This window comes from Oryctolagus cuniculus, chromosome 18, assembly GCF_964237555.1.
Source record: "Oryctolagus cuniculus chromosome 18, mOryCun1.1, whole genome shotgun sequence".
Lineage (NCBI taxonomy): Eukaryota > Metazoa > Chordata > Mammalia > Lagomorpha > Leporidae > Oryctolagus > Oryctolagus cuniculus.
The window spans coordinates 13,497,040-13,599,247 of NC_091449.1; the positions used below are offsets into that span (position 1 = coordinate 13,497,040).

The window sequence follows — 102,208 nt, forward strand, 5'->3', positions numbered from 1 at the left end:
CCCTGCTAATCCCCTGGGAAAATGGCAGAGGACGCCCAGGTTCTCAGGCCCCTGCACCACACGGGAGACCCAGAAGAAGCTCCTGGCTGCTGGCTTCATCCTGGCCCAGCCCTGGTCATTGCAGTCATCGGGGAGTGAACCAGTGGATGGAAGACCTCTCTCTCTGTCTCTCTTTCGGTCTCTGTCTCTCTCTTTCTCCCTCTCCCTCTCTCTCTGCAAATCTACCTTTCAAATAAATAAAGCAAATCTTTAAATTAAAAATAAAAAACGTACTGGCCGATGTCCAGGTGGGCTTCTAGCTCCGCCTCAAGGCTTGTGGCTGGCTCAGAGCTGATGCTGTGGGGTGTGTGGATCCAGGTTCTCGTCTCCAGCGTAAGAGAGAATTCAAGGGTGAGACACAGGTGAAGGACAGCAGAGAAGAAAGACTTCATTACATGCAAAGGGAAAGCACACGCTCAGTAAGGAGCGCAGGCAGGCTCAAGAAGGGCGGCACTCAGCAAGGTCTGGGGCCGTCCCTTTACATGATCTGGGGGCACAGCAGGTGGTGCAGGGGTGGGGGTTTCCTGCATATTGAAGGAGGGTGGAGTTTTGCGTGGAGCTTGAGTACCACCCATTTCCATGCCCTTTTTGGAAATCTCCGCAGTGTCATGGCATCAGGGGCATGATGGGAGCAGGAGTGTTGGCCGGGGTAACTTTAGGTCAGTGCAAGGACACAGCTGGCAGCCATATTGGACATTTTAGCCACCACCGGTTCTAGCTGATGAAACCTCAGAAGCTGGGGTTTTCCACAGCATGGGGGGTGGGGTTTGAGAGGTGGCCGTGCGGCTCCACCACGGGCAGGGCTGCAGCACGGGCAGGGCCGTGGGGAGCTGCTGGCAAACCTCAGCTCCTCCTGCCACCTCCCTGCCTACCTCACTGCCTCCTGGTGCATTAGCAGGAAACTGGCTTGGAAGTAGAGGAGCTGGGATGTGAACCAGACACTCCAGTATGGGATGCGGGCACCCCCAGCGGCAGCTTAACACACTGTCCCACAACACCCGCCCCTTCAATCACTTTTTTTTTTTTTTAATGTACAACGTGCTTTCTAATTTCAAGAGAATTTTTCACAATGTTCTTTAATTTTTCAAAATCCTTTTCAGCATGTCAAGTATTTCAAAAACATTAAGCATATCAAATTTTAAAATCAAATGTAAAACACACAAAGCTGTATACAAATAGTTGGCCATTTACGAATTACGTTAGCAACTAGAGCCTCACTTAACGCTGGGGCTATTTCCGGGAAATGGGTCGTCAGGTGACGCTGTCGTATGCAGACGTCACAGAGTACATGTACACAAAGCATGGTGGTCAGGGCTCTGCTGAGTGACAGAATCTTATAATTGCACAGAAAAACCTTGTCATTGAAACGTCATGACGGGACACATGATGGTAGCTGATCTAATCCAGGGGCCACTACAATGAAAGAATTTTATTCTTCACAAAGCACATCGTACTTCACTAGGCAGGCTTTATTTATTTTTTTAAAAAAAAGGGATTTATGGCCGGCGCCGCGGCTCACTAGGCTAATCCTCCGCCTTGCGGCGCCGGCACACCGGGTTCTAGTCCCGGTCGGGGCGCCGGATTCTGTCCCAGTTGCCCCTCTTCCAGGCTAGCTCTCTGCTGTGGCCAGGGAGTGCAGTGGAGGATGGCCCAAGTCCTTGGGCCCTGCACCCCATGGGAGACCAGGAAAAGCACCTGGCTCCTGCCATCGGCGCAGTGCGCCGGCCGCGGCGGCCATTGGAGGGTGAACCAATGGCAAAGGAAGACCTTTCTCTCTGTCTCTCTCTCACTGTCCACTCTGCCTGTCAAAAAAAAAAGGGGGGGATTTATTTATTCATTCACTTGTAAGGCAGAGTTACAAAAACAGAGTGATGGATAGAGACAGAGATCTTCCATCCACCGATTCACTCCCCAAATGGCCACAACAGTTGGGGCTGAGCAGGCTGAAGCCAGGAGCCAGGAATTCCAATACTAGTCTCCCATAGGGTTGCAGGGGCCCAAGTACCTGGGCCACCATCTGCTGCTTTCCCAAGCACATTAGTAGGGAGCTGCATTGGAAGTAGAGCAGCTGGGACTCGAACTGGTGCCCATATGGGATGCTGGCATGGCGGGCAGTGGCTTAACCCACTGTGCCACAGCACTGGCCCCAAGAAGCACTCCTGCATGCATTCAAGACTGCAAGAGGAAAATGGTGGACAATTTCCAAGCCTTCAGCATTTTTGAGTCATCGCAACTGACAAATTACCATCTGTAATTAGCCTGGTAATTATAAAAAGCCCTTGTGCTTTGCAAACATTCTCTAGGATAATTATCATAACCTAAGGGTTAATGCTTAACACCGCTGTGTATCTTGCAAGCCGCTTCAGAGTTTGTTAAGAGAGCCACTTGCGAAACCAGTCCCTGCACCCCACGGGCACGCGGAGGCAAATGTATTTGAGTATTCAAGGCCACCTCTGAAGTGGTTAACAGGTTCAGCAACTCTATCATTTGGAATTATTTTATAATTCCTGACAAATGTCTTGAGCAGCCCGCAAGCCTTCAAGGTGACTCCCTTCTGTTTCCAGTCCCCCGGGTCATCCGATGTTCTCCAGAGTCGCCCTTCTGGCTTCCAGGGAGAGAGGCAAACCCCAGCTGCCTTGCACAGCCGGCTCCAAAAGTTTCCAAAGGTCACCCCCGCTTCCTGTGAACATGAGGTCTCCACCCGTCCCCCTGTCGAGTTGTTTCTGCCTGTCCTGAGTCCTCATCCTCTCTGACTTTCGGGCTCAGTGGCTCTGTAGGTAGACTGTAGACTATAGACTGTAGACTCTCGCCTTGGAATCCGCACTCCACCTGGCCTCACCTACACGTGTCTGCGTGCGTGTCTCTCGCTGTCTTTCCCTAAGTGGGTCTGTTTCCAGCTCTGGCTCCGGCTCTCCCCGTGTCTGTGTCTTCTGTCCCTGGTTCTCAGGGTCCTGGTTCCCCCTCCCCCTCCCCACCCGCCTCTTCCCTTCCCTCTACCCTCCCCCTTTACCTCTGTTGGACACTTTTCCTCTTTGTCTCTCTGTTTCCCTGGAGATTCTCTCTCCCACCCAAGTAATAACCAGGACAGACCCTGCTTAGCTTCCCAAATCAGATGAGATCGGGTGCATTCCTGGAACAGCCGTAGGTGAGATTCTCCCTCTCCCTCCCCCTCCCCCTCTCAGTCTCTGTCTCCGTCTCCCTCTCTCCCTCTCTCCCGCTCTCCCTCTCTCCCTCTCTCCCGCTCTCCCTCTCTCCCGCTCTCCCGCTCTCTCTCTCTCTCCCCTCTCTTCCCCTCCCCCTTCTCTCCCCTCCCTCTCTCCCCTCCCTCTCTCTCCCCTCCCTCCCTCTTCCCTCCCCCCTTCCCCTTCCCCCTCCCCCTCCCCCTCCCTCTCTCTCTCCTTCACTCTCCCCCTCTCTCTCTGTCACTGTCTCTGCCTTCCTTTCTCTTGCCTTTTGTCCTCCTTCAAACGTCTCTTGTTTCCTTCTTGGTTACATGTTTGCCGGGCTACTCTCCCTTTGGCTGCCTGCCGGTGGGAAGGAGTAGGGCAGAGGCGATTATACAATTGTTGCAGAGCAGGAAGGCCGAGCCTGTGGGGTGAGGGGTGAGGAGGAGGAGGCCAGGGAGGAAGACTCTCTTCCTCCTCACCTTTCTCAGCCCTCTCCTCTTACCCAGGTCCAGCAAAGTGGCCTTTTAGACCCACGGGGCTCTGTTCTCCTGGGATGGGGTGGGGAGGTCGGCCTGGGGCGCCCTCTCCTGGATGAATGCGGTAGGAACAGAGGGAGTGGAGAGCCTGATGGGAGATGGGGGCCGCAGACAGGCAGGGTTTCCCAGAGAGACAGGCAGGTGCCAGGTCTCTCCCCCGTCCCCCAGAAATTAAGGTCAGCGGGGATCCTGGGGCGCCTCCAGCTGGGCTGAGGCCTGGGGAAACCTGGTTTCTGATTGCAAACTAAGAAGAGGAGGGAGGCCGGCCTCCCCAGCTCACTGCTCCCAGGTTTCAACGTGGCAGGGTGGGGGCTTCTTTGCTTCCTGCTCCCTTCCTCGGGTCCGTGGTCACTGTGGTGCCCCCGAAAGTCCCTCAGGTCGCTCTCCAAGCTGCCGGGGAGGAACACGCAGCACTTCAGCCCTGGGGGTCCCACTGCGTGCCTCCCTCTCCCTGGTGCTCGTAGGGGGGTCCCAGCCCCAGACCTTCCCCACACACTGCAGCTCAAGCCCCTGTGCCGCCTTGGGAGAGAGTTCCTACCCGTGCAAGCCGCTCAGCCTCACCTGAGCCTCAGTCTGTTCCTGGTAAAATGGGCTCGCCCGCACCGGCGGGACATCTGATGAGTGCGGAAGGGCAGCACTCAGCACAGCCCTGGCACCCAAGGGATGCTCAGGAATGGCCGCTCCCCTCCGGCTCCTCCCTGTCTTCCTTGTTGGTCCAGCTCCTCATGGACAGTCCAGGCTGTCATCTGCCCACTTCCCACCATCAGCCGTGGTCTGCCTTCAGTCCACTGCTCAGCCACATTGCTCTAACGATCACCCTGTTTACTGTAATTCCTCCATGAGAATAGATTTCAAGGGGGGGCGGGACTGGGTTATAGAAGAGGTTGTTGAACAATATGCACAGCCCTGTGCTGATGACTTTGCATAGGTTCAGTCCACACAACAACCTTGCAAGGCAGGTTGCTATTATTAGTTCTCCCATTTTACAGAAATGGAAACTGAGGCTCAAAGCTGTGAGCTGTCTCATTCGAGATCACACACACCAAGAAGGTAGCAGAGGCAGGACCTGAGCCCAGCTCACCCCCTCCCAAGCATTCAACAACCTCACACACGCTCTCAGAGGATGGGCTCGGAGGCCATGCACGTGAGGGAAGGCTCAGAGGGGCGACTAGAATTATGCAACCCCACGGTCATCCAGGCCTCATGGGATCCGATTTCCAGAGCTCTTAATCCAAGGGTGTTCGGGTTTCTGAAAGGGCTCAACCACAGGATCCTAGTACCCACAGCTCATGGTCAAGGGCAGTTCCTCCTTCCTGCTTCCATGGCGATCTGAGAGGACTTGGTCACCTTCCTGTCTGCACCTGGCTCCCGGGTGGTGCTCAGCACGTGGGAGCTGTGGACACAGCAGCGGGCAGCCCCAGGCCTTTGTCTCCTCTGTGTCTGAGACCCCGGCTGCCCCTGCTAAGCCTTCACAAGCGTGAGAATGTCAACCCTTGCGTTCCTCCCAGTGCAGACACCGTGCACCGCACCCCTACATCCATTTACCACCTCTTTCTTTAGTGACAGAGCCTCTAAGTCTGAGCCCAGCTCAAGAGCATCCAAAAATAGACCTGCACGTCCCAGCTTCCCTCGTAGCAGGTGCAGCATCAGGACTTGGCAGAGAGCGAGAGACTGGAGAGGAAGTGATGCAAACAGCAGCCAGGCTGTGTCTTTCTGTCTCTTAGGGCTTTCCACTGAACACCCCCAGCCCAGCACACACAGGTTGCGCTCGCCTCCAGCCACGCTCTGGTCTCAGCCTTCTCCCTCCAGGCTGGTTCGTCCCACCTCCCTTTCATGAGTCTACCATCCGGGCACTCTGCATCTGCTCGCATCCAGTGAGATCAGCGCCTGGGATGCTAACCTGGCAGCCTGCCAGCACCACCCACTTCTCTGCCCTTTGTCCTCTCCAAGCACATTCTGCATCCTGCTTCCCTCCCTCCCATTGGCACGCAGCAGACTATGATGCACATCGTAAAAGGAAGGTGTTGGGGAGAGAGGACCCCCCTCTTCAATTCAAAACAGAATGAGGTATCTAGCTGTCATCTATCTATGGAATATTATTCAGGTATAAAAAAGAATGAAATTCTATCATCTGCATCAAGACGGCTGTGACTGGAGCACATTATGTTGACTGCAAAAAGCCATACAAAGACAGATACTTTATGTTCTCCGTTGGATGAGGGAGCTAAAATTTAAATAATAATAATAAAAGACGTGCCTGTGTGTATCAGTATTGCTGCAAATATGGTTTTGTCACACTTTGTTTTCTGTCTTTGTCAAACAAATTGTTAAGAATGATATTCTGGGGCCAGCGCTGTGGCATAGCAGGTAAAGCCACCGTCTGCAGTGCCAGCATCCCATATGGGCACTGGTTCGAGTCCTGGCTGCTCCACTTCTGATCCAGCTCTCTGTATGGCCTGGGAAAGCAGTAGAAGATGGCCCAAGTCCTTGAGCCCCTGCACCCTTGTGGGAAGTCCCGGAGGAAGCTCCTGGCTCCTGGCTTCAGATGGGCGTAGCACCAGCTATTGCAGCCAGTTGGGGAGTGAACCAGTGGATGGAAGACCTCTCTCTCTCTGCCTCTCCTTCTCTCTCTGTGTAACTCTGACTTTCAAATAAATAAAATAAATCTTTAAAAAAAGAGAATGATATGCTGCTGTAGTTTTAGTGATCTGCGGTTATTTTAAATTTTACTGTGTATGCGTGAAGTTGACATCTTTTTGTTTGGCTGTTTTTAATGGTCCTTGCCTATGTGCCTGCTGACCAAGGGCCTTTTTACTTTCTGCTTATTAAACTCTTTATTCAGTGGAGGACTAAGCCTTTGACTGTAAATTTAAAGTATTATCTCAAAAGTGAAAAAAATCAAATAATCTTTCCATCAGGGGGAAAAAAATACTAGCCAAAAAAAAAACAAGACCAACATGAGCACTCTGCTGTGTCCTGTTTCTCTGAGGCCTCCTCTGCAGAGTGCCTAGCACCTGCTGCTCCGTACCCCGCCCTGCCCGGAGACCTCCCCCGCCCCCGGCCCCTGTAAGCACAGAGACGGAACGCTGCTGCTGGCCGGAGCCCATGCAACCAGAGTTTGCCCCGAATATGTAAAATGCTGCCTCCATGTCCCTCGGGCTGTTGCTTCTCAACACAGAGCCTTCTCTGAGTGGCCAACAACCTGCTGCTGGTCAACCTTGGTTGTCCCGCCTGCCTTGGCCGCCAACTGCCTGTCAGAAGGAAACTCGGGCACCTACTTCACAATCAGGATGAGCTCTGGGGGCGCCGTGCTCGGAAAAATAAGCCAGACACAAAAGAAAAATGTCGTCTGCTTCCTCTGACGGGAAGCAGCTATGGAAACACTCAAATTTGTGGAGACAGCAGAATGGTGGCTGCCAGGGGCCGTAGTGGTGGCAGCAGACGACAGTTGCATTTGGTGGGTGCAGGGTTCTGGTTTTATGGGATGGCAAAGTGCTGGAGCTGGGCAGCCATGAATGCTTGCACGGCAGCGTGGCTGTACTCGATGTTGTTGAACTGCAAGATCCAACACACTGGTGGTGGGAAACTGTATGCTACATGTAGCTTCCCACAGTGAAGAAGGAAATCCTACATACACACAGCAGGGCATCCTGCAGCAGTCGGCTTATAGGGGATTCTAGAACAGGCACTAACTGACCTGCAGTGGAAAAACACTTCAGAACTTCTTTTAAAGGTTTATTTATTTGAGCCGGCGCCACGGCTAACTAGGCTAATCCTCCGCCTTGCGGCGCTGGCACACGGGGTTCTAGTCCCGGTCAGGGTGCCGGATTCTGTCCCGGTTGCCCCTCTTCCAGGCCAGCTCTCTGCTGTGGCCTGGGAGTGCAGTGGAGGATGGCCCAAGTGCTTGGGCCCTGCACCCCATGGGAGACCAGGAGAAGTACCTGGCTCCTGCCATTGGATCAGCGTGGTGCACTGGCCACAGCACACCGGCCGCAGCGGCCATTGGAGGGTGAACCAATGGCAAGAGGAAGATCTTTCTCTCTGTCTCTCTCTCTCACTGTCCACTCTGCCTGTCAAAAAATTTTAAAAAAAATGTTTATTTATTTGAAAGTCAGGGTTATGGAGAGAGAGAGAGAGAGAGAGAGAGAGAGAGAATATGATTGAATCGTCCATCTGCGGGTTCACTCCCCAGATGGCTACAATGGCCAGTGCTGAGCCAGGCTGAAGCCAGGAACCAAGAACTTCATCCAGGTCTTCCATGTGAGTGGTAGAGGCCCAAGGACTTGGGCTATGTTCTGCTGCTTTTCCCAGGCCATTAACAGGGGGCTGGATCATAAGTGGAGCAGCCAGGACTATAAATAAATTTTTTTATTATTTATTTTAAGGGCAGAGAGAGAGAGAGAGGTCTTTCATTTGCTTGGCTGGGGGTGGGCCAGGCCAAAGCCAGGAGCCAGGAGTTCCATTAGGGTTTCCCACGAGGGTGGTGGGGACCCAAGTACTTGGACCATCATCTGTTGCCTCAGGAGCATTCGCAGGAGCTGAACAGGAGGCTGGGGTGGACTCCAGCCCCAGCACTCCAAGACAAGCAACAGGAAACAGTGGCCTTTTACCTTCCGTGCAATTGTCCTAGACGGCAAAGGTCATCTCACGCCGGGGTAATTTTCTGTGCTTTATGTAGAGTTTATTATATATTTGATTATTCAGGCAAAACAATTGAAAGAGTTAGGGCTCTTCACAATCACGTCACCATTATGTTTATTTTAAAATGTTTAATGTCACTCTGATCGCATAGGTAGCCAAGTATTGTTTGTCTGATGTGCTTGGTCTTCCTTAGGATCCAGCTTCTTCGATTGTTGGCTTTGCCAAATTGGATACTAAAAATAAAAAATAAAACTTTCAGGATCACCTTTTACATATACTTAAAACAAACTTTGAGATTTCTTGGAAAATCTCTGGGGAAAAAGTAACAAATATTTGTTCTTCCATGCCATAGAGCTAACAGTAATTCAGTTTGTCTAATGACTTGCACGGGGAGAGCTGCCAAACCAGGCGAGAAGCCCCGCCTCCCTTCTCGTCAATTCTTACGGGTGAAATGCTATTAGCAGAACACGCAGAAATGGTGTGCTCTGTGGGAAGTTCCTGGGGATCTGCCAATGCTCTTTCTAAAAATAGATTTATTGTATTTATTTATTTGAAAGGTGGGACAACAGAGAGGGGGACACACACACACACACACACACACACACACAATCTTCTATCTGCTGGTTCATTCTGCAAATGGCTGCAACAGCCAGGATTGGTCCAGGACAAAGCCAAGAGCTTGGAACTCCAGCCAGCTCTCCTTTGTGAATGGCAGGAACACAAGTAGCTGGGCCACCTTCTATTGCCTTTCCTGGAGCATTAGAAGGGAGCTGGAGTGGAAGTTGGGGTGCTGGGACTTGAACTGGTACTCTGTTCAGTATGAGATGTTGATGTCGCAAGCGGTGGCTTAACCTGCTGCACCACAACACTGGCCCCTGCCAACGCTCTTGCTGCCCATAATATTTTTTTTTTTTGACAGGCAGAGTGGACAGTGAGAGAGAGGGAGACAGAGAGAAAGGTCTTCCTTTGCCGTTGGTTCACCCTCCAATGGCCGCTGCGGCTGGCGCGCTGCGGCCGGGGCACCGCGCTGATCCAATGGCAGGAGCCAGGTGCTTCTCCTGGTCTCCCATGGGGTGCAGGGCCCAAGGACTTGGGCCATCCTCCACTGCACTCCCGGGCCACAGCAGAGAGCTGGCCTGGAAGAGGGGCAACCGGGAAAAAATCCGGCGCCCCGACCCGGACTAGAACCTGGTGTGCCGGCGCCGCAAGGCGGAGGATTAGCCTAGTGAGCCGTGGCACCGGCCATAATATGTTTTTATCCTCAAGAAAAACACTGACTGACATTTTAATGACATATTCCGTTGAGTTTTCCTATAGGTATCAGAGGCTTGGGTGTAGGCAACAATCATATAGAGTTACTGGTTGTAATGTCAGCTGCTCTACGAAATGTTCAGTATTGAAATACCACATGGTACCCTATAAAGAAGTACAATCGTATGTCTCAATGAAAAATAAACTAAAATTTTATATGATACAAAATCACACAAATTTTGAAAAGACTGTCTAAAGGAGTCTTAGCTGATTTGCCCAGTGAAGAAAAAGTGGAGATGAACCCAGATTGTCTGAATCTTGAACTCAATAACTCAGGAAGATATTTAACCACATCTCAAACCTCAGTCAGAAAAAGACTGACCTGGGGGTTGAGCTGAGGGTGAAGGACTGGGGGCCTGGAAATGTGAAGAACGGGGAATGGCCTCCCAGTTCCAGAGAGAACTCCACTCACCTTTATTCAGGTGCGGGATTACAGGTTACATAACCACCCCCCAGCCATCACAATCTCTTTCCTGATGGTGTCCACACCCGGAAAACTCAGATCCCAGGGTGTTCAGATTTCGGTCTGAGCTGATCTCCCAGCGCTATTTAGGCAGGACCCAGCGCCCAGGGCACAGCCTGCAGCATGGAGCTGGGAGGGGCGTTCACCATCTTCCTGGCTCTCTGCTTCTCCTGCCTGCTCATCCTCATTGCCTGGAAACGAGTCCAGAAGCCGGGGAGGCTGCCCCCAGGCCCCACTCCGATTCCTTTCCTGGGGAACCTGCTCCAAGTCCGCACCGACGCCACCTTCCAGTCGTTCCTGAAGGTGAGTTGGCAGACTCTTCCCACATCTATAGCCAGCGATGCAGAATTGCACTTCTAAAACTTCTAAGATCTTGCAAACCTTAGAATTCCAAAATTCCACATCTCAAAAGCACAAACTCCTAATGTGTAGGAATAAGACCTTCCCAACCTTAGGACTTTGGGATCACAGTGCCTTATTTGCTTGAACACAAGGACTCTGCACTCAGGTTGTCTTGGAACTTTGAGATTCAGTATCATGAAGGCTAAAGAGTCTATAAACTTGGCATTTGAGAAAGAGAACCTCAAACATTGGAGTTCCCTTAACCCAGGGCCACCACCATGTCACAGACGAGGGAACCACGCTGCTGGGTGTGAGTGGGGTTCTTCCCAGACTCACAGGAATCAAGATTTTTTTTTTTGACAGGCAGAGTGGACAGTGAGAGAGACAGAGAGAAAGGTCTTCCTTTTGCCTTTGGTTCACCCTCCAGTGGCCGCCGCGGCCAGCGCACTGCAGCCAGTGCACCACGCTGATCCGAAGGCAGGAGCCAGGTGCTTCTCCTGGTCTCCCATGGGGTGCAGGGCCCAAGCACTTGGGCCATCCTCCACTGCACTCCCTGGCCACAGCAGAGAGCTGGCCTGGAAGAGGGGTAACCAGGACAGAATCCGACGCCCCAACCGGGACTAGAACCCCGTGTGCCAGTGCCGCAAGGCGGAGGATTAGCCTAGTGAGCTGCGGCACCGGCCCAGGAATCAAGATTTCTAAAGCCTTTTCCCAACAGTCCTTCCAAATCTAGTCTCAGCTCTACGTGTTATTCGCACCTTCGTGTCCCCTGGAGATCCCCACCCCCTAGAATCCTCGACGGGGCTGTCTGTGGTCCTCTGACCCACTGCCCCCTCCATGTCTTCCTTCCCTCGCAGCTCAGGGAGAAATATGGCCCCGTGTTCACCGTGTACATGGGCCCCCGGCCGGTAGTTATTCTGTGTGGACATGAAGCAGTGAAGGAGGCTCTCGTGGACCGAGCCGACGAGTTCAGTGGCCGTGGAGAACTGGCTTCGGTGGAGCGGAATTTTCAAGGTCATGGTAAGTAACACTGCTGCCACCATCGCCGCATGGTTATCACGCAGTCCCTGTGCTCGGACTGTACTGTACGTGAACACACAGCACTGGCCTCCTGAGAAAGCTAATATCATCAGGCTAATTTTGCAAGTGAGGAAGCTGAGGGTGAGGAAGGTTGTTAGGTACAGTTTCATCCCCGGGGGTAAAATCAACTCATTTTGAACATAAGCCAGCTGACCTCAAAGTACCTGCTATGTTATTTTGGATTTTACTTCTAGCAAATTAGTGTGTCCCCACTGAGGCCTTCATAGCCAACTGTATTTGTTACCTTCCTGCACACATCCACATGTCTAACCCATAAGTATCTGCCTCTTATATTTAGCTAAATCTGTTTCTTGAGCTACCCACGTATCTGTGTGGAACTGATCCCATCCCTGAATTGGAAGCAGGCACAGCCCATTCATCTCATCCTGCCGTCCTCCCCTTCACACACACAGTCCACAATCTGCCCTCCTTCCTTCTGTTGATCCGCAAGTCTACAAAAAAATCCATTCATTTTTCTTTCCATACAAGCATCTCCCTTCCATAATATCTACGCCTAAGAATTCACTTTCCTTTCGTCCGTCATTCCTTCATCCATGTATCAGCCTCTCCTCATCCATACATCTATTAATACTCCAGTGTATCCATTCTTCTAACCATTATCCACCCATCTCAGATCACTAATCTACTAGCCTCTCACCCATTCATTCAGGATCTCATCCATCATCCCATCAGTCATTCCAGTCATAAATTCTTCCATTCATCAATCAACCAAAATAATTTCATTAAATTTCTAAACACTAACTGATCAATCTACATGTCTGGTGACTTCTCAATGTATCCTACATTGAGGTAACTCCTTATGAAGGTTTACTTATGTACACATGTGAAGCTCTGTGTACACATATGTGCACATCTCAGGAATCCAGGTGGTGTATGGAAGAGGTAGCGCCTCATGCCAGGGTGCCCTACATGGCATTTACCCATGCATCCCTCCACCTCCCTGAGCATTCCTGGAGCTATTTTTGCAGTGCCATCTCTCTTGTAAAACACTCTCTTGGGTTTCCCCTGACCATTTCTAAGCCAATAGTGCACATACCCGCCACCCCCACCCCCAGTCTGGATGCTCTATCTTAATCTCCCTATTGAACCTGGAAGGTTGGAAGGAGTTTTCTGGAGAATGGAGTTAAGGAATTCTTTTTTAAAAAAAAAAGTTTATTTCTTTGAAGGTAAAGTTATGGAGAGAGAGAGGGAGAGACACAGAGAGATCTTCCATCTGCTGGTTCATTACTAAATGGCCACAGTGGTCAGGGTTTGGTCAGGCCAAAGCCAAGGGCCAGTAGCTTCATCTGGGTCTCTCACATGAGTAGCAGGGGCCCAAGCAGTTGGGCCATCCTCCACTGCTTTCCCAGGCCAAGGAGGGAGCTGGATCAGAAGTGGAGCAGCTGGGACTCGAGTTGGCACCATATGGGATGCTGGTGTGGCAGGAGGCAGCTTAACCTGCTGTGCCACAGTGCTGGTCCCTAAGAGCCTTTGTAAGCTGCTCCCGTCTTTGTCCAGCACAGAGCTGACACAGGGAGCGGGCTGGTGGGGCGGCGGGCGGGAGTCTGACACTGAGATCCCCACAGGTGTAGCTCTGGCCAATGGGGAGCGGTGGCGGATTCTTCGCCGCTTCTCGCTGACCATCCTGCGCGACTTCGGCATGGGGAAGCGCAGCATCGAGGAGCGGATCCAGGAGGAAGCTGGCTACTTGCTGGAGGAATTCCGGAAGACCAAAGGTACGGGGGCCGTCAGGGGGCGCGCTCCTGGTCATGGAAAGGTGGGCCTTGCTGGGAGAGAGTTCCAGAACGTGAGAGCATGGGAAATCTCGAGGTTTCTTGGCGATTTCCAGCCAGCTTTCCTGTTAGCAGGTAACACAAAGACCCTGAGGGACCACTTGCCCAGAAACTTCAATCAGTGGACCTCAGGGGGCTTGGAGCTCTGATATTGTTTGGAGATCTGTGTCTTCTTATGGAGACAGGACCCAATCTCATGATGTATAGATATTTCTGTTATATTAAGCACACTAAACTTACCCCCTCACCATGTAAAGTGTACAGCTTAGCAGGATTAAGAATATTCACATTGAGCCTGGCGCTGCGGCTCACTAGGCTAATCCTCCACCTTGTGGCGCCGGCACACCGAGTTCTAGTCCCGGTCGGGGCGCCGGATTCTGTCCTGGTTGCCCCTCTTCCAGGCCAGCTCTCTGCTGTGGCCAGGGAGTGCAGTGGAGGATGGCCCAAGTCCTTGGGCCCTGCACCCCGTGGGAGACCAGGAGAAGCACCTGGCTCCTGCCATCAGATCAGCGCGGTGCGCCGGCCGCAGTGCGCCGGCCGTGGTGGCCATTGGAGGGTGAACCAATGGCAAAGGAAGACCTTTCTCTCTGTCTCTCTCTCTCACTGTCCACTCTGCCTGTCAAAAAATAAAAAAAAGAATATTCACATTGTTGTGAAACAAATGTTTAGGATTTTTTCATCTTGCCAATTGGTTCCCACCCAAAAAGAAGTTCTGGAACCACTGGGGTCTACAGAGAAATGACATGGAGGCTGAGGAATACAGAGGCAAGCAGATGAGAGATGGAGACACCTTCTTCTGAATTTGAGATCTCTCTCCTGGACTCCGGGGATGAGTAACAGGGCCTGGAGATAGGCCTTGCACTTCCACGCTCTCTCAGAAGTTACTTGTGCAGTGGTTGTATGTTCGTGAATATGCACATTTTTTTTTACAGGCAGAGTTAGACAGTGAGAGAGAGAGAGACAGAGAGAAAGCTCTTCCTTCCATTGGTTCACCCCCCAAATGGCCACTACAGCCAGCGTGCTGTGCCAATCCAAAGCCAGGAGCCAGGTGCTTCTCCTGGTCTCCCATGCGGTTCCAGGCCACAGCAGAGAGCTGGACTGGAAGAGGAGCAACCGGGACAGAACTGGAGCCCCGACTGGGACTAGAACCTGGGATGCCAGCACCGCAGGCCCAAATATGCACATTGTTCTGAAGGGATTGTCCCGGATCCGTGGAGGGTGCTGCTGAGGTCTAAGGACTGATTTTTTTCAATAGCCTAGGTGGAATCACTGGTAAAGCTGGACAGAATTCAGACATTCTTTTTCTTTTTACAATTTTTTTTTTGAGAGAGAGATCGTTCACCTGCTGCTTTACTCCCTAAATGTCCATGGTAGCCAGGGCTATGAGAGGCTGAAGTCAGGTCCCAGAATTCAATGTGGGTCTCCCCTCTTGGTGGCAAGGACGCAGATACCCAAGCCATCGCATGCTGCCTGCAGGGTGCACGTTAGCAAGGAAGCTGGATGGGAAGAGGCAGAGCTGGGTCTTGAAACAGGCACTTTGATTTGGGAGGTGGATGTCCCAAGCACTCCCTTAACCTCTCTGCCAAACACCTGCCCCTTCTTCATTTTAAAAGCATGGCCCAGCCAGCGCCACGGCTCACTAGGCTAATCCCCTGCCTGCGGTGCCTGTACTCCGGGTTTTAGTCCCAGTTGGGGCGCCGGTTCTGTCCTGGTTGCCCCTCTTCCAGTCCAGCTCTGCTATGGCCCGGGAAGGCAGTGGAGGATGGTCCAAGGGCTTGGGCCCTGCACCCGCATGGGAGACCAGGAGGAAGCACCTGGCTCCTGGCTTTGGATCAGCACAGTGCGCCGGCTGTAGCAGCCATTTAGGGGGTGAACCAATGGAAGGAAGACCTTTCTCTCTGTCTCTCTCACTGTCTAACTCTGCCTGTCAAAAAAACAAACAAACAGAAAACGTATGTCCCTGCCATTGCTTTTTCCCAAATCTATGACTCTTGGCCACAAACATATTTAAGTAATAATAACAGAAATGGTGAGTAAGGGCCCCAGCATTTTTTAAAAATAATTATTTATTTATCTGAAAGTCAGAGCCACACACACAGAGAAGGAGAGGCAGAGACAGAGGTCTTCCTTCCTCTGGTTCACTCCTCAGATGGCTGCCACGGCCAGAGCTGCACCAATCCAAAGCCAGGAACCAGGAGCTTCTTCCGGCTCTCCCACGTGGGTGCAGGGGCCATCTTCTACTGCTTTCCCAGGCCACAGCAGAGAGCTGGTTCAGAGGTGGAGCAAAAATCCTGGACTCAAACCGGCGCCCATATGGGATGCCGGCACTGCAGGCAGCAGCCCTACCTGCTACACCATAGTGCTGAGTTTCCCCCACCCAGCATGTCTTGAGTGTTTTGCTATACGATCAGGCACTATGTTAAACGCCATATGTAGACGATTATTTTGAATCCTCAGGAACCAATGAAGTGGTTTCTAAAGTCATTTCACAAGTAGAGAAATCTAGACTCAAACACAGAAATAAAGTAACTCATACAAGCTCTGGAGCGGTTGAGCCAGACTCAGATGCACGACGGAGTGAATGCATGGGCCGGGCTCCTCACCAGCGCCTCCAACACAATCCCCACGTGCAGGTGCGCCCATCGACCCCACCTTCTTCCTGAGCCGCACCGTCTCCAATGTCATCAGCTCCGTGGTGTTTGGAAGCCGCTTTGACTACGAGGACAAGCAGTTCCTGAGCCTGCTGAGGATGATCAACGAGAGCTTCATTGAGATGAGCACCCCTTGGGCACAGGTGCCCCACAGGCACTTCTCTGCCTACCCTGCCCCCATGGCCGGCAGCTTAGAGCTCGCCTGTAGCTCCCCCCTCCCACCATCAGCTTAGAGCTCGCCTGCAGCCCCCTCAGGAAGGGGAGGCTAGCAGCATGCCCGGGTTTCCAGGAGGCAGAGGGCTTCACCCACTTCTCAGCTGTGCCCCCAGCCCCTCTGCACCCTTTGTCTCTCCCCACAGCTCTACGACATGTACTCTGGAGTCATGCAGTATTTGCCAGGAAGACACAACCGCATCTACTACTTGATAGAGGAGCTCAAGGACTTCATTGCTGCCAGGGTCAAGGTCAATGAAGCCTCCCTTGACCCTCAAAATCCCCGGGACTTCATTGACTGCTTCCTCATTAAGATGCACCAGGTACCCAGCTCCTTCCCTCGCACCTCCTCACTCCCTGTGCCTGCAGTTCAAACCCAGCTGCAGATGTTGAGGCCCAAAGAGCATGCATTGTTTCGCGTGACTCACTTCTATCTATAGCTGAGATGCAAGAGCTGTGAAAGTACACACTCTCACATTTTGACAATGCATTTGGATAGAGAAATTATAGGAACATGGAAGCTTAAAATTGTATAGCTTTCTAATCACAGGTCAATGACCTATGATTGTATATGTATAGAAGGAGTCTTTCAGAGTCTGAGAAGTTGAGAAACTTAGAAGCATGGAGTCTGCAATCTTTTTTTAAAAAAAGATTTATGTATTCATTTGAGAGGTAGAGTTACAGACATAGAGAGGCAGAGACAGAGAGAGAGGTCTTCCATCTGCTGGTTCACTCCCCAAATGGCTGCAATGGCTGGAGCTGGGCCAATCTGGGGCCAAGATTCTTCTGGGTCTCCCACATGGGTGCAGGGGCCCCAGCACTTGGGCCATCTTCCACTGCCCTCCCAGGTCATTAGCAGGGAGCTGGGTCAGAAATGGAGCAGCTGGGACTTGAACCAGCACCCATGTGGGACGTCGGCACTGCAGGCAGAGGCTTAGCCTTCTACACGATAGTGCTGGCCCCCAAAGTCTGTTATCTTTACCATTAGAAGTTTAAAGTCTTAGAGCTACAGAAATGTAGAAGCTTCCTATTTCTGTGTCATTGGTTCTTAGAATATTAGAAACCTGTGATTTTGTGTGGTAGAACCTTAGTACTTGGTAGTTTTTAAAACATGCTCTAAAATTCCGGAACTTTCGGTGCTGACATGGCACTCTTTTCCTGTTGTTCTCCCCGGTGTTCATTCCACTCCAGCCTCCCTGCCTGTGCCTTGCTGTTCCTCTAACGCTACCGCGTGGCCCCTACCTCAGGACATTTGCTCTTGCCGCTTCCCCTCTCAGACTTGGTTTATCCATCTATTGTGCCTGCGTCAAGCCCCATGCTACACACAGGGAGAAAATAAAGATAGCAGAGGATGATTCTGTTTACTACCCCACTCCTTTTCAGGATAAGAATAATCCCCACACAGAATTCAACCTCAAGAACTTGGTCCTCACTACCCTCAACCTCTTCTTTGCTGGCACGGAAACAGTGAGCTCCACCCTGCGCTACGGATTCTTGCTGATAATGAAGCACCCTGAAGTGCAAAGTGAGTGCCCAGCGCCCCCGCCCCGCCCAGGGCTTCTCCGGCGCCTCCCTCTCCTACCAGGGAAGAAGACACAACCTTGAGAATTGAGACTCCCAATGCCTCGGGATGCAGAATCTTGAAATTCCTGGCTTGGGAGGCCATCAAGTTTAATCTTGTACTTTGAAAAAATTGTTTGTAGGAAAGAAAGGGGGGGTGGACTCCTCCATTATTTCTCCAGGAGCTGCAACAGGCAGGATTAGGTCAGGCTGAAGCCAGGAGCCTACCCATCCCAGTCTCCCATATGGGTGGCAGGGGCCCACATAGTTGAGCCATCACCTGCTACGTCTCAGGCACATTAGCAGGCAGGCAGGCAAGAAGCGGATTAACTGAGACTCAAGCCAGCTCTCTGATACACCGTTAATCTTGCGCCTGCACTTGTTTCCTATGGCCGCCATCACAGATGATCAGAAACGCAGAAGTTTAAAAACCACACACACATGTATGACTTTCATTTGTGGTTCAGAAGTTCACATAGAAGTTCACCTCTGGGCTGAAACCAAGGTGGAGTCTGCATGCCTGCTTCTTCCAGACCTGCGTCCCTTGCATTTCTGGGCTCCCGATCCTTTCTTCCACCTTCAGGTGTGACCGGGAGCAGCTTCTCCAGGTCTCTCTGCTTCCACCGGCACTACTCCGTTTCTACCTCTGACCCTTGTACCTCACCCTTGCTTCGGCTCCTGTGTTTGTGTTCAGGGCTGGTCACTCTGGAGAGTCATCTAAACCACGCGGCACCTGCAAAGCCCCCGTTAGCCTTTAGCTGCCCTTGCATTCATCAGCATCCACCAGTTTCAGGGATCGGAAGGTAGACAACTTTGATGGCCGTTGTTCAGCTGACCACGCTGCCAAAATAAAGTGGAAGGGTCCTTCAACAAGTTTACAGAAAAATGGAACTGAACGATATTTATTTTAGAGCAGAAAAATTTTGAAATACATGCCAGGCTTTCTCACGATATGCATTGTCCACAAACTTTCCCAGGTGCCTTCATCCACTCCATCTCCAGTAAATTATAATCTGGTACAGCTGAATAAGTCAGGAGCTCAATTTTTGTTTAAGGGAAATCTGCAGTGTGGCTGCTCACGGTGGTGCAGGAGTTCAAAACCTGCCGCAGTCTTTCAGTCATGGGCGACATGAACCTGCTTCCACTCAAACTTTTCTAGTCTCACCTGCAATGCCTGAGTTGCCTCTCATGGACCCCAATGATCAAACGTGCACCAGACACCTGCTGTGTGCCAGGTATCGTCCTAGCCACTTGCAGGTTGGAGTTTGTGTGATTTTTACCTCTCTGTGACCTGTCAGGCCATCACGTCCACCGTGTAGATGAAGAAACAGTCTCAAAAGGCAAAGCCATTTGTCCTGAGGTCACTCGCCCACGTAGTGCAGCGAAGGGTAGCTCCACCAGTGAGGTTCTGCATCCTACCGTGTGACTGTCATTGGCCTCAATCCTGCCTCAGTTACCTACTGTGACTGCTTCTCATTTTGTAAAGATTATCTGTGTGTGAAAGCCCAGCTGGGACCAGGACACCTCCCCACTCATCATCAGCCTCCCATGGCTCCTTGATGCTTCAAGTAAAGGCCAAATGTCCCAGATGGCGTTCAAGGTTCTAGACTGGTGATGAGCTTATTGGACACCAGGGGAGTGTCCATTGCTAAGTGTGAAAAGGCGATCAAATCCCAAATGACCTCTACCCTCAGGACCCCGCTGGAGACAGGGCTTCTGTGGTGGAAACCCCTCGTACCCTCTCCTAACTCCTGCTCTGTTGTCTTCTGACCTTTCTCAGCCAAGATCTATGAAGAGATTAATCAAGTGATCGGACCACACCGGATCCCAAGTGTGGACGACCGTGTCAAGATGCCCTTCACCGACGCCGTGATCCACGAGATCCAAAGGCTGACGGACATCGTGCCCATGGGCGTCCCTCACAACGTCATCCGGGACACTCACTTCCGAGGCTACCTTCTGCCCAAGGTGCGGCTGCCCCTCCCGTTGCCCCCATCCTCCTCTCTCCTCCTGGTGCCCCTTCCCATGTCCAATATTGACTTCTCCAACTGCCCGTGTCTCCATCCCAGGGCACGGACGTGTTTCCCCTGCTGGGCTCAGTCCTCAAAGACCCCAAATACTTCTGCCACCCAGACGACTTCTACCCCCAACACTTCCTGGACGAGCAGGGCCGCTTCAAGAAAAACGAAGCATTCGTGCCGTTTTCCTCTGGTAGGTTTCCCTGGTCCACACTCTCCCCCAGGTTAAGTGTCAGAATCGTTTCTTAAAATTCAAGTCAGAACTGGAAGTTGAGGGCCAGGTCATAGAATCATAAAATCCTAGAACCCCACAATCAGGGTATTTTAGAATCATCTACTACACTAACTAGAAAGGAAAATACGTTAAAACAGTAACAGCATTAAACAAGGGCTCTCAAATAGGTCCTTAGTAGAGTGAGCTGTTCACTCCTGCCATCACACTAGGGAAGCCACAGACAACATGAGCCTGAGCTGGAAAATCGCTTATGAACACTGGAAATTTAATTTAATTTTCACGTATCAGAAAATATGATTCCTATGAAGACTAATCCCTTCACACCACTGGGAGAACACCTGGCAGGTAGCAAGCACTACGGAAGTGTGCCTTCCTTTTTCCGTGCCCTCATCAGCGTCTGGCACCTACCAGGCATTTGAGGAAAGGGAATGCACAGGGCTCTGAAAGCCACGGGTTCTTCCGAACCAGCCCATCTAGGAATTGATGGAATCCGAGCCATCGGAGAAGTAGCTGCCAGCATTGAGCCTGAGGGTGAGACGGTAGCCGCGTGCTGCAAATACAGGAGGCTGTGAGCCTTCAGAATACCACGGAAGGTGGGCACGGTCACGGTCCCTGAGACGCCAGGCGGCCACGGCCCCGTAGGTGGTCGGATCAGAACACCTGCCACGCCCCCGTCACCTGTGCAGCTGTCACTCACCCCTCCCCCTCCCCGTGTCTGCAGGAAAACGCATCTGCCTGGGCGAGGCCATGGCCCGCATGGAGCTCTTTCTCTACTTCACCTCCATCCTCCAGAACTTCTCTCTGCACCCGCTGGTGCCGCCCGTCAACATTGACATCACTCCCAAGATCTCGGGGTTTGGCAACATCCCTCCGACCTATGAGCTCTGCCTCATCGCGCGCTGAGCAGTCTCCCCGGGGCAGAGAGAGAAGTGGGGGAGAACGGAGCTCTGCCCGGTGTCGCGCCAGCCACGGTCCTCACTCTCCACATTCTGACAACAAACCCAAGAGGAGGCACTGTTACTACCGCGTGGGAAGCTGACCTGAAGACCCGGAGCTGGGTGTCTTCTCCAGCCAGTAGAAGAGCAATACTTTCTCCAAGATTTTGGCCGAAGCCTGTAGGTTTAATGTTTGCTGGCTTCTGCTTTGCTTCCTGCCAGTACCCAGACTCTGGTTGTAGATTCTGTCTTCACGTCGTCCCTTTGTCTTTGCGCTGATATTAATGCACAATGTGGCCCACAATCCTCTCTCCTTTATTCTTGCTTCTCACCTCTCCCACCAAAGCAGCCAACAAAGAACTCAAGCATGCGGAATGCAGTGACCCTGTTGTGTTTCGTGTGGGACACCACGGCAGGGGACAGCAGACACCTTGGCAGGGGCTTTTGGGCTTCCTGGCTCCTACTGACCTTTCCGTGGCCTCTAGTGACTTCCCAGTGGCTGGGTCAGCCCACGCCATGCTGCCCCTCAGCCTCTTTTGCCCATTAGCTCTCCCTACCACCACCTCATCTCCTGGACTTGTTTTCCTGGTTGCTCTCATCATGACTCTTAGGGACAAACTCTTCCCACTCCGTTCTGAAGAACAGCTCAGTTACAGCCTCCCTTACTCCAGTTCCAAACTCCACCGCCTTGCTCAGCTGATGAAAACCTCCCCCCAGAGTTCATTTGGGCTGTCTTGTGCTGCCTCTCCCAAGCACGTGAGCAGGGAGCTGGACTGGAAGCAGAGCAGCCGGGACTTGAATGGGTGCCCACACAGCATGCCAGCACTGCAGGCAGCAGCTTAACTCGTTACACCACAACGCTGGCCCCTGGAAAATTCTTTAAACACTGGAAATAGGGCTACCATGATGACTCAGCAATCCCACCACTGGGCATGTACCCAAAAGACATTGTATCAGACACACCTGCTCCACCATGCTAGCTGCGACACCATTCACAGTAGCCAAGATACAGAATCAACCAAGGTGTCTATCATTGGATGGATGGATAAAGAAAATGTGGTTTATACACATAAGGGGATACTGTTCATCCATACAAAATAAGGAGGTCCTCTTATTTGCCATCCGTGAGATGGATGGAACTGGAGGACGTCAAGTTGAACGAAATGAGCCAGACAGCAAGACAACAACTGCACATTCTCAGTCCTCCCTCACCCGTAGGAGCTAAAAAAAAAAAAAAAAAAAAAAAAAAAAAAAAAAACAGAAGAAGACAAAGAAACAAAACAAAAACCCCTTGATCCGAACACGGAATGTTGATCACTAGAGGCTGGGAAGAGTGGGAGCAGTGGAGGGAGTTGAGAGAGTAAAGGAAGTTGGGTGTAGTTCATTAATTGTGACAAATCTGTTCTGCCGATATGAGATAGTAACAATGGGGGAGGCTGTGTGTGTGTGTGTGCTACATGGGCAGCCTTTGCACTATTTCACACTTTGGTTTTGTAAATTTAAAAGTATTCTGAGGGGCCGGCACTGTGGCATAGTGGGCTGAGCCTCTACCCGCGGCCCCGGCACCCCATCTGGGCACTGGTTTGTGTCCTGGCTGCTCCTCTTCCGATCCAGCTCTCTGCTGTGGCCTGGGAAATCAGTGGAAGATGGCCCAAGTGCTTGGACCCCTGCATCCATGTGGGAGACCCAGAGGAAGCTCCTGGCTCCTGGTTTTGGATGGGCTCAGCTGTGGCCGTTGCGGCCATTTGGGGAGTGAACCAGCAGATGGAAGACCTCTCTCTGTATCTCTCCCTCTCTCTGCCTGGAGGTCTGCCTCTTAAATAAATAAACAAATATTTAAAAAAAAAGTATTCTGAAGTTAAAAGTTAAAAAAAGAGAGAGAGAAGAAAATACAACTTAGCGGCCGGCGCCGCGGCTCACTAGGCTAATCCTCCACCTTGCGGCGCCAGCACACCGGGTTCTAGTCCCGGTCGGGGAGCCGGATTCTGTCCCGGTTGCCCCTCTTCCAGGCCAGCTCTCTGCTGTGGCCCGGGAGTGCAGTGGAGGATGGCCCAAGTGCTTGGGCCCTGCACCCCGTGGGAGACCAGGATAAGTACCTGGCTCCTGCCATCGGATCAGCACGGTGTGCCGGCCGCAGTGCACCGGCCACGGCAGCCATTGGAGGGTGACCCAACGGCAAAGGAAGACCTTTGTCTCTGTCTCTCTCTCTCTCACTGTCCACTCTGCCTGTCAAAAAAAAAATTAAAAAAAAAGAAAATACAACTTAGCAAAACGGGGAGGAAAAGCAGTAGCAGACCACTGCTGGGCAGCCTCCGTGGGCTGGCATCCCGCATGCGGGCTCCAGGGACCGGGCGGTGATGGGTCGTGTGGTCTCTCACTCCTAGCCCATGTATTCCCCCACCGGCCAGGAGGCAGCTGTCTTTTCCTGCTGGCTCTAGCACTCCTTGGAACGGGAAGCAGCCATGCATTTGGACAGGTTTCTCCCCGGCTTCCCCGGGTCACACCTGGCTGCCCTGGTACCTTCTCCATGACTTCACGCCTGTAGCTAAGCTCCTAAGATGGAAACACTTCAAAGGCCCGCCCAGAGGTGTGAGCTGAGGAGCAAAAATAACACATTTTCAAACAGCCACAGTAGAAGCCTTTCTGTGCAAGGGACAGAGACGGGAAGGCACACACCAGCACTGGCGTGCACTGCTTACTCCCGTTTCTCCCGGCTGGCTTGCCACTGTCCGTTGTGGACCAGCTGGGTCTATCCTGAGTTCTGGTCTCCATGGGAGAGAGGAGTTCAAAGCAGAGACAAAGATAGGGCACAAGAACGGGAGCAGTATTTACTTAAGAGACAGGACCCCGTGGCAAGTGGAAGCAGGCAGCCTCCTGAGGAGACCTGCACCCCAGTCTGGTGCCCCCTTTATGGGGTGGCACCTCCACAGGATATGCAAAGGCGAGGTGACCTTTGGGAACGGTTTATGGCCTCTCCACTTGGAGCTCAGCATCCATGTGTTCGTCATGGTGTCTTCATGACGGGGGAGGCTCAGGTGCATCCTGGGAAAGTGGGAGTGCTGAATCGGCATAGAAGATGCAATTGCACTAAGCATTAAAAATGAGTTAATGTAGCTCAAGCACACATTTCTTCAAAATAGAGAATGATCAAATGCTTTGCAAGTCATTTTACAAGACCAACATAATACAGATATCGAAACCTAGTGAGTGCAAGAAAAAAATCACAGAACTACAGTCTTCACTAAGATATGTGGAAAAGTTTTACTACAATGCATAGCAAATCACATCCAATTAAAATTTAAAAAAATTAGAAAGAAAATACAGGGACTAGGTTTTTCCTCTCATCCTCTTTTTTTTTTAAGATTTATTTATTTATTTATTTGAAAGTCAGAGTTACAGAGAGAGAGAGAGAGAGAGAGAGAGAGAGAGGGGTCTTCCATCTGGTGGTTCACTCCCCAACTGGCCACAATGGCCAGAGCTGTGCCAATCCAAAGCCAGGTGCAGGGGCCCAAGGACTTGGGCCGTCTTCTACTGCTTTCCCAGGCCATAGCAGAGAGCTGGATCAGAAGAGGAGCAGCTGGGACTCGAACCGGCACCCATATGGGATGCTTCAGGCCGGGGCATTAACCCGCTGTGCCACAGTGCCAGCCACCTCTCATCCTCCTTTGTGTATCTGCTCTGTCGGGTTTGTACTCTGCTTGAGTCCTGATGGAGTGAGCTCATCAATTTACTTCTGTGCAGGTTGCTCCCAAACATTTCTTGTAGGTCCAGTGTGGTAGTGATTGATTCTTTTAATATTTGCCTGCCATGAAAATTATTTCTTAAGGATTTATTTATTTATTTGAAAGGCAGAAAGAGAGAGATCTGCTATGCACTGGTTCACTCAGGTGTCCAAGCACTTGGGCCATCATCTGTTGCTTTCCCAGGCACATTAGCAGGGAACTGGGTTGGAAGTGGAGCAGCCGGGACCCAAACTGGCCCTCATATGGGATTCTGGCTTTGAAGGCATCGGTGTGCTACACTACAGCCCAGCCCTTCCTCTGTTCTTTAAGAACACTTCAAGCATTCTAAAATCATTTGTAAATATTTCAGGTAGAAAACAACAAATATAGTTTTACCTAGTTTAGCTTGAACTAGAGGTAAAATATGGAAATTTTAAAGTTTGAACTCCTTGAGTATCTTTGAATAAAACTAAATCTTAAAAGTGTAGAATCATGGAGATTTAAAATCTTACAGCAACCTAAACATATAGGTCCAACATTTAAAAATCAAAGGATAATGGACTGATGATTTTAGTGTTAGATAAGTTGAAATAGTTAAAGAGTTCAATCTAAGTGATTTAGAAATCTCAAAGCTTGGGGCCGGCTCTATGGGCGCTGGTTCTAGTCTCGGCTGCTCCTCTTCCGATACAGTTCTCTGCTGTGTTCTGGGAAAGCAGTAGAAGATGGCCCAAGTCCTTGGGCCCCTGCATCTATGTGGGGGGCCCGGAGGAGGCTCCTGGCCTCCTGGCTTCAGATCAGCACAGCTCCAGTCATTGCAGCCAACTGGGGAGTGAATCAGCGGATGGAAGACCTCTCTCTCTGTCTCTACCTCTCTCTGTAACTCTTTCAAATAAATAAAATAAATCTTAAAAAAAAAGAAATTTCAAAGCTTAATACAACAGAGAATATGAGGACATCAGAATTTTAGAAATTTAATGTTTTTATATGGCAGAAACTCAGCACCTCAAAGTTTAGGACTATATATACCCCTATGTCCTCAAATTTTCAAATTTCTAAGACCTTCTTCTACCGTCCGGCTTATGAACCAGGCACACCCCTGCCTCAGGGCCTTTGCCCTGCCTGTTGCCCTGCCTGTCTGCTGTATTCTTTTTTTTTTTTTTTTTTTTTTTTTTTTTTTGACAGGCAGAGTGGATAGTGAGAGAGAGACAGAGAAAAAGGTCTTCCTTTGCCGTTGGTTCACCCTCCAACGGCCGGCGCGGCTGGCGCGCTGCAGCAGGCGCACCGCGCTGATCCGAAGGCAGGAGCCAGGTGCTTCTCCTGGTCTCCCATGGCACCGCGCTGATCCGAAGGCAGGAGCCAGGTGCTTCTCCTGGTCTCCCCATGGGGTGCAGGGCCCAAGCACTTGGGTCATCCTCCACTGCACTCCCGGGCCACAGCAGAGAGCTGGCCTGGAAGAGGGGCAACCGGGACAGAATCTGGCGCCCTGACCGGGACTAGAACCCAGTGTGCCAGCACTGCAAGGCGGAGGATTAGCATGTTGAGCCGCGGCGCCAGCCTGCTGTATTCTTAACCAGACGCCAGCTTGATTGACCCAGCAGCAGCTCCTCCCCAAAATTCTTCCTTGACCAAGAGGAGGAAATAAGACAAACCAAACATGTTTACCATCCCCCCTCGCTTTCAGGATAAAAGTAATCTGCCCAGAATTCGACCTCAAGAACTTCAAGTTCTCCACTCTGAAGCTCCTCTGCTGGCCTGAGCCCCACCCACTGCTGCTGTGTCCTGAGGTGGAAGATGGATGAGCCCAAATACTCCCCGATGCCTCCACTCCTCTCGGGATGGAAGACGAACTCTAGAAATCTTAGAATCCCACTGCTTTGACTCCCACCCTTTAGAATCTTCCGATCTAGGGACAGCCTTGGAGTCCCAACACTGGAAGCCCATTTGATTTAACTGTCTACTTAGTGTCCGAGATGACTAAAATCCAGTTCCAATATGTGTCACCAAGGCCTGTTGGGTAGACCCAGAGAAGAAGAGCTCATCAGTATTCTTGAGATAATTCCCCAATTTTGTCCCCTCTCCTGTCAAACACAAGTTATGCCATTAACTTTCTCCTGGTAGATACAGGGGAAGAGAGGAGCTCATGCCCACTCAGCTCCTCCAGGCTCACCTCCATTGCCTGGCCTTTGCTAATATAAATAACCACATATTTGTTGTCAATGGCGCCTTGCCAAGAATTGTTCAATTACTTGCACCATGGATCACACGTAATGCTGTGGTCTTCTCTACCACCAGCCAAGATCTCTGAGAAGATTAAGGAACTGGACGGAACCCAAGGACGGATGACCGGGTCAAATGCCCCACACAAATGTTATCATTCATGAAATAGAGAGAGTGAGGAACGGTCCAGCTTTTAAAATTGGTCAATGATTTGGACATCCTTCACCCAAGAACACAAACAGGTGGCAGATAGCACAAGAAAACATGTTTCATATTATTATTTCTTAGAGAAACACAAGTTTAACCCTTAAGAAAACAACTCTGAACATTGTCAAAAGGCCAAGATAAAAACAATTAAAAATTGCAACCATAGGCAAAGACAGTAAAGGATTAGAAGTCTCATATATTGCTGACGGGATTGTAAAATGTCTCAATACCTTTGCTTTATGAAAGAACAGCAGTTTTCTTTTTTTATTTTTATTTATTTTATTTTATTGCCAGGCAGAGTTAGACAGTGAGAGAGACAGAGAGAGAGTTATAGACAGTGAGAGAGACAGAGAGAAAGGTCTTCCTTCCATTGGTTCACTTCCCCAGTGGCCACTACGGCCAGCGCTGCGCTGATCCAAAGCCAGGAGCAGGGTATTCCTCCTGGTCTCCCATGCGGGTGCAGGGCCCAAGCACCTGGGCCATCCTCCACTGCCCCCCTGGGCCACAGCAGAGAGCTGGACTGGAAGAGGAACAACCAGGACTAGTACCCGGCACCCCAACTGGGATTAGAACCCAGGGTGCCAGCACTACAGGTGGAGGATTAGCCAAGTGAGCCATGGCGCTGGCCAGAGCAGCAGTTTTCTAAAAACATATGTGACAGGGGGCCGGAGCTGTGGTGGAGTGGCTAAAGCTGCCACCTATGGTACCAGCATCCCATGTGGGCACTGGTTTGAGTCCTGGCTGCTGCACTTCCAATCCAGGTCTCTGCTATGGTCTGGGAAAGCAGTAGAAGATGGCCCAGGTCCTTGGGACCCTGCTCCCATGTGGGAGACCAGGAAGAAGCTCCTGGATCCTGGCTTCGGATCTACACAGCTCCAGCCACTGCGGCCAGCTGGGGAGTGAACCAGCAGATGAAGACCTCTGTCTCTCTCTCTCTGCCTCTGTCTCTCTGCGACTCTGCCTTTCAAATAAATAAATATTAAAAAAGAAAAAAAGAGAGGGAGACAGTGAAATCAGATAAAAATGCTCATTCAAGACCAGAGAGAAAAAAAGTAAGGGTATAAGAGAAAAAAAAATCAGTAGAAAACAGTTACTAATATCACAGGTATTAACACAACTGCATCAACAATACTTTAATGTTAATGCTATAAACATATCAAGTAAAAGTCAAAGTGAATTAAAAAATCTATTTAGTGTTGACCATAAGATACACCCTTCAAGTATAAAAATGCAGATCATCAGTAAAGGCGTGGAGAAAGATAGACCATGTTAACACAAATTAAAACACAGTTGGAGAACCTGTATGATTTTCAAATAGAGATTTCACAGCAAGTATGAATATCAGAGATGCACAGGGGAGTTATTTAATGACGTAGGAGTGAATGATTCAAGACAATATGACAACCCTTAATGTGCATGCACCTGCCAGGAGAAAATCCTAATGTGCAAGGGGAAAAGTGACAAAACTGCAGTGAGAAATCTTAAAAATACACGATTACGCGTGGGTGTTCCAACTACTGCCTTTCAGTTTCTAACAGACTCAGCAGGCCGGCGCCGTAGCTCAATAGGCTAATCCTCCACCTTGCGGCGCCGGCACACCGGGTTCTAGTCCCGGTCGGGGTGCCGGATTCTGTCCCGGTTGCCCCTCTTCCAGGCCAGCTCTCTGCTGTGGCCAGGGAGTGCAGTGGAGGATGGCCCAGGTGCTTGGGCCCTGCACCCCATGGGAGACCAGGAAAAGCACCTGGATCCTGGCTCCTGCCATCGGATCAGCACGGTGCGCCGGCTGCAGCGGCGGCCATTGGAGGGTGAACCAACGGCAAAAGGAAGACCTTTCTCTCTCTGTCTCTCTCTCTCACTGTCCACTCTGCCTGTCAAAAAAAAAAAAAAAAAAACAGACTCAGCAGATGGAAAATCAGTGAGGCTGTCGTTGAACTACGTAGCACCGCAAGTCACCTGGTCTGTTGATATTCATTGGATATTTCATCAAACCACGGCAGATAAAACATTTTTCTCCAATTCATGTGGAATATGTCTCAAGGTGGGCAATATTCTGGACTTTAGAATAGCCCCAACAAATTTAAAATAATTCAAATAATATAAAGCATACTTTCATAGAAAAGCAGAACTATGCTAGAAAGCAGTATCAGAAAGATACACAGGAAACCCTCAGATATTTAAAGATTAAATCATAAAATATGAATAAGATATGATCAAAGAAAAGCATCTTAAGTTTTCAAAATAGGTGATCTGCAAAAAGTTCAGAGAAAAGTGTATTTTGACAAAGTGTATGGATTTCAAAATTTGTGCACCCAAATAACCTTTTAATTCCCTTATTCCTAACAGTTGAAGCACCACTGTACCTTGAACTGAGTGAAAATCTAGCTGTTCTAACTTGTGGAATGAGGCGACAGTAGTCACAGAGAGAACTCTGACACTGAGAGCAAATATAGAAAAAAGCCTCAGGGGCCGCAAGGTGGCACAGCGGGTGAAGCCACTGCCTGCAGTGCCCGCATCCATATGGGCGCCAGTTCGAGTCCTGGCTGCTCCACTACCGATCCAGCTCTCTGCTATGGTCTGGGAAAGCAGTACAACATGGCCCACGTCCTTGGGCCCCTGTACCCATGTGGGAGACCCAGAGGAGGCTCCTGGCTTCAGATCTGCTCAGCTCTGGCTTTTTCCGCCATCTGGGGAGTGAACCAGCAGATGGAAGACCTCTCTCTCTCTCTCTCTCTTTCTCTCTCTCTCTCTTTCTGCCTCTGGCCCTCTGTAACTCTGCCTTCAAATAAATAAATAAAAATTATCCACAATAAAATGTACCACACAAAATTAAAAAAAAAAAAAACAAACAGAAAATATGGACTAATCTGGGAAACTCAGTTACTAGCCACAGAACTGGTTTAAAAAAGAAAGAAAAAAGTCTCAAAACAGGAATGTTGCATTTCACATGGGGGCTAACAACTTGGGTAATACAAATACGAACAGAGAGAAATGGCCCAAGAGTAGTCTTTTGGCTGATCTCAATCAGCCCTTAAACAGGCGGAAGTTTAAATAAACATAAACATAAATGCAAAGAAGCAGCTTCTCCTCCTCATCTGTTCGTTTCCAGGCAACGGAGTGACAAGCAGAGCATCAGCGGAGGGTGCAGGCCGTTTCCAGCTGCATGGTTCCAGACGGAGATTCTGCGTCCAGGTCACCAGTCTGTTAAACACCCTGGCAGAGCAGGTGCAGAGACCTGATAGGAGAGCGTGGGGGAAGAGATCGCCCTCTCAGGGCTGTTTCTTTGCATTTACGTGGCTACCTGCGCTGCGGGTTGGAAGCGGCTAATCCCGGGCTCAGCGACGTGGAGACCTCGGTGACTGCTGACCTGCAGACCCCGGAATGACAGACTTACCCAGCTGTAGAATCTTCCCATACAGGAGCAGTCACATCTTCAAAATGCACACCCCTGCAACACTGGAACCTACGCACACCCCTGCAACACTGGAACCTACGCGTTGAAAACCTCGGCACTTTGGAATCTAAACGCCTGAACTCAAACACACAGGATCTGAGTATTGGTAGTCTTGGAACTTTGAGGTTCAATGTCAGGAAATTGTTGTATCACAAGAATTCTGTGATTAGGAGAGAGAGGAATGGACTTTGGAGTTCTAGTTAAGTCTGTGGTTTTGCAAGTAAGTTGCGAAGGCTTGGGGAAGGAATGTTTTCCTAGTATCACAGGAGTTAGGAGTTCCATGTGTTTTCCCCAACAGTCTTTCTTTAAAAAAAAAAAAAAAAGGAGGCCGGCGCCATGGCTCACTAGGCTAATCCTCCGCCTTGCGGCGCCGGCACACTGGGTTCTAGTCCCGGTCAGGGCGCCGGATTCTGTCCCCGTTGCCCCTCTTCCAGGCCAGCTCTCTGCTGTGGCCCGGGAGTGCAGTGGAGGATGGCCCAAGTACTTGGGCCCTGCACCCCATGGGAGACCAGGAGAAGCACCTGGCTCCTGCCTTTGTATAGGCGCGGTGCGCCGGCCGCAGCACACTGGCCGCGGCAGCCATTGGAGGGTGAACCAACGGCAAAAGGAAGACCTTTCTCTCTGTCTCTCTCTCACTGTCCACTCTGCCTGTCAAAAAAAAAAAAAAAGGTTTATTTATTTATTTGTAGAGTTACAGAAAGAGACAGAGAGGCCTTCCATCCACTGGTTCACTCCCCAAATGGCCGCAACAGCCAAAGCTGAGCTGATCCGAAGCCAGGAGCCAGGAGCTTCTTCTGAGTCTCCCACGCAGGTGCAGGGGCCCAGGACTTGGGCCATCTTCTACTGCTTTCCCAGGCCATAGCAGAGAGCTGGATGGGAAGTGGAGCAGCCGGGACTAGAACTGGCGCCCATACGGGATGCTGGCACTGCAGGCGGTGGCTTTACCCGGCAGCCCCATCCTTTCACTGCAGCGCGGGGGCTGCAGTGGTCAGCTCTGGAAGCCCCAGGAAGACCTGCTTTGCCTGGTGAGACCAGTGGGAGGCGCTCTCTGTATCCACGGTTGCAGGTCCACGGTTGCCAGAGCTTAAGCTGCAGAAAAACCAGCTTTGGGACCCAGACAAGGTCCCTTCCTGCCCTGCAGCTGTCCGTACACATTCCTCAGAGTCCTGGGTCCTACCTGCCCTGCAGGACCTGGAACACCTCCAGGCCCACACCCGCCAGGGCCACTCCCCAGCACACACCGTGTTCACCCTGTACAACTGGGTAAGTCACCTTCACGTGCCAAGGCGATGCAGCTCGGACTTCCAGGGCTATAAGTGCCCGTACCAACTGCAGGGGCTGGGGGAGCTCCCACCCACATCACTGCTCCAGAGCCACAGCTAAGCTGCCACAAGCCCCGACATCACCCTGTCTCATCCGGCAGTCTCCTGCACATCCCACACCACCAGAAATGTGGGGGTAGCTGTCACAAACCCAACCCTCTGGGGACTCAACACACACCTTAGGAAGCTCACTCTTGGCTTCCCTTGGTCTGCAGCCTTCAGACCAGGACAGGGCCATGCTGCTGGTACCCCAGGGCCACCACGCTGCAGACAACTGGTCCTGGGACACTGCTGCTGCCATAATGATGTGAGCCAATTCCCCTAGTGAGTCTCCCTTCCCCTACCCGTACGCATAGTCTCTTCATTCCATCTCTCTATAGAACCCTAATACAATAGAACTCACTCCAGACTTCAAATTATCCCCCTCAACAAGCTTAGAAACACATTGAAACCATAAAAACTGTACCCTCGATAACAACAGATTTAAGCCTGATGTCAATTACTTCCTGTAAGTGTCAAATTATTATAGCTGCAACAACACACAATGGATAAGAAATGGTCAAGTGAGAAATCTCCTCTCCCCCCGCCCCCCCGGGCCTGAACATGGTACTGTTGACACCAGAGCCTGTTTATTCAATAAAGAAGCAAGGAGGGCCTGGATGCGGGGCTTTGCGATGAAGGCCGGGAAGTAGACCGCACTTCCATGGAGACCTGGGGCCCTTCTCAGGTGGCAGGGGCTGACCTCCCACTGACATCAGCACAGAGAGCCACGTTCTGCACAGCAGGAGTGACACCAGGTGCTGAGGGCCGCCGCCGCCGCCGCCATCCCCTCTTCTCTGTCGTGTCAAGGAGAAAAGTGAGAAATCTCGAGAGAGATTCTCCCCAACACTTTGAACCAAATGCAACACTTCAAGATGTGTGGGATGCAGCAACAGCAGTGCTCAGAGGGACGTTGAAAGCCTTTATTAGAAATAAATGTTTCGGCTGGCGCCGCGGCTCAACAGGCTAATCCTCCACCTAGCGGCGCCGGCACACCGGGTTCTAGTCCCGGTCAGGGCGCCGGATTCTGTCCCGGTTGCCCCTCTTCCAGGCCAGCTCTCTGCTGTGGCCCGGGAGTGCAGTGGAGGATGGCCCAAGTGCTTGGGCCCTGCACCCTCATGGGAGACTAGGATAAGTACCTGGCTCCTGGCTTCGGATCAGCGCGATGCGCCGGCCGCAGCGCGCCAGCCGTGGCAGCCATTGGAGGGTGAACCAACGGCAAAAGGAAGACCTTTCTCTCTGTCTCTCTCTCTCTCACTATCCACTCTGCCTGTCAAAAAATAAAAATAAAAAATAAATGTTTCGAGGCCAGAACTGTGGCCCAGTAGGTTAATCCTTCACCTGCAGCACTGGCATCCCATGTGGGCACCGGTTCTAGTCCCGTTCGCTCTGCTTCCGATCCAGCTCTCTGCTGTGGCCTGGGAAAGCAGTAGAAGATGGCCCAAGTCCTTGGGCCCCTGCACCTGCGTGGGAGACCCGGAAGAAGCTCCTGGCTCCTGGCTTCAGATTGGCTCAGCTCTGGCTGTTGCGGCCATTTGGGGAGTGAACCAGCAGGTGGAAGACCTCTCTCTCTGTCTCTACCTCTCATGATCTGTAACTCCATTCCGCAAATAAATGTATAAAATATTTTTTTTAAAAAGAATTGCTTTAAAAAAAGAATTGTTTCAAATCACTAACCTATCTTTACACCTAGATGAACAGAGCCAATGACCAGAAATCTGAGCAGAGGAGAATAGATTCAGTCCTCTATTACTCAAGTAGGAGATTACAGGGACACACCTGCTAAAAGCAACATTTTCCCTAACGGCATCCATACCTTGTGGTCATTTCTGCATCTTTGATTTCCCATAACCAATTTAGACAGATCAGGCACCCTGGATGCAAACCCTCAGGCACCACGGAGCTGAAAGGGGCCTTCTCCACCTTCCTGGCACTCTGCTTGTCTTTCCTGCTCGTCCTCGCTTCCCAGAAACTAACCAACAGGAGGCCCAAGCTGACCCCAGGTCCCATACCAGTGCCACTCCTGGGACACCTGCCGCAGCTCTGCACTGACGCCACCCTCCAGTCTCTTGTTGACGGTGAATCTAACTCATCGTGGGTTTGGAAGCAACTAATCCTACAGCTTGAAACATGTAGTCCTAGCCGGCGCCGTGGCTCAATAGGCTAATCCTCCACCTTGCGGCGCCGGCACACCGGGTTCTAGTCCCGGTCGGGGCGCCGGATTCTGTCCCGGTTGCCCCTCTTCCAGGCCAGCTCTCTGCTGTGGCCAGGGAGTGCAGTGGAGGATGGCCCAGGTGCTTGGGCCCTGCACCCCATGGGAGACCAGGAAAAGCACCTGGATCCTGGCACCTGCCATCGGATCAGCGCGGTGCGCCGGCTGCAGCGGCGGCCATTGGAGGGTGAACCAACGGCAAAGGAAGACCTTTCTCTCTCTGTCTCTCTCTCTCACTGTCCACTCTGCCTGTCAAAAAAAAAAAAAAAAAAAAAAGAAACATGTAGTCCCTTGGAAAAACAAAGCTGTCAAACTAGAATGTTGGAATCCCAGCCTATTCAAATCTTCCAAACACACACCCTTCAAATACTGAAACTCACACTCTGAAACCACAGGACTTTGGAATGGAAACCCTTGACATTCTTAAACAGAAGGGCTCTTGCACTCTGATACTCTTAGAACATGGAGACTCAATGTCATGAAATCTTAGGAATTTAGTAATTCAGATTGGGGGTGGGGTGAGCTTTGGATTTCTAAAGCAAATCTGTCACAGTACAGAGGAGGAAACCCAAGACTGGGGCCGGGGCGGGGGGGTCTCTCCTCCCCAGCCCCCAGCAGTCCTTCCACGCCCAGGCTTACCTTCCTCAGCTATTTCTGCATGTTTACCCTCCACCCTCTCCACTCCTGAAATGGCGTCCACATGTGCTCCAACCTTCCCACACCTCCCACCCTTACATGTTTTCCATTCCTCACTCAGGGAGAGTTAACACACGCCATGTGTTTACCGCGTACACGAGTCCACAGCTGGGAGGAGCTTGATGTGGACACAAAGCAGCGCAGGAGGCCGTGGGCACCATGGGGATGATTTCAGCAGTCCTGGACCAATGCCTTCTGCAGACCAAGTTTCCAAGCCCGTAGTAGGTAGCGACAGTAATGAAATATTTCTAATGCTCCTTCTGTCTTCCAGGTACTTTCATTAGGCACTTGCCGTGTGTGGGTATGAGTGCCTGTGCGTGTGGTGGAAGGGAAGACACGAGCAGCCGTAAGGACTTGAGCAAATACACAATGTGCCTGGTGGGCACTTTCGAAGTTAGAGCCCAAGTTCTCCGGAAGCTCCGTCTTTGCTCAGTATACCCTGTTAGCTCTAACAGGTAAGCGGATGAATTCAGGGGCTGTGGGCAAATGCCTCCAATGGAGCGAAACTTCAAAAGTCATGCGAGACAACAATAACAATGACCCCTAAATATTTATAATGTGCTTTCTATGTCATAGGTTTTTTTTTTTTTTTATAAATACTCTGCATCGACTATCACCTTGATCTTGTGTTTCACTTAATCTCCAAATGACTAAACCAAACATAACAAGGGTTAGGTAATTACACAGGAAGTGCCAGAAGCACTTTTTTTTTTTTTGGTATGGTAGATGGAAAATTACAAATCTTTATTGTAGAATAGCACTCCTTTTCAGAAATGAGTGACAAAACTAGCATCTTCCATAGAATTTTGGGAACTTTTTCTTTTTTCTTTCTTTCTTTCTTTCTTTGACAGGTAGAGTTATAGACACTGAGACAGACAGAGAGAAAGGTCTTCCTTCCATTAGATCACTCCCCAAATGGCTGTCATGGCCAGCGCTGTGCCGATCCGAAGCCAGGAGCCAGGTCTTCCTCCTGGTCTTCCATGTGGGTGCAAGGGCCCAAGCACTTGAGCCATCCTCCACTGTCCTCCCAGGCCACAGCAGAGATCTGAACTGAAAGAGGAGCAACCGGGACTAGAACCCAGTGCCCATATGGGATGCTGGAAACGCAGGTAGAGGATTAAGCAAGTGAGCCACAGCACCGGCCCCAGAACTTTTTCTTTTTAAAGATTTATTTATTTATTTGAAGTCAGAGTTACACAGAGAGGAAGGCAGAGTGAGAGAGAGGTCCTTCATCTGATGGTCCACTCCTCAACTGGCTGCAATGGCCAGAGCTGTGCCGATCTGAAGCCAGGAACCAGGAGCTTCCTCCGGGTCTCCCTCACGGGCGCAGGAACCCAAGGACCTGGGCCATCTTCCACTGCTTTCCCAGGCCACAGCAGAGAGCTGGACCAGAAGCGGAGCAGCCGGGCCTCGAACCGGCGTCCATATGGGATGCCAGCACTTCAGGCCAGGGCGTTAACTCACTGCACCACAGTGCCAGCCCCCTTTTAATTTTTTTAGAAAGCTTTTATTTAATGAATACAAATTTCACAGGTACAGTTTTAGGAATATAGCAATTCTTTCCCCCTTACTTGCCCTCCCACCCTTACTCTCATCCCACCCTCTACTGCTCTCCCATCCCATTCTTCATTAAGATTCATTTTTAATTATCTTTATATACAGAAGACCAACTCTATACTAAGTAAAGATTTCAACAGTTTGCACCCACACAGGCACACAGAGTACAAAGTACTGTTTGAAAACAAGTTTTACCATTAATTCTTATAGTACAACACATTAGGACAGAGATCCTACATGGGGAGTAAGTACACATGGAGAGTAAGTAACTCCTGTTGTTGATTTAACAATTGACACTCTTATTTATGATGTCAGTAATCACCCAAGGCTCTTGTTGTGAGCTGCCAAGGTTATGGAAGCCTTCTGAGTCCACAAACTCTGTCTGTATTTACACAGGGCCATAAGCAAAGTGGAAGTTCTCCCCTCCCTTCAGAGAAAGTAACCTCCTTCTTTGGTGGCCCCTTCTTTCTACTGGGATCTCACTCACAGAGATCCTTCATGTAGATCATTTTTGACACAGTATCTTGGCTTTCCATGCATGAAAAGCTCTCATGGCCTTTTCAGCCAGATCTGAATACCTTAAGGGCTGATTCTGAGGTCAGAATGCTGTTTAGGGTATTTGTCATTCTATGAGTCTGCTGTGTGGCCTGCTTCCCATGTTGGATCATTCTCTTTTTAATTCTATTTATTGTTATTACCAGAAACTTGGTCTTATTTATGTGATCTCTTTGACACTTAAACCTATCTATGTGATCAGTTATACACTTAATATGAGCACTTTAACATGTAAGATGGCATTACTACCACCCAGCTTAAGAGGATTTAGAGTCCATTGGCAAGTTTTTAGTTTTACCCTTAGGGGTAAGTTCATGGGAATGTGTGCCAAACTGTATTTCTCCTCCCTCTCTTATTCCCACTCTTATTTTCTACTAAGATCTATTTTCAATTGGATTTAAACACCTACGAATAATTCTGTGTTGAGTAAAGAGTTCAACCAATGGTATTAAGTAGAAAAAGAAAATAGTAAAAAATAAAATAATAAAACTGTTCCTTGACAGTCAAGACAAGGGTTGTTCAAGTCACTGCTTCTCATAGTGTCAGTTTCACTTCTACAGGTTTCTTTTTAGGTGTCTGTTAGTCATCACAGATCAGGGAGAACATATGGTATTTGTCCCTTTGGGATTGGCTTATTTCACTAAGTATGATGTTTTCCAGGTTCATCCATTTTGTTGCAAATGACCGGATTTCATTTTTTTTTACAGCTGTGTAGTATTCCATAGAGTACATATCCCATAATTTCTTTATCCCGTCTTCTGTTGACAGGCAGTTAGGTTGATTCCATGTCTTAGTTATTGTGAATTGAGCTGCAATAAACATGGAGGTGCAGATAGCTCTTTTATTTGCTGATTTCATTTCCCTTGCATAAATTCCAAGGAGTGGGATGGCGGGGTCGGATGGTAGGACTATATTCAGATTTCTGAGGAATCTCCAAACTGTCTTCCATAGTGGCTTTACTAACAGTTCGCATTCCCACCAATAGTGGATTAGGGTACCTTTTTCCCCACATCCTCGCCAGCATCTGTTGTTGGTAGATATCTGTATGAAAGCCATTCTAACTGGGGTGAGGTGAAATCGCATTGTGGTTTTGAGTTTTATTTCTCTGATGGCTAGTGATCTTGAACATTTTTTTTATTTCCTCTTTTGCAAAATGCCTGTTTAGGTCCTTGGTCCATCTCTTAACTGGGTTGTTTGTTTTGTTGTTGTGGAGTTTCTTGATCTCTTTGTAGATTCTGGTTGTTAATCCTTTATCAGTTGTATAGTTTGCAAATAATTTCTCCCATTCTGTTGGTTGTCTCTTCACTTTCCTGACCATTTCTTTTGTCGTACAGAAACTTCTCAATTTGATGTAATCCCTTTTGTTAATTATGGCTCTGGCCACTTGTGCCTCTGGGGTCTTTTCCAAGAAGTCTTTGCCTGTGCCAATGTCTTGCAGGGTTTTTCCTATGTTCTATAATAATTTGATGGTATCAGGTCATATATTTAGATCTTTAATCCAGGTTGAGTGGATTTCTGTGTAAGGTGTAAGGTAGGGGTCTTGCTTCATACTTCTGCATGTGGAAATCCAGTTTTCCCAGCACCATTTGTTGAATAGACTGTCCTTGCTCCAGGGATAGGTTTTTAGCTCCTTGATCAAATAAAAGTTGGTTGTAGATGCTTGGATTGATTTCTGGTGTTTCTATTCTGTTCCATTGGTCTATCCATCTATTTTTGTACCAGTACCAGGTTGTTTTGATTATAACTGCCTTATAGTATGTTTTGAAATCTGGTATTGTGATGCCTCCATCTTTGTTTTTGTTGTATAAGATTGGTTTAGCTATTTGAGGTCTCTTGTGCCTCCATATGAATTTCAGCATCATTTTTTCTAGATCTGAGAAGAATGTCTTCGGTATTTTGATTGGTATTTCATTGAATCTGTAAATTGCTTTTGGAAGAATGGACATTTTGATGATATTGATTCCTCCAATCCATGAACATGGAAGATTTTTCCACTTATTTTGTATTTTCTTCTATTTCTTTCTTTAATGTTTTGTAATTCTCATCATAGAGATCTTTGACATCCTTGGTTAAATTTATTCCAAGGTATTTGATTGTTTTGTAGCTATTGTGAATGGGATTGATACTAGAAGTTCCTTCTCAGCTGTGGCATTGTCTGTGTATACAAAGGCTGTTGATTTTTGTGTATTGACTTTATATCCTGCTACTTTACCAAACTCTTCTATGAGTTCCAATAGTCTCTTAGTGGAGTTTTTTGGATCTCCTATATATAGAATCATGTCATCTGCAAATAGGATAATTTGACTTCCTCTTTCCCAATTTGTATCCCTTTAATTTCTTTTTCTTGTCTAATGGCTCTGGCTAGAACTTCCAGGACTATATTGAATAGCAACGGTGAGAGTGGGCATCCCTGTTGGTACAGGATCTCAGTGGGAATGTAGAAGCACTTTTTTAAAAAAATATTTATTTACTTGAAAGTCAGAATTACACACAGGGAGAAGGAGAGGCAGAGGCAGAGGCGGAGGCAGAGGCAGAGAGAGAGAGAGTCTTCCATCCACTGATTCACTCCCCAGTTGGCCACAATGGCAGGAGCTGAGCCCATCTGAAGCCAGGAGCCAGGAGCCAGGAGCTTCCTCCGGGTCTCCCGTGCAGCTGCAGGGACCCAAGGACTTGGGCCATCTTCTACTGCTTTCTCAGGCCATAGTAGAGAGCTGGATCCGAAGTGCAGCAGCCAGGACTTGAACCAGCGCCTATATGGGATGCTGGCACTGCGGGCAGCAGCTTTACCCACTAAACCACAGCATCAGCCCCATAGAAGCTCTTTTTTTTTAAACCCAAACCATCTGACTTCAGAGGGCTGCTGTGTTGCATGTGCTGTAACTAATGTATTAACGACCTCACTTCTTACCCTCTTCCACACAAACATACATACATGAGTCCAACACACAGAGCCCCACATGCCCCTCAGGTAAGTCCTTCGCAGGATGACCCAGCATCCATGTCTTACAATCCAAGGAGCCACGCCTCCTTCCTTCCATACATTCACCCACCACCACACCTTCACTTCTGCTCATTTACAATTCCACTTCCTGTTCATCCACTCAAAGACCCATTCATTCATTATTGTAAGAAGCCATCAATCCATCTAACTATCAGTAAATCCACTATTCTTCTCTACATTTTCTTCCATTCATGCATTTAACCTTCCAACTATTCAATTCAATAATTTCCATCCAGTTATTCTTTTTTTTTTTTGACAGGCAGAGTGGACAGTGAGAGAGAGAGAGAGAGAGAGAGAGAAATGTCTTCCTTTGCCATTGGTTCACCCTCCAATGGCTGCCACGCAGATCCGAAGGCAGGAGCCAGGTGCTTATTCTGGTCTCCCGTGGGGTGCAGGGCCCAAGCACTTGGGCCATCCTCCACTGCTCTCCCAGGCCACAGCAGAGAGCTGGTCTGGAAGGGGGGCAACCGGGACAGAATCCGGTGCCCCGACCGGGACTAGAACCCAGGGTGCTGGCGCCACAAGGCGGAGGATTAGCCTAGTGAGCCACGGCGCCAGCCCATCCAGTTATTCTTTCAATAATTTATCCAATTCTCAAATCATCTATCCTGGAACCCTATACTCATTCACTAGGTCTTTTTTTCCATTAATCCCTTCAATACAATTAATGAAATTCTCATTATAAAATAGTTAGATAGTGAATGTATTGTTGTTGGAATGGAGTACAATGCAGTGGAACCATTTGGCAAAGAGCAATGAGCAATGATGGATAAAAGAAATACAGAATACAGCCAGTGTTCCTTAACTGAAGATATTTGGTACCTGTAACAATTCTGATGGTGAAAAAACATGGTTTGATGGTGAATAAATGCTGTGGATTGGTTTCCAAACATCCTACTTCTTTTAGAGGTAAAAAAATGGCATTGGTCTTTGTTTACTTGAATAATTGATATGTGTTGCTCCCCCTCTTCACGGAGGAACGACACAGAACCCTGCGCTGTTCTTTTGTCTGCTTGGCCCTTCCCGGGTTTGCTGCTGGTCCTTCCCAGGTTGGCTGCCGACCCTTCCACCTCCGTGGAAGGGCGGCTCCCCCTGCCACTTTCCCCACTTCCACGGGGGAGCGGCACACTGCCGGCCGGCTCTCTCGGGGGCTGCTCAGATGTTATCCGGATGTTCCCTTTAGATGTTCCTGGTGCATGTTGTCTCTCTCCTCCTTTATAGTCCTCTTCCACCAATCCCAACTCTGCTACCCACACGCCGAGTACGCTGCTCTCCTCCAATCAGGAGCAGGATCAGCTCCTGCAGGTCATCACTCAAGTTGGCGAGAGGCAGCTGCGTAGAAGTTGTTTACTCCCTTCTCAGCGCCATATTGTGGGAGAGCAGATGCATAGAATAAGTCTTAATTCCAGTAACTTAGTCTAGTCCGAGTTGCTCCCCACAGATATGTATCATAAATGCATAGATTATTCACATGAATTTGTGAATAAAGAAAAATCTAGTAAGTTTGTTGGAGTTCCAGAAACATCTGGTTAGCATACCTAAAATCATGCAATGAGAAACCATAAAAAGCATAGTACTCTGGACCTACTACTATCCAAGATGATATCAAATTTGACATGAGAAACCACATTATTCTCAAAGAGCAAGAACAACACCAAAACAAGCCATGTCATGCAAAACCAACCCATAGTCAAAAATATACTGAAACCCTTTGTTTGAAGTGTTTTGCTCCTTTCCACCAAAAATAATAGATTCCATAGAACTTCTCCAGTAAGATGAGAAGCTCTGTCATTCTGTAACTCTATGGGATTTCCCAGTTTGGATGCGTTTTTCTTTTCGGGAAACATTTACTAATTCCCATAACCATGACTCCTCTATAATAGTCAACCCCGTGAGAATGTGTACCAGTCAACACTGACACATACAAGAGGACTTCAAAAGGTTCATGGAAATGCATATTGAGAAAAAAGTATACACAGAGAGGCCGGCACTGTGGCATGGTGGGCTAAGCCTCTGCCTGTGGTGCCAGCATCCCATATGGGCTCCTCTTCTGATCCAGCTCTCACCTATGGCCTGAGAAAGCAATAGACGATGGCCTAAGTGCTTGGGCCCCTGAACCTGCATGTGCAACCTGGAAGAAGCTCCTGGCTCCTGGCTCCAGATCAGCCCAGCTCTAGCCATTGTGGCCATTTGAGGAGTGAACTAACAGATGGAAGACCTTTCTCTCTCTCTGTGACTCTACTTCTCAAATAAATCAAAAAATATTTTTAAAAATGCATGGATGGAGTCCAAAATTTTTGGCACCAAAATAAACATTTCTTAATTTCATTTTTGGAAGTTCTTTCACATGTTATTTTTTCATGTGTTAATAAATATACTGAAAGAAAGCTAAATATAATTTCTTATTTGAAATGCTTTTCGGGGCTGAAGCTGTGGCGTAGCGGTTCTAGACCCAGCTGCTCCACTTCCAATCCAGCTCTGCTATGGCCTGGGAAAGCAGTACAAGATGGCCCAAGTCCCTGGGCCCCTGCACCCACATGGGAGACCCAGAAGAAGCTCCTGGCTCCTGGCTTTGGATCGGCCCACCTCTGGCCGTTGCAGCCATCTGGGGAGTGAACCAGCGGATGGAAGACCTCCCCCTGCCCTGCCTCTCTTCTCTCTGTGTAACTGTGACTTTCAGCAAAATAAATAATCTTTTAAAAAAAATAAATGCTTTTCACATAATTTAAATCAACTAAGTCTAATATGGATCTTCTGGAAATTTCAGTTAGAAAATAATTTGAATGGCTACTAATAAAAAGATTAAAAATAACAAGTGCTGGTGAAGTCACTGAGAAGGGGAACTCACTCCTGGTAGGAATCCACATTAGTGCACTCACTATGGAAACCAGTTGGGAGATTCCTTTAAAGACTGAAAGTGGAACCACCATGTCTCAGCAGGCCTACTGCCGGGCACCCATCCAAAGGATATGCATATCCAAAGAGACACCTGCGCTCCCGTCATGACAGTCAGGACAAGGAGTCTGTCCAGGTGTCCACCTGTGGAAGGGTAGATACAGAAAAGGTGGCACATCCCTGTGCACATACCTACACAATGGGGCATTACTCCACCACAAAAAATGAATGAAATCCTGTCATTTGCAGCAAAATGGATGGAACTGGAGGGCACCATGTTAGGTAGAATCAAGCCAGACAAAGACAAATACTGGAAATTCTCTCTCACATGTGGGATCTTCAAAGTTCGCAGAAATGGGCATTATAGCAAATCAAAACCACAATGAGGTTTCACCTCACCCCGGTTAGAATGGCTCACATACAGAAATCTACCAACAACAGATGCTGGCGAGGATGTGGGGAAAAAGGGACACTAACCCACTGTTGGTGGGAATGCAAACTGGTCAAGCCACTATGGAAGTCAGTCTGGAGATTCCTCAGAAACCTGAATATAACCCTACCGTTCGACCCAGCCATCCCACTCCTCGGAATTTACCCAAAGGAGTTTAAATTGGCAAACAAAAAAGCGGTCTGCACCCTAATGTTTATCGCAGCACAATTCACAATAGCCAAGACCTGGAACCAACCTAAATGCCCATCAACGGTAGACTGGATAAAGAAATTATGGGATATGTATTCTTTAGAATACTATACCGCAGAAAGAAACAACGAAATCCAGTCATTTGCAACAAAATGGAGGAATCTGGAACACATCATGCTGAGTGAAGTAAGCCAATCCCAAAGGGACAAATACCATATGTTCTCCCTGATCGGTGACAACTGACTGAACACCAAAAAGGAAACCTCCTGAAGTGAAATGGACACTATGAGAAACGGTGACTTGATCAGCATAGCCCTGACTGTTAATGAACAACTTAATACATTATCCCTCTTAGTAGTTTTTTTGTCTGTTCTACTTAATATGACTGGTTTAATTCTGTAATTATCACACAGTTATTCTTAAGTGTTGAAAATTAACTGAAATGTGATCCCTGTTAAACATAAGAGTGGGAATAAGAGAGGGAAGAGATGTATAATTTGGGACATGCTCAAGCTGACTTGCCCCAAATGGTAGAGTTAGAAACATACCAGGGGATTCCAATTCAATCCCATCAAGGTGGCACGTACCAATGCCATCTCACTATTCCAAGTGATCAATTTCAGTTCACAATTGATCATAATGAAAGGACTAAGAGTCAAAGGGAGCACATAAACAAGTCTAGTACCTGCTAACACTAACCGATAAAATAAATAAAGGGGAGAGTGATCCAACATGGGAAGTGAGATACTCAGCAGACTCATAGAATGGCAGATGTCCTAAATAGCACTCTGGCCTCAGAATCAGCCCTAAAGGCATTCGGATCTGGCTGAAAAGCTCATGAGAGTATTTCAGGCATGGAAAGCCAAGACACTCTGGCAAAAAGATCTCTGTGAGTGAGATCCCAGTGGAAAGAACAGGTCTTCAAAGAAGGAGGTACCTTTCTCTGAAGGGAGGAGAGAACCTCCACTTTGACTATGACCTTGTCTAAACAAGATAAGAGGCGGAGAACTCAGAGGGCTTCCATAGCCTTGGAAACTCATGACTGGAGCATAGGGAGATTACTGATGCCATAGACAGGAGTGTCAATTGGTAAAGTCAACAACAGGAGTCACTGTGCACTTACTCCTCATGTAGGATCTCTGTCCTTAATGTGCTGTACATTGAGATTTAATGCTATAACGAGTACTCAAACAATATATTTCACTTTGTGTTTCTATGGGGGTACAAACTGTTGAAATCTTTACTTAATGCATACTAAACTGATCTTCTGTAAAAAAAAAAAAAAAGAAATTATCAATTCCCAACTTGACTCTCACTGGGATTAAACATGACAATAGGTCTGAACTGATTTCATCATCATTTAAAAAAAATCATCTATTATTTTTCACTTTATGTTTCTGTGTGGGAGCAAACTGTTGAAATCCTTACTTAATGTATACTAAGCTGATCTTCTGTATATTAAGATAATTGAAAATGAATCTTGATGTGAATGGAAGGGGAGAGGGAGTGGGAAAGGGGAGGGTTGTGGGTGGGAGGGACGGTATGGCGGGGGAAGCCATTGTAATCCATAAGTCGTACTTTGGAAATTCATATTCATTAAATAAAAGTTTAAAAAAATGTGCATTATAAAAAATTTGTGCACAGATTTCATTTTTTTGTACCAAAATGAATTTACCTTTTAATTCCATTTTTCTATGAACTTTGAAGTATCCTCATGTGTGGAAGCTAAGAAGTCCATCCAAACATAGAACAGTGGTTACTGGAGGCTGGTAAGCGGGGGATGGAGGGGCCGGCACCATGGCTCACTTGGTTAATCCTCCACCTGCGGTGCCAGCATTCCATGTGGGCACCGGGTTCTAGTCCCAGTTGCTCCTCTTCCAGTCCAGCTCTCTGCTGTGGCCCGGGGGAGCAGTGGAGGCACCAGCCGTTGCAGCCATTTGGGGAGTGAACCAATGGAAGGAAGCCCTTTCTCTCTGTCTCCCTCTCACTGTCTAACTCTGCCTGTCAAAAAAAAAAAAAAAAAAAAAAAAGGCGGGGAAGGGAGAATTTGGAAACAGGCCTAGTTAGAGAGAGGAAAATGTTCTATTGTCCCCAGCACAGTGGGGTGACAGTAATTCATGGTAACATCTAACAGTGTGAGGAACCAGCAGATAGGAGCCCAAAGGCTCCAAACATAAGGAAGCGGAAATGCTAACTGCCTTGATTTTATCAGTACACATTTGATACATATATTGATATATCACAGTGTTCCCCATGCGCAATCAAAATAAATAAATAAGTAGACTGAATTTAGAGTTTCATCAGGGAGACAGAACACTTTCTAGGCTAGATATCGAAAGGTAAAGAAATATTTTCTGCGTGTGATTCCTTCTCCTTACAAGAAACCCACTGAGAACCTGGAAGCCAGCCTAAGGCAAGGGCTGCTGAACCTCACGGGACAGTGAGATATCCACACCGGCCTCCAAGGCGAGGTAGACAGGGGAACGGTACCTCGCGCAAGGGAGCGTGGGACTCTAGGAATGGTAAAAAGCCTCTGAACTTTTCTGGCAATGTGATAGCTTTTTAATACCAAGAAAAGTGAAGATTCAAGTTGTCTTGGGCTTTCGAGATAACTGTTTTTAGCATCAAGCCACAATAACAAGACACAGAACTGGAGAGAGTGGAAGAAAGACCTGTACAGGAGCTTTCAAGAAAGTGGAAAGGGGCCGGCACTGTGGTGTAGTAGGTAGGGCCACCGCCTGCAGTGCCCCCATCCCATATGGGCACTGGTTTGAGTCCCGGCTGCTCCACTTCCGATCCAGCTCCCTGCTATGGCCTGGGTCCTTGGGCCCCTGCACCCGCGTGGGAGACCCAGAAGAAGCTCCTGGCTCCTGGCTTTGGACTGGCTCAGCTCTGGCCATTGCAGCCATTTGGGGAGTGAACCAGTGGATGGAAGACCTCTGTCTCTCTCTGCCTCTGCGTCTCTGTAGCTTTGCCTTTCAAATAAATAAATAAATAAATAAATCTTAAAAAAAAAAAAAAAAAAAAAAAAAAAAAACACAAGAAAGCGGAAAGAAAGTTACCAGCTAAACGGATCCTGTGAACTAGGGAAGTTTACAGTTCAGAAGGTTGGGTGAGAAATTTGAAAACAGATTCTGGATTAACAATCAGTCCTCTTGGGGTTGCATCATGACACAATGGGTGGAGTCACCGCCTGTGATGCCAGCATCCGTTATGAGCCCAGGTTCCCATCCCAGATGCTCCACTTCCAATCCAGCTCCCAGCTAACGGCTAAGGCGCCGAGAGACCCAGATGGAATTCCTGGCTCCTGGCTTCTGCCTTGCCTACTCCAGCCCCAGCCATCATGGCCATTTGGGGAGTAAACCAGCGGATGCAAGATATCTCTCCCCCCAACACACACCATAGCTCTGATTTTTAAATAAATAAATTTTTAAGAAAAATCAAAGCTCTTGCAAGTTTTTAGTAAAAGCAGATCAGTATTTAAAAAAAAAAACCTTTTTGCTTTAAACATAGAAAATTTGATTCTGTAATTAAATCCATGTACCAACGCTCACTCTTTTAAGAAGTCTATAATGGCTTTTAAATTATAACTCCCTCGATCGCATTCAGATTTCTTACAGCTTTGTCCTTTACAAACATCATGGGGCTTGCTCAGTAGGCTCTGTGACACGCTTCAATCTTTAGTTTTTTCCTGTTTCTTTTCTCACTTTTGGGAAAATTTCAGTCCTCCCACCTTAGAACAAAAATTTATTTTATCATAAAAATTTTCCCCATGCAAAAAAAAAGAATTCTGGGGCTGGTGCTATGGCGCAGTGGGTTAATGCCCTGGCCTGAAGCACCGGCATCCATACGGGCGCCACTTCGAGTCCCGGCTGCTCCTCTTCCAGTCCAGCTCTCTGCTGTGGCCTGGGAAAGCAGTGGAGGATGGCCCAAGTGCTTGGGCCCTGCACCCATGTGGGAGACCCGAGGAAGCTCCTGGCTCCTGGCTTCGGATCGGCGCAGCTCTGGCCATTGTGGCCAACTGGGGGTGAACCAGTGGATGGAAGACTTTCTCTCTCTCTCTCTCTCTGCCTCTCCTCTCTCTAACTCTGACTTTCAAATAAATAAATTTTCTTTTTTTTAAAAAAAAGAATGCTTTCTCTTTTTAACTTCCCTCACAAAAATGACATCCTCATAACTCCCTTCACATCTCTCTCCCCTACCTTCTGCTTTGTCTCTATTTCCTTCCTTAACTTTACATTGGGAGGTGCTGACGTTGTGCGTGGGTTGAAGCCTCAGCCTGCAGCACCAGCAATCCCATGTGGGTGCCACTTCCGATCCACCTTCCTGCTAATGTGCCTGGGAAAGCAACAGAGGACGGCCCAAGTCCTTGGGTCCCTGCACTCACTGAGCCCCTGCACCCATGTGGGAGACCTGGAAGAAGCTCCTGGCTCCTAACTTGGGATTGGCTCAGCTCTGGCCATTGCAGCCATTTGGGGAATGAAGCATGGATGAAAGACCTCTCTCTGTCTCTACCTCTCTCTGTAACTATTTCAAATAAATAAAATAAATCTTAAAAAAATTTTACATTTGGAACTATTCTTTTTTAAAAATCTCTGAATTTAGACAAAATTACTCTTTTTTTTTTTTTTTTGACAGGCAGAGTGGACAGTGAGAGAGAGAGACAGAGAGAGAGAGGTCTTCCTTTGCCATTGGTTCACCATCCAATGGCCACCGCAGCCAGCGCACCACGCTGATCCGAAGGCAGGAGCAAGGTGCTTCTCCTGGTCTCCCATGGGGTGCAGGGCCCAAGCACCTGGGCCATCCTCCACTGCACTCCCGGGCCACAGCAGAGAGCTGGCCTGGAAGAGGGACAACCGGGACAGAATCCGGAGCCCCGACTGGGACTAGAACCCGGGATGCCGGTGCCGCAGGTGGAGGATTAGCCTAGTGAGCCGCAGCACCGGCCCACAGCACTCTTTTTCTCAAGGAAAAAAAAAAAAACACATTTTTTATGTCTTTCCTATACTTCCTCTCATCAAAATCCCATCTAAATTTTCTTCTAATATTACAAATATAAATTTGAATTTTTAACCATTAGTAATGTTAATTTCAAGTGAAGACTTAAGGAAAACAAAAATCTTGAATTGTTTGCCAGGCACCAACAATTTATGAACGTATTTCATAATTTCTAGAAACATGACTTGACTTTATATTTGGAAAGTGATGTTTCAATGTTTCAACATACTTTGAAATGACTCAGCAGTTTTATGTGTATTACTTAATTTAACATAACTTTAATAATTTAAATTACATGAAAAGTTAATTTATGAATGCTTATCTCATTTATAATTACCAAGATCTATTTTAACAATTACACTTAGATTACTTATGAACAAGCACAGTCATCATCTCCAATTATTTTCTTGACATCATTGCACATGCAACCCAGGAAGCAGTGAACTACATTGCACTGCGCTTTGTTTGTATATTGACTCTTAGGTCAAAGTTACTTTTGATCTTAAACAACTGACAGATAAACACAGCCACATCTAGCCAGCAAGCCCAGACAAAAATAAATGCTAACAATTCTGGAGACATCTTTATTTCTATTTTACCGGCAAATTTAAGACCAGATTATAGATCAAAAGTCTGTCATGTGAACAAGGAGGTGTGCAGGTTAATTACTAGAACCTTAACACTTTTAATTTATGTGGGCCCTCATTTACTTAGAGCCAATTCAGAGCAAAGTTCTTAAGGGTTTTACCATGTAGACAAAATACATATGACACATTCACATACCTCACACACACACACAAAGATCCGATAGCTTACATTTTAAAATTTCAGCCATGAGCCAGAAAAACAGAGTAGTATAAGATTAGCACTTTATAAAGAGACAGCTGAACCCAAATTCTATTCGTGACAGTTGGGACAAGGTAAGGTCACCTGCTGCTAAGGCCAACCTGTAAGGTGACCGTCTGCTCCGACAGGGGGTCATAGGAAGGCTGTGGGCCACTCACTTTCCACAGCACCTCGGCTTGTGGCAATGCCTGTTTTATTCTTTTTTCCCATTTTTTTTCAATCTCAAGTGGGTTTAGGAGTCAATTCTTTGATATTTTAGTCAAAACTGACAGAAATAGCAAACTTCCACACATCCTCAAGTAACAAAATTATCTTAATGTAAGTCAGCAGATTCAAAATTGGCAGAGAGAGAGAGAGGAGACACTAAAAAGCCCTTTCATGCTAACCTTATAATTGTAGCTTAAAAATTCTCTTTGACTTAAAAAACCCAATGTGTGTGAGAGCAGGGCACATCCAGCTGGAGCTCCCAGACGCAGACCTGTGCATCCTTTAACATGTGGGTATCCCACTGTGTTTCTTATCAATCTCATTTTTTTTTTGACAGGCAGAGTGGACAGTGAGAGGTCTTCCTTTGCCGTTGCTTCACCCTCCAATGGTTGCCGCGGCCGGCACCCTGTGGCCGGCGCACCGCGCTGATCCGATGGCAGGAGCCAGGTACTTCTCCTGGTCTCCCATGGGGTGCAGGGCCCAAGCACTTGGGCCATCCTCCACTGCACTCCCGGGCCACAGCAGAGAGCTGGCCTGGAAGAAGGGCAACCGGGACAGAATCCGGCGCCCCGACTGGGACTAGAACCCGGTGTACTGGCGCCGCAAGGTGGAGGATTAGCCTAGTGAGCCGTGGCGCCGGCTCTTATCAATCTCTTGATAGCAAAGAAAACCCTGTACCCCTGAGCAAGGAATGTTTAGAGTTTGGGACAGGTGTTTTGTTTTCGTTGGTTTTTCCAAGCCCGTGCACAGACTATCTTGAGGATATCAAAAGATCCCCAAGTCGGCCACGCACACTTCAGTCACCCCAAGTGGTGAGTCCCTTGTGACAGGCGCTGCTGCAGGCGCCCCTCTCCCAGGAGTGTCACCAGCTGGGTTGATAGTCACCCTCTGCATGGTGTGTGGGAGCCGAGGCACTGGGATGGCCAGGCTCCCATGGGCACCAACTGTTGGGCCAGGACTGTTCCTTCTGACCTACAAGACCGATGCGCTTATCTGGAGATCCCTTTGTGGCCACTGTGTGTTAGAGATTGTGAATTCCCACATCTGTGAGGTTTCTGGTCTCCTAGGAACCCTTTCCTGGGGGTGTCAGAGGAGCGGGGGCCTCTGTCTTCCAATGCCTTCATCATTTTGTTTGTTTGTTCCTCAACACAAGCAACGCAAAATTTCCAGTTGCAATTTCGGAAATGTCCACAGGATGTCACAGAGAGCTCAATTCTATGAAACAAATGAAAATAAGTGTGGGAATCTGCCTAGCAATGGCAGGCACAGCTCCCCTAGGTGGGTTTAAGCTGCATTCTGCCTAGCACACTCCCTAGGATACAGGAAAATGACATTTATCTTTGCCAAGCTCTCACCAAGAAAACAAATGGCTTCAGCTGGAAAAACAAACCTTACCTGGGGGAACCGCCCCTGAAGATGGCCAGAAGACCCACCTCACCCTTGATGAAGGAATTCCTTCCTTCCCAGAGGGAGACACCTGCAGAAAATGGGCCTCAACCCAAAGTGGGTGGACCGGGGCTCAGAAGGCTCACCTGTGGAAGTCCCTGAGCCATTGGGGCTTCATACAGGAAAAGGGGGTTCCTGGTATCTGACACCATCCCAAGTCCCACGGGCTAGAGGGACACCACTGGGTTTCCCTCCAGAATCCATGATCATCACCAGGATGGTGAGCTAAGATCACAAAAGAAGTGAACATAAAGTAGGAGTTTTGGGGCTGGTGCTGTAGCAGAGCAGGGTAAAGCCACTGCCTGCAGTGCCAGCATCCCATATAGGTGCTGGTTCAAGTCCCAGCTGCTCTACTTTCAATCCAGCACTCTGCTATGGCCTGCGAAAGCAATGGAAGATGGCCCAAGTCCTTGGGCCCTTGCACCCATGTGGGAGACCCAGAGGAAGCTCCTGGCTTCAGATGGGCCCAGCTCCAGCCAGTGCAGCCATTTGGGGAGTGAACCAGCAATGAAAGACACCTCTCTCTCTCTCTTCCTCTGTAATTCTGACTTTCAAGAAAATTAAATAAATTTCTGTCCTGTTAGAAACCCAACCTGCATTTCACCGAGGGAAAGGATCATTGGGACTCTGACTATGAGAAAAGGGAACGATGGGAGGACGGCCCAGGATTCCTGAGAAACCAGCAAGGGTGGGTGCAGAACCTGGTGCTGGAACCTGACACTAATCGTGGTGGTTAAAAATGTTGCAAGCCATAGAACTGTCAAGGCCAGGGACGGACTGGTCAGTTTGGAATCTCTCAAGGCCCATGGGGTACTGATAAAGTCCAGCAATTTGCTCCATTCTCAGCTCACAACACAGTGTGTGTGTAGCAACTTGTCCTGTACAATTTCTGAGGCACTCAACAGGATTTCTGCTTCTCTTTGACCATCCTGCAGCCATGAAACCAGTGCTCCATGGTACAGCACCACTGTGGGGCACCGCCAACCTTGAGCTATAACCTTTTGACTTCCCTGTTACTCATTTCCTTCCCATCAGACCAACCACGCTGGCTACCACTCTTTGGCCACACTGTGTGCTACCCCGCTCGACCCTCTGGCTGCCCCTACCATGCCCTTGACCTCATCATTTGTCCTAAACCTGCCTCCCTAGGTGCTCTCACCATCACAACCAATTCCATATTCTCCCTACTCCAACTTGAAGAATATTTAAATTGCTCATAGCTACCATTATTCCATTTCCAAATGCCACCAATGTGCCCAGCTGATGGAAGACTCCTCTCATATTCATTTACTCTAACAAGTTTATCGAATACCCCAATGTGGTGGAATGAGGAGGTGAAAAGGTCATGCCAATATGGCCGCTGACAACAGAAACTGCCTGGCAACAGGCCATGATTGGATGGCTTTGGAAACCACATGACAACAGAGGAAACCACATGACCACAGAGCCTGACTGATGGCAGGCCGTGATTGGATGGCTTTGGAAACTGCCTGGCAACAGGCTGTAATTGGTTAGGGCATAGACCGCACCTTGACCGTATTGGCTGGGCTTTGGTTATATAAGCAGCTGTAGCAACTGAAATAAACAAGTCTGTGGGCTGCTTGCCTCAGGCCTGCTTTCACGCGACTCCCGGGGTCTGTGTGGTGACTCCGAGCCTCTTGCTCCCATCATGCTCCTTCACTCAGAACAAATCCTCTCAGAAGAAATCAACCTCAACACCCCAACATGTACCAGCGCACTTTTCAGGTACTTGGGAATCCATCTACAGATTTAAAAAAAAAAAAAAAAAAACCCTGAAGTTTATAGTCTAGAGAGGAAGATGGACAATAAGGAATAAACCTGATAAATATGACCAAATGGTATGGTCTCAACAGGCTTTTGCTCCCAAAATTCACGCAGACATTTAAACCCCAGAGTCTTCAGTCGATGGCTAAGGGATTAATGTTTGACTCAAGGCCAAATGGGGACTGAAACCCATAACCTCAAAGTTCTCAAGTCCAGGCTTCTAAGGCCGTATCAATCCTCTTGTACCTCACTCATTCTACCTGTAGAGAAGTCAGATGGGGCAAATAGATTTGTGCAGGACCTAAGAGTGAGGAACCAGGCCATGATCCTCATCCACCCAATAGGTCCCAACCCCTGGGAAATCTGCCTTCCTCCAAAACCTTATTTCTTTTTTTTTTTTTTAAAGATTTATTTATTTTATTTGAAAGGCAGAGCTACAGAGAAAGGGAGAGGCAGTGAGATCTTCCATCCACTGGTTTGCTCACCAAATGGCGACAATGGCCAGGGCTGGGCCAGTCTGAAGCCAGGAGCCAGGATCTTCCCCCAGATCCCCTATTTGTTTGCAAGGGCCCGAGTACTTGGGCCATCCTCCACTGCTCCCCCAGACACACCAGAAGGGAGCCAGTCTGGAAGTGGAGCAGCTAGGACTCAAATCAGGACCTATATGGGTGTGCCGGCACTGCAGGTGCACCACAGCGCCAGCCCCCATTTCTGCTTCTTAAGTGCAGCACCTCTTCTTGCACCCCATGTCCTCCCTCCAAGCAAGGAACTCACAATGAGGCCACACAGTGCAAGCGCCACGAAAGTTTCTCAGACACCACACTTCTGTCAAGTCCTTCCCACTGCACCCCAAACTACACTCACTGGGGCACCGGGGATCAGAGAAATCAGTCATGTTTTACCAGGGGGTGACTTTCTCCCTGGGTTTTTCCACCAACACCTGGCATATGGAGACCGACCACAGCCCATGGCTGCCGGGAATCAGGGAAGGTCTGATGTTGAAGTTGATTTCTTTGTGAGGATTCGTTCTGAGAGGAGGAGCGTGGTGGGGGCAAGAGGCACGGAGTCACCACCCAGACCCTGGGAGTCAGGTGAAAGCGGCCCAGAGGCGAGCAGCCCACAGACTCGTTTATTTCAGTTGCTACAGCTGCTTATATAGCCAAGGCAGCCAATCCAGTCAAGGGGTGGTCTATGCCCTAACCAATCACAGCCTGTTGCCAGGCAGTTTCCAAAGCCATCCAATCACAGCCTGTTGCCAGTCAGGCCCTGTTGTCATGTGGTTTCTGAAGCCATCCAATAATGGCCTGTTGCCAGGCAGTTTCTGTTGTCAGCGGCCATCTTGGCATGACCTTTTCACCTTCTCATTCCACCACATACAGGGCATGCCTTCTCACTGCAGGTTTAAGGTAAAGCTGACGATGAGACTTGGTAATACCTCCATGCCCTTAAGATTCAGTGCCCCCCGAATACTGCACAATCTTCAGACACTCCCCGTCTGAGCTCAGTGGTCCGCAGTCCACCCAAGCCTCTCTTGGAACTTCTCACCAGGGCGTTGACAACTATCACATTCACAGGGGTGAATGATGGCGTCTCTGTGCATCAGATATCAATGGGCTGGTATCAGCAGGCAAAGGAGCAGCCCTTGGGATTGCCACTTCTTGGGAAGACTTTGCTCATCAGGAGGCAACTATTAAAACTCTCCCTCTGGCCTGAGGGACCCAGCACGGGCGATGCTCTTGGTCACACGCAGACTCCTCTGCCTTGGCAAGTGTGGTTCTCCCCAACAGCCAGGTCCTGGACTTTCCTTTGATGGGAGGCTTTTAATCATTGCTTCAACCTCATCACTTGTTCTTGGCCTGCTTAGATTTTCTACATATCCTCGATTTAATCTTGGAAAGTCGTATGTGTCCAGGAATTCATCCTTTTCTTCCGTTTTTTGATTCATTAACACATGGTTGTTTATAGTAGTCTCTTCTGCTCCTTTGCATTTTGTGATCTCAGCCTTAATTTCTTCTTTTGCATTTCTAATTTTTTTATTTAAGATTTCTTTTTTGTTACTATTGCTAAAAGTTTGTCTATTTTGTTTATCTTTTTAAAAAATAACACTTTTCATTTTGTTAAGCTTTTGTTACTTTTTCATTTCTATTTCTGCTCTAATTTTTTAAAAAAGATTTATTTATTTATTTGAAAGGCAGAATGACAGAGAGGCAGAAGCAGAGAGAGAGGGAGAGGGGGAGGGAGAGGGAGGGGAAGGGAGAGGGAGGGGGAGGGGGAGGGGGAGGGGGTCTTCCATCCTCTGGTTCACTTCCCAGATGGCCACAACGGCCGGAGCTGAGCGATCCGAAGCCAGGAGTTTCTTCCAGGTCTCCCACATAAAAGTAATAAAAAACACAAAGATAAAAGAGAGTCAGAATGAAACAAAGAATATATAAAACAGTAAGAGACAACAAAATGAAAGAGCTAGTTCTTATCTGTCAATATGATTCTTGAATGTAAATGGATTACATTCCCAAGTCAAAAGGTAGAGACTGGCTGAATGGATTAAGCAAGACCCAGGGCAGGGTGTAGGGTGCAGAGACCAAGGACTTGGACCATCTTCTACTGCTTTCCCAGGCCATATCAGGGAGCTGGATTAGAAGTGGAGCAGCTGGGACTCGAACCAGCACCCATATGGGATGCCAGTGTTACAAGCTTAGCCTACTACACCACAGTGCTAGCCCTTTGTAGGGCTGGTCTGGTGGTGAATTCCATCAGTTTTTGCTTCTCTGGTAAAGATTTTATTTCGCTTTCATTTCTAAAGGATAGTTTCTCTGGATATAGTATTGTTGGTTGGTACTTTTTTCTTTCAAGACCTTGAATAGGGGCCAGCATTATGGTGTAAAAGGTTAAGACACTACTTGTAATGCCAGCATCCCATATTGGAGTTCAAGTCCCGACTGCTACACTTGTAGTCCAGCTTCCTGCTAATGTTCCTGGGAAGACAGCAAAAGATGGCCAAAATACTTGAGTTCCTACCACCCTCTTGGGAGACCCAGACAGAGTTCTGGGGTCCTGGCTCTGGCCTGGACAGCCCTGGCTTTTGCTGACATTTAGGGAGGGAACCAGCAGATGGAAGTTCTTTCTCTCTCTCTCACTTAAAAAGACCTTGACTGTATCATCTTATTCTCTTCCGATCTGTAAAATTTCCACTGAGAAGTCTGTTAGCCTAATGAGCTTTCTTTATGTGTAACTTGATGCTTTTCTGTTTTCAGGATTCTCTCCTTGTCTGTACCTGAGACTTTTGGAGTAAATATGCCTTGAAGGGGGTATTTTTGATTGATTATGGTTGGGGGTCTTTTGAGTTTCCTGAATGTGAATTTCTATACCTCTTTCAATACTTGGAAATTTTCAGTTATTTAATTATTTAACTTATTTTGGTTCTCAATGCCTTTTTCCTCAGCGCTCCTTCAGCTAGACCCACAACGCAAGTATTTGTTAGCATAGCGGTATCTCATGTGGTTTGCAGGTTTTCTTTGTTCTTTTGAATTTTTTTCTTTGTTTCTGTCTGACTGGGTTATTTCAGAAGTATTCTCCTCAGCATCAGGAGTTGTATTTTCTGGGGCCAATACTGTGGCCTAGCAGGTCAAACATCACTTGCGATGCTGGCACCACACAGTGGACTGCAGACTGAGTCCTGGCTGCCCTGCTCGCAGTCCAGCTTCCTGAAGATGCTCCCGGGAAGCAGTTGAAGATGGCACAGTGCTTAGAGCCCCGACCCCCACGTGGGAGACCAGGGTGGGGTTCCTGGTCTTCCCCAGACCTGGCTGCTGCATCCCTCTGGAGAGTGAACCAGTGGATGGAAGATTCTCTCACTCCCGCTCTGTCTGTTGCCCTGATGAAGAGAGGACCAACAGAAATGGGTGAAAATATTTTAAACTATTCATCTGACAAAGGATTAATACACAGAATTTATAAAGAACTAAAAAAACCCTCAACAACAAGAAAAACACTCCAGTTAAGAAATAGATGGAGCGGCCGGCGCCGCGGCTCACTAGGCTAATCCTCCGCCTTGCGGCGCTGGCACACCAGGTTCTAGTCCCGGTCGGGGCGCCGGATTCTGTCCCGGTTGCCCCTCTTCCAGGCCAGCTCTCTGCTGTGGCCCGGGAGTGCAGTGGAGGATGGCCCAAGGGCCCTGCACCCCATGGGAGACCAGAAGTACCTGGCTCCTGGCTTCGGATCAGCGCGGTGCGCTGGCCACAGCGTGCCGGCCACAGCGGCCATTGGAGGGTGAACCAACGGCAAAAGGAAGACCTTTCTCTCTGTCCCTCTCTCTCTCACTGTCCACTCTGCCTGTCAAAAAAAAGAAAAGAAAAGAAAAGAAAAGAAAAGAAAAGAAAAGAAAAGAAAAGAAAAGAAAAGAAAAAAGAAAAGAAAAGAAATAGATGGAGGAACTGAAGAACACAAAAAGCCAAACAGTACATGAAGAAATTTTCAGTATCACTAGCTATCAGGGAAATACAGATCAAAACCATGATGCGATATCTCAGTCCAGCTGGAACAACTATTATCAAAAAGAGAAAACTAACAAATGCCAGTGAGAATGTAGAGGAAAGGGAGCGCTTATACACAGGCGGTAGGGGTGCAAATTGGTAGAGCCATTGTGGAGAACAGAAAACTAAAACTAGATCTACCATATGACCCAGCTACCCTACTTCTGGGTAGGTACCCAAAGGACATGAAGTCAGGCTGTCAAAGAAACACCTACACTCCATGTCCATGACAGCACTGTTCTCGGTACTCAGGACATGGAATCAACCTAATTGTCCACCAACGGGTGAACGGATAAAAAAGATGTGGTATACAAGCACAGTGGAATATTACTGAGCCATAAAAAAGAATGAAATCCTGACATTTGCAGCAACATGGATGGAACTTGAGATCACTATGTTAAGTGAAATAAGACAGATACCACATATCCTCTCTCATACATGAGCGTTTTTAAATGTCTACCTGGACTGAAAACAGGAATACCTAGAAGCTGGGGAGGATGGGGGAAGGGGGCAAAGAAGAGATTTGGATAATGAGTACCAAAGTGCTGTGCAGAATCCCACAGGCGTCCCAAAAGAGTTACGGAGTGCCACTAACCCGAAAAGAAAGCGAAAAAGCAAAACGAAAATGGAGTTACTTAAGCTAAGGCCACTAAGCACCAGCATCTGTCAGAACAGACACAGGCGGTGAGGCCTGATGAGGACTGGGGGACATTACATCCTAAGAAGAAGCCAACCAGCCGGCTACTGCATTACCTCACCCACACTACTGCACCATGATCGGTCACACCCAGGAGACCCCCAACACACCATCAGCCACACCCAGACACCAACATCTGGTTGGTGACACCCAAAAAGATGAGTCTGTGGTTGGTGACACCCCAGGGCCCCTTCACTGCCCACCTACCCCAGAGCAAGGATAACAAGCCTCACACCAGCTCTCATCCCCTGGGGGACCACGGCTCAGTGCAAGTGAAACTCTGCCCGCGTCGTCACTGACTGAAGCTCTGCTCGCCACTCGCTGGAGCCCACCTCGCCTGGACATCCCAGCCACTGCTGGAGCTGACATCAGATCTGGACCGGACTTCTCATCGGTGACTTCTCCAACTCTTCACCGTCGAGCCTGCTGCCCAGAGTGCCAGTCATCCCACGACTGCTGTCCATAAGTGACTGTTCTGAAATCCGTCTCTCCGAGTGCTAACAGAGACTCTGGACTCTGGACTTTGGACTTTGACTTTTCGTGACCATGATAGGAACCTTGAGAACGCAGCATTCATATTACACCCTTTGCCATGAGTGTTTAGATTGGTTATGCTTTTATGCTGTGTATGTGTTACACTTATTACTATTGCTGGATATATCCTAGAAGTTGTCTTATTCCTGGATGTGTGTTATGTGGACTAATAACATATTGAGTGGCATTGACCTTTAGATGTGTGCATTGAATATATATATTGAGTGGTATTGAATATTGAATAATGAATGATATTGAAATTATATTGATTCTGTGTGATTCTTCCCCGTGCTCCGACACGTCGCATTAGCCTTCTTGAGCTGCGTGGTGAGTGGCGCTTGCAACAAGCATCATTACATAGGATAGGTTCTGAGGTGGGTGTTGAGCCCAGCAGTGGGACGTGGTTAAGATGCCCGTGTCCCATGTCATAGAACCTGCGTTTGATACTCGACTCCAGCTCCTGACTCCAGTTTCCTGCTAATGCAGATCCTGGAAGGTAGTGGTAAAGGCTCAAGTAGTTCCTACCACCCCCCGGGAGACCTGAACTGAGCTTCTGGCTCCTGGCTTTGGCCCTGGCCCAGCCCTCACCTTTGAGGGCATTTGAGGAGTGAACCAGCAAAAGGACTTACTCTCTCTCCCTCTTTCCTTTTGTCTCTCAAATATACATTTTTTAAAAGAAGTACTGTGCTAGCTGGTGCTGCGGCTCACTAGGCTAATCCTCCACCTGCGGTGCTGGCACCCCGGGTTCTAGTCCCGGTTGGGGTGCTGGATTCTGTCCCGGTTGCTCTTCTTCCAGTCCAGCTCTCTGCTGTGGCCCAGGAGTGCAGTGGAGGATGGCCCAAGTGCTTGGGCCCTGTACCTGCATGGGAGACCAGGAGGAAGCACCTGACTCCTGGCTTCGGATCGTTTCAGCACGCCGGCCATAGAGGCCACTTGGGGGGTGAACCAACAGCAAAGGAAGACCTTTCTCTCTGTCTCTCTCTCTCACTGTCTAACTCTGCCTGTCAAAAAAAAAAAAAAAAAAAAAGTACTGGGCATTGGCGGTCTACTGCAGAGTGGGGAGCTACAGTTCACAATAATGTGTTATGCTACTGTATAAAGAACTGAGGGGGTTGGCAAGTTCCAAACAAAGAAAAGCTGATGGAAATGTTACTTGTCCAACATTGTGAGCCCACTTTCTGGCAAGTTCTAACAAACACACAGAAGGAATTGTCTCAAAAAGTGATTTATTTGGAGCAAATAAGAGACCATAGTAAAGAATTTCCAAAGACATAACTCCATGAACAGAAAAAACAGAGAGCTTTAATTTTTGGAGTATATTAATCTGTAAGAGGGGACATTCTCATCACCACACATGGGGGGGGCGTACCAGTCCACACAGGCACAGCACAGAAACATGTGTCGCCTGAGACTGCAATGTTAGGGTAATGGGGCTTAAGCTCCTCCTGGGATAGAGCTCTTAGTACTAAGATGAAGCAGAGGATGGCATCGGTGCTGTGGAGTAGCAGATAAGGCTGCCGCATCCCATAGGGGTGCCGGTTCGGGTCCCAGCTGCTCCACTTCCAATCCAGCTCTCTGCTGTGGCCTGGGAGAGCATCGAGGTGGATCAAGTGCTTGGGCTCCTGCACCTGCATGGGAAACCCGGAAGAAGCTCCTGGCTCCTGGCTTTAGATAGACTCAGCTCCGGCCATTGTGGCCATTTAGGGAGTAAACCAGCGGATGGAAGACCTCTCTTTCTCTCTCTGCCTCTGCCTCTCTGTAATTCTGCCTTTCAAACAAATAAATAAATCTTTAGTAAAATAAATAAATAAAACAAAGCAGAGTTGTTTCACACACTTTTTTTTTTTGACAGGCAGAGTGGACAGTGAGAGAGAGAGAGAGAAAGGTCTTCCTTTGCCATTGGTTCACCCTCCAATGGCCACCACGGCTGGTGCGCTATGGCCAGCGCACCGCTGGGTCTTGCCGCTCTCCCTGGAATGTGCCTGAAAACCTGAATGATGACTTTGCAGAACATCAGGCGCTTTCAGGTATTGAAATAGCAATGAATCACAATGAAGCCTTTTGAGCTTCCCGGGGGCATTGGCTGTTGACATACATGCTAATCACCTGATCTGATCAGTTTACACTGTGTACTTATGTTGAAATATTGCACGCTACCTCATAAAAAAGTACTTAATTGCTAATCAAACATTTTCAGAAGATAAAAAAATTTAAAAGGACATATTCTAGTCAGGAGGCCAGATGGCAGAAAATTAATTCAAGTAAACCTATAATCAGATGCTTAGGAACGAGAAGGTTTCTGAGATTAGGTAGCTAGGACAGACCTCTTTGTTAAAAACTCAGCTTCCGATAAGCCTAGACTATCATGAAGTAGCCTACCACAAGGAGATGTGAAGAACATTCCAGAAAAAAAAGGAATAGTAAATGTAAGTACATACTCGTATGTGTGTTTTTGCATTCAGGAATGTCTGGGAGAGTTATCCTAAACAGCACATTTTGTCTCTGTGGTGTGAGGGAATTTATGTAACAGCATCTTTTCCATATAAACACTGTCAGCAATAAGCATACATTAGCTCAGGGCTCAGTGGATGGGCTGGAGAATGGCCGGCCTATGTTGGGCTCAGCTGGGTGGCTCCTGATGTCCAGGGGACACAAGAGTGAAAACCCATTTGTTCAATTGCTTTTCCAGGCTGTGGTCAGTCTGGCTAGGCATGCTTTGGGTTCTTGTCTCCCCGAGAGAGAGGATTCAAAAAAGGGACCTGGATAGACATGAGTAGGAAAGCAAGTCACTGGAGGTGAAAGTACACACTCAGGAATGGGTTATAATCAAAGAGCAGGGCATCCTCTCATACAATCTGGAGGCATAGTGGGGGGTGTCTTGGGTGGGGTGTAATTGAATATTCAAAAAGCATGGGGTTTGGGGTGGGCTTTAGCATCACCCATTTTTTCTTCCTTTTTTTAAAATTTATTTGAATGTCAGACCTACACAGAGAGAGGAGAGGCAGAAAGAGAGAGAGAGAGGGAGAGAGGGAAGTCTTCCATCCGCTGGTTCACTCCCCAATTGGCTGCAATGACCGGAGCTGCACCATCTGAAGCCAGGACCCAGGAGCTTCTTCGGGGCCTCCCACGTGGGTGCAGGAGCCCAAGGACTTGGGCCATCTTCTACTGCTTTTCAAGGCCATAGCAGAGAGCTGGGCTGCAGCACACATGTGGGCAGTGGTCACCTCCTGCTCCCAGCTACCTTCCTGCCTACATCAGCCCCTCCACATCCATGACTCACAGTGCCACAGGGACACTGTCAGGATCTCCCACTTCGGGAACTGGCCGGGTGGCGAAGGAAGAGTCGAGGAGACTGAGGAAGGTCAAGCTAAATACACTTTATTGATGCTCTAGGCGACTAGGAGGAGAGATCGCTCAAGCCTACTCCTGCAGGCACTAGCCGCTACAGACCAGGAGCTTCTCCCCGTGGGCACAAGGCACTACGGACCGGGGAGAGAGGCTGAGCAACCTCTGGTTTACAGCGTCTGAGGGTCCCCTTATATACAGTTTCTAGAGGCTAGCCCTGCCCATATTCCCGACCTCCCAGGGTCCCATAGTCATGGCAATGACAGTTTGTGGTTAGGCCGTCTAGTTAGGCCATCCCTTTTGAAATCTTACCGGCTAGCGTGGTTACCTTTCTACTTTTCTTTCAAGCTGCGCTACTGCACAGTTACTTTCTTTCAAAGGGCGCTACAGTTACTTTGTTTCAAATGGCACTACAGTTACTTTCTCCATGAATGGTTCCCTAACAGTCCTCCCTTTTCTTTTCTTTAAATGTGCTCATAGCCCTGCAAAGCCCGTTGAGCCGCTGGGCCCAGGGGATGAACATTCTTGAGCATATCCTGGATTGATTTCCAGATTCAGGATCTTCTTCTTCTTCTTCTTCTTGGATCTTCTTCTTCTTCTTCTTCTTCTTCTTCTTCTTGCTTCTGCTTCTGCTTCTGCTTCTGCTGCTGCTGCTTCTTCTTCTTCTTCTTCTTCTTCTTCTTCTTCTTCTTCTTTCTTCTTTCTTCTTCTGTTTCTGGTGGGCTGACTGGTCACCTAGTGAGCCCGCTGCTCTTGAATTACCTTCAGGAGGGACTCCAAAGCATCTCCCTGTAGTTGGGTAGTGCTTAGAGCCAGTGCTCCAGTCACAGCGCCAGCTACCATGGCTGCTGACACTGCTGTAGCGACAATAGCTGCTGTTACTCCAAAGTCTCTTTTTTTGAGCATCGGTTTTATTGGTATCGTCAAATCAGACATATTTACTGATACATATGTGAAGGGAGTTGCCTTTACCACCATATATGGAGCCAAGAATGTTATCATTCTCTCTTCCCATTCCAGGTCTCTTATATAGCAACTGAGCTCCTTTTTAGAATCTAATGGGTGTGTGCATCTAGCATACAATACCTCCCCTTCTGTCCTGCCTGTCCAACTTCCTGGGTCTTCCCTTACTGGAGTTTTTACAAAATGTTTGTGAAACATTTCATATCCTGCCTGCCAAAAACAATGTGTTGACTGATTGTTACTTGGAGGTCTGCATCTAATATATCTATGCTCTGAGCCATTTTTACAAATAAAAGAGCACATTATTAATATCAGGGTATGTATAGGCTGGTGGGTTTTCTACTAGGCCTAACACTTGTTCTTCTGTTTTTATCCTTGGCAATATAATTAAGATGGTAATTATCATTATCCATCCATAAGCTCTGAGCATAAGTAGTTCAAATCTTTCCCACAATCTCATTTAGTTGCCTAATATTTTAAATCATTTAAACATCTGCTTACCTTCAATTAGCTTACCTTTATCTGGGTCCCATCTCCGTTTGCTGCTGCTGTTGCCATTTCTGGAGTTCTTTAGTCCTAGCTCTGGAATATGAAATCCCTAATTCTTTCTGTGAAAAAGCACCTTACAAACACATGAGTTCTTTTGACAGGATAATTGCAATTGATATTCCATTAGTGCCTAATTGGAAATTCCCAAATCCTGAGGTCCTGGGGCTGGAGCCATCCTAACATGTCTTTGGGGCAAGCTAATAATCCCCTTTTCAGGTGTGTCGATCACTACTGCTCCTTCTCCTTTCCAAAGGATGGTAGTGGGCCCTTTCCAGTCTTTACTGTTGGATAATCTATAAAAGCAAAGGAGTTTTTTGTCTTTAAATTTCTGGAGTTGGAGCGCTTGCTCTAATTCTTGCCATCTCTGATGGATATATCTTTCAGTAGGAGTATAGCCCCCTATTCCTCCCCTTTTCTTTTGATTAAGGGCGATAAGAGCCAATTGTAGCCGTGCTTCAATGGTTTGAACCACATCGGCAAATTTATCCATTTCTTGTCTTAAGGATTGATTAGCTCTCTCAACCAATCCCTGTGACTGTGGATCATAGGGTGTGCCTGTGGTATGATCAATATTTAAATATTGGCACAATCCCGTGACCTTTTCCGCTGTGAAGTTAGGGCCATTATCTGTATGGAATGCTTGGATATGAAATAGGTTCTGTAGCTCTAATATTCCCCATACTGTTTCCTGAGCAGTTTCCTTAGGAATTAGCTTAGCCCATAGAAGGCCAGTAGATGAGGCCATTGAGAAATGGCTACCAGAATTAGCCGGGCCTCATAGTGGGTCACATCCATTTGCCACTGTCCTGGCCCTGATCTACTAATATGAGGAGTAGTTCCTCCTTTATGCATACACTTGGGGCAGTTCTTTATTATTTGTTCTGCTACAATTTTTGGTAAGCTGAATTGTTATCTCAAGTATGACACATCACTATGCCATTTAGCATGATCATCCGTGGCTGTCTCAATATGTTCTAGAAAAAAGATGTTTGGTGCCTTACTTGTGTCATGGAGGAAAGGCATTAAAATTAACTGAGCTACTAGTTGTCCTGTTTTTACATATACTATTTTTTGGGATAGGTTGACCAATCTTATCTTTAAAGGATTTTGATCTCCTGGGCTGATGAAACCTCCAACTACTTTTACTTTGGCCTCAGTCATCTCTGGTGTTTCTGTTATCCACCCCCACTGTCCTGGGATTATGATAATTCATGTTTGTAGGTTAAGGGTCTCTATTACCTTTGGCATAAGTACTAGATCTCTTGGGGCATTTATGGAGGATCCAATCTGTTCTGGTTCTTTTTCCTTAATGTGACCACCTTGTACTACCAGGTTTATTTGAGTTGTATTTATTTGTGAAACTAATTTGTCAATATTTTCATTGCCTGGGATTCCCTTATGTCCAGGCACCCATTGGATATAAATTTCTTTTTTTTTTTTTTTTTGACAGGCAGAGTGGACAGTGAGAGAGAGAGACAGAGAGAAAGGTCTTCCTTTTCTGCTGGTTCACCCCCAGTGGCCTCTCCGGCCAGCGCACTGCGCTTATCTGAAGCCAGGAGCCAGGTGCTTCTCCTGGTCTCCCATGTGGGTGCAGGGCCCAAGCACTTGGGCCATCCTCCACTGCCTTCCCGGACCACAGCAGAGAGCTGGACTGGAAGAGGAGCAACCGGGACTAGAACCTGGTGTGCCAGCACTGCAAGGCGGAGGATTAGCCTATTGAGCCGCCGCGCCAGCCATAAATTTCTTCTTTACTCTCTATAGCTTCTAGTATAGTTCTAGGCAAGGGTTCTTCAATATTTACAGGTAGGGGTCTGGCCTCAATTAATGTATATACATATTGGGAATCTGTAACTATATTCATTATTGGGGGTCCTTCTAGAAGGGCTAGTAGCATGGCTCTTTTTTCTAATTCTTGATTACTTCCCTCACCCTCCTTAACTAGTTTAACTCCATCTGATTTCCAAAAGCCATATTTTCCTTGCCCCTGTTTGCTTCCTCCATCAACATAGTAAGTAGGTCCTGGCATGGGATGACCTTGAAGACTGCTTAGTGCTCTTCTAAGCATTACAGACACATGGATACATTCAATCTGCGGTACCCAATGCAAGTAGGGGTCTTCCTGAATCATAACATCTAAATCCTCTTTTTTTGATAGGTAACCTATATATAGGTTCTTGCCCTGTTTATATAATACATTCTTGTCTGATTTTATGTAGACATTTTAGGGCTCTAGTTAGAGGAGATGCTGCTAATACCTTTGGAAATTCCTGTCTACCTACCCAAAGGATATCAGATCCTTGGTGCACTTTATAATTTATGGTGCTACCTCCCATCATAACTGTACAGTAAACTTCCTTGCTGGGGTCCCAGTAGCTTAAAGGTTTGTGTTCTTGTAATAGCCTCCTTATAGTCTGTAACTCCTGTCTTGCTTCGGGGGTCCATTCCCTGATACCATTTAACTCTCGGTTTCCCTTCATCATAAGAGTAAAAGGTTTTGTCTTAATTCCAGGAACAGCTTGGGACATCCAATTAAGGAGTCCTACTATCTTTTGTAGTTCATTTAGGGTGGGCTTCTCTGGAAGTTCTGGCAACTCTAGTTTTTGCAATGTCCACTTATTCGGGTGCAACAAGTACCCCATCCATGAACAGGGATATTGTTCTTGTAATTTCTCATTCAGGGTCTCAAATCCCTTTTCTAAAAGCATTTTTCTGAGTTTTTCTACTATCAGTTTGTGGTGTTTTGGAGAATGATCGAACCCAATATATATATCATCCATATATTGATAAAGATCTGCCTCTGAATGTTGTTGTCTCCAGGGCTCTAGTATGTCCCTTAGTGTACTTTGTAAATCAAGGGACTTTATACAAAACCTTGTGGGAGGCAATTCCAAACACACCTATGGCCTGGTCCTTGATTATTAACCCAGCGGAGAGGAGCCAAGGAGACAAAGGCCAGGGATCTGAGCAGACAGGGCCTGCCGAGCTGCCCCGTGCATCGCCATTACAGTCCGCTGTCCTGGACTCTGCTCCTTCCTCGCCATTTCTCTGCGTCATCATTACTGAAGCCTTTCGGGTCACTTGCGGCTTGCATTTGATAAATGCGTATTCTTTCCCTTGTTAATCTGTTTTTGGGGGCCTGCATTGTGCAGAGGGTTCAACCACGACCTGTGACCTCTCATGTGGATGCCAGTTCAAGTCTCAGTGACTCCACTTCCAATCCAGCTCCCTGCTGATGCACCTGGGAAAGCAGCAGAGGATGGCCCAAGTGCTTGGCCCCTGCACCCACGTGGGAGACCTGGATGGAGCTCCTGCCTTCCACTCAACCCAGCCCTGGCTATTGCAGCCATCTGGGGAATGAACCAGTGGATGGAAGATCTCTCCCTCTCTGTAACTCTGCCTCTCAATGAAGCACATAAATATTTTAACTTTTTTAAAATCTGTGTTTGGTTATAGGGGCCTCAGTGAAAAGCCTAAGATGGGAAAAGTATATAAATACCTTTTTCCCTACAATCCCATCTAAAAATCCTTAACCTAATTACACTACAAAGACTCTTTCTCCAAACACACTAACTTCTACAGGCTCTGGAAATGAGTAAAAGCATATCCTTAGGGCCACCATTCAGCCCACTACATGTAGCTGACTCATGGATGAGTGTGTAAAACATGCATGAACTCTGGGGCCGGCACTATGGCTTGGTAGGCTAAGTGTCTGCCTGTGGTGCCAGCATCCCATATGGGCACCAGTTCGAGTCCCAGCTGCTCCTCCTCCCATCCAGCTCTCTGCTTATGGCCTGGGAAAGCAATGGAAGATGGTCCAAGTACTTGGGCCCCTGTACCCATGTGGGAGAACTGGAAGAAGTTCTTGGCTTCCAGCTTCAGATCAGCTCAGCTCCGGCCGTTGTGGCCATTTGGGTAGTGAACCAGCAGATGGAAGACCTTTCTCTCTGTCTCTCCCTCTCTCTGTCTATAACTCTACTTCTCAAATAAATAAATAAAATCTTTAGGGGCTGACACTGTGGCGCAATGGGTTAAAGCCTCAGCCTGCAGCGCTGGCATCCCATATGGGCACCAGTTTGAGTCCCAACTGCTCCTCTTCCTATCCAGCTCTCTGCTTTGGCCTGGGAAAGCAAAAGAAGATGGTACAAGTCCTTGGGCCCCTGCACCAGCATGGGAGACCTGGAAGAAGCTCCTGGGTCCTGGCTTTGGATCAGCCCAGCTCTGGCTGTTGCGGCCATTTGGGGAGTGAACCAGCGAATGGAAGACCTCTCTCTCTGCCTCTGCTTCTGTAATTCTGACTTTCTAGTAAAATAAATAAATCTTAAAAAAATTTATATAAAAGGAATCACCACCAGGCTGGCACTGTGGCTCACTTGCTTAATCCTCCACCTGCAGTGCTGGCATCCCATATGGGCACCAGGTTCTAGTCCCAGTTGCTCCTCTTCCAGTCCAGCTCTCTGCTGTGGCCCGGGAAGGCAGTGGAGGATGGCCCAGGTGCTTGGGCCCCTGCACCCGCATGGGAGACCAGGAGAAGCACCTGGCTCCTGGCTTCAGATTGGTGCAGCACGCCAGCCGTAGAGGCCACTTGGGGGGTGAACCAACGGAAGGAAGACCTTTCTCTCTGTCTCTTTCTCTGTCTATAACTCTACTTGTCACATATTAAAAAAAAAAAAAAAAAAGACATGTGTGGCCGTATTTGTTTCATTCATGGATGACTGTCATGTGAGTGGATTCACGTTATGAAAACACCACTGTCTACTGATGCATTCTACCGTCAATGGACACCTCGGGTTCTTTCGCACCTTTCTTCAAGAGTGTCTTTGGGGCTCACGGATTTAGACAGGACCACCTGAGTCAGGTTTGCAGAGCAAAGCCAGACTGTCCCAACAAGATCACGGCATTGTCAGTCTCCACTGCCTCATGCCCTCTCTGCCCGCTGCTAATCACATGTTTAGAGTTTGCCGATGGGGCGAGTGTAAAACGGTGACGTGGTTGGGAGTCCCCACCCCCGAGACTGGTCTCTACCTGGGCCCTGTGGTTTCCAGAAGCATCCTTTGACCCCTAGGGGGAGGCAGCCGCACCTCCATGGTCATGCACCCTGCACAGCTGCAGGACCAGGACAGCAAGGAGGCTGCCGTGGCTCACCGCGTGCACCCTCCACAACAGCAGCCCAAGCCATGTGCAGCCCCACCTGAGAGAGTGCCCTGGAGAGACACGGGGTGGCCCTGAGCAGTAAGAGCCAAGATCCCACAAGCGCCCTGCTCCCCTCACTGGAAATCCTTCTCTTTCAGGGCCTGGTGCCCTGGGCCTGTGACAGGCCTGGCAGCCTTGAAGTTCTCTGCAATGCCCCTGGGGTCACCCCGCACCCCCCGTCTTGTCGAACAACACCTGAGTTCTTTCCAGCCCCACTAATCTCTAGCAAATGGCTGCTTGGCCACACCCCTGGTGTTCTCTCCAAGATGGAGAGTCTTCCAAATGTTAATGTTCCACTTCCCTTTTGATTATGAATTCCATCTTTACCTGGTTCCTCTTTTTTTTTTTTTTTTTTTTTTTTTTTTTTTTTTTTTTTTTACCATTAAGTTAGGAAAAGCATACAGCACCCCAAACATTTTGCTGCTTAGATTTTTCCCACCAAATACCCAAGTGTGTTTCTCCTAACTGGGTGCCTTCTGCGGGTGCCTTCTGTCATATCCCGACACTCATATCCCATAGAGGAGCGCCTGGGTTCATGTCCTGTCTCAACTTCCAATCCAGCTTCCTACTAATGTGCACCCTGGGAGGCAACAGGTGATGGCTCAATACTGGGGTCCCTGCCATCTACCATGGAAACCTTAATTGAGTTCCAGGACCCTGACTTTAGCCTGGCCCAGCCCTGGCAGTTGTGGGTTGGTACCAGGGTGGCCTGGGAGTGGGGTGTTGTAATAACAGATACCTAAAATGTAGAAGTGGCTTTGGGACTGGATAAGAGGTAGAGCCTGAAAATTTCTTTTTTTCTTTTCTTTTCTTTTCTTTTTTCTTTTTTTTTTTTTTTTTTAGACAGGCAGAGTGGACAGTGAGAGAGAGAGAGAGAGAGAGAGAGAAAGGTCTTCCTTTACCATTGGTTCACCCTCTCTAATGGCTGCTGCAACCGGCGCGCTGCGGCCAGTGTACCACACTGATCCGAAGCCAGGAGCCAGGTACTTCTCCTGGTCTCCCAAGTAGGTGCAGGGCCCAAGGACTTGGGCCATCCTCCACTGCTCTCCCGGGCCACAGCAGAGAGCTGGACTGGAAGAGGAGCAACCGGGACAGAATCCGGCACCCCGACCAGGACTAGAACCCGGTGTGCCGGCGCCACAGGCGGAGGATTGGCCTAGTAAGCCGCAGCACTGGCCAAAAATTTTTTTAAAAAAGATTTATTTGAAAATCAGAGTCACAGAAAGAGAGGGACAGAGAGAGAGGGAGATTTCCCAGCCCCTCGTTCATTCCCCAGATGGCCCCAATGGCCAGGTCAAAGCCAGGAGCTTCATTCAGATCTCTCACGTGGGTGGCAGTGGCCCAAACGGCTGGGCCGTCCTCCCCTGCTTTTCTCAGGCCATCAGCAGGGGGCTGGATTGGAAGTGGTGCATCCAGAGCACGAACTTGCGCCCATAGGAGATGCTGGTGTCATGGTATCTGCTTAGCTCACTATGCTACACAGCTGGCCCTGGAAATTCTTGAAGGAGATACTGCAGAAAGCCCATGCTGTCATGATGAGCCTTAAGAGTGAACCAGCAAGGCCCTCTGTTTCTGTGCCTGCTTCCCAAAGTATGTTCTTGCAGAATACTCTTTCATCTAAATTCCTGGACACTGTTCAGAGGGATCGGAGTTTGGACCGCTTTGTTGAGGACTATATCCCCAGCAGATAGATAGCGCTTGGCACGGGCAGATGATCCCTTAATATTTGTTTAATAGATCCACTGCTTGTGCAAACTTGCTCTCCATTTCCCAACATTGCTTAAAATTGTTCTCACAGGAGCATGGCTTTCCCTAACATCCTCTCCGAAGAGGCCTGCTCATTCTGCCACCTCCAGCGAGCTGCAGGGTCAGGAGGTAGGGTCAAGGATCAAATCCTTGTGCTCCTCAGCACCACTTCTACATCCTTGACCCTAAATACAATGGCTGATTTCAAAACCTTCTCAGGCAGACATGGGCGCAGCGGCTAAGAGGCTGCTTGGGCCACCTGCAGCTCACACGGGAGCGCCTGGTTTTCAGTTCCAGCTCTGCTTCCAGTTCCAGCTTCCTGCTAACGTGCAACCTGAGAAGTAGCGGGTGATGGCATCAGTGCTTGAGTCCCTGCCACCCACGTGGGAGACCTGGTGGAGTTCTGGCTCCTGGATTCAGCCTGGCCCAGTCCTGGTTGTTGCAGGCATTTGGGAAGTGAAACAATGGAAGATTCTCTCTCTCTCTCTCTCTCTCTCTCTCTCTCTCTCTCTCTCTCTTTCATTTAAGTAAAAATACAATTTTTAAAAAATCTTATCACATGGCCAGTACTGTGGCGTAGCAGGTAAAGCCACCACCTGCAGTGCCAGCATCCCCTATGGGCACCAGTTCAAGTCTCAGCTGCTCCTCATCTGATCCAGCTCTCTGATGTGGCCTGGGGAAGCAGTAGAAGATGGCCCAAGTCCTTGGGCCCCTGCACCCACGTGGGAGACCCGGAGGAAGCTCCTGGCTTTGGATTAGTGCAGCTCTGGCTGTTGTGGCTATTTGGGGAGTAAGCCAATGGATTAAAAACCTCTCTCTCTCTCTCTCTCTCTCTCTCTCTCTCCCCTTCCCTCTCTCTCTCTCTCTCTCTCTCTCTGTTTCTGCCTCTCTGTAAATCTATCTTTCAAATAAATAAGTAAATATTTTTTAAAAATCTTACACCCTAAATTCCAACTTGAAGGTCATCCCAGGATGGGCCTCCATCAGTGGTCTATTCTGGGTATGGGTCACATTCTCCTGTATCTCCTATGCCAACTAATCTTGGATGTGACCCTGGTTATGACAGGTGACACGTGGTAAAGACTCTGGGTTCTCTTAAGTTCTGTTGAAAATACTGATGTATTTCTTTTCAAAGTCAGTTACCTTGGCTAAGTTCCCCGAGCTCTGAGATTTCAATTCAGTCCTGTGAGCTTTAGCTAAGGACCTTGGGGTTTCTAATGCATAAACAATCCCACAATCTGTCACAACTTGGGACAGGGCTTACACATGGAATGCAGGACTCCTCTCTGGCTCTGTCCTTTAGATGCCACCACCACCGCCAGCAAGTGCTGCAGCAGTCACCTGCCCTGCAAGTTTCTCTCTGGCACAGCCCAGAGCCTGCCTTCAGACCAAAAGCCATTTCACAAAAGCAAAACACAGATGCTATGTTGTGGTGCATGGATTACTATCAGGGTGCTAGCGTGAGTCCCGGCTGCTCTGCTTCCAATGCAGCTCCATGCTAATGCAGCGGGGGAAACGGGGAAGATGGACCAAGTCCATGAGCCTCTGACACCCATGAGGGAGCCCCAGATAGTTCCAGACTCCTGGCTTCAGCCTGGCCCAACCCTGGCCATTGTGGCCATTTGGGGAGTAAACCAGTGGATGGAAGATCTCTCTCCTCTCTCCCTCCCTCTCTCCCCCACCCCATTGTAACTCTTCTGTTTAAGAAAAAAAAAAAAGATTTATTTATTTGAAAGGCAGAGTTACAGAGAGGCAGAGGCAGACACAGAGAAAAGTCTTCCATCCGCTGGTTCACTCCTCAAATGGCCACAACGGCCAGAGCTGAGCCAATCTGAAGCCAGGAGCCAGGAGCTTCCTCCAGCTTTCCCACATGGGTGCAAAGACCCAAGCACCTGGGCCATCTTCCACTGCTTTCCCAGGCCACTGCAGAGAGCCGGATTGGAAGTGGAACAGCCAGGACTTGAACCAGCGTCCATATGGGATGCCAGAACTGCAGGCAGCAGCTTTACCCACTGTGCCACAGCACCGGGCCGATTACTCCGCCTTTCAAATAAATAAATCTTTAAAATAAAAAAGAACGAGATGATGTTAAAGACATAACCCACACAGCAGCAGACAACCCACAGAAATTTGCAAAGAAAGAAGAAATGAATTTTGTCTCTGTCCTAATTCAAACAAGAGAAACACCACAGAGATCGAACCAGCTCAGCTTGCACAATTCTGACGGAAATAATAATAATAACAATAATAATAATAAGTGGACCAAGCTTCCGGTCACTGGGAATCAGCGCTGTCCCACGGGACTGGACCAGCGGGGCGTGGTCCTAACATTTCCTAAACCTGCAGGACGGAGACGAACCCCGCCTCATTGTGCGCGCTGACGCCAAAGCACAGACAGCCACGGCCACCGCCACGCGGGAGCTGCCAGGCGGCGAGGGGGCAGCCAGGAGCGAAGGCCATGGCCGCGGTTTCTCGTGGGGGCTGCAGTCTCCGTCTCGTTGACTTTACAGAGCTTTGTTGTGACAGTGTCCTGAGACAGAGTCCCGCCGGGGCGTGCGCGGAACCCCAGAGCGGTGGTGCAAGCAGGAGCGCCCGTGCAGGTGAGGAGCCGGGTGGGCGCTGCCCCCTCGCTGGCCGTGGGACCCCAGCCAAGCTCCTCCAGCCTGCCGGCCCCCCTACCTCCCTTGCACAGGGAGACAGCAGCCCTCCCCACCCCCCACCCCCACCCCCGCTGCCACAGTGACTGGTGCAGAACAGGCGCCCAGAAAGCTGCTCACGGGGAGAGAAGAGCTCCAGGAGCGGTGGGCGGTGGGCGGGTGTGCCCTGCGCACAGGGGCGCCCTGAGAGCCCGGCTGGAGGAGTTTGGGAATCAGATGTCCGAGGCGGTGGATGCGCAGCACTGCGTGCCTAAAGTGCCTGAACTGCGCGCTCTAAAGCCGTTCTAGGTGATATTAATTTCAGCCCGTTTTTAAAGAGTATTTATTTATTTGAAAGTCAGAATTAGAGGGAAAGAGAGGCAGAGAGAGAGGAGAGAGGAGAGGGGAGCAAGAGAGAGAGCTATCTGCCATCCGCTGGTTCACTCCCCAGATGGCTGTAATGGCTGGAGCTGAGCTGATCCGAAGGCAGGAGCCAGGAGCTTCTTCCGGGTCTCCCACGTGGGTGCAGGGCCCCAAGCACTGGGCCATATTCTACTGCTTTCCCAGGCCACAGCAGAGAGCGGGATTGGAAGTGGAGTAGCCAGGACTTGAACTGGGACCCACATGGGATGCCAGCACTGCAGGTGGCGGCCTTACCCTCTATGCCACAGAGCAGGCCCTCCCAAAATTTTTAAAATAGTAATGGTACCATTGGAGGCTTTAGTTTATCTGGGTGTGCTCTCCCACTAGACTAAGAAATCCCAAAAAACAGTGACCAGGCCTGCTTCTCTAACCTGTCCAAACCAGACCTCACATCTGCTACCCTAAGTCTGTTCTGCCATGGGTCCCCAAATCAGTGACAGCTGGCTGAACACAGTCCCAGCAGTCTGTGCAGGCTGCTCCCCCCACCCCACCTGGAACTCCAGCTCTGAACCCCACCTCTCCGGAGAGCACCCCTGCCTTGCCCTCTAGTGGCCTCCCCTGCACCCCAGAAGCCCAGTCAGGAGCCAGTCCTGGATTCCTGCAGCACCTGCCCTTCCCCACGGCAGGCCCGGCCGCTCAGCTGGGGCCACCCCACCTCAGCACTGTCCCCCTGGTGTCCCTGTCTGCAGATGAACCCGCCTCCCCCGGGAGTGGGTGCTCGGTGTCACCTCTGTGTCACCCGGCACAGGGCTGGCCTGCACGGGCGCTCTCAGCACTGCTCCACTGGCGCTGTTGGCCGTGTCGATTATACACTAAGAGGCTGGGAGCGATACCGTGGGAGAGAGGATATTCCCATGTGTCCAACCTGAGGACACACCTGTCCCCTGGAGGCCTTTTCCATTCAGTGTGACCTTGAGGGAAGTCAACTTCTGAAACACAGAGGGAACTGTGTGCTTTTCTAAGATGAGAGATGGAGCTGGGCCAGGCCGGGCTTGAATCTGAACAGGCACAGGCAGGTCTCAGACGCTCACATGCACACAACAGGGCACACACACACACACACACACACACACAACACCCACGGGCTCATGTGAACACACAGATGGGAGGGTGCAGCTACTCCTCAGGCTGGACACGGAGACGTATGCCAGAGACAGGTCCCCGACAGGCAAATCCCAAAGCACGTGTGTCCTCATGCTACCCACTTGGACAGACAGACAGCTGCAGAGACTGGCAGGAATTCAGGGACACCACCATGGACATGTGCACTCCGATGGGCACCGGTGGACACAAACAGGCCTGGAGACCACTTATGTTCAAGCACACACCCCGGGAAGACTAGTGCATAAGCAAATTCACCTGCCAACGTGGACACACCGAAACATACACATGGACACGCCATGCACGCACCTGGGAGAGCCCACACAGACAGATGCACAGATAAGGAGGAATGCGGCAGGGGCACCTGGGAGAAGACAGCACACACACAAGCTCCAGGAGCACGCGGGAGCTGGAGCAGCAGGGCTGACTCGCCACGGTGGACAGAGGCGAGGAGGAAGTCCCATGTCCCAGGCTCCTTCAGAGTAGCCTGAGGGCCCAGCACTGACGGACCCTCCTAGGTGGTGCCTGATCCAGCGTCAACCTCCAAGCCCAGACGATCACTGCTCAGCGCCTGCCTAGAGCTCTGGAGGGCTTGGCGGTGCCGAGGGAGGTGTGGGGAGAGACGTTCCTGCAAGCCCCTCTCCCTTCCCCCTCGCCTGGAGGGCGGAGAATGCAAAAGCCAGAAGGGCGCTCTGGGAAGCGCCCACCTCATCCCCTTTCTCCTCCAGGCCGCCAGTGTCTAACAAACTGCACAGCACTCACACCCATCCGCCCACGCGCTCCTCTCCGAAGCCCCTGGAACACTCTGTCATTAGGATGGGAAGTGGCTTACTCAGAGTCGCAACAGGGAACCTTGCTCTTACCCATTCATCCAGAAGGGGAAACTGAGGCCCCAGGAGGGGAAAGGATTTCCTGGGTCCCCCATACCAGCAGCCGGTCCCTCAGTCACCTGCAGACCGGCACCTGTCCCTCCCATGTGACTGCAGGCACTGAGCTCATCAACAAGGCCAAACCCTCTTGACCTCACTGTCCCCAAGTTCTCCCGTCCAGACCTCCGCCCCCTCCCTGGCCGGCTCCCAGCAGCCTATTTGAACACTCGGTTCCCTTCCTGGTGCCAACTTCATTAAGAAACAGACTCCCCAGGGTCCCCCCCTCCCTGCTTTCTGAGGCTCCAGGGGAAAAAGGAGGCACCCAGGCTGGGAGCCAGCACAGGTGCAGGCTGCTGACCAGGATTAGGGGACTGATACCTGCGCGCGCTAATCCGCCTTCCCCACCTCTTCTCCCTCCAGAATCAACAGCTTTCCTCTTCCTGCTTTGTGCCCTGCCCCCTGTGCCCTCCCCACAGATCTCAGAACACATTGAACAGGATGCCAGGCTGGGGAGTGCCAACCTCACCCAACACCACTCGTCCAAAGTTAGGGGCCTTGGGGCAGGATGCAACCTGAGGAGCCTGACCCCAGCATCTGCCCTGGGCCCACCAGGGGCCCCTCTTGGGGTGGAGCTACAACATGGTACCGCGTCCTGACGCCCTCCCGACCGGCACCCCCTGCCCCGAGCCCACACCCAGAGCCCCCTTGGCACCAGGGTCTTTGCCTCTACCAATAGTCTCCTGGCATCAAGTCCAGTGCCAATGTGCCAACGCCAGTCCCCTCCCTGGGGAGACCCAATGGCCAGCGTTAACGCTGTGTCCCCTGCTGCTGCTGAGCTTGGTCCTCACATGACCCCCACGGTGGACTGGGCAGTCCGTGAAGGGAGAAGGGGCAAGACAGCGCCCCTCACCCAGCTCCTTGCCACCTGTGGCACCCCATGGGGATGGCGCCGATCCAGCCCTGTTGTTACAAAGATTCTGTAAGACCCTGCCCACGTGGACCCTGTCCTCCCGCAGCACAGCAAGCTCTGGCCATGTCCTCATCAAGGGGGAACTGTGAGGAGAGGAGGCCAGCAGGGCCACTCATCCCTCTCCACTCCCACCCTCGTGGCCCAGGTCCACGCTGCTCCCAGCACTGGGGTCACCCAGACCTCTGCCTGCCCACAGCAGCCTCTCAAAAACCCAGAGGTCATCCCTGGACGAGATGTGGCCGTCGCTTCCCCTAAACTCCCTTCCCACAGGTCGGGAAAGCAGAGCCCAGAATGGGGACACTGGGGGCGCAGGGTGGGAGCGCCCGGAGTGCAAGGCCTTTGGCTTAAGGGGCACTCACGGCACCCCCTGCCCTCTCTCTCTTTCCTGTCCTCAGGAAAAGCCAGAAAGCAGGAGACACTGGTAATAAAAAAGTGACAACAGCAATGACACCATGAGCCCAGCCCTGAGTGGGAAACCAGCTAATTATGACCCTCAGGACGGCTGGGACTTTTCCGCCATGTGAGTGGTTGTTTTTGCTGTTTGCTGATGTGTGGGCCGGCACCTCTGCCAGCTATGGCCATGAGTCAGTCTTCTCCAGTTCTGGGACAAGTTCCACCAAAATGTGGCTCAGCTCAGCCACCCTTTCCCAGCCAGAGATGGGTGGTGGGGATTCTATGGCGTGCGCCCTGGCCTCACTGCGAGGCTCTGAGGAGGATTCTGGGCATCAGTAGAGAACAGATCAAAAGGCAGCTCCAAGGGCTGGTGCTGTGGCACAGCAGGTTAAAGCCCCGGCCTGCAGCACTGGCATCTCATTTGGGCACTGGTTCAAGTCCCGGCTGCTCCACTTCCGATCCAGCTCTCTGCTATGGCCTGGGAAAGCAGTAGAAGGTGGCCCAAGTCCTTGGGCCCCTGCACCCAGGTGGGAGGCCCGGAAGAACCCCTTGGCTTCGGATTGGTGCAGCTCCAGCCAGTGTGGTCATTTGGGGAGTGGACTAGCGGATGGAAGACCCCCCCCCTCTGTTTCTGCCTCACTCTGTAACTCTTTCAAATAAATAAAATAAATCATAAAAAAAAAAAAAAGTAGCTTCACTCTAGAGCTCTCTCCCCTCTCCTCCCGGGGACTCCACAGTGCTGGGCCCTTCCTTGCCCCCAGAGCTCCAAATCCACACCTCTGGACCCGCCCCTCCCAAGACCCCTAAACCTATGTCCCTTCTCACCGAAAGCCATGCATCCTGTCTCATCCCAAAACCATCCGGACCTTCTAATTCTCCCCACAACTACGGGGTTCCCTTCTGACACTCTAAAGACCAACAGACCCGAAGCTCGGGTACTCCCCTGTGTCCAAAATCTTCAGTTCTGGTGCCGGCTCCCTGCTAATGCACCTGGGAAGGCAGCAGGAGATGGCCCAAGTGCTTGGGCCCCTGCCACCCACATGGGAGACCCAGATGGAGTTCTGGGTGCCTGGCTTCAACATGGCCCAGTCCTGGCCATTGTAGCCATTTGGGAAATGAACTAGTAGATGGAAAATCTCATTTTCTCCCTCTTTCTCTCTCGTTGCCTTTCAAGCAAAATAAATAAATCTAAAAAACATCTTCAGGCTGGAACGTGTCTGCTACACCCTCCCCCAGATCCACAGCCCTGGTCTCCTTGCAGGTGCCACCAAGTCAGTCTGGCAGCCTCTCTCTGTTCATCTGCCCGGGTACCCCATGTCCCCACCCCCCTTGCTGGCTCTACCCCAAGCAAGGCGGGGTGCAGGGCAAGGGGTGTAGTTGGGAGGTCAAATGAAACCATTGTATAACCAGGATCAAAGTCCACCCTTCTGTCCCCAAGCAGTATAAAGGGAAGCCATCCCGGCCACCACCATCTGTCACTCTCACCGCCACCATGCTGGCCTCAGGGCTGCTTCTGGCAGCTTTGCTGGCATGCCTGACCGTGATGATCTTGCTGTCCGTCTGGCGGCAGAGGAAGCTCTGGGGGAAGCTGCCCCCTGGGCCCACCCCCTTGCCCTTCATCGGGAACTATCTACAGCTGAACACAGAGCAGATGTACGACTCCCTCATGAAGGTACCACGGGCAGGAGCCAGGTGCGGGCAGCCAGGGAGGCTGGGAACGGACCAGGGTCTTAGGAAAAAAGGCTCCGTCTGAGGGTCCCCGCCAGGAAAGGCCAGATTTTGGGGTGTCAGCCCCTCGGGTACGTGGAGATGGCTCCCCCTAACCTTGCCCCCCACCCCGCCTCCATCAGATCAGCGAGCGCTACGGCCCGGTGTTCACCATCCACCTGGGCCCGCGGCGCATCGTGGTGCTGTGCGGACAGGAGGCAGTAAAGGAGGCGCTGGTGGACCAGGCTGAGGATTTCAGCGGGCGTGGCGAGCTGGCCACCTTCGACTGGCTCTTCAAAGGCTACGGTGAGGGGGACCCCAGGAAGGAAGCGGCCGGCGTGGCTGGGTGGCCCCAGCTTCCCCAGGCTTCTCCGGGGACTCTCCTGCCCAGCAGAGGCTGCGGCTGAGCCCTGGTCCCATCGCCTGCCCCCTCTCCCCGGGCCTGACTCTCACCTGTCTGCGTCTCCGTCTCCATCCTGATTTCTCCCGGCCTCTCTCACCAGGATCTGGGCTTCCCCAGCTGCGGGCTCTCCCTCTCCCTGCCTCCCTCTTCTTCCTCAGTCTTACCTCCCCGCACCGCCAGGGGGCTTCCCTAAGTTTCTGGGGAACAGAACTGAAAGATGTTTGTTTTGGCCCAAAAGACCGTTTGGAACTCCACGCACGGTGTTCCCGCCGCAGGGTCTGCTTCAAAACCCTCACGTGAGGCGGAACTGTGGGGGCAGCAGCTAAGCCGCCCCCGGGAGCCTGCATCCCACACCACAGCGCCTGGGCTCAGTCCCACCTCTGCTCCCTGCTAAGCACAGCCGGCCCCGCCACCCTCCTGGGAGACCTCACGGAGCTCTTGGCTCCCTGCTTCCGCCTGGCACAGAGTGAAGCAGCCGGTGTCTGTTTCTCTCTCTCTCCCTCTCTCTCCCCCCTCTCCTCCGCCTCTCGGGCGCCCCTCGGCCCGCCCCGCCGCCCTCTGACCCTTGCGCCCCCGCGCTCACCTCCCCAGGCGTGGTGTTCTCCAGCTGGGAGCGCGCCAGGCCGCTGCGGCGCTTCGCCATCTCCACGCTGCGGGACTTCGGCGTGGGCAAGCGCGGCATCGAGGAGCGCATCCAGGAGGAGGCGGGCTTCCTCATAGAGGCCTTCCGGGACACGCGCGGTGAGCTGGCGTCCGGGGGTGGGGGGTGGGGGGTGGGTGCACGCGCCCTGCCCTAGGGGCTGCTCTGGGGATGGCGTGGGGATGGGCTGCGGTCCCCGACTTGACGCCGGACCCACCCCTCCCCGACCTCCATCCCACCCCCCACCCCACGCAGGCGCCTTCATCGACCCCACCTTCTTCCTGAGCCGCACGGTCTCCAACGTCATCAGCTCCATTGTCTTCGGGGACCGCTTTGACTACGAGGACAAGGAGTTCCTGTCGCTGCTGCGGATGATGTTGGGAAGTTTCCAGTTCACAGCCACGCCCACGGGGCAGGTGACCCAGTGTGGCCTGGCCCTCCCACGCCTCTCCCGCCACCTGCTAGCTGCCCACCCAGGAGGCACTGTGGCTCCAAACTCCTATCCACTTCCAAACATGGCCCCCCAGGCAGAGCCAGCCCCCACTCTTGGAACACTGGACAGTTGCTCCCAAACCTGGGACAGGTGTCCCAATTCAGTCTCCAGGGACATCGGGGTATCTCAGCAGATGCCCCCCAAAACAGAGGCTGCAGGCAAGATACATGTCTTCAACTCCGCCTTCAACTTGAGGTGGTGCTCACCTGTAACATCTAACAGAGGCTTCCTACTGCCCCATCTGAGTAGCTTCACCCCCACCAGCAGCTGCTTCAACCCACTTCCTGAACCCCTGGCACTGCAAAACCCAGCCCCTCAAAATAATCTGACATCTATATGGGTGTCCAAGACCAGCCCCCTGGGATATCTGGACAAGTGTCCCCTGCTCCATCCACATAGGTACCTGCATGCCTGGACAGACTCCTCAACACATGAATATTTGGGGGGCACATGGCTCCCCAGACACCCAAATATGTGTCCTCCAACCAAGCCCTCCCCAGTGCCTAAACAGCTAAACAGGTGACCCTGTCCGACGGCAGCCTCACCTGGATAACTAAACTCCCACCCAACCTCAACTTGAATATCTGAACACCCAGATGTGTGTCCCCACCCATCTCATCTAAGTTCTTGGACAGTGGCGCCCACATGCAACCCACGCAAAAGCTCGATAACCTGTGTTCCCACACCCCACCCCCTAGCACCTAAACAATGGACAGGTGCCTTGAGCCGGCTGCCTGCCTTGCCCCCGTGAGGTGCCGCCCACTGAGGCCGCCCCTCCCTGCCCCGTCTCTGCCTGCCCTCAGCTCTATGAGATGTTCTACTCAGTGATGAAGCACCTGCCAGGGCCGCAGCAACAGGCGTTCAAGGAGCTGGAGGGGCTGAGAGACTTCATAGCCAAGAAGGTGGAGCGGAACCAGCGCACGCTGGACCCCAACTCCCCGCGGGACTTCATCGACTCTTTCCTCATCCGCATGCAGGAGGTGCAGCAGGGGCAGGGGGGTACAGGGGGAGAACATTCAAATGAGCCCCCATCATAGTCAACCCTGTAATCCCAGCTCACCGTCCGGGGACAGGACCTGTGCGTGCAAATCCTCCTGTGCCACAGCCGCTTCCGCGGGCTTCGGCGTGCATTGTGGTTTTCCCCTAGGAAAACTCACTGAGGCTCTTGGACAAGGTTCTGTTATGTCCCCAGTTTTACAAATAAGGAAACTGAGGGCCCGAGGGTGTGAGTGGCTTGCGTGGGGTCCTCCAGCGAGGGAGCAGTGGCTCTGGCTCAGATCCTGGCCCCTCGGACCCTGGGCTGGTGCTTTTAGCCACCTGGCTCTCTGGCCTTTCCTATCCTGCTTATCGGAGATGCCTGCATGGCCAGCACAGGGCGTCTGGCTTTCCTGGGTGACACTGGAGGGTCCCCACCCTGTCTGGAGGTCAGTCCTCCTGTGTGAGGATAGGAGAAGGGGCTTTATGGCTTCTGAGATTCGCAGGCTCTAGGGAGGAAGCCTCTTCAGGACATCTAGGGATCAGAGTCACCATGGTGCTGCCTCTGTGCACCTGCAGCCCAAAAGATCTCTCTCCGCCTCACCACACCTGCCACCTCTGTCCTCTTTTCTCGCTCTCTCGATCCCTCTCTAAATATCCCTACCATTTAAAGAGTGACAACTAGGCTGACTCCCCCCTCCAAGGATGGTCAGCCAGACAAAGAGGACAGCAGAAGAACCTCAGGTGGAGCCAGCAGCTGGGGCACAGAGCTGAAAGCCTGACAGGTCCCCGGGCCCTCTGCCCACCGTAGCTGTGGGCCTAGGAGAGATGGGTTGGAAGGTGGCAACCCAGAAGGGTGCCCGGGCCTGGGGAGCGGGCTCAGCTGGAAGCCCTGCTCTTCTTGCAGGAGAAGAAGGACCCCAAGTCGGAGTTCCACATGAAGAACCTGGTGATGACCACGCTCAACCTCTTCTTTGCGGGCACAGAGACCGTCAGCACCACCATGCGCTATGGCTTCCTGCTGCTCATGAAACACCCGGATGTGGAGGGTGAGGCGGGGCAGGCGGGCAGCAACATGGGGGCCCTGGGCCCTAAAGCTCCTCTGAGCCTGCCACAGGGTCCCCACATCCCCTGCACCCCGCCCTCAGACACACCCTGCTGTCCGGCGACAGGGCAATCTTTAGCTCACAGGCACCAGGCTCTCACCAGCTGGTAAAATGCCGGGCACGTGTGAGACACCAGCAAGTCACTCCTGGGCTGAGCCCACTGAGTGTCCACTGCCCACTCCTTCCCGTGACACCCCCGAGGACCCCAGCCTGGCCAGGGTAACCAGACCCTGCTCTGGGCCATACACAGACCCCTGCTGCGCTGGTACTGGGACGATCATCCCTGCACTGAGCCCTATGAGTTCCTAAACCCCGCGCCTCTGCTCCCCCAGCCAAGGTCCACGAGGAGATCGACCGAGTGATTGGCAGGAACCGGCAGCCCAAGTTCGAGGACCGGGCAAAGATGCCCTACACAGAGGCGGTGATCCACGAGATCCAGAGATTCACAGACATGATCCCCATGGGCCTGGCCCACAGGGTCACCAGGGACACCAAGTTCCGGGACTTCCTCCTCCCCAAGGTGCTGCCCCGCCCAGCCCAGAAGGACCTGCAGCCTGCCCCCCACCACCCCTCGTACCAGCCCCTGTCCCATCCTGCAAAGACTTCACCAAGCACAGGGATTCCTGGATTCCACATCCCCCCAGGCCCGTTTCCCTAGAACCTCCTGCCTTAGGACATGAACCCCGCACCCCCTAAATGCCCCCTCTCAGGGACAGGAGCTTTCTGTCTGCCAAAGCTCCTCTCTGACGCCCTGACCCCCATGCCAGCCCCTGACTCACCTGCCCTCCCCCCGCCAGGGCACCGAAGTGTTCCCCATGCTGGGCTCTGTGCTGAAAGACCCCAAGTTCTTCTCCAAGCCCCGGGAATTCTACCCCCAGCACTTCCTGGATGAGAAGGGGCAGTTTAAGAAGAGCGACGCTTTCATGCCCTTTTCCGTCGGTAAGAGACCACGCAGGGCGGCCAGGCTTCTCCCAGGGGATGAGGGGGCTTCAAACAGTTCCCAGAAAACAGGATTGGAAGATGTGTTTATTTGGGCACTCAAAAAGCAAACAAAAAAACTGAAATCCAGGCGTAGGAGGGGTCTTCCAAGGGTAACAGGAAAACGCACACGAGGAGCAAAGTTTATACATGGATTTCAAATATTGCAGCAAACAGGCATCTTTCAGCCCCGTGTTCCCCGAACTTGTAGGTGAGGGGAAGCGGCGTCCGCACTTCCCACGCGGGGAAAGTGAGGCTCCGAGCGCAGGTCTCCCCGACCCCGCGCGCGGGACGGGGCGCGGGTCGGCCACGGGCTCGGCCCTCACCGCCCCCCCTCTCCGCTCCAGGAAAGCGCTACTGTCTCGGAGAAGGCCTGGCCAGAATGGAGCTCTTCCTCTTCTTCACCACCATCATGCAGAACTTCCGCTTCCGCTCTCAGCAGGCGCCCCAGGATATCGACGTGTCCCCCAAGCACGTGGGCTTCGCCACGATCCCGCGAACCTACACCATGAGCTTCGTGCCGCGCTAGGCAGGGGCGGGGCTAGCAGGAGGGCGGGGCTGCGAGAAGGGGCGGGGCTGCGGGAGGGGCGGGGCGAGGGCCAGGGCCTGGGGGTCGGCCTTGCTGGAGATGCGCGCACCGCATTCTAATAACAGCACACCACATTCTAATAACAGCTATTATTTATTGAGCAAGTCCTACGTGTCAGCGCCGTGCTGAGAGCAGTACTCTCTCCCCTCACCGTAGGGGGTGGGAGTGGGCGGGGGGATGGAACCCACGCCCATTTCACAGGTGACAAAGCTGAGCCCGGAGCCCGAGTGCCCAGCCGAGCGCCTGAATACACCTCTCTGCCCGCACTGGGCTCGTTCCGAAAAGCAAGGCAGCTTAGAGCATCCGCACATAACCTGAAGGGCCCTGGCTGGGGTGCATGGGGTCCCAGCTGGCCAGGCTTCACCACACCTGTGCCCACTGCTGCACACACCCGGAGCAGGGCGGCCCAGGCCGAGCCCCCACCACGTAGGGCGGCTGGTCCAATCCAGAGTCTGCCTGGGGACAGGAAGCCAGCCTCTTGGTGAAGAGGGTGAGGGAGAAACACTTTCAGAGAATGCCTGCACACTCTGGATGGGCCATGAGTGTGAGAGAGAGAGCGTGTGCACACACACATGCAAGGATAGGACTGTGTGTTGCCCAGAGTGTACGCATGAACGCTCCATTGTAGGTTCCTTATTCCTTGCTCGAGAAGCAGAGACAGAGAGAGACGTAGACAGAGGTGCCATCCACCCCACATGCCCACATGGTCAGGGCTGGGCCAGATGAAAGCCAGGGCCTGGAGCCCAGTCCAGGTGCCCTGTTTGGGGAGCAGGGGCCCAATCAATCCCTGTGCCATCACCTGCTGCTGTAATCGGTAGCAGAGCCAAGACTCAAACCCAGGATATGGGCGTCCCAACCTGCAGCTTAACCACCAGGCCAAACGCCCACCCTGTCGTGGACTCACTCTGCTGATCTGAGTTTCAGGATCACCTGCCGACTCTCAAATTAGTCAGGGTGCGTCCCCTTACAAGTGGCATTAAGCAGTGCACAACCTGAACACCTGTATCCATCAGCCTTGGACCTCCATGTTTCTTTTTTTTTTTTTTTTTTTAAGATTTATTGATTGATTTGAAAGGCAGAATTACAGAGAGGCAGAGACAGAGAGAGAGAGAGAGAGAGAGAGATCTTCCATCCACTGGTTCACTTGCCAATTGGCCGCAATGGCCAGAGCTGCACCAATCTGAAGCCAGGAGCCAGGAGCTTCTTCCAGGTCTCCCATGTGGGTGCAGGAGCCAAGGACTTGGGCCATCTTTTACTGCTTTCCCAGGCCATAGCAGAGAGCTGGATCGCAAGTGAAGCAGGTGGGACTTGAACCAGCACCCAGATGGGATGCCGGCACTGCAGGCAGTGGTTTTACCTATTACATCACAGCGCAGGCCCCCTCTATGTTTCTTAAACTAAATGCTACACACACACACACACACACACACACACAGAGTCCTTGGGGACTGGCATTTGAGTCGAGCGACGGGAACGCTCCTCTCACCCCAACGTCTGCTTTGTGACTTGGATTTCACGCAGAGGCTGCTTCCAGCTCCCTGGGTGAGGATGAGGGTGAGAGCACGGGCCGCCCTGGCCGAGTCCAGGGTCAGAGTTGAAGCACGTCCATCCACGTGCGTGTCTCCTTAAGAGCCTTCCAGAAATCTCAACTCAGGGAATCTTAGAACTGTGGAGAAACAAAGCTGTCAGCTCTTGGACACGATTCTGAGCACACCGTTCAAAAGCGTGGGGCTTGGGATCTCCGATTTCCAGAACCTTAGATTCAGTGTGTTTGGGTCCCCAGTTCTTGGGACTCCCAGTGCTCAGGGCTTTCCCACGGCTCCCTGCACGCACCTTTGGGAACGGCATTCCGAGGTTAGTCCTGCAAGCGGAATATTCCTTCTGAGAAAGAGGAGAGTAGGGGCTGAAGCTGGCAGGGTTCTCCAGGAGACGCCTCCAGGACAGACAGACTGGCAGGCAGGGCTCTGCCCTGCAAGGGAGGAGAGATGAAGGGAGAGAGGACGAGGATCAATCCCCCAGTCCCCAGACTCACGCCTGCAGTCCACCAGGGCATAATCAGAGGTCCTGAGAGGAGCCGCACTCCCAGCCTCCCCGTCCAATGAGGACGCCGCCGGCTTGGAGCTCTGCGGGGCCGGCTCCCCGCACACGCGCCAGGGCAGAGATGGGAGCAGGAGCCCTGCCCTCGGGCCAGGCTTTGCTGCTTACTCCTCAGCTCACGGAGCCCAGGGCTGGAGAGTTCTAGAAGTTCAGAGACTTCGAGGGTGGGAGGGGCAGAGTGGTGGTGTTTCTGGGTAGCTGGCTCCTCACCACCCCCTTCTGCCAAGGTCAGAATCTACAGAGTCAAAACATACATGTGCACGCACACATGTGCACATGCACACACATGTTCTTGCTGTGCATCAACAGCAGGAAGCATGTTGCTAAGCGTCTGTCACGTGCCAGACACCACGTTAAGCCCTTGTACTAGGGCTGCTGCCATGACTATGAGTGACTTCAACAGCAGAAATGCACTGTGTCACAGTTCTTTTTTTTTTTTTTTAATTTATTTGACAGGTAGAATTATAGACAGTGAGAGAGAGACAGAGGGAAAGGTCTTCCATCCGCTGGTTCACTCCCCAGATGGCCGCTATGGCCAGCACTGCTCCGATCTGAAGCCAGGAGCCAGGAGCTTCTTCCTGGTCTCCCACATGGGTGCAGGAGCCCAAGCACTTGGGCCATCCTCCACTGCCCTCCTGAGCCACAGCAGAGAGCTGGCCTGGAAGAGGAGCAACCGGAACTAGAACCCGGCACCCATATGGGATGCCGGCACCGCAGGCGGAGGATTAACCAAGTGAGCCACGGAGCCAGCCCCACTCATAGTTCTTTCTTAAGGATTTATTTATGCTTTTAAAAAGCAGAGTTGGGCTGGTGCTGTGGTGTAGTGGTGGATAAAGCCGCCACCTGCCGTGCTGGCATCCCATATGGGTGCCAGTTCGAGACCCGGCTGCTCCACTTCCGATCCAGCTCTCTGCTATAGCCTGGGAAAGAGTAGGAGATGGCCTGAGTCCTTGGGCCCCTGAACCCGTGTGGGAGACCCAGAATAAGCTCCTGGCTCCTGGCTTCGGATAGACACAGCTCCGGCCGTTGCAGCCAATTGGTGAGTGAAGACCGATCGACCTTGCTTTCTCTCTTTCTCTCTCTCTCTCTGTAACTCTGACTTTCAAATAAAATAAAATAAATCGATCTTTTAAAAAAAAGATGGCCAGCCCCGTGGCTCACTAGGCTAATCCTCCACCTGTGGCGCCAGCACCCCGGGTTCCAGTCCCGGTCGGGGCACTGGATTCTGTTCTGGTTGCTCCTCTCCCAGGCCAGCTCTCTGCTGTGGCCCGGGAGTGCAGTGGAGGATGGCCCAAGTGCTTGGGGCCTGTACCCACATGGGAAACCAGGAGAAGCACCTGGCTCCTGGCTTCAGATCAGCGCAGTGCGCCGGCCGCAGCAGCCATTGGGAGGTGAACCAACGGAAAAAGGAAGACATTTCTCTCTCTCTCTCTCTCTCTCTCTCTCTGTCAACTCTGCCTGTCAGGAAGGAAGGAAGGAAGGAAGAAAGGAAGGAAGGAAGGAAGGAAGGAAGGAAGGAAGGAAGGAAGGAAAGAAGAGAAGAGAAGAGAAGAGAAGAGAAGAGAAGAGAAGAGAAGAGAAGAGAAGAGAAGAGAAGAGAAGAGAAGAGAAGAGAAGAGGGAAAAGCAGAGTTACAGATAGAGAGGGAGAGACATAGAGAGAGAGATCTTCCATCCACCGGTTCACTCCCCAGGTGGCCACACTGGCAGAGCTGGACCAGACCAAAGCCAGGAGCCCAGAACTCCATCTGAGTCTCCCACGTGGGTGCAGGGGCCCAAGTATTTGGACCATCTTCTGCTACCTGCCCAGGAGCATTGCCTGGGAGCTGGATTGGAAGCAGAGCAGCTGAGACTCAAACTGGTGCTCACATAGGATGCTGAGGTCACAGGCAAAGGCTTAAGCTCTGTGCCACAGCACCAGCCCCTGTCTCACAGCTGTAAGCCAGGAAATGCAAAATCACACAGTTGGCAGGACCAAGGCCTCTGGCATCTGCAGGGGAATCCGCTCGCCTCCTCCTGGGCTCTGGCCACGCTGGTGGCAGTGGTGCCCCTGGCGGCCTCCCCCCACCGCAGCCACCTCTCCTGAGCTTCAACCTGCACTGAACCTATTTCCAAGAAAGGTTGCATCCTGATGACGGGGGGAGAGGGGTTCAGTAGATACTGCGGGTGGGGAAGGCCATGCACTGTTCAGCCCATAATACCCCTAGTGCCTGGCTTCACTCAGCCCCTTAAATCACCCTGGAAAGTGAGCTTACGGCGGCTGATGTTAACAATGAATGTGCACACACACACACACATGGGCACACACACATGTACACAAACACACATGCACACACGCTCAGAGAAAGGCCAAGCAGCGTTCCCAGGGTCCCACACCAGGGCAGATCTGACTGCAGGACCCTAAGGGTCCTGTGGAGCCCCTGCCTCCAGAGGAACTCCGAGGGAAGGGGAAATTTTAAGGAGACGTTTTTCTGGGCTGGGGTATAAGGACGGGAATCTAGACGCCACACCCCTGAATGAGGGAGATGTGCTGTCCGCAGCTGCCCCAGGGCGTGTGCAAGCACATGGCCGCCATGTATCCCGCATCGGCGCTGCTGACCCTAGCCAAGGAGCTCTGATATGGTTTATCCTCTTCTCTTTTACTTAATTTTCTAAATGCTGATTGCTTTTTTTAAAAAAATATATTTATTTATTTGAAAGGCAAAGGTAGAGAGAGAAAGAGAGGGAGAGACAGAGGTCTTCCATCCGCTGGTTCACTCCCCAAATGGCCACAGGAGCTGGATCTGAAGTGGAGTAGCCGGGACTGGAACCGGTGCCCATATGGGATGCCGGCATTGCAGACAGCGGCTGAACCCACTGCACCACGGCGCTGGCCCCGCTGATTGCTTTTCTGAGTTGTTCATGGACCATCCCCTGAAGCTGAGCGGGCAGGGGACTTGGGGGTGAACTCTCAACTCACTGCACCTGTTCCAGAAACCCTCCCCCCCCAGCTTCTGCCCCACTCCTGAGTCCACTCCTCACCATGCAGCTCCAGGCAGCTCCTGCCCCAAGGTCACCAAACATCCCCTTCCCGTGCCTGGCTCCTGCGTGCCTCTGGCCTCGGCCCCAGCCCTCTCGTCTGCAGGCTCTGATGAAGGGAAGGGGATGGTGACAGCAGTAACAGTCAACAGGAAGTGAAGTCTCTGTCCCTCCACCAGGATTCCACTCGCCCCACCCCCGTCCCCCAACGTTCCCTATTGGCGGATGCTCACAGGGAGACCCTGGGCGTGGAGCAAAGTCCTTTGCAGGGGCAGTGCTATGGCACAGCGGGTTAAGCCACCGCTGGGGTGCCAGCATCCCAAATGAGCACCGGCTTGAGTGCCGGCTGCTCCACATGTGATCCAGCTCCCTGCTAATGCACCCGGGAAAGCAGCAGAGGATGCCCAAGCACATGGGCCCCTGACATCCACATGGGAGACCCGAATGGAGTTCCAGGCTACTTTGGCTTGGCTCAGTCCCAGCCATCGCAGCTGTTTGGGGAGTGAACCAGCAGACAGAAGATCTCTCTCTCCTAGATGAAGATCCTGGCACCCGGCTTCAGCCTGGCTGAGACCCAGCTGTTGTGAGATTTTGAGAAGTGATCAAATGAATGGAAAATCTCTCTCTCACTCTCTCTCTCTCTCTGTCTTTCAAATAAATAAATGAATCAGTTTTAAAAATTTGAAGAACTACTTATACCTGCAAAATCTCCTAGTAACACCTGGATCAGTGTTTGACAGCTGAGGTCTACGGTGATGGGCATGAGTTGACACATCAAAACAGCCACCACAGGGGCCGGCACTGTGGCTTAGCGGGTAAAGCCACTGTCTGAAGCGCCGACATCCCATACGGGTGCCAGTTCAAGTCCCGGCTTTTCCACTTCCCATCCAGCTCTCTGCTGTGGCCTGGGAAAGCAGTAGAAGGTGGCCCAAGTCCTTGGGCCCCTGCACCGGCGTGGAAGACCCGGAAGAAGCTCCTGGCTCCTGGCTATGAATCCACTCAGCTCTGGCCATTGTGGCCATCTGGGGAGTGGGCCCGTGGATAGAGGACCTCTCCTCCTCTCTCTGCCTCTCCTCTCTGTGTAACTGTGACTTTCAAGTAAAATAAATGAATCTTTAAAAATAAATAGAAGAGAGAGAGAGCACGCGAGAACACATTTCAGGCGCTTTAGGCACGCAGTGCTGCGCATCCACCGCCTGGGACATCTGATTCCCAAACTCCTCCAGCCGGGCTCTCAGGGGCGCCCCTGTGCGCAGGGCACACCCGCCCACCGCCCACCGCTCCTGGAGCTCTTCTCTCCCCGTGAGCAGCTTTCTGGGCGCCTGTTCTGCACCAGTCACTGTGGCAGCGGGGGTGGGGTGGGGGTGGGGAGGGCTGCTGTCTCCCTGTGCAAGGGAGGCAGGGGGGCCTGCAGGCTGGAGGAGCTCGGCTGGGGTCCCACAGCCAGCGAGGGGGCAGCGCCCGCCCGGCTCCTCACCTGCTCGGGGCGCTCCTGCTCGCACCACCGCTCTGGGGTTCCGCGCACGCCCCGGCGGGATCTGTCTCAGGACACTGTCACAACAAAGCTCTGTAAAGTCAACGAGACGGAGACTGCAGCCCCCACGAGAAACCGCAGCCGTGGCCTTCGCTCCTGGCCGCCCCCCTCGCCGCCTGGCAGCTCCCGCGTGGCGGTGGCCGTGGCTGTCTGTGCTTTGGCGTCAGCGCGCACGGTGAGGCCGGGGTTCGTCTCCGTCCGCGCCCCGCTGGTCCAGTCCCGTGGGACAGCGCTGATTCCCAGTGACCAGAAGCTTGGTCCACTTATTATTATTATTGTTATTATTATTATTTCCATCAGAATTGTGCAAGCTGAGCTGGTTAGATCTCTGTGGTGGTTCTCTCATTTGAATTAGGACAGAGACAAAATTCATTTCTTCTTTCTTTGCAAATTTCTGTGGGTTGTCTGCTGCTGTGTGGGTTATGTCTTTAACATCATCTTGTCCTCCTTTTAAAGATTTGTTGGGAGACCAGGATAAGTACCTGGCTCCTGCCATCGGATCAGCCACGGCGGCCATTGGAGAGTGAACCAACGGCAAAGGAAGACCTTTCTCTCTGTCTCTCTCTCTCTCACTGTCCACTCTGCCTGTCAAAGAAAAAAAAAAAAGATTTGTTTATTTGAAAGGCAGAGTTATGGGGGCCGGCGCTGTGGCATAGCGGGTAAAGCCGCTGCCTGCAGTGCTGGCATCCCATATGGATGCTGCTTCAAGTCCCGGCTGTTCCACTTCTGATCCAGCTCCCTGCTGTGGCCTGGGAAAGCAGTAGAGGATGGCCCAAGTGTTTGGGCCCTGCACCCGCGTGGGTGACCCTGAAGAGCTCCTGGCTCCTGGCTTTGGATTGGCCCAGCTCTGGCCATTGCAATAATTTGGAGAGTGAACCAGAGGATGGAAGATTTCTCTCTCTCTGCCTCATTAACATTCAATCTAACCTCTTACCAACATTTTGGGTGCATAGCACCTGTGGTGTGCATGGGCACAGTGTTCAGCAGGATTCTAGAACTTTCTTATGTTCTGTAACTGAAGCCTAATTCTCTCTGGAACTCTGGTTTTAAAGGAATTTTAGTTTGGTGCAAACATTTTAAATCTATGCACAGCTTTCCCTTCATTTGCATTTTCCAGGAACTTTTTGAAGACTGGTTGCATAATCAGCTGTTGTGGATCCCAGCCAGGCTGCTCGGCTGTCACTCCCCGGTGCAGCTGTGTGTGCACATCTGCTGTACACCTGTCCCCTCCCTCCATCCCCCGGCTGACCTTCAGTGACAGAGGTGCTACTGTCTGCTTCCAGAGAGCGGCCGCACGTGGCAGACGTGCACCGTGTGTCTGTCTGCGCCTTACGGATCTCACTAATGTGAGCGACGTCCTGCAGGTCCCCCACGTTGCTGCAGAGACGGGGTTTCATCCTCCTTGAGGGTCTAACGACACCGACACCGCGCTGCGTTCTAGCTACGTTTTCGTCATGCGGTCATTCTCCAGTGAGTGCTCTGGTTCGTCCCCTGCCTTGGCTGCTGTGACTAACACTGCCTTAAACGCGGCCATGCTGCTGACTCTGACGTACTGACTCCATTTCCCGGGGAAATACACCCAGTATTGGCATAGCTGGATCAGAAGGTAGTTCTATTTTTAGCTTTTTAAATTTTTATTTATTCATTTATTTATTTGGGAAAAGGAGAGAGAAAGAGAGAGAGGGAGCTCCCATCACTGGTTCATTCCCCCACATGCCTCCAGCAGCCGGTACTGGGCTGGGCTAAAGCCTGGATCTGGGAACTCCATCCGGGTCTCCCACGTGGAGGCAGGAACCCTATTGGCTGAGCCGTTGCCGCTGCCTCCCAGGGTCTGCACTAGCAGGAAGCTGGAGTCAGGAGCCAGGGCTGGGCACTGACGCCAGGCGCTCTGATCTGGGACACGGGCATCCTAACTGGCACCTTAGCCACTAGGCCATGCACCTGCCGCTCGTGGCTGCCTTCAGAGAACACTCCCTGCTGTTTTCCGGAGCGGCTGTGCTAACTCCCACTCCCACGGGCTGGGGGGGGGGGGGCGGCCCCTCCCTCTGCACCGTCACAGCATGCTTTCTGTTTCCAGCAGTTCTGAGATGAGGCCGCTGTGGTTTCTATATGCACCTCCCTGATTATGAGGGACGTTGAGCATCCTTCGTGTGTATCTGGGCCACTTGCGTCTTCTTTAGAGGATGTCTGCTCAGATCGTGCCCGTTTCGTAACTGGTTTTTTCCCTGTTGAGCTTTCTGAGCTCCTTGCTTATTCTGCACACTAATTCCTTGTCACATAAATACTTTGCAAACATTTTGTTCCATTCTAAAGCCATTGGGTGCTGAGGGCTCTGATACTCTTTGATGTCTGAGACAGGAACAAGGGTCCCCAAACTTCACTTTAGTGGAGACAGCACTTTTACAGTAGGTTGTAGCCCAAGTCCTTGGGCCTCTGTGCCTGCACAGAAGACCCAGACGAAGCTCCTGGCTCCTGGCTTCTGATTGGCCCAGCTCCGGCCCTGTGGCCAGTTGGGGAGTGAACCAGCGAGTGGAAGATCCCTCTCTCTCTCTCTCTCTCTCTCTCTTTCTTTCTCTCTCTCTCTCTCTCTCTCTTGCTCCCTCTCACTGTCTGTAATTTTACCTCTCAAATAAATAAATAAAAAATCTTTTAAAAAAATTTTACGTGTGAGCACATTGAGACGCGGAACCACTGAAGTCCAGATACCAAGCAGAAGGACTTAGCGGGGCTCCAGCGGCCAACCACCCGACTGCAGAAGCTGCACACTTCAGGTTTGCCCCCTTCCCTCGCCCTGTCCACAGTCTACAGACAGACGGCAGATGCCAAGGGGGAAGAAATCCAAACTCCAGGGTACTGTGTGTTTCATAACAAACCACAAATCTCAGGTTGCAAACATTGTCCGATATGTGTTGACAGCCCATTTCTCACGTGATGGCTGTTTTCTACCAAGCAGTGGGGGGGAGGTATTGGGAAACCGCAGCCACGCCTGGTTTTGTAACAGGCACATGAGCCAACAATGCCTGTGTCGGATGTGGCTGTCCACGTGCGTATTCTCTTGGGAAGAAGCTGAGAACGCTGACCCAGGGTTAAGTGGGACCGTGGGACTGCTTCTGATCGGGGGTGGGGAGAACTAAGGTGTGTGTGACCTGTGACCAGAGAGGTGTTTTTTTAAGGAATGAATTGTTTTTTAATTTTATTGACTTACTTTTCCTTTGTTTCAAAGGTAGAGCAGCAGAGAGAGGCAGAGAGACAAAGAGAGAGAGATTGCCCGTCTACTAGTTCACTCCCCCAAATGCCTACAACAGCTAGAGTTGGGCCAGACCAAAGCTGGGAGCCCAGAACTCTGTCCTGGTCTCCCATGTGGCTGGCAGGGACCCAAGCACTTGCGGCATCACCTGCAGCCTCCCAGGTGCACTATCAGGGAGCTGTGCCCAAGGCTGAGGCAGGACTCGCACCGGGACTGGGGTGTGGGACGCCTGTGTCCCAACCAGCTGGCCACTGGGCCACAGAGCTTACTCGCTGGCATGAGACCTTTTGCCCCAGCTGAGGGGAGATTCAGGCCAAGATGGAACATAGGTGGTCTCACCTATCGGAGTCACCGGCCAGCACGCTTTGGATCTGATGAATTCGGTTTCCTGTGTTATACAAACTCCAGCCCACCCTGACCAGTACACCAGATAGGAATTTATTGCTTTGTGTCGAATGTGCTGGACACTGGTAACGTTAGTAGCCTCTGGGTAAGGAGACAGTGGGAGAATTTTCAGTTTACAATGCATTGTACCTTCTGGATCTTGGATCGTGCAAATGTACAAGCCTGTTCTTGGAGAAAAACATTTAAATCAGGTGGAAAAAGCATCCAAGTCTGGTTCAGATTTTTTTAAGATTATTTGAAAGCCAGAGCAGAGAGAGAGGGAGAGCTAGAAATAGAAAGAGAGAAGTCTTCCACCCGATGGTTTACTCCCCACATGGCCGCAACAGCCAGGGCTGGGCCAAGCTGAAGCCAGGAGCTTCTTCCAGGTCTCCCACATGGGTAGCAGGGGCCCAAGCACTTGAGCCATCTTTCACTGCTTTCCCAGGCGCATTAGCAGGGACCTGGATCAGAAACAGAGCAGCCGGGACTCGAACCGGTTCCCATATGGGATGCTGACACTGTAGGCATCGGCTTTACTGGCTAAGCCACAGCACCGACCCTGGAGACTGAAGCTGAGTATGACCGGCACAATTCTGACACTGCACCTGAGACAGCTGAGCTGGGGACTCCCCACAGGTTGAGGGATGCTTGGCCACAACCATTGTCTTTGTTGGTTGAGATAAAAATATCCAACACTGGGGCTGGCGCTGTGGTGCAGCAGGTTAAGCCTCCACCTATGACGCCAGCATCCTATATGGGCCCCAGTTCGAGTCCTGGCTGCTCCACTTCAAATCCAGTTTTCTGCTAATGGCCTGGAAGAGCAGCAGAAGATGGCCCAAGTGCTTGGGCCCCTGCCACCCATGTAGGAGATCCAGATGAAACTCTGACTTCAGATTGGCCCGGCCCTGGCCAGTGCAGCCATCTGGGGAGTGAACCAGCGGATGGAAGACCTCTCTGTCTCTCCCTCCCACTGTCTGTAACTCTGCCTTTCAAATAAAAAAATAAATCTTAAAAAAAAAAAAAAGATGTTTGCATCCTGTCAGTGTCTGGGTTCCACACCTGGCTCCACTTCTACTTGAGCTTCCTGCTAATGCAGGCGCTGAAGCAGCACCGATGGCCAAGCATTCGGGTCCCTCCACCCAGGAGACCTCGACTGCCTTCCAGGCTCCCTGGCTCCCAGCTTGGCCCAGCCTGGGGCCATGTGGGCACTCAGGTGAACAGGTGGATGGGAGTGTTCCTCTCTCTCTCTCAAATAAATAAATAAAAGCTTAACAGTTTTTTAAATAAAGAAAATGTAGCTAATCGAGTTTGGGTTTGAGCAAGGAGCCACTTCAGGGGAGAATGTTCAAAGTTTCTGCTGACTGTTAGGAGCCGCGTGAGAGAAGAGCAAGAAGCAGATGACCTCAGACAGGAAGTGGAACTTTGCAGGAATAGAAGAGACCCACCCTGGCTTGCTTGGAAAATGTACGTTTTCTTCATTTGGCTTCGAAGACCAAATCAGGTGTGGATTTTAGCCTCATTTTTAGTGTCCCTGAAAAATGGCTAACGTGACATCTAGTGGGATCCTCTGATGATTCTTAAATGAATTTTCCCACAGAAGCCTGGGGCACCTGCAGTAGAACGATCAACTTTAGAGAGGAAAACTCAGCTGGAAACAATCCTGAGGGGTCGTTTGGGCTCAAATACACAGAAAACCAACCGGATTTAGGAGAATTGTATCGGCAAAGCTTTCCATCAGAGTGGACTAAAACTGAAGCTATCCAAGCATTTTGCTGTTGCTTAAAATATCTCTAGACACCCCCTCAGCTTTATTTAAAAAAAAAAAAAAAAAGACTTAGTTGTTTACTTGATGTGTGGGGGCAGGGAGAGAGTTCTGGTTCACTCCCCAAATGGCCGCGATGGCTGTAACAAGCCGAAGCCAGGAGCCCAGAACTCCAGCCAGGGCTCCCACCCACATCCCAGGAGCTGGATCAGAGAGTGGAGCAGCTGTGCCTCCCACGAGTGTTCAGCTGTGGCTGGCGGCACTGCAGGCGGCAGCTTAGCTTGCTACACCGCACGCACACACACACACACGCACGCACCTCCCCGTCCCCAGCTCTCTACAGATAAAACGCAGCTGAGAAAGGGGTTGAAGGTGTGTGTTTTCCAAAGATTTCTCAGAAGTGGCTGAGCGGGGAACAGAAATTGGGAATCTTGAGAGTCCAGCCAAAGCAATGGAAAATAATAGATTGGAAGCCACACCAAGGGACCATGGGGGTGGGGGGAGACATAACAGGGGAACTTCCGCAGCCCCCAGAGTGACAGGCCTGGCAAGGTGCGCCCAGCTGGACTCCAGAATCACCCAGACCAGTGCCCTCTGGGTGTTCCCCACCCTCCGCTCTCTGAATGGGACTGGCTCCTGGCTTTGGCCCAGCCCAGCCCTGGCCATTCTGAGCATCTGGGAAAGGAAGCAGTAGATGGGGGAGCTCTCTCACTCTCGCTCTCTCCCTCTCTCTTCCCCCTCCCTTACTCTCCCTCCCTCCTTCCCTGAGACTTAATGAGAGAGGCTGGAAAAGATGGAGGAGCCACAGGCAGAGTGAGGACCGTCAGGGGTAGAGGCGTGCAGCGTGTGAACGTCAATGTCCCCATTTCTCAGGCGAGGAGAGCAAGTCCCAGAGGCATTGGCTGCCAGCCCTGCAGTTGCACAGCTCCGAAAAGTAGCGCAGGTGGCGCTGCGCTGACTGGAGCCACGCCTGTCCCGCTCTCCCCTTCCCTCTCCGCACCCCACAAGTACGGAGAGGTTTGACCTTCACGGCCCTGCGTGTTTCATAACTCACCGCCGTTATCAAGTTCCAAGCACGTTCAGATTTGTGTTGACAGCTCAGGTTCTGCTTCTGGGTGCTGGCCGCTGACTGCAGGGAGGGGCAACAGGGAACCCCGCATTTCACAACAAACACACCAGCCTTGAACACTCATGCGCCGTCTCCAGCACACGCCTGAGGTGCATAAATCTGGAAACTTTGGTCTCAACACGGGAAGACCTGAAGCATCACCATCTTATATTCAGAATTTTCGCATATGGTCCTTGAAAAACTGCTCCAACCCATAACCAGAGATCGCAAGACGGGAAGCAAGTATAATGGGACCTTTCACTTATTTGATTAGATTATCCAAGCCACCCTCCCAGAGTTCCCGGATTTGCCTACCCTGAGCAGCCGCTCAAGCCCACCTCTGCCCCCAGGGAACAGCTGAGCCTCGGCTCCTCCCCCTCATCCCCTCAGAGTCGGCCTTAGCAGGTGCACCCCGGATTTGACAGCATTGGAACTCGACTCGGTGATTCCACATCTCCCACAGATGACGTGAATGTGTCCAAAATGATTGGGGGACCAGCTTCTCCGTGGCAGCTTTGTCTAAGAGTGACAGATCGGTAACAACCCCCACGTCCATCATCAGGTGACCATCTAAGTAACTTGTGGCTCAGCCACAGGACAGGACGCTAGCTCGGGTAGGGTCCTAGCAGAAAGAGGAAGCCCCACTCAAATGGGATGACAGAGAGGTTAAGGGAAGAACTGGTTACAAACTGAGGGAGGCACTGGGGGAAGCTGCTGCGGGCTGGCGGAACACCAGGAAGCTACCGCCTGTGCGGCTCTACAGCCTGCCCACCCTGAGTGTGTGTATGTGGGGGAGGGGGGGCTTAGCTAGGAAGGTCAGGTGCATGAGGAACCTGGAGTGGGGGAGGGGCAAGTGTGCTCTCCCCTGGTGGTAGAAAGGAAGTGACTTTCTTTTTAAAATTAATTCATTCTTAATTTGCTTATTTTTATGTATTTGAAAGGCAAAGAGAGAGATTTTCCATCTGCTAGTTCACTTCCCCAAAGCCCACAACAGCCAGCTTTGGGCCAGGCACTCCATGGGGTCTCCTCCAGGGATGACAGGGACCCAACTACTTAAGTTACCACCTGCTGACTCCCACTCTCCAGCACGGGAGAGTGGTGCCTTGTTAGCTGCTGCCCCAATGCCTGTCCTGGATGTACATTATGTCTTTATTTTCAGTTTATTTGAAAGAGAGACGTACGGAGGCACAAAGTTATTTTTAAAATAATACAATCTAGGCCGGCGCCGCGGCTCACTAGGCTAATCCTCCTCCTGTGGCACCGGTACTGCGGATTCTAGTCCCAGTTGGGGCGCCGGATTCTGTCCCAGTTGCTCCTCTTCCAGGCCAGCTCTCTGCTGTGGCCCGGGAGTGCAGTGGAGGATGGCCCAGGTGCTTGGGCCCTGCACCTGCATGGGAGACCAGAAGAGAAGGACCTGGCTCCTGGCTTTGGATCAGCGCAGTGTGCCAGCTGTAGAGGCCATTTGGGGGGGGGGGGTGAACCAACAGAAGGAAGATCTTTCTCTCTGTCTCTCTCTCTCACTGTCTAACTCTGACTGTCAAAAATTAAAAAAAAAAATAATAATAATACAATCTACTAGACACCAGGTAGGCCTCAGGCCATCAGCAACCCCACCCCACCCCACCCCGCTACTTGGATAAGGCCTGTTAGGGAGGGAATGTGTTATCATTGAAGGCCTGAATCCAGCCTGTCACAATCTCTCTCTCTTTAAGATTTATTTGCTTATTGATTTGAAAAGCAGAGTGCAGAAGGGTTGGTTCATTCCCCAAATGACCACAACAGCTGGGGCTGGGCCAGGCTGAAGCCAGGCTCCTGGAGCTCCATCTGGGTCCCCCCACATGGGTGCAGGGGCCCAAGCTCTGGGGCCATCTTCTGCTGCCTCCTCAGGTGCATTAGCAGGGGGCTGGATGGGAAACAGAGCAGCCAGGACTCCGACCGGCTCTGATACGGGCTCCGGCATCACACGCAGTGGCTTAACCCACTGCTGCCAACACCAGCCTGAGCTACCTTGCTGCTTAGACTGCCTGGACTAAGATTCCCTCCACTTGCAAGGGCAGAAGTCTAACCCTGGATCCTTGGAGAGAAAGCCTTTTGCTGCGCTGTGACACACTCCTTCGAGCCTAGAGCGCTGACCTGGCCACAGCTGAAAACCTCCACTGATGACCTTGAAGGAATCAGCTGGCTCCGGTCAGAGTCACGGAAGCCTCAATATCTTGCCTGACCATTGGGAAATACACAGAGAAGTTGGGAGAACTGCACGAGGGGCTTTACGGCGCTTGCTGTATCGCGTGTGTGTCTGTCCATCCATTCTCTGCACCCGTCAGTCTACCTGCTTTCGGAGGCATTTCACAACTGGAAAACCTCGGTGCTCCCCATCTTGTCACAACCCAGCAAGCTGTGTTGCCCCTTGACACTTGCACCCCAAATTTGATTGCTATGACAACCTGAGAACTTCGGACTCCCCAGATCCTAGGGCCAGGCATTCGGCACTCTCCCCCGTCAGCATGTGTTCGAGTCCCCGCGCTCACTCCTGCTAATGCAGACGCTGGAGGGGCAGCAGCGATGGCTCAAGCGGTTGGGCCCCTGCCATCCATGTGGGAGACCTGGATCAAGCTCCCGGCTCCTGGCTTCAGCCTGGCCCGGTCCCAGCTATGCAGGTATTTGGAGAGTGAACCAGAAGATAAGAGTGTTCTCTCTTGTTCACTCTCTCAAATCAATTACAAAAACAAGTAAATGTTATTTCTTAAAAAAAAGAGAAGGTGATATTTCTTCTCTCTGTAACCACAAATCCTTCTGAGACACAGCCAGGAGCGAGAGAGCTGGGACCAGTCGGTGCTGGGATTGTTTGGTTTGGAGTCTCTGCAGAAGGGCTTGATGTTGGCCACGTTCACACAGGGGTAGATGACACGGGGGAGGAGGTGGAGGTTAATCCCCATAATCCCAAAGCTAACAAAGGACACAGGTGTGACAGCAAACAGCTCAAGAAGCCGGGGGAGGAGCCACCTCCCCTGCCCCTCTACCTCCCGGCTCTCACTGGTCCACACCAGCACTGCTCAGCAAATGAGCCAGGCTCAGCCCTCAAGCTAACCCAAATGCCAGGTATCTCTGGGGTTCAGGGGTGGCAGAGGTGTTGCGCTCTTATCCAGGCTTTGTTCCAACTCTCTGTGTGACCCTGAGAATGGGCCCCGCTGCTGGTCCTTCCCTCACTGCCAAGGGGTGACCAGATGGCCAGGAGCTTGGAAACTGTTCCTGGCTGCAGAGTTGGTAGCAGTGACCCATGCCAAGTTCTCCCTGTGTGCCAAACACTGTCCTTCACGTCTCATATTTTTCGATTGATTGAATCCTTGTGACATTCCCCCCCCACCCCGCAACGAGTTAGATGCTACTCTTATCCTTGTTGGACAGACGTGCAAACCGAGGCACGGAGAAGCCAAGTGACACCTGCTGTCCCCTGGCTCCACGTTCTCACCCGTCTCACCACCCTGGGGTAACCCTGAGTAAACGCAGCCAGACCTGGGGGACCTTCCGCATGACGCTCTCTGCAAGAACAAATGGGTTAAATGAATGAATGATGCTTGAAGTGAGGGCAGGGGCTCCCTTCTGGGCTGGGGCGGGAGAAAAGGCCAGGAGGGGGCACCAGCAGTGCCGGCAAGAGCGTGCTCCCCGCTCTGGGTGGCGGCTCCAGGATCAGAACAGGCAGCAAAAGTCTACTGAGCTGTACTGTTAATAATGCTCACAAGACAGAGGGTGTGAACAGCACCCTGATTTGTCAGTGATGCCATGAGGCTCACGAAGGAGCAGTCACCTACCCAGGACACAGGAAGGAAGAGGCAGAGCTGGGATCCGTGCCCCCGTCTGCCTCGTCCCAGAGCGCCTGCTGATCCACTGACTGACAGTCCTCAATCACCTGCCACAGGTCGAGCTTCGTGACATAGCGTGAACAAGTCACTGCCCTCTTCTTTCAAAAAAAAAATATGTTTTATGTTTTAAAAAGGCAGAATTACAGAGAGAGAGAGAGAATCCTCCACCTGTTGGTTCACCCCCAAATGCTCCCAACAGCTGGGGCTGGGTCAGGCTGAAACCAGGACCCTGGAACTCCATCCAGGTCTCCCACGTGGGTGGCAGGAGTCCAAGCACTTGGGCCATCGTCTGCTGCTTACCCAGGAGCATTAGCAGGGAGCTGGATCGGATGGAAGTGGAGCAGCCAGGACTGGAACCAGCGTTCATACAGCATCATAGGTGGCAGCTTTACCTGCTGCGCCAAAGCGCCGGCCCCAAGTCCTGACGCAACTCCTTTGAAGGAACAGAGCTGTGCCCTTTGGTCTCCCCTCCCTCCTCCGACACCTAGAGCCGGGTTCCCAGCGTGGGGTGGCGCTGTCCAGGTACCAGGTTCTGGAAAAGGCACTTGCTGAGTGTTCTAGAAGCCTGGGGCCCTGAGGAGTCCCCTTCTATGGGTGGTGGGAGGCGAGGTGAGGTCGGAGCCGGGACCCATCTTCCCAAAGTGTGGCTGCTGCTGCTTGGCCGCCAGCCTTGTGTGCTCAGAAAGCGCGTCCAGGAAAATCGGCTCATTCGTCTATGCAGCGAGGGTACATGAAGCAAACCGCCGGCAGGCCCAGCACTGCACCTGTTGTCAGGGCTGCAGCCTTCTCGCGGCGGTGCTCGCCAAAGGCAGAAGCGTTTCCTGTCCCGGTTGCCCCTCTTCCAGGCCAGCTCTCTGCTGTGGCCCGGGAGTGCAGTGGAGGATGGCCCAGGTGCTTGGGCCCTGCACCCCATGGGAGACCAGGATAAGTACCTGGCTTCTGCCATCAGATCAGCGCGGTGCGCTGGCTGCGGTGGCCATTGGAGGGTGAACCAATGGCAAAGGAAGACCTTTCTCTCTGTCTCTCTCACTGTCCACTCTGCCTGTCAAAAAAAAAAAAAAAAAAAAGCGTTTCCTGTGCAAACTGCCGAGCTTCTGCCCCGCTTGGCCCTCGCTCCCTCCCATGCTGGACCCTATGATTCGTCCCCCCACCACGCCTCTCCGGCAGCAGGAAATCCTGCAGGCAGACCACAGGAAGGACAAGCCCTCTGGAAAGTTCTGTGCTTACTGGACAGGCTACAGTCTGCCATTTCTTGGGTCAGCAAACACGTTCCAGGGAACAGCAACGAGGTGGGGTGCCTGTGAGTCCACGCGCTTCAGCCCCCAGTGCCGCACTGGCAGGGCTGCTGGCGGGTTCTGTCCAAATCCACAGAACGGGGGGCAGCGGTTCCGATGGTGAGTACCTGGGTCCAGTTTCCAGCTCCTGACTCCAGCTTCCCATGGATGCAGACCCTGGGAGGCAGCAGGGGACGCCTCAGATGGTTGAATCCCTACCCCTCACACCATGACCCAGACTGACTTCCTGGCTTCCAGCTTCGCCCTGGCCCAGTTTTGGCATTTTGGGGGGAGTGAACCAGTAGGAGG

General features: G+C 50.9%; 2 protein-coding genes and 2 long non-coding RNA genes across 5 annotated transcripts; 2 read left to right on the forward strand and 2 right to left on the reverse strand.

Annotated features, from left to right (window-relative positions):
* Positions 1-10,280: 10,280 nt before the first annotated feature.
* Positions 10,281-20,952, forward strand: CYP2G1 (cytochrome P450 2G1). Its single transcript, NM_001195764.1, has 9 exons — positions 10,281-10,460; positions 11,357-11,519; positions 13,166-13,315; positions 16,006-16,166; positions 16,383-16,559; positions 17,620-17,761; positions 19,577-19,764; positions 19,866-20,007; positions 20,771-20,952. The coding sequence occupies exons 1-9, from the start codon at positions 10,281-10,283 to the stop codon at positions 20,950-20,952; spliced, it is 1,485 nt and encodes a 494-aa protein (NP_001182693.1).
* On the reverse strand, positions 12,728-79,427 carry LOC138846446 (uncharacterized). Of its 2 annotated transcripts, XR_011383930.1 has the most exons (3): positions 78,886-79,427; positions 17,837-18,636; positions 12,728-16,115 (listed from the first exon to the last, which is right to left on the reverse strand). It is a non-coding gene; the product is annotated as an uncharacterized lncRNA (long non-coding RNA). The 2 variants fall into 2 exon arrangements; XR_011383929.1 differs by having other exon boundaries at positions 12,728-18,636.
* On the forward strand, positions 78,217-97,729 carry CYP2A11 (cytochrome P450 2A11; the record flags this gene model as incomplete). The annotated part of the gene is given in 14 exon segments (NM_001171048.1): positions 78,217-78,397; positions 78,576-78,738; positions 79,427-79,576; positions 79,731-79,891; positions 80,772-80,948; positions 81,851-81,992; positions 82,382-82,569; positions 82,847-82,988; positions 83,375-83,695; positions 85,892-85,913; positions 86,935-86,946; positions 88,009-88,023; positions 90,805-90,820; positions 97,719-97,729. Coding segments are annotated over 9 exon segments (1,485 nt in total). The 5' UTR covers position 78,217.
* LOC138846447 (uncharacterized) lies at positions 84,645-86,409 on the reverse strand. Its single transcript, XR_011383931.1, has 2 exons — positions 85,450-86,409; positions 84,645-85,282 (listed from the first exon to the last, which is right to left on the reverse strand). It is a non-coding gene; the product is annotated as an uncharacterized lncRNA (long non-coding RNA).
* Positions 97,730-102,208: the final 4,479 nt, after the last annotated feature.

What these genes read in the sequence shown, in the direction of transcription:
- CYP2G1 (NM_001195764.1), top strand. Translation starts at nt 10,281, where the DNA reads ATGGAGCTGGGAGGGGCGTTCACCATCTTCCTGGCTCTCTGCTTCTCC. An exon ending in GCGGAATTTTCAAGGTCATG is followed by an intron (nt 11,520 to 13,165) that starts GTAAGTAACACT and finishes AGATCCCCACAG; the next exon opens with GTGTAGCTCTGGCCAATGGG. An exon ending in GAGGCTACCTTCTGCCCAAG is followed by an intron (nt 19,765 to 19,865) that starts GTGCGGCTGCCC and finishes TCTCCATCCCAG; the next exon opens with GGCACGGACGTGTTTCCCCT.